The sequence below is a fragment of the Galleria mellonella genome, unplaced genomic scaffold (assembly GCF_026898425.1).
Source record: "Galleria mellonella isolate WM207_F2 unplaced genomic scaffold, CSIRO_AGI_GalMel_v1 utg36, whole genome shotgun sequence".
In the NCBI taxonomy this organism is placed as follows: Eukaryota; Metazoa; Arthropoda; class Insecta; order Lepidoptera; family Pyralidae; genus Galleria; species Galleria mellonella.
Genome location: NW_026442086.1, coordinates 9,141,611 through 9,277,951, shown reverse-complemented (window position 1 = coordinate 9,277,951; position 136,341 = coordinate 9,141,611). Strand labels below are relative to the sequence as shown.

Below are 136,341 nucleotides of genomic sequence, written 5' to 3'. Positions count from 1 at the left end.
TCCTCAGTGCGGCAAATTGACATTAAAAAATGTCTCTGATCTGCGTACAATTCTCGCCTCAAAGACTCCTCATCTGAGGAGAAGCCACGACCGGCCTGTGTGGGGCTGGTGCAGCACATGTCCTACCTGTACTTGGTAGCCTCACCAGGCGCACGCTGCGGCACTGGCGAGGCTTGCAGCTCTCGTAGCTGGTTTTAAGCTTGCGGATCTCAACGCTCTGCTCCAGCAATCTCCTCTTCAGGTCTATGGTCTCGTCGACATATGACTGAACCTGACGCTCAAGGTTTTCCCTCTCGGCTCTAAGCTCGAGCACCTCTTTCGCGTTTGGGGCGTTAGCGACTGCCTTGCGAAGGGCCCTCATCTCGACGGCGCTTCTGACCGACTCCTCGCGGATGCCGGTCATCATAATTTGCCGCTCTTTCAACTCAGCCTCCAACCGAGCGTTGTCTTTGCGCAGATCAGCGCATTCAGCCGTATTCGTCCGGTCAACGAACCACTCCGTGTTTCTGCGGATGGTCGTTATGTTCTCCTTGATCATTTTTATAATCGTACCCTTCAAGTGGCCAGATTTTTTGACGGCCTCCAAAACGTTTCTGGCACATTCATCCATTTCGGCTCCGACGACGTCTGCTCGCTTAATTTCCTCCACGGGGAATATGTTGTAATTGCGAGTCACTGGTTTCGAAGTGCCGGCAACGGCCTCTGCGGCCTCTTTCTCCATTTCTCTATCGACATATTCGGCAAGGTCGGCCCTCGCCTGCGACAGTCCTGCATATCGGCCCGTGGCCTTAGGTGGAATAGCCTTGGGCGGAACGGTGTTTCCTCCTTCGTACAGAGCGACACGGAACTGCTCTGCGCTGCTGGGGGCTTTTGCCTTCCCAGCCTTTCCCTTCCTCTTAGCCGAGGTTTGTGAGTCGCTTTCGACAACTGACGACTCCTCATCACTTCTCGAATGGCGCCTTTTGCGCCTGGAGCGAGGACGCTCCAAAAAGTCCTCATCCTCACTGAATAACATACTTGCACACGAGGTCGACCGCGAAAGCGAGCTGTCGATCTCGCGGGCAAGCATGGACAATTCATCGTCCATAGCCGGATCGATCTCCATACTCCGGCGTGCTCTTACCGGGACCACTTTGGTCTCCAGTCCCACCTCCTTCACAATCTCTCCTCTCACAACATCTTCTCCTACTCCCCTCTGGCCTCCCGTTGCCCCCCCCAGATACACGGGGCTGACCACCCCCGGCTGAACCGGTGCGGTGGTGGCGGATTCTCCGTCTCCCGACGGTACCGCCCTGGGGAATTCAGTTTTTCGATTGGCCATTACATCTTTATTCCTTTTTTAACGGGTGAGGTCCCGTAGGAAGGCGAAAAGAAATTGAAAATTGAAAAGTATAGACAAACAAAAACGACAGAAAAGAGAAAGATGACAGAAAAGACGACAGAAAAGATATAACAAAAACAAAAACAAAACAAAAACAAAAACGAAGAAAAACGAAACAGAAGTAGAAATAAAACGAAGAGCGAGTCAGGCGAGTCCGCAACACAAATAGTGCGTCACGAACTCGTCCCACCCGCGGCGTCGGAAGATTAGCCGTCGGTAAGTGAGATCTCTAAATAGCGAGAAGTCACTTACCGCCGTTGCCCAGGATGCACCAGGCCCCAGCCATTGTCAGCCACCGTTCCCGCCGGACGTATCCGCACCAGGACAAGTGACCGTACAATGAGCCAGGGCACTCTTGGAGACCCAGCACCCCAACCTAAACCCTAACCTAACCTAACCTAACCTAACCTAACAACCTAACCTAACCTAACCTAACCTAACCTAACCTAACCTAACCTAACCTAACCTAACCTAACCCCTAACCTAACCTAACCCTAACCTAACCTAACCTAACCTAACCTAACCTAACCTAACCTAACCTAACCTAACCTAACCTAACCTAACCTAACCTAACCTAACCTGGCCTGGCCTGGCCTGGCCTGGCCTGGCCTGGCCTGGCCTGGCCTGGCCTGGCCTGGCCTGGCCTGGCCTGGCCTGGCCTGGCCTGGCCTGGCCTGGCCTGGCCTGGCCTGGCCTGGCCTGGCCCTGGCCTGGCCTTTTTTTTTTACATGTGGAAAATGCCTGTCATGCAGAGACACCTGGCCCCCCTGGGGGAGGGCCTGGCCTGGCCTGGCCGGCCTGGCTAACCTGGCCTCCTACCTGGCCTAAAAACCACCTGGCATTCCTCGCCGCGCCTTTGTGTTGGCCTGGCCTGGCCTGGCCTGGCCTGGCCTGGCCTGGCCCTGGCCCAACGGCCTGGCCTGGCCCTGGCCTGGCCTAACCTGGCCACCTGGGATCCTGGCCTGGCCTGTTGGCCCGGGCTCCTGGCCTGGCCCTGGCCTGGCCTGACCTCAGTTTGGGGCCTGGCCTGGCCTGGCCTGGCCTGAGGCCCTGGCCCAATTGAATGGCCTGGCCTGGCCTGGCCGTCTGGCCTGGCCTGGCCTGGCCTGCGCGCGGCCTGGATGCGCGCGCGACTTCCCAGGGCCATGTTGGTATGGGGTGGGACTGCCCTCCGGCAAAAACCACATGGCATTCCCTCGCCGCGCCTCCCGGGTTCCCTTGCGTCCACCGGGATCCCAACGGCGTTGGCCCGCACCGGCTCGCGTCAGTTTGGGGCGGGTACGAGATGTTGAATTATCGCGCGCGAGATGTTGGTATGGGGTGGGACTGCCCCCGCAGTCGTCACTGTGGCGATGTAATTATCGCCGGAGAGGAGGGCGGGACTACCTGCCCGTTTCCATCTCCTCTCCCTCCACACTCACCCGGCCTGCTGGGTTCGGCAATTTCACCGGTTGCTTCTTACGCTTCTTAGGAGGAGTGCAGGCCTTGGACCCCACCCAATGGTCCGACGGCCGGCCCTGCGCTGAACACACAGCGCACTTTGGGTCGGCCGCGCACATCGCCGCCTTATGGCCTTCGTTTCCGCAGCGGTAACATAGACCGCTGCGGTCCTGCTCATGACTGCAGGATGCCCGCACATGTCCTTCCTCCAAGCAGCGGAAGCACCGAAGCGGCCTCTGCCGCAGGAGCTCTGCTTTCGCCGAAACCCAGCCTATACGAACTCGGCCGGCGACCGTCATCTTCTTAACTGCTTGCAATGGAGCTTTAACCCAGCAAGTGCCCACCCCAGATCTAGTACGTCGAACCTCTCCGACTCGCACTTGGTCCACCTGACAGCCGCCCTCCCGGGCAACCGCAGCGACCACTTCCTCCGACGTAACACTGTCGTCCAGGCCCGATATCCGCATCTCCGCGGACTTTACGGGCCTGGAGATTTGGGCCATATTCTCCGGGATGAACTCCCGGAGCTTCGACGCCAGAACGTCGGCCTTCTCCGCGCCATCAGCACCTGGAACCTCTAGAACCTTACCGCCGGTGATCGCGGTGCGAAACCGCATATCTTCGATCCCCAATGCGCGGAGATCGATCCTTCTCTTGGCCTCCGCAAGGACATTCGCATACGCGACACCCTCCCTTTCCGCCTCCGGGTCCAACGTAATAATAACCGCCGCGGAGCGAGGCGGTTTCAGTTTAGAAGGCGAGGGTGCGCTCGTCTTCTTTGCCTTCTTCGAGGGGGCCGAACCGGCTTTCGTCACCGGAGGGTTGACAGCCACAGGCTGCCCTTCGGGAACACTGACGGTCTTGCCCCGTTTTCTTTTTACGACCGTCGCCCAGGAGGACGCGGTCGCCTGCACAGGCGGCTGAGCGGATGTTGTTGCTACCGACTCGGGCTGTCCAGAGGGCGCCGGTGTGACGGGCGTCTTCTTCGCCTTCTTTTTCTTGGCCCGACCCGTTTCTGACTGGGGAAGAGAACCCCGGTCGCCGACTCTCGGGGGGTCGGGCACATCTGACGCCATTGTTCCAGCCTCTGGCAAGGTTTGCGTGGAGACCGCAGACGCAGACGACACCTTCTCAGTGGAGGGGAGAGCAGAGATCATCTCTTTCACCTCCTTCATAAGCGTCCCTACCATTTGGCGGACGATTCCGCCGACGTCCCTCATTATTTGAGCGCGGAACGCGCTCGCCTCACTCCCTACGACAGGGACAACATCCGCCGAGATACCGGCATTGGCCGCTGGCTTGGCAGCTGGCTTGGCAGCACGAGCCTCGGCCAACTGCCGACGCAGGTACTCGACTTCCTGCTCAAGTCTCAGGTTCTTTGAGACCAGTGGAGAGACCGACGTCGGAAATAGATCCCCCTCCAAGGTGTCCACAACCTGTGTGATCCCGGCCAAACCCTCTTTCAGGGTCCTTATGGTGGTCCCTTTGAGGTTCCCTGCCTTCTTCACAACATCGGTGAGAGCATCCGCTTGCCGGTGGACGAGACACTTCGCCCTGCGGATTACCTCCTCGGCCACTTTATTCTTATTCTCGGCGGCGGCAGTGGCAGTGGCGCCAGACGCCGTCGGCCTATCCGACTCCGACTGTATATCCGACGCTTCATCCCCAGAGGAGAAGAAGTCACTCTCATGATAATCCAGGGCCGTCGCTGGAGGCAATCCAGACTTGGTAGCACCCGCCCCAGGGATCGCTCCGGTTATATCGTCCTCAAAGAATCGATAGCCGAACTGCCGCCGACATTCCTCCTTCGTCCTTGTGCGAGAACTTGCTCTCGACCCCACTCTAGGGCTGCCGGACCTTTTGCGGGCGGACTGGACATCGCCCTCATCCTCAACTATAGAGTCTGTGTCAGACTCAGCAATGTGTCTTTTACGCCAGGAGCGGAGACCAGACGTAGACGGCAACGGTTCCATTTCCATCTCCTCAGTTGGGGTTGCACACGAGCTCGACCGCGTAGACCCGCAGTCGATCTCGCCCGCAACCGCTCTCAACAGACTATGGCGAGTACGACGACGACCTAAGAGACCAACATCTTCGCCCAGTACTACCGAACACTCTTTCAGGAGTTCTAGCCCCGACTTCTTACTTTCTACGCCCTTCTCAGGCACCAACTTCTCTCCGCCCTTCGCGGGCACCGACTTCTCACCGTCCTTCTCGGACACGACATCAATTTTGGGTTTTGTTTTTGATATATCCATACTTGTTCCCACGAGTATGGGGGAAAGGTTTCACACGCAGGGGAGCCCCCTGCTTCTGCGTGCGGCCTACATACAACGGGGTGCGGCAGATACCCCGAGGTTGGTGCCCTTGCGGCCGATGATACTCCACCGACCCGCCCGCAGCACAGAACACGCTAACCGAACTTTTAATGTCCGGTAGCGTGCACCGCACAACGAACTATGCATCGCCAGGCACCGAAGCTTACACAAGAGGATTTTTATAGAGGTTTACTCCTCGCGGCCCAGGCGGTTAAGCCAAGGCCCCCGTCCCCTCACTCGGGTGCGAAACATGACCACACCTCCGCGAGGGATTACGGTTTTTCGGCGGTGGCACTGAAACCAGCCCGGCTGCGCAACGAAGCACTCACCGGGCCCGCCGACCACTCCCACTACGAGAAGTCGCGGAACAAAACCCGCCCCCAACGAAAACACGACAAACCCCATAACTTGGGCTCGCCGCTCACCACCTCGTGTCGGAATATTAGCCGTCGGTAAGTGAGATCTCTAAATAGCGAGAAGTCACTTACCGCCGTTGCCCAGGATGCACCAGGCCCCAGCCATTGTCAGCCACCGTTCCCGCCGGACGTATCCGCACCAGGACAAGTGACCGTACAATGAGCCAGGGCACTCTTGGAGGTTTTCCGACCCAGCACCCCAACCTAACCTAACCTAACCTAACCTAACCTAACCTAACCTAACCTAACCTAACCTAACCTAACCTAACCTAACCTAACCTAACCTAACCTAACCTAACCTAACCTAACCTAACCTAACCTAACCTAACCTAACCTAACCTAACCTAACCTAACCTAACCTAACCTAACCTAACCTAACCTAACCTAACCTAACCTAACCTAACCTAACCTAACCTAACCTAACCTAACCTAACCTAACCTAACCTAACCTAACCTAACCTAACCTAACCTAACCTAACCTAACCTAACCTAACCTAACCTAACCTAACCTAACCTAACCTAACCTAACCTAACCTAACCTAACCTAACCTAACCTAACCTAACCTAACCTAACCTAACCTAACCTAACCTAACCTAACCTAACCTAACCTAACCTAACCTAACCTAACCTAACCTAACCGGAGGTTCAATTACTTTCCGATCGAATATCCCAAGTGAGTCAGAGAAAGTTATAGCGACTTGTAAACTTTCAGTAGCGACATCTTTTGGTCGTTGATTGCACTATTACTTTATGTTCGACCTCTTGTGAACAATAATGTTACTATTATTTTCAGGATCTACGTCTTGTGGCCAGTGGTAACACTGGACTTACCATTAGTTCACTGGACTTGCTTAGAATATTGAAAATATTGAATTATTTTCACGAACGGAACGGAACGGAACGGAAACGGAAAGAAAATTTGCAACCCAAGTCAGACCACTAAGGGAGGACAAAATGTCTCGAAAGAGAGATAAAGGCACCTGACACCCACTTGGGGGCCGGAATGAAGATAGGACTAATGAAGGTGGGGGAGAGCCTCAACTCAGGCTGGATTACCTGTGCAACCTAGCGGACCTGCATAGGGGGTAAAGGAAGACCAAAGTCAGAGAGGGGCCAAGGAAGGAAAAGACTCAGCGGCTGCGCAAAAAAAAAAAAAAAAAAAAAAAAAAAAAAAAAAAAAAAAAAAAAAAAAAAAAAAAAAAAAAAAAAAAAAAAAAAAAAACAGGCACGCCCTTTGGGGAAGGAGGAATACGGTTTGATCCAAGGAGTGCTTTGGGACAAAATGAAGGAAACACCGGATGGGGCTATCAACGTAATGTGTGATGGGGAGACCTCGGCGGCTTGGCTTCGTACCCTTAATGGGTTAATTGTTGGGGATACCAAGCTGAGAGTGCTAGATGCGAAGAACCTTCCATTGGCTGCCTTGAGGTAGGGAGAGTGCTGAAGATGATCCAGCGCTTACATCCGAACTTGATGACCGACAATTGGAAAGTGGTGGACGCACAAGTCGAGGGTATATCGATAAGGCGCATTGTCCTTATGGATAGAGCGCCTGCCGATTACATCAAGAATGAGCGGTACAGTCTGCACTTCGGCATCGATGTTAGTATCTTCAAGATCCTGGAGGACCTGGAGAAACCGAAGGAGAAGGAGGATGCGGGTGCAGGATGTACTCATTCTGATGTGGGAGGTACAAAGGTATGAGGGAGGTTAAGGGATGGTTTAAACTCATCTACAGCGGTGGTAGACAACAGGCAAGGCTCATTATGGGTGACCTAACTAGACATGTGCGGGGAGAAATCGGAATCCATGGAATACTTAATGTGCAACTGCGACTTGTTGGCAAGTATGCGTATGAGTATACTGGGAACGGCTTATACAGAACCAGGAGACTACAGATATCTTAAACCGCGAGATATCGTTAGGGTAACACATAGGATCTATGAAATGATGGTATAAGGCAGGGAGAAGCACAAAAGATCCGTGTGGGTCGACGTGCATCGGCTTAGTTGACCCCATATGCGAAAAATAAGATAACTCTATTGCTATTGTAGGAGCTGTTTTCATGCAGCCGCTGACAGAAGAGCAAACCAGTCAAAGCGACAGTGGTCGATAGGTTTTTTTTTTTTTTTTTTTTTTTTGTCCTCAGCTACCAAACCAGTGCACCATAGACCAACATTGGCCTAATTACAGCTCTGTATAGCCATAGTGTTATTTTTGGCGAAAGACCCCATTTGTTTCCTAGCATCTTTTTGCACTGGTAGAATGCAATTGTGCTCTTGTTAAGTTCATAGTCAAGATGTTTATTCCAAAGCAATTTACTGTCTAGTATTATGCCAAGGTACTTGTTTTCTTCCTAGAGTTTCAGTTTCGTATTGAAGAGTTTTGGTAGTCTGTAAGGACATATAACTCTTCTATTTGTGAACATAATTAATTCTGTTTTTGTACGATTAACCGAGAATTCATGCTGTGCGCACTATCTCTCAATTATTTCAAAAGCTACTCTCATGCGATCACACAGAGTACTTTCGAAACTTCCTGTTAAAAGTACAGCTATATCATCCGCATAACTTACCGTGTAGAGGCTGTTATCGTTGAGCTTTATTATGAGCTCATTTACGACTATATTCCATAATAATAGTGGTGATAGTACACCGCCTTGTAGACAGCCCCTATCGACGATTCCTCGTGTGGTAGTATTAACAGTAAATTGTATAGCTCGTTGTTTAAGTATGTTATGTATCCATTCTCTAAGTGTTATTTCTACTCCATGTGTAGCTAGTGCCCGATATACTTATACTGGCAAAGTTTGTTTTGTCGAATGCCCCTTCGATGTTTATAAATGCACCTAAGGTTGGCTGCTTCGATTGCAATGCATTGCCTCTTCGGGATATTACGTTATGAAGTGCTGATTCTGTTGACTTGCCTTCACTGTAAGCATGTTGGTTAGGATGTAAAGGTTTGTACAAGGAGATTTGACATCTAATCTCTTTGTCACATAGTCTCTCCAAAGTTTTCAAAAAGAACGAGGTAAGACTGATGGGTCGAAAGGATTTGGCCACAGTGTAATCTCCTCTACATGGTTTAGGAATAAATATAATTTTGTACCTCACGCCATTTCAAAGGTATGTGACGGTATACACGCTCGGAACAGATGTATTAAGTAGTCAGCTATGATGCTCCTGGTCCATTCCTGAAGGTCTGGAAATATTTCATCCAGGCATGCTGCTTCGAATGGTAGAAAGGTACTGATTGCCCATAATAGTTTTTCTTTAACTATAACTCTGTTTGCTACTTCCCAGTCCGAGCTACTGGTTTCCCTTTCCTTGTATGGTTCCCATGACCACTCAGCGGTAGTCTGAAAACCTGGAAAATGTGTGGTTAGTAGCAATTCGGTTGTTTCTGTGTCGTTCTTTGTATAGTTATTATCAGGTTTCTTGAGGCAACCTATTGTATGATCTTTCTCATTAGAGAGACATGATTTTACTTTAATCGCCTGATTATTGTTTTCTATATTTGTACAGAAACGCCTCCAGCATTCTTGCTTTCTCCGGCGTAATAGTCTTGTATATTGTTTTTTGGATATTGTGTATTTATTCCAGTCTTCTTGTGACCGTTTGTTTATAATGTTAAAATATTATATTATTATATTCTATTACTATTTCTATTAATTACGTAGTTCAACGCTTCGCCACGAGATGGCATTTAATCTATTTTTCCATATATGACTAACCGTCACAAGAGGACCCACCGCTAGATGGAGTGACGACCTCGTTGTAGGGGCTCAGTTAATGCAGGTGGCTCAAGACCGTTATGACGGTAATTTACTTTTGCGGTAAGTATGGCAGTATCAATATTGAAAATACTATAATTACAAAAGTATCAAGAAGAAATATACTCATTAAACCTTGGTTAACTCCGGGTCTATTAAGATGCTTGCGTAATCGTGACAATATGAATAAAAAAAAAAAAAAAAAAAAAAAAAAAATAGAAAAAAAAAAAAAAAAAAAAAAAAAAAAAAAAAAAAAAAAAAAAAAAAAAAAAAAAAAAAAAAAAAAAAAACAGCTATGGAGTGCTATAAAAAAGGCTACAAGCTGTACAAGGACCATAAGTGACACTAGTGAATTGCTAAATAAAACTAACATTGAAGAGTCTCTTAATGGGGTTAATAACTATTTTGCTAATGTAGGCTAAAAGCTCTGCCCTCTGTCCGTGAAAAAAAAAAAAAAAAAAAAAAAAAATAGAGTATGAAAAATTAGAAATTAAGAAAGCCGGTAAAAAAAAAAAAAAAAAAAAAAAAAAATGTTAAAATATCTGGAACAAAACAATCAAAAAATTTGGCTTTCGTGTAGCAAACAGCTATGGAGTGCTATAAAAAAAAATTTGGCTACAAGCTGTACAAGGACCATAAGTGACACTAGTGAATTGCTAAATAAAACTAACATTGAAGAGTCTCTTAATGGGGTTAATAACTATTTTGCTAATGTAGGAAAAAAAAAAAAAAAAAAAAAAACAAAAAAATCTTGCCTCAAAATTCACTTCTGTTTCACGGGCAAGTGCGATGTCTCTGCTAGTGAAAGCTCTGCCCTCTGTCCGTGAGTCTTTTGTATTTCTAGATACTGATTCTAATGAGATAAAGAGACTTATAATGGAATTAAAAAAAAAAAAAAAAAAAAAAAAAAAAAAAAAAAAAAAAAAAAAAAAAAAAAAAAAAAAAAAAAAAAGACGCAGTGATAAAATATGTACAATCCCAGCATTTAAACATATCTTCACAAATAGATTCTTTTGTTACCTTGGTCGGCATTTATATAATAAACTTAATAGAATTCTTAATATATATCCTTTAAATAGAAAAGAGTGTAGGGACAGAGTGGTAGACTGGTTGAAAGAAAAGAACTACGGTGAGACGGAAAATCTATTAAAAAATGAAATATAATAAAAATACAACTACTACTAAATACTACTAATAGATACAGAAATTAAAATAATATTGTACAATTAAATTCAAGATAAACCTTTAAATTATTTAAATAATATTACAAGTAACATACAAATAATTTTACACACTCTCCCACACACATACATTCAAATTACACTCTACACACAGGGAGCACATTATTTCACAATTTTCATTATTGCCAATTGTTATAATTAGATATACTAACTTTATATAAAATCAATATTCTATATGTAGCACTAAAAATTTAGCTGAACTAACATTATACTATGTAATGAGGGTTGAGCGCTGTTGTCTGAGATACAGGTTTTATAACCTAGTTCAGACACAGATGTTTAAACTGATCCAAATGTACAAATGAATTCGTATCTACTTTTACTGTAATTTCCAGTGCTGAGTTTGTTAAAATCATGGTTATGCAATAAAGTTATTATTATTATTATTATTATCTGCTATTATGAGAACATTGGGCTTACACCATAATATCTGCAGTGGGTTACATTAATATGTCATAACAGTTATTGAATACTCACTTTTCATATTGTAGTTATTGACTCAACACTAAGGATTACAGACAAGAAAAAAAAAAAAAAAAAAAAAAAAAAAAAAAAAAAAAAAAAAAAAAAAAATTGTCCTTATGTTTTTTTTAATGGGTGAAAATGAAATAGTGACCTTGCCTGCGTTATCGGTATATATTGGCGAGGCACCAGTGATAGGTGAGGATGAAAGCAGGTCAGTTAGCCCATCGTGAGGAATCCATCCAGGTATCCAAGGTGAACCGCGTGGTGGTCGACCTGACAGGGTACTGCTAGCAATGAAGCTGTTAGACCCCATTACTAACGATTCTTTCCCTCCCTATATGTCATTCTACTATGTCATTATATTAGATGGAATGGACAATTGATCAATCTGTACAAATATGTGAATTGTAATGAACAGCACAAATAAATATATTGATAATAATACTAGCATATCTCTACAGCGGCCCATTAGCGGCGGACGCTACATAAAAAGATAAATTAGTATTCTATATTAGCTTTAATAGACACATTTTTGAAATATCGGACTACATCATTTATAGTGTAAACAGAAATAAAAAAAAAATCCCTTCGAATATTACAATAATAAAAAAAAAATAAAAAATAAATAAATAAATAAATAAAGTACATATATTACATGAAGTCAACAGACGGCATTTTTACTAACTATTAATATAATTAATAAATAATAAAAAGAACTAGCACATTTTACAAATATTTGAGATTTGAGATTTTTTTTAAGTTTATTCATTACTAGCGACCCGTCCCGGCTTCGCGCGGGTATCATGTCACATTAGAGACCTCTAAATTTATCAGTGTTTCTCTACAACATTATGCATGTATCATACATATAAACCTTCCTTTATTTATCACTTTATGTATTAAAAAAAAAAAGAAAATACCGCTTCAAAATCTGTTGCGTAGTTTTATAGATTTAAGCATACATAGGAACGGACAGACAACAACAGTGACTTTGTTTTATACTATGTAGTGATGATAAACAAACATAAAAAACTTTTCTCTTTTTAAACGGTTTTATTTAGCTCGACCTGTACGGTATTTATTTATTTGGGTCAAAATTAGAAATTGGAATTTAAGCACCTTCCCGTTGTCAGATTGATCTGAAATTTGGTACACACATTTAATTTAGATGACAATACAATATAATAAAATCAATAACATTATAAATCTAAGATGGCCGCCGATACAAAATGGCGGATTACATATTTTTCCTTAACCCCCGCAATATGGGTATCAAATGAAAGGGCTACACTAGTAAAACACGATGATTATGTCAAAATTAAAATTCAAGATGGAAGCCGTTCCAATATGGCGGACTAGGTACATATTTTTTCACAACCACCACAATATGGGTATCAAATAATATGACTACACTGCACAATACTGTCATTATGCCAAAATTTCAAATTCAAGATGGACGCTGTTACAAAATGGCGTATTAGGTGGGGGCATGATTAGTCGTATCGAGAACAGTTGCGTCTAAGATTGTGTGACGTTAGAGGGGCAGATAAAAAAAAAAAAAAAAAAAAAAAAAAAAAAAAAAAAAAAAATAGGTAATTAGATACCTCGTTAGTAAGCGGTAGTTATACCACCCAAGTTAAGGTAATAGGTAAAAACGTGCCGAGGACTGTATGGCATTAGGGTGGATAAAAATGTAATGTCGTAAGCGCTTCCCCCTCAAGATTGGGCGCATCTTGTTGTATATTAAGCCTTGCCCCTTTACTGGACTGCGGGGGGGGGGGGGGGGGGGGGGGGGGGGGAGGTCGACCGTCAAAATGCCCCTTAATCGTGGGAACAACATGGTAACAATAAACAAAAAATACCAACAAATATAAATAAGACTGGAGGCTTACCATCAGTACTTGAAATATTTGTAGGTGCAAAAGTAATGTTGCGGTCCAACATTGACGTTACAAAAGGATTGGCAAATGACGCTATAGGCCACATTACAGAAATTTTTTGGCCTCAGTTCCGTCGAACCCAAATGTACTAAACAGATATATCATCAGTTTTAATTGACTTTGGCACAGACGGCATGCACGTTATTTACCCTAAAGCCATACAGTTTCCAGCAAAATTCAATTATGGTACGGCTGAAAAAAGGATGTTGCCCTTAGTTTTGTCATGAGCATTCACCGTCCATAAAATGCAGGGCAGCACCGTCGACCATGCAGTAGTATATTTGGCCTCAAAATGGTTTGAGGAAGGACAAGCATACGTGGCTCTAAGTCGAGTCAAGTCTCTGGAAGGGCTATGTATTGAGGAATTAGATTGTACTTAATTATCAGGTAAGAAGCCATGTAATAATGATGCACTGAATGAATTAAATAGAATGAGGAATATTCGGTAAACAATTTCACTAAATACTAAAAACAAGAAAATAAAAATCGGTAAAAAAACTTTTAAGTTAAACGGTTTTATTTTATGTGCACTGAAAACTACAAAATAAATAAATAGTTACTTACCTATCAACCTACGTAGGTGATCTCGGTCATTAATATCTCTGATGGTAGTGGTTGTCATAACATGAACCATGTCAGCGGCCGAAAGGCAGTTCATGAGAGAACACTAATACCAGGATTTGCTTGGTAGGTAAACTAAGCAGCCCACACTATAACAAGTAGGTATTTTGACCTTCTAGTTCAGAAATATTTTAGTACTAGGCAGAATAGCTTTTAGGAATATTAGACTAAAATAAAAACGTGGGGCCCCTCTGAAATCATACCTATAGCAGAGCATATCTTATACTTTGGTAGATCATGAGCTCGGCGTTCGCTGGTGAAGCCGTAACGGCTGGTTATTGATGGTCAAAACCTCCAGTTACGATTATAGTAAGTCGATTCAGCGGACCCTGGACTCCGGAGCTATGAGGTTTCGGATGCGACCGGGATAAACCGCTAGGATGATGATGATGACGATTATAATAAGTCGATGCAATCCACACTTAGTATAGTAGAAAGTAATACAGAAATAGTTAATGGGCCCCACGTTTTTATTTTAGTCTAATATGCCTAAAAGCTATTCTACCTAGTACTAAAATATTTCTGAACTAGAAGGTCAAAATACCTACTTGTTATAGTGTGGGCTGCTTAGTTTACCTACCAAGCAAACCCTGGTATTAGTGTTCTCTCATGAACTGCCTTTCGGCCGCTGACATGGTTCATGTTATGACAACCACTACCATCAGAGATATTAATGACCGAGATCACCTACGTAGGTTGATAGGTAAGTAACTATTTATTTATTTTGTAGTTTTCAGTGCACATAAAATAAAACCGTTTAACTTAAAAGTTTTTTTACCGATTTTTATTAATATTAGTAATAAATAAAATTAATTTCTCCATATTTAGAAATAATAGAATATCATAGTATCTCTGATCAAACTGTTGATTAGAGATCCACTCTACTCAATCCAAGGGTTCCTGGAAGAGATCGCTTTTAGCGATAAGGTCGCCTATTGTTTTCTCATTGTGATTATTTCTTGTAATAAGTTTACTATTGTAATGTTTTGAAGGAAAGAATAAAGAGTATCTATCTATCTATCTATTAATTGAACGTGAATTGGCTATCAATCGGTGGCGGCCGCATTCGATTACTTCCGCGCTATTAGTAGATGGTCTAATTGTAAACGCATCCAGCGACTCGGCGTTCCAATCTATTTTCCGATCAGTGCCGATGTAATTGACTTGCGACAGTGGGATGATGTTCATAAATGGTAGTCGCGAGCGCATATAGACGCAGGGCGACGACTCTCCTTGTAGGGGCTGCTGCAGGTGCCAAGCGGCAGCCGGGCCGGGCGCTGCCAGCTATATAGCGCGGCCGGCGCCGCTCGCCGCCACTACCGCCGCACCCGCTGCCCGCTACGCGCTGTGAGAAACACTTTTTTATTTGCTTCATTTCTTTTTTTATTTCTTCTATCGTACGGATTGTTCTATTTACCAGTATATAATTTTCATTAAAAAAAATTGATTTCAAATAGATGCTTAAAAAAAAAAACAGTATATAATAAAATGTTATACATATGAAGAGTAAAATAAGTGGTTTTGTGTTTCAGATAACAGCGATTTCGTGTTGTGTGCATTGTGCGAGTGTAGTCAGCAAGAATGTGTGACGACGATGCGGGCGCGCTGGTGGTCGACAACGGCTCCGGCATGTGCAAGGCCGGCTTCGCGGGGGACGACGCGCCGCGCGCCGTGTTCCCTTCCATCGTCGGCCGCCCACGCCACCAAGGCGTCATGGTGGGCATGGGACAGAAAGACTCTTATGTCGGGGACGAAGCTCAGAGTAAGAGAGGTATCCTGACATTCAAGTACCCGATCGAACACGGTATCGTTACTAACTGGGACGACATGGAGAAAATTTGGCATCACACTTTCTACAACGAATTGCGTGTCGCTCCCGAGGAACACCCCGTTCTCCTGACTGAGGCCCCGCTCAACCCCAAGGCCAACCGTGAGAAGATGACACAGGTTATGTTTGAAACGTTCAATTGCCCGGCCATGTACGTCGCGATCCAAGCGGTGCTGTCACTGTACGCCTCCGGCCGTACTACTGGCATCGTGCTGGATTCGGGCGACGGTGTTTCCCATACCGTACCTATTTACGAAGGCTACGCATTACCTCATGCTATACTCCGATTGGACTTGGCCGGACGAGACCTGACTGATTACCTCATGAAAATTCTCACCGAGAGAGGCTATTCATTCACTACAACGGCAGAGAGAGAAATCGTGCGTGACATAAAAGAGAAACTGTGCTATGTTGCGCTGGACTTTGAGCAGGAGATGCAGACCGCGGCCGCGTCCACCTCGCTGGAGAAGTCGTACGAACTGCCCGATGGTCAAGTAATCACGATCGGAAACGAAAGGTTTAGATGTCCCGAAGCGCTATTCCAGCCTTCTTTCTTGGGTATGGAATCTTGCGGCCTTCACGAGACGACCTACAACTCGATCATGAAGTGCGACGTCGACATCCGTAAGGATCTGTACGCCAACACTGTCCTCTCCGGCGGAACCACCATGTACCCCGGTATTGCTGATCGTATGCAAAAGGAAATCACCGCTCTGGCGCCCTCCACCATTAAAATCAAAATTATTGCACCTCCTGAGAGGAAGTATTCCGTGTGGATCGGCGGATCTATCCTGGCTTCATTGTCTACTTTCCAGCAGATGTGGATTTCTAAGCAGGAATATGACGAGTCGGGCCCTGGCATTGTACACCGCAAATGCTTCTAAACGTAGCTGGAGCCAGCGGGGCCCGGCGGCGGCGGTCGCTCGACATCGTCACCTCCCAGCGAGCCGTCCTCCCTCTGTGGAGTGCGCACTCACACCGCTCGTGTTATTATAATTTTTATGCGAATTTTGTACTTTCATTTATCAAATTGTATTTATTTTATACTTTTTGTTGGAGACTGCGCGCACTTGCGTTATCGTGTAAGTGAAGTACTTTAAGTTTATGTCGTGTAATTATAATTTTGTTACTGATGATGTAATTTTATTGTGACGTCTGCTTTGCATATTTAAATAGATACTTCTTCTAACATCCTACTACTACTCCTATCCTATACTCGTGAATGTAAAAGTTTGTGACAATGTATGTATCGATAGATGCTGGTACTCTCTCTTTTACGTAAAAATTACTGAACGGAATTGAATGAAATTTAACACACGGATGGATTATATTCCACCTTTACATTATATAGATAGAGTATCGAGCCATAAAAAAGACCGTTTTGTTAGCATTATCAAATTAGCTGACTCGTTTTTTATTAGTATACTCATAAAATGTATCTTGACGTATTATTTAATAAATAAAATGAGTGTTTACGCATTAAAGAGATGCAGAATTTATAAGACAAAATAAATATAGAAGTTATTAAAGGAATCACTCATAACTATTTATCACGCAAATATGTATAAAAAGGTTGATCCGTTTTTAAGGAGATACTCTATCTATATAATCTAGCATCTTACCTTAAAACATAGCATACAGCTAATGTAAGATATAATCGCAATCGTTAGCATCCGACTAAGAGAGATTTTTGTCAGAAAAAAATAACATTTTCTAAAAGGATTTGGATCGAAAAATGACAGAAATGTGTGAGCTTGTTCTGCAGTTGGTCCCTCTGAGTCAGTATCAATTATATCTACAATGGGAGTTTGAGAATTTTTTGTCGTCATAAATCTATATTACTTGAGTAAAAATTTTCACTATCAGAACGGAAATCTATCTATCTATCATTATCAACGAAAATTCTCATGAAAAATATCATACTTCATGAAGTGGTACATTTAGAAGTTTATATTTTTAGGCCTATGGAGAGATTGACCCGCATTAGCACAGATATGGGTGGTGAGCTCTTAGGTCAGCAATGTAACACAGTGTCGGCACTCAGTGGACGCGGCTCGGTGCGTGACAATAATTTTGGCGTCCTTATATGGCGGCAGCGAGTGGTTCGATTGGCGAGTATAAATAAACACAAGTGCCGATCGACGAGTGCCGTTTAATTTAGTACCGATGCAAATGCCAATTATATTGTGTAGCGAGCTACCTGCGCTGTTATGTACATAGAGATGTCAGGTGACACTGCAAGCCAGCTCTAACACTTTCACATGGTTTTTTTGATGGGTGAAAATGGTATGGTAACCCCGCCTGCGCTAACGGGATACGCTGGCCGACTACCAGTGAAGAGTGATAGATGAGAATGAAAACAGGCCAGTTAGTCCATTATGATGAATTCATCAGGAATTAACCCATTCAATACGGCGGCCATATTGAGATCCCTATGCAGTATACGGCTTAGTTTTTCATAAACGGCCGTCACTGACGGCACAACTTTTTCTACGTATATGGCTTAGTTAATTGTTAGGAGTGACTGCCAGTAAATAACGGGCTTCCACAAGTGACTGGAACGGTCTAAAGCACGTTTGAAACTAAAGGTATAACATTGGAGAGCGCCCTGGCGCGCTCTCCGTATTGAATGGGTTAACCATGATAGTTTCCAGAGGAAACCACGAGGAGGTCGACCTGGGCGAAGCCACGGGATACAGCTAGAATTATTATAAAGTAGTACTGTAATTTATTAAAGTACCAAAATGTTTATAACAAAATAAATTAAGACAATTGCCGCGTGGTCCCGGCATAGAATGAGCCATCTCTTCTATTGCCGTGCGTGTTGTAAGAGGCGGATTAAGACAACTTAATGGTCGAGATTTGGGCAGCAGCGTCCCTTTTAAAACAGCACCAAAAACCAAACTGCGGCAACTAGTGGCGAAATCCCCCCACCTGCCATAAGGAACAGACTCGTTTCTTAAGTCAGTCTTTGGGAAAGGATTAAGTTAAGCAGTGGACAGATGACAGCTGATGTGATGATGACGAAATCAATTCGACGATACTATTTTCTGTCTGTATGTCGCACTATATCATTGCTGATTGTAATTTTAATTTATAATTGCATGAATTTTATTTATTTTTTGAAATCGATAGAGCTCTCCCCCTGTCGGCCTCATGTTCTTATTGTTCCGATTGAAGTCAGGAATTTTTATGATTCAAAAGTATTAATTTAAGTACTTACCAATTTGTTTAGTCACTGTTGATATTTTCTCTGCTGATACATTAAGCCCAGTTGATAGTCGTATATCAGTATTTCAGCACCCTGTCCATATGTTACGAGTATATTCATGTTAAAAATCTGACAGTGAGTTTGTTTATTCCCTATCTCCTGGCATATTAATTGCTAAATGAATCATTGTTTCCGATATACCGTATATAGTATGAGGGACTATTTATTTGTAATCAATATATCCTGGTAGGAAGGATCCCATCAAAAACATAAATGTGAAATGAGATCCAAGTTCAATATTATGATATATGCCTTGGTTGTTGACTTCAAGGTCAAAAGAAGTGAGATCTAACTGGGTGCCCAGTTCAATGGTCAGTCCTAAAATTTATTTATATATTCTTATAACTTTAGGCTACAATATATTATTAATTTTACAATATATTATTACATCAACTTGTCTTTAGGTCATATATATAATATATGGGCTAAATTTGACACGTTTAAGTGAAATAGTTTTTGAGTTATGAGGGGTCAAAAGTGACTCCAAATAGTTGGTGTAATATTACACACGGTGTTACTCGCCAGCTTGAATTGGCTTCACACGCCACCGCGTGTGTGGACGAGCTCACGCCTATTTCTCGTCGTTATCGCAGTAGACCCCACAGTATCGGACTTGTGTACTTTCGTGATATTCAGTTTTTCATAAGTTGCTCTCTATCTATATAACTGTCCCCAGGAAACACGGCACCGTTTAATAATATTCATCATGGAAACTACGCGATATCCCTGGAGAAATATTGTTCAGTTTCAGATATATGAAACATATCAGCGCCTACTGTAACTGAATTTTAGATACTCGTTTCCTTATATCTCATATAATAAGTTTGTTTGTATATTCAGTTCACATGAAAATCAGAGGGAAAAGAAAAAAAAAGAAAGATTTGTTGGTATCTGTTTTATATTAGCAATTTACAAAATTATGTACAATATTTACACCAACTATAGATACAGTAATAGTACTGCGCCATACGACTGTGACGTGATAGGCCCCATAGTCCGCTACCGTACGCTCTAACACCATGACAACCTGGTTGGACCTCTTTAACAGGGGTACGCAAATATAGGGTAGCTATGTACATAACATTTTTTAAACTAAAAAAAAATGCATTTCGATTTCTTTTTTTAAGAGTTATTTCTGTAAGAAGCGGTTAAATATTTATTTTAAACAATTTGTAATTTCCCAAGTCAACCGCAAGTTGAAATTGAGACGTTGAGGACGATCGTCAAATATTCTTGACTATCTTGATTAACTTGTTGGCCACCCGTGCACTGAACAATTTATATATAGGTACAATTGTAACAACTCCTTAGTACAGATACACGCAGTAAGTACAACCGCGCGTTGGTGGCTATCAGAGCTCGCCGCCGACCATCCACGTGTACGGTGTCGTGTCGCCACTCTCATAAATATTAACAATTCTGGCAGTCAGAACTGAACCTTAATACTCGTAATACTGGCTTCTTGCGAATGACATACGTAACGGTCGCATTGACTTGGGTATGAAACGAAATTACTTATAACTATACAGATACATAATAATGTTAATAAATAACAATGTGCAGCGTGTACATGGGAAAAAAAAAAAAAAAAAAAAAAAAAAAAATAAACAATGTGTCGAACAACGGAAATAGTGAAATATGTGACTGGCTGTCAGCGACTCATTTGGCTTGAAACTTGCAAATGTATGTGGTATTCTAACTTGTCTGAATTCTACATATATTTGTAACTATGCGAGAAGATCACGTCGCTAATCATGAACCGATATATGATCGGTTGTTTGATTGCAGGTTAGTTTTAAACATTTTTACTACAAAAATAGAATATATAAATTGTATGTCAGTTTAGTAAGTTAATATTTTTGCTATTTATTTGAAGTACGATCACGGGATAAAGCTTCGAAAGTCATATACAGACAAATACAGTTCTATGGAACAAATATAATAGCGACGATACCTGCCTAGCGCTCAGGTACACTAAGGATTATGGTTTAACAGTAAGTACTTCAGAAGTGCCGGATTCATTGTCCACACTGGTGATTGACGACACGTTGAATACACATCTAGTGACGAGTCTCACTAGTACACCTTAGCTATAATGACTTGCTGATTAATTGCTTCCTTGACGAGGTGCTGCGTCAATCATGTATTAGATTGAGTCACAATTTATATCATCGGGAACAGTACAGACACACTTATTTATGTAACGTTGTGTTACGAGGCTATATTTTATCTACACTATTTACAACAGATACTTTGATCTCTCTGAGCACTATTTATACATATATTTAAAGCAGTCCGCAGTACATCGTTTGATGTCTCTTATTACATAAAGACGGCGGCGAAGGTCGTCCCTCGGGCGCTGGAGTGGTAGGCGGCGGCGGCAGCGGCAGCGGCGGCGGCGCAGCTCACAGCAGGCGCGTGTCTGGCGGCGCGTCGTCGTCGCTGTCGACGCACTCGAACCGGATGTGGCGGCCGTCGCCGCGGCGGCGCTCGTCGGCCGCGCCCTCGCCGCACTCCGCGCCGCCGCACCCGCCGCCGCCCGCGCCTTCCTCGCGACCCTCGCCGCCCGCCGCCAGTCACACCTTGTCCTCGCCCGCGCCCGGCGCCGCCGACCGCACGAACTGCAACACGTGCATCTGTCACACGGCTTCGACACGAGCCCCTACTAGCGGTCGACGCTGCATTTTACTCACCGAAACGGTCGTGTTGGTGGTAGAGTTAGCACGAGGCCGGAACGTGAGCACCCGCCACCGTCGTCGCAACTGGGCAAGCACCTCACCGTTGCAGAAACAGTACAAGATGGCGACGATGAGGCCCTGCAGCGAGGTCGTGAGTGCAGACACGAACTCGTACAGAAGCCACCATCGGGCGGTGTGCGCCGGCCGAAACGGCGTCAGCAAGTACTGTAACCCCAGGAGGGGTGCGAGCAGGCACGTGGCGCGTAGCGCGTGCAGCGCAGTGGCGGAAGGTCTCGATGCACCGCCTGCACTAGCGCCGATGCCACCGCCCGCACGCAGCTTAGTGCACAGTACGCGAACGATGTTGCAAAGAAAAGCGAGATTGAGAAGCACCGCGATGCACACGAGCACGGCGAGCTCGGGTCGCGGCGCGCCCTCGTCCATCCAGCAGAGTTGCTCGTCGGCGGCGGCGCGGCGCGCAGCGTGCACGGTCGCCGACGGCACGGGCAGCAGCCAGCCGGCCACCAGCAGCGCGCGCACCAGCCGCCGCTCGGATACGAACGCGCTCACTAGCACCGTGTGTAGGTAGAGGCCCTCGCAGAGCATCCACGTGTAGTTGGTGAGCAGCGCGTACTGCAGGATGCCGTTGAGCGCGCGGCACCAGGCCGGCGACGCGGTGAGCGTCTCTGGCGAGCGCACCACGAGCCCGTACCACGCCAGCCACAGCGCGTTGTTCAACGCGAACGATGCAAATAAGTTCATGTGCACAGTGATGCGCGCACACCGCAGACTCCTGCATACAACAAGCAATGTATGAAATCAGAACTAATCAAGTAAGAAGTAAAGAATTGAATATAAAAATGTTACATACTACAGTAATATTCATCATTATCATATCAGCCGTTACCTATTCACTGCTGAACATAGGGCCTCCCTTACAGACTACCATAAGGAACGGTTCTGAGCCACCTGTATCCACTAACTCTTTGCAATGCAGTTGAGGTCGTCTTATACTATGGTAATATTACCGTATATAAAATTTATTTAAGAGTATACTACTCGTATATACTCAGATGTGTTTGAAGAATAAAATAGGCTAGTCGGTCGAGCTTAAAATTTTAACAGAACTCCTAACATACAAATGTATATTCAAAATAATATTGGTACAATATCAGTGTGTAGTTAGTAGAGGCATTGTATTATACTGTACTTGAAGTACGAGAGGATGCCGAGTGAGATCAGCAACGCCACCAAGGACACGCTGTAGCCGGCCTCGTAAACTGCGATTATGTCGCTAACGTCCTGCGGCAGCAAACAGTACAGATTATGATTTCAATTACTTCTAAATGAATTTGGCTTTTAACCTATTTCAAAAGAGTAAATAACAAGAGGAAACACGGTGTTTAAATTAAAGTGGTACTCGTAATACAAGACTTATAAAAATAAATCACCTCCTTCCAGAAATCTTAGGAACAGTGCTTAGTGTGTTCGTTTAAATTGAACTTATGTAAGTCCGCTGACGATGGTATAAAATGCTAGAAAAGATTAGTTCTTATGACGACATTTTATTTATATAATACTTAAATTGTAAAATTTCTTATTTTTATCTTATTATATCGTATTAAAATTAATATTTCTTATATATATATATATATATATATATATATATATATATATATATATATATATATATATATATATATATATATATATATATATATATATATATATATATATATATATATATATATATATATATATATATATATATATATATATACGTAAGTAATATGTACCTGTTATGAGAAGCGATACAGTCAATATTTCCTTTTACAACAAAATACATTTCTCTTGCAAGCTGGTGTAGTTTTCTTAATAAATAATAATGGAAGCATAAATAAAAGATGATACGCACATCTTCTGGTTTGATGCAGGTGGTGTAGTTGGACCAGGAGCGGTTGGTCTTCGGGTGCTTCCACCAGGTGCCGTCCTCGGTGCATTCCTTGTGCGCGAATACTGCACCAAGCAACCATTACAATTTAGATTGACACGGTCATACTGCACCCTCTATGGGAAATCTTTTCTTGTTTGTATGAAAGTTGCGGTTGAGAAATTATATTGGGAATGCTTTATTTTTTTTTACAACACAGGGGGCAAACGAGCATGCGGCTCACCTGATGGTAAGTGACTAAATGATCACCCACAACACCAGCGGCATTGCCTTTTAAAAAGGAATATACTCTTTTCTTGAAGGTGACTTCTTATGACACATAAATTCATACAACTAACAGTAGGTATAGCAAACATATATTTATTTATTGTTAGGAAGATGAACACTTGCTACTTGAGAGAAGTTACCAATGCGTTAGAGGCCATTTAATTGTTTGGAGGTTTGTTTATAAACTTTATGTTGCAGTATAAACTGCAGAAGAATAATATTAATAGTATAGGGAAATACGAACACTCAGGACTGAAACCGATTACAAAGTCTGGGCAATGTGCGTAGGCGGTAGTGTTGGCAGGAGTGTGAGGCCAACAGAGCCAGGTGTCGAAGGTGCCCTCGCAGTACAGCCCGGGGGGCGGCGCCGTGCTGTTGTTGATGGCTGCGCAGGCAGCCATGTCGCGCGCCATGCGCTCCGGGTCTTCCATGGTGCCGCTCTCCGCTCAGCGTCCGGTACCCGACACCGACACCCGACACTGGGCACTCGCACGCTCCGCCCTCGCGTTAGTCTCAGCACATCTTCACTATTTCTCGCCTGTAAATGTATAAAAAGATAGTGTATATAAATTTCTTTTCCAGAGGGAGACTTTGTACAAGAGTCGTTTGCTTGGGTACCTCTGTCCCATTCGTGTTTTAACCGTAAAGCAGTTGTGTTTGCATGGCTGTGTTTCGGTTTGAAGGGTGGGATATGGCGTGAATTTACAGGGTACAGAGGAATAACACCCGAGTCCTTAGGAATGGCAACGCGTTGGGGGTATCATGGGCAAAACACTCCTATACTATACTCTGTTCAGTATGCTCATGTCTATAGGCGACGGTTACCACTTTCCATCAGGTGGGCCGTCAGCTTGTTTGCCATTCTAAGTTGTATAAAAAAATACCAAATTTATGAAAAAAAAAAAAAAAAAGTAGTGAGTAAACTTTCTTGCGAATGTAGTTGAGGAACTTAAGTAAAGCTTATAAAATTAAAGGAGTATGGTAAGATCAACGACTCACTCGCTTGGTTTAAATTCATTTTGATATAAAACAATACTTAAAATTTTACCCTGTTTAAACGAATGGAGCACATAAAACTTGGACTAAGCGAGGGAATTCTCGTTCTTCACTTACTACTGTATTTATTAGTGTAAAAGCGCTGAGAGCGTTTTACGAGCACGGTTCGAGTATGAGCACTCTTACGGTACTCGACCGCGGTGACGTACGATTTTGAATGTTGTTTTTGCAGTGGTTTTTTAGTTTTAAACTCCGTTGTAGACCTTGTTCTAGGTAATATTTGACGACAGATGTTTAGGTACTAAATAGTCTAACTCTACAAATGAAGCCATCACCGTCGTTGCCATAGAAACTTGGTGACAAGAGTAACTTCACGAATTTACTGTTAACTCCAAATATAAAAGCAATTCAACAACTTTGAAAAAGTTTGAACGTTTAATAATGAAGTGGAACTGGGTACAGATGTACCTATAACACTTTTGTATAACGTGTCAGGATAAAACAATTAATGTAACTAATTACATGGGCCATTACTCAAACTAGAAATTGGATTGTAAAAACAAAAAGCAACAAAATGAAGTGAAAAAAAAAAATCCGTTTAGGGTATCTGCGTACAGGAACAAGTACTGGCAGGAATTAGCCGCGGCGACGGTGCCCCGAGCTCTCGAGTTCATTTCCCTAATGCGGATTGCTTATTAAATCTCTTGCTGTTCATTATTCGTCTTTAATGTAAATATTTAACCACAGAAGCCATTCACTGGAGAATTACTGTCTGCCAGGCTGCTCGCATAAGTAATCATTTTATTAAATAAAATTTATTATTATTTTTAAGCTGTGATAATGGTTCCCGATGATTTAGGTTGCAGAGAGTTGAAAGTAAAAGTAAAGGTCACGGTGCAAGGATAAACCATCATCGTTGATCAAGAAGGTTACTGCCCCTACAATAGACTTAGTTGGGGTCGACAGTTCAAGAAATGTTTGGATTAGTAAAAATCTAATTCGAAATAAATGCAATTGGGAGGCCTATACGCCCAGAGGAGATCTGAAGACGGATGTAACAAGAGCTAATATGACAGTTGCATAGTAGATACAATAAATACAAATAAATTCATCTGAAAAGTTGTCCAGGTAAACAGTCAACGTCTTCGAATATACTCGTAGCATTTTAAATTTATATTATTTCTATAAGGACACCTAATAGAGACTGTTCGATTTTTATAAGATTTCTAAATAATACTCTCGTTCGTTCCAATAATACTCTCCAATTATCCTTCCCCTCTCACCGTACTGGTTACGCTTCAAACTCTTTTCTCCTACATTCTTCACGACTCTGGAACGCGCTTCCTGATGCCATTAAGAGACTACCGACTAAACCGTCTTTCAAAAAAAGCGTTAACGCACACTTTTTATTTTTATCCGAGCAGTAAGTGCTTTATATTATTCTCAATTTCGTGTATAATATAGTATATGTCATATATGTGTAAGTATATTTGTTATTTATATATATTTATTCGTTTATATATGTAATTTTAGTATGTATGTATATCAATAATTAGTAGTACCGCATTCGAGTATTCTAACACTTCCCTATGGTTGACTGGGAGAGAATGCTTTTAGCATTAAGTCCGCCGTGTACACATATTTGTACTAATGAATAAATAAATAAATAAATAAAAGATTTATGTATGTGTATGTGTAGTACAGTGAAAAGCACAACTAATGCGATTCTTAGTGTCCATCTTAGTACTAAGAAACACCAAGTTTTGAACTTTCACTTGACAAGAGCCAACAGAGACCGGCTGTGAATTGCGTCGGGACAATTAATAATCTGCGACGACGCCGACGGCTGGTGGCGGCTCGTGGTAAACAAGCCTACGCCTCCACTAATCACGGGCCAATATTTGCCTACAATAATAGCCTGTCTCGTTGTAACCTTATCCATGCGTAGCAGGGCGCGACGCGGTAGTTCTCCAAATATTCATTGGTTATTACGTCCATTGGGGACTAGCTGTGTGTGATTTTTTTATATCGATTTGAACTATCTTTGTGATTGCCAATACTCGAAGATTAACCACCAATATTACTACCAGAAATTCTACAACCCTCCATATTAGTCATCAATTTTCGACTGTCATTTTGTGCGTGCACGTTTTGCGACACGTGTTACACCTCTAGATGAGGCGTCTTTAGATAAATTATTACGTTGCCACCCGGAGCCTAGTGTTTGTTGTGCGAATTTCGCAGTGTGGGCGCAGAATGGTTTCCCTGACCGATTTGTTGGCAGTCACACACATAATGACGGTAGCGAAATTAAACATAATAAATCAAATAACCAGTAATTAACAACTTGCAAATTCAGATCACAACGCTTTGATGAAGATATCGCATAAAAAGTAGAATTAAGATTTTACACTTTTTTTTTGGAAATTGTTTAACATTGTATTGTGTATTGTTAAATCCGAGAACATTTGGTTGTAGTCAAAGCTAGTGTGTTTACAGTGAGGTGCGGCGCGCGGCTGGACGCGGGACATATGGCTCACACATGAGTTTGACGATGATATATTACGTGCTAAGTCACACGATGTTACACTAGTATCATGTATAGGTTACAAACCTATATAATCGCCTATATGGTCGCTAATAAATAAATAAAGAAAAAAACTCCATTACTATACACTAATTTCTAGCAATAGAATTAAAAGAGCTAATGGCTACGTTTTATTCTTAGAAAATATTCACCTTATGAATACTTTATGAAAAAGGATTCGATAAAAATATTGTCAATCTTAATTCTTTTCATTGTCTGAAAGTACGAACTGCATATATTTTAAGTAACCTTCATATGTTTTTTAATATAACCCAGATTGCCCCGCAGAAGCTTAGTCATTATCCGGTAAACAAATCGAGACTTGCCATAACAGAAAAAATAAAACGGGCCGAGTCAAGGACACGTGTAGAACCTTACCCGTGTAAATATTGAAATACTATATACTCGTATTTATATATACTTATATGTATATTTTACTGTATGTATTTTGGTTATAAGAGATTGCGTATTCATCTAATGAATATCCGTACTTACATATTTCGGATATGAATGAGCGATGGCCAAGAATCTGGTACCCTGTGTAGACGGCTGGTACCGTGGCTGAGTTTCTACTATAAATCTTATTAGCTGATTCCATTTGCATAAAAAAATATAGTGTTCCTATTGCTACTTTTTCTTCTAGAACTTTACTGCTACATGCTACGTGGCAATTTTCTTCAATATATTATTTTCAATAGACTTTATAAGGAAAAAGATTGAGCTACTTTTTACACGTTATGTGATATCTTCGCCAGTTTTGCGCGCATTTATATTTTTTTCTTGATGGATACGAGTTTCTTCAGTTTCTTTCTAGTAACACATAATACTTCCATATTGATTTAATACTAATTGGTCCCAATTACGTACTAAATTTTTTGCAGTTGCTGCATTTATTTAATGAAAATCTTAGTATTACTAGCATTCAGAGTCGGGCGGCTCAAATCATTAATGACCAGCACCTTACTATCCGACTTGACCACTGAAACTGCTTAGAGATGTTGCATTTTTGTGCATCTTCTATCGAATTTATCATAAGGAGTGCTATGAGGAATTGTTCGGATTGAAAACTGTTGCTGATTTTCACCACCGTACAACCGGCCATAAACTAAAGTTTCATCCCAACCATCTGGACGAGTGGTGGTCTTCCACTGTGCGTTTTTCAAGGTACTTTCTTCCACGTACAACCACTCTTTAGAGTCGACTTCCAGCAGCAGTATTTCTGAACCGATACGACATCATAACTTTCAAGAAAAGAGCATATTACTTTTTAAAAGGTCGGCAGCACACCTGTAATGACTTTGGTGTGTACCTGTATGCGGGTGATCATGAGCGGCGGTAGTCACTTACCATCAGGTGAGCCGCATGATCGTTTGCCCCGTGTTGTAAAAAAATTTAAAAATAATAATCACTTGCAATATGTAGGTACATGATTATTTTTCCAATTCCAAAGTTAAATTCCTTGAAAGTCAATTCTCTGTAATGACGAAATAATTTTGTTATTACAAAGAAATTTAGATACAACGATTCACATTTCCAACTCCCAAAGTCGAATCACTCATATGTGGTTCCTTTTATAACTTTTTTCCTTACAGCATTTCCTGAATTCCCTTTTTATCGTTCTATTTCGACAGAACTTATCTAAGGAACTTGATGGCGAGAGCTTCAGTTGCTTCAATTATATGTTGTCATATGGATTGTGATATGAAGCACTGTTGCGATTATCACAACAATATATCGGTACAAATACGCTTCGTTACATTGCAGATAAAGAAGACACTTGTGAATCCAGTTAATTATAAATAATGATGAACATAAGTAAATTAGATTTCGTAGGCGATTTCTTGTGAAATTGTGATGTAATTTCTAAGAGGTAATTTAATTATTATTCATTTTTCACGTTCGCAGCTGCGGCGCTACAGGTGAATGATAATACAATTACTGCCTTCATTAAGAACATCGCAGCTCTGTAGGTATTGTGCAAAATTATCGACGCACTAATTTATCACCATATTGTACTTCTACTTATAGGTAAATACCAGAGGATATGCTCATGGTCGGGTCAGCATGAATTAGCTAAGATAATTATAAAGTCTAAGCCACTATCATTAGGAGGCAAAAACTCGACATAAATTAGGTTGTCCAATCCCATTTGGGATTACAGTCGTACGCCAATGTATATTATTTGTCTCTCGGGGCTCAGGGTCAGGGTAGTGCGTGCAGTGGGCGACCGATGGCAGCTAGCGGGTACATAAGTACCCGCAGAATGCGAGCGAGTGCGGTGTGATAGTGTCCGTCAAATGGCCAATTATGTCATAAAGCCGGCCGAGTATATCGTCCCGTTTATGAGCCATATACAAGACCTTATTGGATCCGATGATGGGCGCAACGTGTGCCGTCTGCCGTCGTCGCTTTCGGACCGAGACACAGAATGTGCATGTACACGTTCTACTGTGCTTTCGATGTAATTCTTACCAATATGACCATTTTTAGGATGGGTGACTCGTGGGGCTTTTAGGTAAACAGAGAAAATTGTAGTGAGTGTTGAGTAATAAGAGTAGTGAAGCCGAAAACTGAACATCCTCGGCGTATTTGTATTTAGAAGACGATGGTTGTTACAAAAAAAAAAAAAGAATTATCATTTATAAAATAAAAGTCACAAATACTTAGTCATAATAGCAATGTACAGGGGGGACGAGATCGTTAGTAATGGAGATCTGACAACTCCATTGCTCTATACCTTACCAAGTCGACCTCCATGCGGTCCCACTTGGAAACCATCGTACTGAATTTCAGCGTATACCGTTAGTGCAGGCAGGGTTGCCATTAAAAAAACTATATAACGAAAAACTAGATGAGATCCTACTGAACGTTGACTCGCAGTGTATATAATTATCAATTATTTCACAATGAAACATATGCCCCCAGCTACCCACCTACGTCAGAACATCAACGACAGTCGGTGTGAAGTCAGCAGTTAACAAAAGAGCAACGAAAACATCACAACCATTAATGCCAGAATGCCACAATTAATGAGCCAAAAGAGTTCTTTGAGCTAGGAATAAATCGGCAAGAGCACTTTTAATATTTTCATAAAAATGTTGAAAGTAAACTCATTATTGCGAAGGCAAGGTTATGGTGCTGTCGTGTGGAGCTGTCCACGACGGGCGCTCGCCGGGCTCGAGGTGGTGGTGGTGGCAGAAGGGGGGAGGGGCATTGCAACGTCAAACGGGAATAGAGTATGAGCCATACGTAAGTGAGTGAAGCAATTATCTTAGTAATTAATTCGTCGATATTCATTAGGGGCCGGGCAGGCCCCGTCTGTACCGACTACGCGCAACGACAGCAGCTCAGCTCGTTAAGGTCTGGTCGCCCGACGTCATACGTTATGCATATACGCAGCATATAGGTGGGTATCTATTTTTACAATTATAGTTTAGTATTGCAGTTAAAGTGAAATTTACTGGCGTTTTGTCGTCATATTAATAAAGTTAGAATGGCAAACAAGCTGACGGCTGTAACGGTCACCTATAGACATGAGCAGCACCATGGACATAACAGAATATACTGTGTCATCCATTATAGCCCTTATGGGTTTTTGTTCCTAAGGACTAGGATGTTATGCCTCTATATTTTATAATTTCATTGTCATGTATTCTTCAAACAGAAACACAACCATGCAAACACAACTGTTTTACGGCAGAAATACTAATGGGACAGAGGTACCAGACGGTAGTAGACGACTTTTGTACAAAGGTGTAATTAAAGTGTTAAAGTAACGATGCGGCGAGTATATATATATATATATGTATAAATAAATACGTGCTGCTCGCGTGCCTGTTCGGTAGCTGGACTCCTGCCGACAGCAACGCTAGTTGAGCTCGTATATGTGTTTGGGACGTCTGCAATAAACGGTGGGAACATTATTGTATGTTGTTGTCGTATGCGAGCGAACATATACATAAATCAACTTCCATAAAGAGCACGCTATCAAAAGTTAAGCCGTATATCAACCAGCGAACAATCGCTCGTGTGTGCGCAAGGCTTGTGTGAAGTTCAAAACATCGTAAGCAGGCAGGTATGCACCTATGAAGAATATGAATATGTCTGAACATCACATCATACAAGCTGTGTGACGTGATGAGAATGAAACGTACACTACTTAAATTCGGGAGGAAGCTGAAACGCGAGGTGCGTATCGCGTGATACCCCTTCAGTACTAGGAGCTCTTTAAGGAGATCGTATCTTTCCGTGCCTAATAATTACGTCTCGCGGTAAACAATAAAAACGATTAGTTCGTACACGCAGCCAATTGCTTCAATGTTAAATGAATAAGCGATCGACTGACGTGATTAAATAAGTCTACCCGGTTATTAATTTTGCAAAAAAGTAATGTGTACTAGGTAGCTTTTCCCACCATTGCATCTCTATTAAATTAGATGTACTTTTATTCAAGTTATGTCGGCTCTTATATATTTAACTAGAATGCGATCGAATCTCTCACGGATATTATTAATAATTTATTTAGGTACATATGTACTTTACTGTCTAAAGAGGTTGTAGTCGCCGCTCTGTTCAAAGCGCACGCTGCGCTAATTTGAGAGGAAACAAGAGTATCGTGTCAAAAGGGAACCCATTAAATTCTATTTAAAAGCATTTAACTACATAATTTTACTAACTAGACAGAACTGCAGAGTAATATCCAAATTAACTGTCGTCGTACGATATCGTTTAATAAAATGGAGTACATATGAGGTGTATATTAATAGACACCTATTAGTTTACCTCTAACGAAATTTGTCTACATTGTAACGTGATTTGCCTTTAGATCTAATAAAGCATAGAGTAGTACAGCGACGAACCTATTATTAAACTCCGCTATATATAACACTGTTCTGGAGCAGTCTTCGAGACAAACAATGTTATCAGTAATTGTTTTCGAAGTGGATTACATTTAAACTATGATTTTGTAAGTAGCTACGCGGTTGTGCTTGTCAGATGTTTGCTGCGGCACGCTGTCATTTACAATTATGACGCGGAACTAACGCAAATGTAATTGGCTTTAGTGTCGTATAATTCACAAAAATAACTGAAAAAGGAAACTTTAAAAAAAATTCGTTAAAGAAATAGATATAGATCTAGATATTCGCGATATAGATCTAACATATTTTACAATTGGTGAGTTTATCACATCGCTGATTGTAAAATAATCATAAAAATCGATTTACGATTGCTAAAAATATCATATAATATATATGCACAATATGCGGTATAAACGACAACCGTTACTTTTCTGAATCACATGATAATGTCGAAAACAAAATTAAATAGATTGAAAAGAAGTGGACTAGACTAGAGTCCAGCATTTGGTGGTGTTGTTGCGTACCTCACTATAATTGGATCAGAGTGAACGCTTCCACCGAACCCTGTCGCGTCCCATTAGAGCACTGAGTCAAGTCATGTAATATGTACCTATTAGTTCGCTTCGGCGGAGAATTTATTTTTCCATCAATGCATTCAAGCATATATTTATTTTCCGCAAGAAATTCGTAAGGATGTTCCTGTATTTTTCGTATCTTGCACATAATATATTAATAGCGTATCTGGGCGCGTTATAATTTAGTGATTAAGTACCACAATTTGCAACAGCTCTTGTATCAGACATTGCATTGTTTTATGACCCTAACAGGCCAGTATGGAACACATATATTATCTCTACTTCACACATATTCTACTTTGTTCGTCCATAGTTCCATATACTCTTTCGCTATGGATGCCATACTCCAAATTGACCCATTGTTGTCCTGGTTTTACCTGTGACATGAACTATATCGTTTTTATACAATTTGGTATGGGCAAACGAACTGTCGCTTCTGTTTATGTTTATATAAAACGTTTATCAATGACATCACACGTATTGCTCGTGTGTTGCTACTCAGGAAAACCAGACTCTTATGTATCCTTACCCAGTAATTTCGCTCACATATCTATTCTTTCAAACTTAAACATGCACCAAGCATGCTGCATCTGCTTGATGACATATGAACAAGTCGGAAGATATATTCACCTTCCTCTTACGATATCGAGGTAAAGCAGCGCTGACATATTGTATTCTCACGTGTTAGGAAATTAAAAAAATATCTATTTATGGAAAGGTGACACTCTAAAACACCGGTTCGCGACACACGTTTGACATCAGTCTGTCGAAGGAAATCACCGTTCGTGTTAATTTCAATAAAATGGATGGCAAGAGTTCAAATAAGGCAGCGGCAGGCGGAACATAGCCGGGGGATATGTTCATTTCCGAAGCAAGCGAGTCGCCACTGAGCCAGCGACGCGACACTTGCGGAAATTGGACTGCTGCCTTCTTTTTTTCACTATAATAGCAAATATAACGATGTTAAATTAGGATAAATTGATCAGATCTAGATGAAAATTATTATTTTTAAAAATAAATGTACAACAGAGATTTTTATAAAAAACCAATATCGTCAATGAAAAGCGCTCTTTTGAAATATGATTTCGAAGCAGAACATTTAACACTCAATTGATGGAACTGATGACTCTACACAGAATATTACATTGTACGGAGGAAACAATGTTGTACAGTGAGAATTGACGAATATTCGAGTTAAACGTATATCGCGAGTGTACACGTAGATATGTACATACACAAAGAATGCCACAATAAATATTTTACATACTGGGAGCCTGTAAATATCTACCTACCAGATAATATAGAACAATGATTATACAATTATCGAGATACCGATCGGATCATAATAATTGTAAACAGAAAATAAAACTAATTAGTTCCTTTGTTCGTAAACTCGAACTGCTCTGTTAATGATGACAAATAAATTTCGGTTGCTACGTGACAGCACATAATAATACAAGCCGACAATGAAAATAAAGAGTAGTATTTATACAGCGATCAAATTTCATCATACACATATCTATCGACGTGTTGTGGGTATGAATATTGACCCGCAAATAATGTTTATTATTTATTTCATAATAAGGTTTATTTTGGATAAATATAATTGTGTTACTAACACTCGCGTACACTCACGTAACACGCGCTGCGTGCTTGATATAAGGACCTTTATTACCATTAAAAACTAACCATACATTCTATAAATTCGGTTTTGAATTAATTGTCCGAATAATGTTTTTTATTGTTTATAAAACAGGCATGAGCCTAAAAAATGTGGACAGAATTTTCTACTGCCATATCTATAGGACGTCTTAATTTAAATATGCACCTTTTAAAGCAGCTACTAGTTCCAGCGTTGATTTCAACGCTTACGAGTTGTCTTTCTCCTTGAATTTTACCTCTACTCTCAGACCGCCATTTAGAGAGCGCTTGGTAAATGTTTTCCATCGTGGTTATGAAACGTGAAATTTTCCTTATTAGACGGGTTTACTTATTCAAGATTCTAGTAAAAGGAAGAAGCCCTCACTCGCTTATTCTTTAACTTAACTAATCTTATGTTTTATTTTACTTAACTTGAAGTGGGACATAAACGATGATTATTATAATAACAATCCATGACTTGTTCTGTGACTTATTGGTTAAAGGTGACGTTATTGTTAGTTGCAATCTAAATATAGAGCTAAGATGCAGCCGTGTATGCAACACAAGATTCTGTATTGTGTGGCAAGTTATTGAATATGTATGTAGTGAGCCGGGTCATATGGGGCGTGCCCCACTTCTCTGAACAGTCTCAAGGGACTTGTTACAGAGTGTAATAAAATCGGTACACAGTCGGAATTCCCGCAGCTGCTCCTTACGAGTCAGTATTTTGTCATCGATGGTAATTCAATATTTATGAGACCTAATCGAAATTAGTTACGTAATATGATTAATAAGGGTCTTCCATATGAAATAGAGTAGGAAGTAGCACGACAGCAAGTAATAGCAATCAGAATTATTACAATTATTCTTTGTCGACGAAGAGAACTTCTTAACACCAGAAACCTTATAATCAGTAACTGTAGCCACAAAATAACTTAGTAAATTATTGAATTGAAATGTATGCAAATTAGCACAGGGCTTGTTTATATCAAGCTGGTGAACAGTAGGAGAGGATTTTTGAAAATTACACTCAAAACCAAACACCAATACTTTTTGTAGATAAGGCACTACTGGACTTATATACTGAAGCAAGACATACACAATTATACAATCTAATAAATAAATGAGGTTTCAGATATGTGCACAGGGCACCTACATTTACGGCGCACAATCAGCGATCAGGTGAAGGCAGTTCGTGGCAGTTAGTTTTAAGTAAACATGGCGAATGATTATTGGATTTGTCCCCAAACAACACATTAGAGCAAGTCGCAAGTGCCGGCGGAGGGCACTATGTTTCCCGCAAATTAGATTTATTGGGACACGACATCGTTTGTTTCCCTCGTGTTTTCTAAGCTTTTGTCAGGTGACTGATTATTATGTGACAGCTAATGTACCGTAGATAATTGATGAACTCGTTGTTTGTCACAAAATTAGTCGAATATCATGAGATATATAATAAGCAGGACGTGCGGGAGCCAAGGTTAACGTTATTAAATACATCTAAATCAAACCACCAAATAAGTCTATGCAAACACAAGACAAATGTAAATGTAGTTATAAATTCGTAAGTAATCAAAATTAAAGTGTTATTGGACAACAAAGGGCCGGATACACAGAAGCTTGTAAACTCAGGCCGAATGCGACAGAGGAAGGGACTGTGGCTCCGATACTTTAAATTAGGTTGCAGGGAAGTATTCGTATGCAGATGCAGCGAATGGCGAGAGATTCTCGTACTGAGTAGCAGGAGTTTATATTCTAGTAAGGACGAAGGCATACGAGGTGAATTGATGTAGGGGCAAAATCACGTGTGATGTTACTGTATGTACTATTGTTTATGATAGGTTTTGTGAAATTTAATTTTATTTGAGATTAGAATTCAGCTTCGAGTGTATACTACAAGCAGTAGTGCTACGATGACAAGAGCTACAACAGAATCAATTTCATATACGGTAGAGTATTATTTGCAATGCAAAATAAAATTTGTACGTTTAAAGATGGCATTTGTTTATGTAGTAGGGACAACTGTAGATTACATTGTTTTTGTAAAAAGCGAAGCCACAAAATATGTACTAGTACTGCGAGGTATATTTAAAATAAATAAGAACGTATAATTGGTTCGTATCATCAATATAATCGACCTGCAAAAGATTATTTTTCAAATGCTTTAGCCGAAATCGCTAAATCTAGAATCTTGAAATATTAGAACCGCCACCGCCGCCATTTTATTTTGTACATCTTTGGCGATTTACTCGGCGAAGACTTTGAGAGTATCCAAATTAATTTCCTTTACAAACATTCAATAGCAAAACATAAAGTTTCCAACAAAAATAAATTTTGCTTAAATTAAAAAATAATAAAAACGGGAGTGGTGTTTTTCCTAAATTACTAAGTGCTCGGGGGCTCGTGGATGAGAAAGATTTGGGAGTCGCTGTGAGGTGATCGTGCATCGCCGCCGGTCGATACGTTACAAGGTTACAGTTCCTCTTGCCTGTGCAAGTAATGCCCTACATCGTTTTATTTTGGGCAGTGCATCAGCTGTACACCCAGACCTAGAACTAAACATTACACAGTTCATGGTGGTGCTGTATGACTGTCCTTCTGTTATTCATTTATTGTTTTATATTGGACTTAGAAGTTTATGAAATTGTACATAAAAATTCCGAAAACATAATAGCGCTGCATTGTACGAGTATAATGATTGCATATTTTTGGACGAGAAAAATTACTATAAACACATTAAGGATAAATATATATACTTAATCCTAGCAGAATCCTTTGAAGAGCCTTATCGTCTTATTAGTAAGCGTTGGCCTTTAATATAATTTCATTAAAAGTGATCTAATATAATCAGAAAGCTAACTTCCTAAAAATATAAAAAGGTATATCTAAGATAAACTGTAAAATGTATTAAAAAGCGCATGTTCATTGCTATAACATTACGGGAAGTATCGTTCAATCTCATTACTTGTATGATCAAGCTTAACCACCCGGTTTATATTAGAATGCAATTAAGCGGTGACGCCGGCTTGCATGTAAATGAATACAGCAAACTTGGATCAGAATTGTCAGATGCTGCATAGTCATCGGGCATCGGTCTTATCTACGTATAGAATGTATATTCTGTTAAATACAGAGGCATATCAGGTCAGTATCTAATATATAATATGCATCAATAGTTTACTATAGAGTAAACTATGATAATACTATCACATTATAAAATATCTAATAGTTCTACGATAGGTACTACATAGTAACGACAAAAAATATCACAATCGCTCGTGATTAAGGGCCCCGGATGGTCCCGAAATTGTGCAAGCATTTTAGACATAAATACACCTTTTACAATTTAATTTTTTTCTTACAGTAAAAAAATATCATTATCTCAGGCCCAAGCCAAAGGTTACGTTTTCCATACTTTGTACAAGATCACCCATATTTCATTGAGCAAATTCCAATCTAACATTATAGAGGGAAATGTCCTCTTTTTTTGATAGAGAAAAAGATTTTACGGATCTCATAGATACTTGATCCAGGTAAGAATATATGGGACTCATCTCAAATCGAACTCACCCATCACAAACCAAATAGTAATGTTCTACAATATGAGAGTAATACGTTAAACGTTGTAGACGGAACGATTTCTAATAGTGTGCGTTTCTATTTTCAGAGGAAAATTTAAAATAGGCACTCAAATTGATGTTGTCCGGGGGCAAATTTACGACTTTGTTGTAAAGAGTGATAGATGGAGACCCCAGTACCCGCACTATCCCACTATCCCAGTAGAGGCGAATTGTGCCCGTACACCTACATATGTATACAAATGGGCGGTTTGTACGTGTTATGTGCGCGAAGGTGGATCGCGCGCTCGACCGCTGGCGACGTTGACAAAAGACGCGGAACATTCCGAATGTCCTTTATAGACGAAATTGAACTACATCATCAAAGTGGGCACGCTACTGGCAAACGAGCCAATATTTGCTCGAAAAACTCGTCTCACATTCGCTTTGGATGAAATTTAATCAAGTCGACGTCACTGGAGACCGGCACGCCAACGGGCAGCCGCGGAACGGCGAGCTGATAGATGGAATCTCTTATCTGAGAATTGGACAGGCTGAGGAAGTTCTTATACAAAAAATATAATGGTAATTTGATTATATTCATTATCGTTATCGCGTTGCTCGGTTCTATAAAAAGAAAACGTTTGCAGGGCCGATACAAATTTAATTTATTTTGAAGCGCGACAATTCCGTTTGTGATGGTGTATTAAATTCCAGGAACTTGCTTATTTTAGTCACGAACTCTTCTCATCCATTCAGTAAAATTCTTACTGAGACAGTTCATAAACTTAAAAGAACTTCTATAAAGAGGTTCAATCAATATGTTCTTGCTACAGTAATTATTTATTTATTTAAACTTTAATACATAATACAATTTAAATTAATAAATAATTACTATACATTTGGCGGACTTAACACTGGACGGTGTTCTCTACCGGTTCACCATTGGACAAACCGAGAAATACGTATTTTTGAATAGTGGAAAAATAAAGCAATACTTGATAAATTCATATAATATAAACATACACATAATATATTAAATAAATAAATATATACATACAAAAAATACATGCATAAATAAATACTTAAAATATTAATATATAAAAGAGTTTAATAAAACAACTGCAATAGAAGAGCAAATAGTAATCTAATTACAATTTACAATTGTACTAAATGGATATATCAACACTATCCGGCTATGACCCGTTAAACACAGGATCGAATTCCATTCTAAAACATTTCTATTTATTTATTTATTTATTTATTAAACTCAAGAAATTTACAATATGAGTATATTATTTACAATATTTCTATATTTTCAAATTTGCATTATATAAAAAACTCTTGAATTCTAATTATGTATAATCGTCACCCTCTTTTATTTAGTAAATATGATGTTATGAAATTAATCCCAAAAGCAAATTAATCCAAGTTAAGCAAGCAGAGTACGAGTAGCAGCAACTTTCTGGTAGGTATTCCAATAACGGTTGGTTATATGAAATGAATAATTTACGACCTATATATATGCAATACAACCGTACTGCATATACGTTATAAATCTATTTCATGGGATACCCTTGCAATTTAATTCGGCATTCCAGTCGGGACTCCTTAATGGTGGGCGGTTACAGCGATCCTTATCATTCCTCGATCTTTATTAACATTTTTACCTGCTCACATTATATTGGAGACTGTGCTTTCGGATGTAGGTTAATTTTTTTTTACCATATAAATGCCTACTGTCGTACTTTCAATACGAGACTGCAGATTGTTATGCAAATGACCGACAACCGAGACACACATGTGGACATGTGGAGAACTTTGTGCAATTATTGTTCTGTGGTATTTGGATAAACTATCATGAAGTGTTTATACTTACGGTCATTTGGCAGGCGGATTGGCAACCGCAGTTAGGCTTTGATTGTTTGCTTTACATGTTTTAAGAGGGACCCTGCTGCCCACCCCTTACCCTCCCTTATGTACCTCTTACTACACCCACGACAAAGGAAGGCGTGGCCTATTCTATGCCGGGACCACACGGTAACTTACAGTGAACATTGCTAATTATGTGCTTTAGATTCTTGAATTACAGACCTCGCGTGACAAATGAATTCAACGTGTTTCAAATGGCACACGTACGTTTTTGACATTGTTTCCTGTAGATAATTCTCGGATACTGTGTTACTCCTCTAATTTCTATAATACAAAGAAAATGAGAAACGACTCGAGTTCGTTAGCTCCGCGCGTTGTGTTGCCGGGCGACAAGGCGACATGGTGACATGACGTATCATCTTGTACCCGGGCTTAGTCCGGAGCAGCCTCAGCAAATTAATAATAGTCTATAATGCTTCAATATGCAATAATCCTACAGTAATTAAGACCGTGAAAAAATTGCTACACCATATTACAGAATCATGTGAAGAAAGGAAGCACATAATATCACAAGCATAAATAAAATAATTGAAACTTGTGTAAGTCGAAATCGAAATTAGCTTTTTTTATGTTTTATTAAAAAACTGAAGATTGTTCATTAGTAAAATAATCCCTTCAACAAAAGTTATTCCATTTCGATTCATATTATTACCACTATTCTACTACGTATCAGTTCGAGATGTGATCATCTGGGGTTGCTAAGGTATTTTTTTTTATTATGATAATAAAATGGTAACCCCGCCTACGCTTGTGGTATACGCTGGCGGGGCGCCGGTGATAGATGATAGCTTATAATGAAAAGGCTGGCCAATTAGCTCATCGTGATGATTACGCCTAGAATTTAACACGATGGTTTCCAGGGGGGATCACGTAGAGGTGAACCTGACAGGGTATATTGCTAGCAGTGGGACTGGCAATCCGCATTACTAACAATCCCTTCCCCCCCTAGCTACGGTATTAGAAATATTGATTTGATTTAGTATTACAAATACAGATTTTTCGTATCCACAATTTCAGCGAAGGCAATGAATATAATTCTGTGACCGTTTCTGGTATGTGAGGGTGATTTTGTTTGCTTAAGTGCAATATTTGTCGGAGTCGGGTCCGGCCGGGCCGGCCGTCCGGCGAGTCGCCGACGGCGCGACGGCGGCCGTGTCCGGCTGCGACGACGCTATCGTCAAAGGGTCCGGATACGGCGACTGCCCGCCTTCGCCTGTAACCACTAGCAACCGAGACGTATTGTGTTTCGCTTTTTATCGTATTGGACGCGTAGGTGGGTACATAAATATTACAATAAATATACCCAATATTTGTAAAGAATAAACTCTGTAAAAACATTTGTATAGATGGTTACAATATATATTTATAACTGTTCGTAAGGTGCATTCACTACTATCATTATCGTCCACAGTTGCTGTAAACACTTCTGCCATTGACTGCCATAACGAGTAATGCTGAGTTACCGCCACCCGCACTCCGCACTAAATCCCAATGGTCGCGCTGTCTACTGTAGTCTAGTGTCTAGTGCAAGTTTGTCACACCCGTCTACTTGTATATGTTACGGGCGTCTGTCTGTACGAAGCTGTCACAGGGTATTTTTAAGTTATTTAAGATATTGTATTACTTTATAATTAAATTAAAATAACAATATATGTATATATGTATAGACAGATACTGTTTAATAAATAGAATATTATTTATTGTTTCCTCTAAAAGATTGCATAAATACCACTTACCAGAGGGAGACTTTGTACAAAAGTCGATTGCTTGGGTACCTCTGCCATTCGTGTTTCAACCGTGAAGCAGTTGTGTTTGCATAGCTGTGTTTCGGTTTGATGGGTGGCATATGGCGTGAATTTACTGGGTACAGGGGAATAACACCTGAGTCCTCAGGAATGGCAATGCATGGGGGATATCATGAACGAAACATATACTAATATACTCTGTTATGTCCATCGTACTGCTCATGTCTATAGGCGACGGTTACCACTTTCTATCAGGTGGGCCGTCAGCTTGTTTGCCATTTTAAGTTGTATAAAAAAAAACTTATTTTAAATATAAAAAATTACAAGAAGAAGCGATCTATATATATATATATATATATATATATATATATATATATATATATATATATATATATATATATATATATATATATATATATATATATATATATATATATATATATATATATATATATATATATATATATAAGTTATATATATAGTTAGTATGTAGTTAGGTATATAGTTAGTTATAAGGGATTGTTAGTAGTGGGAAGGTCAGTCCCTATTGCTGTCATTATGCGGTTCCCCTGGAAAGTATCGTGACTAATTTATCGTTGAACTCGTCACGATGAGCTGACTGGCCTGCCTTTTCATCCTCACCCTTATCACCTCTCATTGGTACCCCACCAGTGTATACCGATAGTGCAGGCGGGGTTACCATGCCATTTTCATGCATTAAAAAAAATCTTATACGTTTATTTGCTAATGTTTCAATACTTCGAGACGGGAATATCCAACAGGGTCGTGCGGTTACAGGCGCGTTCGATCCAGTTATTTCATTCGCTGTTTGCTGTTTGCTTCTAAATTGCCTTTCAAGCCCAGAATACAGATTACTTCAGCTTCATTATTTAGGTTCATTCCGAATTATGTTTAAGTTATATCAGTAGTCTGTGTTAACTAACCGAACAGATGTTGTTCACATTTTTGTCTTTTAATTAAATTAAAAATAAAATATTGAATATTTTTTTTTTCGTTGTAACTATGGTAGTGGTTGTATGTAGCGTAGTAGTGTACTCGTGGTAGTATCGTGTTTTGTTTCCATACATATTAATTATTTGATTATTGCACCACGTGCCAGACCGCGGCACGCAAGTAAGTCGGGCAAGCCGCGACGTTTCTGTTCATACGATTTGAAGCATCCACATGTTTCCACAGCTTGTTTCTTTCTTTTTGATAACTTCGGTTTCAGTAAAAAACTGGACAAAACTACGACCGTAACTGAGATGTATTATCTTAGATAACTTATTTTCGGAGCCAATTCACATACATTCATCGAAATACTGTTTTGTTTGAGCTGTGAAATGTTTATTCGGTCGGATGCTAATGTCAATGAGTTTTTCAAGTTCATATGCCTACATACTGTCATCAGTCCACTAATTATATTAAGTATTCGTTAGCAATCAATTTAATATTCTATTTTGTGGAAGTGTCTAGTTTCTAAAACAAACAGAGTAGATCCGATAAAGTTTTGCAAACTAACGAACTGAGTTGAATTATTAAAAGATCATCTTGTACTTCAGAGGCGATTGTAAACTTGGCGCGGTCGTATGTAAACCTCCCCACAAATATCTAAATTCAAGTGAAACTAAGTAAAGTTTGATAAAATTAATTCTTACCTGTGTAGTTTGTCGCAGTACCTTAAATACTACACTAATCTTTAACGTTCAGAACTGGCATGTAATGAAATGGTTACGTTTAACGAGCGAGACACGTATGTTACAGAGACGTGGACACATATTATACGAGGCTACAAATTACTCTGCCCAAGACATTAACTTCACAAACTAATACCTACTATTTAAGGACCACAAATATACTCCAACACGAACACTGTCACTATAGTCTGGACGTGAGGAGAACCTTCTTGATTAAAAATCATTATCAGTTTTAAATTGGCAGCGATATCGTTTGATATGTGGCCTGATAATAAAAATTGAGAATATTTTTTATATAGGACAAAAACACATTTTAAAACAATTTTATTTTCACTTTTACTTTACTTAGCTAACTTCACACTTTAATATTTAATACTGAAGAAGTAAAGTTAGGAAAAGTAATATTGGAACAGATATTAACAAAACTCCTAATATGAGTTGCACGTTGATTAATGAACAAATGATGAAAGTAATTATCAAATTCAACTGATTCGGTTGGAATATGCCCTCGAAGCCCTCGAAGCCCTGGGCCGCACTCAAATGTTTAGGATAAAGTTATCGTAGCCATATCGTGGCATCTGAAAAATGTATACCTACAATTGTTATTTCTATGTAAAAATAAATAAAGATTTAAAGTTTCACTTAGATCTACTAGTTATTATTGGACCTCAACACCGATCTTAGGAGATTAATTCAAGAACATAATATTTACAGTTCCAAAAATATTTTCAACGTCTGAGACAGTAAGTAGCCACCCACGTAAGCGAAAGTACAGAAGATTGAAGATAATCTCCTCCCTTCTGTAATGGAGGTTAAAAGGGTTACAATCGACGAGCAAGTATGAACTGCTTCATTGTAATATTAATGTACTCGTGGGTAATGTTGGAGAAGTACACAGAGAGGTGTGATGTGCACGTGTCGCTATGGATATATTATGTTATTGTCTGTCGAGTACGCGCTACGATACAAAGCGATACAAGTAAATATTTATAAGGCGATTCTTTTGATGTAGAACGGTTCGTTTCGTGGAAACAAGGCTCTTTCTTCGATACACGAGGAGCGCGGCTGCTCGTGGCTGCTTTAATGCAAGCGTTAAACGAACGACGTTTAATTATAAAGACTATGGACTGTTCATTAATAGCAGTGGAAATAGCAGGAGAGGGTTTTAATTGCACAAGCGGTGCGCTCGCGGTAACTGCATCGTCCCAGATAAAATGTAAATATAGGAATGGAAGACGGCATTGTGAGATAACAATGATCATCGGAATCTGTATAAATTCAGTTGAGTCGAGTGATCGATCAGTGGAAAAACATTTTAGATTCAAACACTTAATTTCTATTCTGTGTTTCTATAAATAAAGTAAAAAAAATATTAGGAATTGTTATGTTGATTTGAAACTAATATAAATATAACGAGCACTTTTATACCGAATTCTTTCCTAATACAAATGATTGGGCGTTATATTTACAAATTAATGATGAATAAATAAATGTTAATTTTGTTGTAGAGACCAGAGTGCATACCAGTACATTCATTGAATCTGTTATAAAGAACATTCTATAATAAACAGTCTCGGCTCCGAGGCTCTGGTATCTGGTAGTTAATGCTCTGCCACTGCGTCGACTACGATAATTATTCTGGAGAGAGGATTATTCAAGTAGGATTCCCGGGCGGTCGTTCGCTCCGTCCTAAATGCGCCACTGCACACTACATTAAGGAAAATGAGGATGAGCTCGCTACTGTAACGCAAATCATACATCGGGCATGTAGTGTGGCTGTAGCCGTTTGTGTAGTAAGTGGAAGTTCGTAGCGCCATCAATCATGCCGGCTGTCAAATGTACGCGGCTGGGTCCCAGGGCGGCTCGCGTCTCGCCGATACACACCGACTCACAATAATAATGATGTTTCCAAATCCAGTTGATGAAGACACGAACTTTATGCCGTGTACGAGTACAAATATTTACTTCGCTTAATTAAAGGAAAAACCACACGTCTATAGCTATACTATTTATATATATTTTCAATAGTAAATGTTTTGTTGCTCCCACTAAGGGAAATAGTAAATCTAATGATTGTGAGTGGAGTGTAATGAATTATATACTTACAGGAAAATTTGTGGAGTGGCTCGAGCTCGACCGAAACGAGGGTGCAGGGGGCATGGCTAACGGTGCGTCGTATGCGCGACAGGCGGAACTGTGTATGGTGTGGCTTTTGGACTAATGCTTTGTCAACATGGCGCCATTTAGTCATTTATGTTAGAAATGCGGTATTTATTTATATAATATGAAATGTTACGACTTACGACTTATGTTAACATTCAGGGTAAAATTTCATTTGTACCTTCCTAAAAGGCGTTAGAAAATTATTAGGAAGATAATTACATAATATCAGTACAAATAATATACTACTAATCCTAGCAAATGAAAATTTATGATTTTTGTTTATTTTCATCCGTACAATTTAATAGTCCTTAATCCAATATTTTAACGTATCAGAGATGTTTTATAAGAGGCTAAAGATCGATATCTTCAAATATGTAGCCCTTGAATCAGGGTGTGTGAATTTCGACACTTACGGCGGGATATGGCGTAATATGATAACATAAATCAAAATCATCAATGAAGAGAAAACGCGCTCGCAAGAAAAGTTTTTATGTCCACAAACATTCAGAAAGTGATGTCGACAACAGTTCAAAGTAAACTTACACTGAACCAAAATCATTATCATCATCCTCCTACCCTTATCCCAATTATTATTTGCGATTGGCGTAATATGTTTCTATCCATATTACAAAAAGATTTGGCTTTTAGTTTCACGACCGGCCGCCTGCCTGACGTCAACCCTCTTTGGGAATTGAATTTGAAGTCAGACCAATATGAATTATATTTGTAATAGTTTTTTGTAAAACACTGAACCGGAATATTGAACACAATATTGCAATATGTTTATTTATAGAGGAATACAAGGAAGAAACTGCGCGATACTCCCAAACGTGGTACTCCACACGATCAATATTTGGGCGCAACAAGACAAACAGCAAGCACCTCGGTCCGTCGAAGGAGGCATAGTAACGACCTGTTGCTCTCGGGTTCTCGCCGTTTAGTGGACTCGTTTTATGGCGAAATGTTACCTTACAAGAGGGCCCCATCCTCCAGGCTCGAGATGGGATACTTTATCTGTTTGTTCTTGCCGCGTATGACTTTGTGAAGTTGTCAATTTACAAAGCTTTAATAGAAATGCTCGGTTGAATGGCACATTTTCTTACTGTTTTGTATCATCTATAAGGACGAGAACATTTCTGTCACTATTATGGATTACCAAAACTTTTTTACTAAAAGTTATGTTGAAACTATTTTTATTAACATGTAATTCTATTGTCATTAGTAATACAATATATAACATATAACAACAACAATATTACAGTAAAACAAAAACCATTGTGTAACTATCAACGCAATGCTCCGTTTGTGCAATTTTCATCTCTTATTTCCCACTATAGAGTCTCTTCAAATGTGACACGAGACGATCTCATCGATTTGGGTCGATTGTTAGAGAAATAATAGAAGCCTAGATTATTATAATAATTTTCGTAGCAATTTCGTTTGCAGACATTTTGTGTCTATACTTTCTAGGAAAATAATTCTTTTATTAAATATGTATTCTCGTATTTAGTTGTATAGTTTTGTATGAAAAGATATTTTCATCAATTGACATAGTGTTAGATGAAGATTATGTATGTGAAAATATATCACACATTATCGAAGTTGAAACGGATTATATCAAGAATGTCGCAAAAACTCCATAAAATGTAATAAGTTCGGCGTGTCCGCGACTTACTCGTATATATTATTAATGTACGAAAGTACTGAACGTGGTTTATTCAAGTTTTCATAATTACACAGATAATCCATCACAAAACTACGAATAACTCTACGAAATATGTTTCAACTGAGTTATCAGAGGTCATTTCAAATATGTCATTAAAATAACCTCTCGTATACAGGCAGCCTCGAACATGTTCATAAGGAGCAATTTCACGTGTTAAGCTTATTGTGTTGTTGATGTGTTGGTCCTTACATTGTATAAGCTTATTGTGGAAGTATAGATTGTATAAATGATTTTTAATATCATGTATTTATATGTGAGATACATGGTGTTAAATACAATTTCCCGTATGGTTCCGGCATAGAATAGGCCACCGCTTCCTTCCCCGAGGGTGTCGTAAGAGGCGACTAATGGAGGGCGAGGTATGAGCAGTGGCGTTCCTCTTAAAACATCTCTAAGGCCTAACTGCGGTTGCCAATCCGCTTACTAAGCTGTGGCAACTACTGGCAACCAGCAGTGGCCAGTTAGCTGATATGATGCTAAAGATGTATCTATGAGATGCTAATATTAATCAGTTGCATGTTGGTTATGGTAAATGTAAACAAAAGTGGAATATATATATAAATCACATAGATTTGTAGAAAGAGGTGCTTGGCTATAATTCAATTTTTTCCGTTTACGTTCCGCAAACTTCTCTAACGAGTGTGTGAGTAGCTAAGCTAGCGCGTCTGTTTTGATCGCGCGTCTCCTTTGAAGCTGTGTACAAACAAGCAGCTTGTCAGGCGACCGTTACTGACGGCAGCCACGTGTCAAAAGAGATCGGAACGAGCAAATTAAAGAACAATTTCCTTTATACAACAATAATGTTTCCAATGAATAACTTTTAAAGAAATAAAGACGTGATGTCTAGTATGAAATTGTGTTGAGGTAACTTCAAAAAACTTGCATTTTATCAATAAGATTTGTAGCGAATGTGAGAGACATGGGGTTTGTAATATTCAGATAATATTAATAAACCTTTTAAGAGATTACAAAATTCGCTTTTCACAATTTCGTTATTTGTAGCTATTTTAAACAAATCAGGTAACGTATAAAGATGTTAATCAGATCAATAAAGATGAAGACGAAAACAATAAAGATGTTATATCAGAGAGAAACTTTATACAAAAGTCGTTTGCTTGGGCACCTCTGCCCCATTCGTGTTTCAATCATGAAGCAATTGTATTTGAATGGCTGTGTTTCGGTTTAAAAGGTGGGATATGGCAGTGAAATTACAGGGTACAGAGGAATAATGCATGGGAGGTGCGTTGTCATTCCTGAGGACTCAATCGTGGACGAAACAGTATACTCTGCTATATCCATGGTACTGCTCATGTTTATAGGCGAAGAAAAATTAAACTATGTTTTTATGATTGGATTTACGATTGAACTTATGTAATAGAATAGCAAAGATTTTGTAAATATTATAAATAATATTGTTCACTAGGAGACAGTGCGTCGGCCGTGGCTTCAGTATTGTTTAGATCAGTAAATGCACCATACATGTTCACTAATGTGTGTATGCGTACACTCGGCTTCAACGCGAGAGCGCAGCAGATGTTTGCAATCACGCCAATAACAATCCATTAGGGAAATGATCCGCTCCACTTCTGCATTTACATACGGCTCATAGTACGCAGCTGTTTTCTCGGATGTGTAAAAGTTTACTCTAACATATTATCTTTACGTCTTTCGTGTTGTAAGAAAGAAAATATGCTCATTTGATATAAACATGTATAAAAATATAAAATACTAACAATTTTGACAGCAAAATGTGGCGTGTCAAATAAGTCTCCGCTCAGCATAATGCCGCGACGCGACGGTGGTGTCACGACGCGACGCGGCGACGGTACGGGTGGTATTCTGCGGATGTCTTTATAATTTACAAAATACTAGTGATCCGGCCCGGATTCGCACGGTTAGATAGTATTTTAGAAAACGACACATAGCCTATGTGACTCGTTGGTAATATAACATAGCTGTCCATAGTAATATATACTTTCAGTATATACATATAATAAATTATCATCATCATATTAGCTTTTAACCGTCCGCTGCTGAACTTAAGCCTCCCTTTGGGGGGTTTTGCCAGTAGTTGCCACGCTTGACAGGCGGGTTGGCAACCGCAGTTAGGCTATGGAGATGTTTTAAGAGGGATGCTGCTGCCCATCCCTCGCCCTCCCTTAGTCTCTTACGACACCCACGGGGAAGGAAGATATGACCTATTCTATGCCAGGACCACACGGCAATAATAATAATATATACTTTCAGTATATATTTTTATGATTTCTAAATAACGGAAATTAAGACGGTTCGTTTAAGTTAAATATAATTAATCATTTACCGGTGTAACCCTGGGGTTGTCTCTAACTATTAATGTCATTCCATGCGAATGATTATACAATATCTTAGTATTTATAGTATCATAAAATCTGTATAATAATGCACGGTTTAATTTTATCGTGACTGCGTATTACTGGACGGTCAACAACACTGTGATATACAACAAAGTGGACACGGTATTGGCTGAATTATTTAAACCCACATTATTAATAAATGTTGTCGCATTTCAAAGAACAGCGGTCAGTTTAATTCCCTTTAAATTGGTGCGTATTTTAAAACGTTATTTATACGTTTATACGCATCAAAACATTAGCGTTTAGGAATGACAATGAGGGGTGCCACGGGCAACACAGTGTATTGTGTGATGGCAATTTTCATATTTATAGTCGATGGTTATCACTTTCCTTTAAAATTTGCCATTCTGCGTTGTATAAAATCACAGATATGATCGTTAAAACATGAAGATGGTAAGTCGTGTTCAAAAACCGGCGGTAAACGTTTTATGGTAGATTCTGATAGCCTTGTCTTATATTACAGGTCAAATAGCGATCACCGGGGAGGGTATTCATTGCTTTACGCGGAGACAATCTTCAAATAGAACCCATTCGTTTTTACTCACTAAAACATCTCAATATTCCGTTATTGGCTGGTGTCGCGGGCGCTTTGGCATTCTACAGAGAATGTTACAGAAAGCGGAGTCAAAGGAGCTGTGTAATAATACCTTGTCAATCACATCAGTTTACAGTACAATAAGTACGTACATGTTTTTTTTTCAATGGATGATAATGGAATGGTATCCCCGCCTGCGCTATTGGAATACACCGGCTGGGCACCAGTGAGGGATGATAGGTGAGGATGAAAGAGCAGGTCACTTAGCCCATCGTGATGAATATACCAGAAATTCAGTACGATATTTTTCTCGGGTGGGATGTCGACCTGACCTGACCAGTCCCATTGCTAGTAATATACCCCATATTATTAGCAATGGGACTGGTAGTCCACATTATTTATAAATCATGTATAGTAAAAATGATTTTTTGGATTTTTTTTTATAGTAGTAGGGAATGCAGGGAACGAACTTGGTAGTAGCAGGTACAGAGAAAGAACTTTGTTATAATTAGTTACTAATTAGTAAAATTATTCGAATACAGTAATTAGGATGTTACTAATTTAATAGTCGAATTATAAAATTAGCAGTTATTAAAATAACAAAATCATTCAAATTCGTGCATCGCTATCATAGGTACATTACTTTGGAAACATTTAAATAGGCTACCCCTTCCTTTCCCGTGGGTGTCATAAGAGACGACTAAGGGAGGGCGAGGGATGGGCAGCAGCGTCCCTCTTAAAACATCTCTAAAGCTTAACTACGGTTGCCAATCCGCCTGCCAAGCGTGGCAACTACTGGACAAACCTTATGTTCAGCAGTGGACAGTTAAAGGCTGATATGATGATGGTGATGATGAAGAATTGTAAAATCAGTTCAGATTTGACTTTTGTAAAATAGTCATAAAAAAATTGTGTTCAATACGAATATAAGAATTTGCCTGAGGTTGGGAACTTAAAAAATAGAATAAAGTTCCTTGCAACAACATAACGTGGACATCCACAAAGAAAGTATTTTCCTCAGAGGACTTTCAATTAGGGAAGGGTTCGCGTGGGCGATAAAGCGATAAATAGCTGGCAGACACACTACACTAGCGATAGCACACACTGTATAGTACGGAAAAGGTCCCACTTTGTAAATATAATGTGACGATCCATTGTGGAAATGAGCAAAATTGCTACGGCACTTTGTCCAACGTACAGATCAACCGTACTACGGGTGGCTGGGAGCACGTCGACAGAAAGCATACAAATGAGCGTGGATTAGTGCGGCGTTCGGGTTTACAGTTCTCGATAGACTGATGATAGTAAACAATAATCGGCTTGTTAATATTAAACAACAAATTGTTATTATATATTCATTACGAAATGGAAGAAATACTTGTATACGCAGGTTGTTATATTAGTATGTACGTATGTACATAGTTATGTTGCTGAACAAAAAGGTCGTGAGAAAATTAATACGGTACGTACCAAGAAGGGAATAAGACCCTATCGATTGTGCGTTATTATTAAAATCACTTCAGAATTGACGAAGATATCGCGTTACATACACAGAAAATATTCGAGCGAAATGAGGTTTCTAGTCGAGTTGATTCCATATTTCTTTGTCGCCATTGAAGCCTTGTTTTTATTTAGAAAGAAAAAGTACAGTTGACTCCGTTAAAAAGCGATTCACACACACACACACACACACACACACACACATCACACACACACAGTGAGAGAGAGAGAGAGAGAGAGAGAGAGAGAGAGATACAAACTACTAGGTGTTTCATAAACAATGTATTTCGATTTTGTTCTACTGTTAAATACACAATCGCGTTGACTATTGTGTATTTCAGTTGAGAAAGCTCGACTAGCTTCGGATCATCCACGACCCTTAGTCATGCATGGTCGCGGCGCGAACGCCAGCATGAAATTATTCAAATTTATATAAAAAAAATCACGATATTGAGGTATTCTAATTTGAATCTAAAACTATCATAAATAAGTAATTGAATAATTCCTTCCGTTAAACATGGATCTCTCCGCTTAAGACAATAATGTAGTATTGAAAGTGGCACGTAGTGTAGCGAAATATTGCTCAGTGCGGTATGAGTAATATTTCTGGACTGGACTGCTCGCTCGACGTCAAACAGCGACCCGTACACTAGGCGTTAATTGAATCGTTCGCCTTAACACTAGTTCCGAGGCTGCGGCTAACACCCGTCCTCATACGAGTACATACACACATACATACACACGGCGCATATTATTATCCTGTCATCATATAAATTAAGCACATAACATGAGGGTATATGTGCTACGCTCTACTGTGGAATGTGCCCTACATACCATTACGTTTCTTAACCCTCCACCAACCGTTTTTTTTACACCGTCAACCGCCACGGACAATATTGTCCGTGGCGGTTAGACGATAATTTAACCTACTCGAAGGTAGGGAAAAATTCCAGAAAATTCGGGGAATATGTTCTTGATTTCTATTTTCTGTTTCCATAGTTTTTGACTTGAATACTTTACCCGCTGGTGAAATAAAATTTTGTAATCCCTTCAAAAACCGTAATTTCTAAGATTTCACTGATAAATGGATATCTTGGATATAAATTAGTTTTAAGAAGAAATGTTTTGGAGATTTTTCTTCATATAAGCGCCTTTCAAAACCTTGCTTGTGAGGTACGCGCATGTGTAAGTTTTTTTTTACAGAGGGGTTCGAGGCTTCGTCCTTATTTTCTTACAAAGATATGCATCAGGTCCAAACTTGGCGCGGACGATATTGTCCTATACGATTGGTGGAAGATTAATACTCGTTTTTTTTTTTGTTACAATGTTGTCCGTGCGTCCACTTTGTTCTCCTACCATGGTGTCTTGTTTACTTCGCAGTTAAAGATCAGACGTCTTGAAAGGTACACAAAACGTCTGATGTTATGATTTAACGCCTTTTCAGTTAGAAATAAAAGATGCTTTTTATTGAGGGGCTTTAAAATGAAAAATGAAAAGCAATTTAAAACTTTTCCGTTGCATAATTTAAGAGGCGGGAATTGAGCTATAAAATTATGATTAATTAAAACGGTATTTAGAACCTCTTCAAATTGTACGATTCACTTATATTTTTAGCACTTGTTAAAATCGTTATTTATATCACCATATCAGCCGCTAACTGTACATTTATTTTATTTATTTATTTATTAGACACATAAAATAGACCATAACCATAAAAAAACTGAAGTAGTAGTTAGGTACATTTGTAATTCGGCTAGGTAACAATCCAATTACATTATGTGCACAGCTTGATAATGATATAAATGATAATTCATGTAAAGCAAGCACATAAAATAATGAAAATACATAAAATGCTATACAAATATATAAAAGGTTGCTGACCATTGCTGACCATAGGCCATTTTTACCAGAGGGAGACTTTGTACAAAAGTCGATTGTTTGGGTACCTCTGTCCCATTCGTGTTTCAACCGTGAAGCAGTTGTGTTTGCATGGCTGTGTTTCGATTTGAAGGGTGGGTTATGGCGTGAATTTACAGGGTACAGAGGAATAACACCCGAGTCCTCAGGAATGGCAACGCATGGGGGGTATCATGGGCGAAACAGTATACTCTGTTATGTCCATGGTACTGCTCATGTCTATAGGCGACGGTTACCACTTTCCATCAGGTGGGCCGTCAGCTTGTTTGCCATTCTAGTATAAAAAAAAAAATAGGCCTTGGGAGGTTTTGTCAGTATTTGCCACGCTTGGCGGGCAGGTTGGCATCGTTATTTGTATATTTATATAAAAGTATACGTAACAGTGCTGGCGAGTACCAACAGTAAAATTAGTGCAAAGATATAATATCATTTACGAGTATAGAAAGTCCATCGGTTTGAAGGTAGTAGAGCTTACATATTTTTTTCGAATGAATACGAGCGTATATAATTTACCTAATAGCGAGTAAAGACGAGCACTAAATTGTAAGAGATCTGCTTTCAAAAGGCCCTTTCATTGTCCCGTACAAATCGATCATTATAATGCTCCAGGAAAATGGACCTTTCCATTCTTTAGCTGTCCGCATTATGAGAAAGGAGGTGAAACACTATCAGAGTGTATACGAGTAGGCATTTACAGTGTAAGGAGGGCAAGTCGACGCGCGGCGGGGGATCAGGTGTCGGCCGGGGAGCTGTTACAAACGAACAGATTTTGACACAAATAGAAAATTACAAAGAGTATAATAAAAAAAGAAATAAATATGTGATCGTATACATTAACCCTTTTATTTATAAAAACTAAAACCGCTTACAAACCTATTTTAACTATTACACTGTTTTGTCACTTTCATACAAACTGTGAATTTAGCACAAAAGAAAGAGACAGAATTGTTCAATATTTAAGGTTATGAAAGGTTTGACGTTTTAATGAATAAAGGTATAAATAAGTATGTACATGTACTCGGAGCTGACACGGAACAGTTCGTGAAAGAATTAAATGAAACCTCGAAAAGAGAGAAAGAATAACAAATTAATTACATAAATACATACACATTGCTTACTTTCTTTGATGTCTAACATAAAAAAGGTAAATATCATTTTCCTGTTAAACTTTTGCAATTTTATTTTTAGAACGAGGCGCGAAGCAACTGTCTTTATTAATAATTCCAGCCGGCGTCCGCCGACGTCACATATCTCGTATTTATTCATATGTGCGCTGACAACTCGTGTCAGCGTGAGGTTTCACTCTCAAATTGTGTTTCAGTAATTATGACAATTATTCATGGGACGAGCACCGGCGGCCGGCGGCCGGCGACCGGCGACCGGCGACCGGCGACCGGCGACCGGCGACTGTCAAGCGTGAACACTGCAATATTGGATAAATTACGATCTGATTCAAGTCGGTTAATCAAGTACTCCTTTCACTGGGATTTCTTTTCTAAATTCAAATCGAGCTCGTATTCCAATTCTGTTTGTGTCGAGGCATAATAGTGGTTGAATATACTCAACCATAAAGTTTGTAGATAACTACAGGGAGAGTTTTCATTATCGCAGGGAGAAAATGCTATTGACAACAAAGTGCAAAAGCCAGCTTGTACTGTCGGAAGTGGGCTCACCGCTGCGAGAGGGCGCCGCCACGCCGCAGCGGATGCGCTCAGTTTGCCGCTAGTATATTTATTTTTATTTGTGAAAAGGTATGGAAAGTTCCATGTACACAGTAGATTTATGACTTTACGATAAGATTGCTGTATTGATTCATTAGTTAATTAGGATTTCATTAACACAGCAGTCGGCAATAAAGTTCCAAATAACCCCAGCTAGGTTGGTACGGACTCAGGAGTAGCAATCTATTAACAGGGTTCACTTTGTACTTTCGTTCGTCCTGACGCCGTAATAGATCACTAATCATCTGCGGTACAGCACTTGTGGTGTTTTTTTAATGGGTGAATATGGCATGGTAATCTCACCTGCTCTATCGGTATACACTGGCGAGGTATCAGAGAGAAGTAATAGGTGAGGATGAAAAGGCAGGTCAGTTAGCCCATCGTGACAAATTCAGCGATAAATTAGTTACCATAGTTTCCAGAGGGAACCGCGTGGAGGTCGACCTGATAGAGTATATTGATAGCAATGGGGACTAACCTCTCCATTATAAACAATCCCTTCCCCCCAATACTTGTGGTGTTACACTACACTACATCAGGTGGGTGGCAGTGTCCACTTGTTTGTTATTCGTAGTTTTATAGCTTTATAAAAAAAATATTTACTTTTCTATTAATTTAAATTCTGTAAGTTCCTTGTCGGGGTTTTGAAATCATCTGTTTACCTGTAATGACATATCTATTTATGTTATTATAAGGTTTTACAAAACTAAATAACGTTATAGCAATCTTAATAACTCAAATAATAATGATGATAATGTCATTTCATTGACGAATAAATAAATAAACGATTATCCTGCAAGTGTTATTGCGTGCAGTAATCTTCAGCAATCGGGATTACACCCACAATTAAACGTTATCTATCACAGTTAATTACAGTATCTACACGTAAATGCAACGGTCACGGAAATAATAATAATTAAAAATTGTATTCCACATAATTAAAAATTGTGTCCTACAAAAAAACACTGACTTAAATTGATACAAAAATAGTATTTTTGGTCTAAAAATTAAACTACTAAACTGATTTTGATAAAATTTCTATAGAAAGAAAGAAAGAAAACATATATTGCCAACAACAAAAAGAGTTACAATAATTATCAATAGAAAAAAAAACTTTACATTTGTTATTGCCAACATGGCCGCCACTCAGCATATGCTGCAGCGAATTTATAAATATTAGACAAATCGGTAAACATATCTTTTTAGATAAATAAAAAATTTTCCAAATCGGTTTAGAACTGAGGGAGTTATGACGTAACAAACTTAAGAAAAATACAACCGTCTAGAGAAACCCTTCTATAATTCTTGTTGGAGATTGATAAATAATACGTAAAATATATGTTACTCGATCTCGATTGAATAGCTGAATACATTTGTATACAATACATACACACGAACAATTAACACCCTAGATTAATATATATGACGTATTATCTACATTTTGTCTCAACTCAGGTGGACTAGAGATCCAACTAGTGATAGTTGAATATTTCACAAAACAAAAATAAAATGGAGCAAATAAGAGGGTATAAATTGCTGTATTTGACAGCGTGTAGAGCTCTCCAACACGTGTGCAGACGGCGTGCGCCGGCTCGCCATACCCAACATTACATACAGCTTGTACAGCGGCTGCGGACACATTGCGGACGGGAGTCCCCGTGGACGATTCCCACCTGGCCCCGGTAAAGCACTTCAATCAATTTACGGAGTCGCGACGGAAGGGTTCCGTCGTAAAGCCGTAATAGAGTCCCGGCAATTATTTCCAGTAATAGCTTTGAACATAAACGAAATAAAGAACGGACGTAAAATGGCGGACAATATAACGGGTTTTAGGGTTCCGTGACAATAGCGTATAAAGGAGCCTGTACTGTGCGACCGCCTCTGTTTTTCTCAGCGCTACATTTCAGCCACTAGTAATGTTATCAATTTTGAAATTTGATTTTTTAGATATTTTGAGACACCTTTTGTTTTGTAATAAGATATAAAATAAATTAATAATAAATAAGACATTCCAAAACCGGCCTTTGTTTCTTTTAACATCGCATAATTTTCAACTTATAAAAGAAAACGTGAAAAATGCCATACTTTCCTTATTCAGATTTTTCGCTTCAAAAACTTTACCGAAGTTTGTGAAGAAGAATCTGAGATACGGTTGGAAAAGGGATACGTGAATATTGTAAGAAAAACAGAACAATGTTTGCAACTAACGCAGTATAGTTTGGGCAAAAAAAGTACTTATAATGCGAAAGCAATTTTGTTTGTTATTCTTTAACATCTTAATGACTCAATATATATAGTCATGAGAATTGAGATGGAGACTGACATATGTGCTATTTTATCTCGGTCAATCAACATAATCAGATCACGTGGACGAAGTCATGGGAAAAATATAGTTATTAATAAGTGGCAAAAGGCGACCACTAATTCCTCTGTTTAAAATCGTCCAGCAGCATTTTACATTATGATAGCGAGCGCGGCGGGCGCAGCAGACCAGAATTTCAATTTCAGGTGATCCAGCTTCATCCCCAATTGACCCTTTTGCTGGCATTACACACCATCCGTTCCGTTAACAATAGGTACCGCGCTAATCTCCTTATCAGGTGATAAATTCGCATTTTATGAAATTTATTGTTGTTACAAGTGGGAAGTGGCAGGTGGGACGCGTTGTTATTGTCTGTGGTATTAGGAGCATGGATAATACTTTGCTCAACATAATTGTGGGTGGACACTGTTGACACTGCGGACACGGCTGGATTTATTGCTGTTATTGTAATTATCAAGTTATTACAACTTTTTCGTAATTTTATTAAAATTATACTCTCTAGGACCCCATATGCGTTGTAGGGAGGCACTTTGTGGCGAAATATTATGCGGACGAAGGATGGGCTGCAATAATCACCATCCTTCATGCTGATAATATTCGGAGAAATGTGGGCATTAATTCAACATAACGGCAACAGCTGATAAATGCCTCTCAGTTCTGACTCAGCATTTGTTAACGGTTTTCCCTCTCTCCCCCTGCACGCAGTCGCTCTGACTGCCTCATATGGGATTACAGTCATTCACTTTCAGTTTTATTGCATTGAAATGCAACGTCAAACACGTTACTTTCCAAGTGCAATCTCAGATTTAGACAATTTATAAAATAGTTTTCTGAATTATTTTGTATGATTAATGTCAAATACTGTCATAACCTAACATCTCAGTGGCGGGCAGAGCTCTCTCCTCAGAAGAAAATAGAAAAAGAAAGATGTTTGCATGAAGCGATCCCCTCATGGATACTCTATGACGATGGAATGAAAATCATATCACATTAATAGAATTTACCAGAGGGAGACTTTGTACAAAAGTCGATTGCTTGAGTACCTCTGTGCCATTCGTGTTTCAACCGTTAAGCAATGGTGTTTGCATGGCTGTGTTTCGGTTTGAAGGATGGGATATGGCGTGAATTTACTGGGTACAGAGGAATAACACCTGAGTCCTCAGGAATGGCAACGCATGGGGGGTATCATGAGCGAAACAGTATACTGTCCATGGTACTGCTCACGTCTATAGGCGACGGTTACCACTTTCCATCAGGTGGGCCGTCAGCTTGTTTGCCATTTTAAGTTGTATAAAAAAAAAACACTGATCTTGTTACTAATTTAAAGGTCCACTTGACTTGCGACGCGCAAGACCCTTAATTCAGGGTTTTATTGAGCCTGGATGATAAATCCAACTAGTTAATTTTACTGACAAGACCGGAGGGCAGAAACCAGGTCCGTAGCTGGACAGTAATTTGGCTAGCTAAACTACAACTGACTGATTTAGAGTTTGTATGACTATATACAGGCATAATACTGCTGATTTAAATGGAAATAAATCATATTGCTATTCAGCAATAATATGTCTATATGCTAAAGTTGTAACAGTATGAAGTAGCGAGCGGATAACTAGTTGATAAATATGTGAAAAGTACGTGTAGGAAACTGTATCGCGTTTGGTTTGCAATATCAAATATGCACAAGTTTCGCCCTTTATGTTAATTGAATGTATATAATTAATTCATTTGTAATGAATTTATAACGACCCTTTGGACTTCTACACTAACTTTGTGAGGCGTTAAATGGTGTGCGAGCAGATAACAGTCAAGTCGGAGCACCATAAATCAAGTATTGAGACGTACGGATTAATGGATGAAGTTGGATGAGTTTATTAGCAATGCGTACTAGAAATGTGCTAGCCCCAATCACAAAAAGTAGAAACAGTAGCTAGCTCGACAGAGATATAAAATAGCAACATACACCCCTGAAATCTACGGAAAACACACGTATACATAGTTTAATTTGCGTGGTACATACCTTTCTACGTTTCATGTGTCAGACAAAGTTAGATACCCACTAAAAAGAGCGAAAATCCTTTTTTTTTAAAACACTTGCTGCCTCGTCTAATGGTCAACTATTACCTCAAAAATTAAAAAAAAATTACAATGGTCGTTGTGTTACCAGGTGACAAAAAATATTCTATTCATTGCTAGATTAAAAAATATACGTAGATAATTAAATCTTTTATTTAAAAAAATCCATTTAACCCCACGACCTGTAAATAGCCCCTTTCTACGGTTATAAAAATTTGGCTAGATTTCATTACAAACATATCAGATAGACTATGCTTGTTTGCGATCCGGGAATACCAAAATCGAATCCCGGCCTAAACAAGTGCATGTTTGGGCCATTTAAAAACAATTACTGTCAATCCCCTCGTGTGTCGGAGGGCACATAAAGTCATCGTAGCTATTTCAGAGACTTAGTAGTCGTTTTTTTATATGACGCTAATGTAATGCTAATCCTTCATCACTTGTATTGTTTGATGTGTGAAAATGGTATGGTAACCCCGCCTGCACTAGCGGGATACACTGGCGGGGCACCAGTGAAGGGTGATCGATGAGAATGAAAACAGGCCAGTTAGCCCATCATGATGAATCCATCAGGAATTAACCTTGTTAGTTTCCAGGAGGAACCGCGTAGAGGTCGACTTGGTTGGGTATATTGCTAGCAATGGGATTCTTAGTCTCCATTACTAACAATCCCTTTCCTTCCAATCTCCACTTGTATTATCAGTTTATACTAGGAAGAGATGATCAATGAGATAAAAGCAGGTCATGATTTACCGTGATGAATTATCAAAAATTATCAAGGATAACTTGCAGGTTGAATTATAAGGACCGCTTGTCCCCGTAACTAATAGTCCCTCTCCCCTCCTAGTGTTAGTGCTGCAGACTGGAGACTATAGTTGACACAGCGGCGCCACGCGTGCTGCGAGACGGCGCGGTGCCAACGAATTCGAGGCGAGTCGCATTTCATTCCATTTCGCTTAGAAATTCAATTGAATCAGATCCGCGCCGGCGACGGCTCAATGGGATAACTTCGTTATTCATTGACACGACTGATCCGTTTTAGACGAAAGTAATAAGGAATTCGCTAACGCCTGTACTCGTGCCTCGCACTTTCCTGTTTATGATGCTTCTACAACAAATCTGTTATAATATTCAAATCTCGGTTTCTATTTAATTAATACTTAGCTCGACTAACTCCCGTTATTAAAAGGTCAAATGTTTAATATATTTTCAGACCTCTTTATAAAGGAGAAGGTTTACAACTCTAGTGTGATGATTCGCATGTAATTTTGAATATGTTTATACAATATCTTGCTATTGCTTGTAGATTTAAATCTGTCCTATTTTGGGATAGTACGATGGGATGGGACTAGTAAATTTTATTGAAAGCACTAATCTCTTAATTATGATTTAATTAGAAAGTACGCAGGTAGTTAAAAGAGTTTTTCTCTGGGGTTACGTTTATATGAATACGCGGCATGTACGCGTCTGTGTGTATGTGTGTGGGTGCGCGCGTGGTCGCCCTTGCCGGACTGTTTGCGGCCGGAGCACGTACGGAGACGTCGTAACATGTGACGCCTTGAGCGCTAATTGGCGGCGTCGCGTGGTCGCGAGCGGGACGGCGTCGGCTTTCCCATTCATTATGTCTTAAACAAAACATTACAAAGGCTTACTACTTGCATTGGATGGTTTTACAGCTATTATAGTATAATAACATAAGTACATTAATATATTCTAAAATATGCATATGTTTTCAGTACAAAATGCACGCGTGATAATGGCCGCTCGTTAACAGGTAACATTTACCAAGTTTTGAATGTCTTGTCCATATAAGTTATGTATTAGTATTATAGATATTAATGCCGTGAACGACTTATCCAAGAGAGGGTAAAATGTGGCAGTGAAGTTATGACATCTTGAGCATCATAGTATATCTTTATTCTGTGATATCCATGATGCTGATGCACATCTATATGCGACGATTATCACTTTCAATCAATTTGATTATCATTTCAAGTTGCATAAACACATACAATGCATGACATCTACCAACGGCGTTCACCACTTTGTATTAGAAGGATCGTCCGGCTTCATTTCCTGTAGCATAAAAAGTAATTGCTTTTCTATTGTGGGTAGATCTCAATGGTTTATCCATTCACTACTATCTCAATGTCCTGCCATTTCTCCGTAAAATGTGTACAAAAATATTGGGTCGAATTATATTCCCAGGAGTGCCGCTAATATTAGAAATAATAAATAGATTACACGGTGCCCGTCTCCGCTGTCATTTGACAGATGAGAATATATTTCCGTAACATGCTTTCAGTAAACATTTTCGTTCATCTGTGATTATAAAAACATCGTTGCGGGGCTGGGGTTACTAAACACATACAGGGCGCGGTTCACCGATGCGATTAGTGCGTTGACAACGATCGATTGTCGATCGCCATCTGTATGTTGAATGGAGCGTGAAAATATAAGACGAGAGCGATGTTTGTATGAAGGGCAGTGACTGGCGCTGGGCACGTTTCCCGAGCGCCATAAAAACTTTTATTACGGCCACAATCACGGGGTTCGAACTCCGATTGGGACGGACGTGAGGGATGTATATTTTTCATATATATAAAGTTTTTACATGTTTTTATCTCAACAAATCTTAATATATATAGTTGGCGTATATTAAGCGACAAGTACTCGTTTGTATCCATACGAGTACATACGATACGATGTTACATGCGCGAGAGTTGTTTCGATACGATATAGTAGTTAATTACGGGAGGAAAATGAAACCATTACAAGATTTTTAAAGTTCCTTCAATGACATTGCACATGTTTTTTTTTTGTACCACTGAGGGGCAAACAAGCATTCGACTCACTTGATGGTAAGTGGTTACCGTAGCACAGAAAAGTATTCAAAACCAAAAGACGTGCCTCCCATAGTTCCAATTAGTATAGGATGCTCCACAGAGATAGTCCACAAAATGACAAACACATTTTGTAGACTATCTCTGTGAGGGAAAATGTCTTATTTTTAAACTTTCGCGTTGTTTACACATGTTTTAAATACACTATCCTGTCGTGATTACGACGTGGTGCTATCCACGTCGAAACGTCGGTAATAAAGAAGTAAGTATATAGATACTATTTACCTGCAAAAAATTGTCATCACGTTAGGTACCGACAGTGCATTTAAAATAAGTGTCTAGTTTGTCCAGCAGAACATTTCTTCCAAAGGACGTTGAAAGATTTCCATTTGACTCATTCGTTTGGTTTTCATTTGGTCGGCATTTATTAATCTAAAATTTCAATAAGTTACAACTTTTTATTTTATGTAATTATTTATGTATACAATAATATACTTAAAGATTTTGAAAAATATATTGTAACCATATTAGTATGACGCTAACACGCGAGTAAATACTATCTGATTATGAAAAATCATTGTAATCAATTCCCTATTGACGAATATGTTGAGTCATGAAGGTACTTAAAAAAATCATAGGCCACTACCTTTATGAAATAATAATAATAATAATATGAAATATAAAACCGGCTAAAATACGACTGCAAACTAAAAGTCCCCAAACTTAGTTCCGTTTGACTGTAATACATTATGTTTTGACACGTCGATCGTGAGCGTGTTACAAATGTTAACAAGCGAAAAGTTACGGTAACAACTAAGAAGCTCCTCATCCCGGGAACAATTTCCGACAAGGAATCAGAAAAACTAACCGCTCCCCGGGTCGAATTGTTCTTTGATCGGCCGGCCCCGTGCGTATTGTATGAAAATCTACCTCCAGAACGCGAGCGTATAATAAGGAGCTTTCTTATTCAAATCACAGTTTCGCCGTGAATAATAGTAGCGGCCTGAACACGGTGGCTAATGGTCGAGACGATCCGATGTTGGCGTTATCCCCTGAAATCTATTTAAAGACCTGCCTTACAGCATTATAATGGCCTCTTGAGAATGATTACCTACCGACCTCATAACGAAACATAGTTATAAAGAAATGAGTCTAAAAAAATTATTCAGTAACATCCGAAAGATTTTCAATTCGTGTGTACTTTTTCTTGTATTGCGCGGCATTCTTGTTTATTCTGAGCCGATTTTAATATTAATTTTTGCAAACGACTGAATTTACTTTTTGTTAGTTTCAAATGAAGATGGTAAGGACTAAATGTAAAAAATAATATATGTAAATTTCTCATATTGTTAAAAATTTGCACGCCGACCATAGAGGTAAAATATATACAGGAAATGTAAACTTCCTTCATTTAAAATTGCGTTCATTCTAGCAAAATAAATTCATTTTATTTCACATCATTTACTTTCATTTCATATCATTTCATAAAGTCGCCATTTTTCTTACGTCAGGGAGGAACACATCTTCCAACCTAAGCATTTGTTATTCCTATATTACAATGTAAACACTAAAATTTTATTCTAAAATACAAATATGATTAAATGTATTACGTAATATAAGTACATAGAGCAAAAATAAAGCACAAAGGGAAGCTTATCAGTAAGAAGGAACTATTTATTCCCAGTAGGCCTTATTTGATTCAATTTAGTTTATTTTCTTTATATTAAGAGCATTGGAACATAAAATATGTCTTCGATTGAGTTATATCTTCTGGGATACATTTCAGTATTAGAATTGATCGCCTTACTAGGAAAGGTTACAGATTAATAGGTTAAGAGCCCGCTTCTGACTTCTGCAGGTATAAGATTTTATAATGAAACTTGGTTTAAATGAAACATAAGAGATAACAAAATACAATGCACCCGGGTTTGCTAGCAACAAATGGCCGCCATTACCTTTAATTAAGTAAAGCGTAATGAATTTTGGGGACAAATTGTATACATAAAACTTTTAGATGATTAAATGTTTATAATCCAACACAGAAAAGGGTGAAGTTACTGATGTCGCTCGGATTAATAATTATTAACAGTGCTTACCATCATGGAGCGTTACAAAAAAGAGACACAAAGAGTTTAAGCGGGTCCGCCAGATTAAGTATGTATACCACCTGGCAACGAGGCCGTAATTTAAAAATATACCTAAATGTAATAAAGGCTTCGAATAGATTTTGTTAGTCGGTAACTCTTTATTGTACTATAAAGTGTGGTATAAAGGATAATAAAGATACGTAAAATACGGAATAACATCGGCGGACTTATCCCTGAAAGGGATTTTTTCCAATGTACCTTTGAAAACCTGACAGGAATCTGTGGTTATGTTTGGATGTGGACTTGAGAATAAAGAATTAAAGATTTGTCAGCGGTATTGCGAATTCCAAGTTAGCGCCGCCTGTCGGTAGTTCTGTTTATTATTTACTAGCGACCCGCCCCGGCTTCGCACCGGTACATGAAATGATAAATTAATCTTTTATAGTACTCGTAACTTTAATACGCAATTTTTTTTTAATACATTATTGTGATTTTTGTGGTGATTACTATATTTATTTATTTGCATACCTTTATCACTCGCTGATTATGTAGTTCTCCATAGGTGTAAATGTTTTTAAAATCAGTTTAGTAGTTATTGAGTTTATCTAATATAAACAATCAGATCTTGCCTCCTTACAATATTAATACAGAGTATAGACTAGCTCTTACACGCAACTTCGTTTATGAGAGCAGGATATGTTTCTCCATTGCATATGTACGTGTATGCCAAATTGCAGTGATTGGTTAAGCCTATTAGCGGATTTAATAGTAATACATAAACAGACTTATTTTTACATTTATGATATTACTGCTTATCCGAATAGAATTATTTTGTTTAATTTACTAAGTACTTTATATTATTCTCAATTTCGTGTATAATATAGTATATGTCATATATGTGTAAGTATATTTGTTATCTATATATATTTATTCGTTTATATATGTAAATTTAGTATGTATGTATATCAATAATTACTAGTACCGCATTCGAATATTCTGACACTTGCCTATGGTTGACTGTGAGAGAATGCTTTTAGCATTAAGTCCGCCATGTACACATATTTGTACTAATGAATAAATAAATAAATAAATAAAATAATTTCAAATCGACTGCCAACCTTCGAGGTGGATTGATTGGCAGTCGCACGTATACTAATAGTAGCGGAACTAAACAAAATAATTGTAATCGAACAAGCAGTAATATGGACTTCTGCAAAATAAAATCTAATTCAGTAGAATAAGAATAAAATTCCAACTGAACTCACCAAATCCTTCGGCCAAAGTTTGTATGTGTTCTGAAACAAAAACGGCAGGTATAAGTGCTAGATCTAGAAACATGAAACTTCGCATAAATTGTATGGCTCGTGTAACGCAAGCGATCTCTCCGAAGGAATTTCTTGAAATTACAACTGAAACGGAGATAAGAGGTTCCGCACGTGTGACCCTGCGGGGCGCCGCTATTGTAGTGATGGTATTCATATTCACAGCACGTATTGGTGTGTTGTAAATATTAATTTATTTAAATGTAACTATCCTTTTTTATTTTATCGTGTAGTCTCGGCATGGAACAGGCCATCTTTCCTTTCCCGTGGGTGTCGTAAGAGATGACTAAGGCGGGCAAGAGATGAGTAGTAGCATCCCTCTTTAAACATTTTTGAAGCTTAACTACGATTGCCAGTCCGCTTGCCAAGCGTGGCAACTATTGGCAAAACTAGAGGGAGGCTTATGTTCAGCAGTGGATAGTTAAAAGCTGATATGATGACGATATGATGATACTTTTTTAGGGAAATTACTTTTTTTTTATGCAACTTAGAATGGCTAACAAGCTGACGGTCCACCTGATGGAAAGTGGTAATCTTCGTATGCATGCATGAGCAGTACCATGAACATAACAGAGTATACTGTTTCGCCCATGATATCCCTCATGCCATTCCCATGTTGCCATTCCTGAGGACACAGATGTTATTCCTCTGTACCGTGTAAATTCACGCCATATCTCACCCTTCAAATTTAGGTTTGCAGGGTGGAATATCGCGTCAATTTACAGGCATCCATGCAAACACAACTGCTTCACGGTAGAAACACGAATGGGACAGAGGTACCCAAGCAATCGACTTTTGTACAAAGTCACCCTCTGGTAAATTTCACACCTCTAACTTCACTACCATATCCTGCCTTTCAAAGTACTCATGCGAGGGTAGTTACTGTATCCTCACTGATGTCAAGAGTTACCAAGCCACCGCCATTGTATTCGAAGACCACTACTTACTGTTTGATGGGTTTACGTGCATCACAAAGCAAGTGAAAATAATTTTTAAATAGTCCAAACATTAGAGGTTTATGTTGAAATTCGATCTTGGACCCCCGGACCGAGTCGAGCATTGTTCGAATGGACTGCCATCACTCATTCTGATGATAGGCACATACAAAAAAATATTCAAATAATAATCGTGGCTGTGCTCATTTATCGTTTAACATAGGTATGCCTGAAATATTTCTCTATTTAGTACGCCATTTAGGGAATTGCTCAGAGAATGTGAAAACGCCAGACTTAATGCGAGATCGTTTACAAGCCTCGAATTGAGTCGTCGCCATTCATCCTCATACAGTTTAAATGACCACGGCCAATAAATAACAGTGAAACAAAAGGGCAATAGAAGTTTATTGCCAATTCGGTTAAACCAATAAATGCAGAGAGAACTCAATTAATATCAACTTCGTTTAGGCTCATGCTACAGGGACGATTCTCCCGCCGCGGATGCTTTCTGTTGCTGATTCGACGCTGCTCTGCCCATCTACCAGCGGGTTCATTGCGTCATTACATAACGAATCTAATGATAGAATCATTTCACTTATCGTTCACATAAGAAAAAACAAGGAAGTGGACATTGACATATGAGTATAATAACATAGAGTTGGTTGTGATTATTATTTTATTGAGAAATTCGTTTGTTACTTACTTACTTACACCAAAGGGAGACTTTGTATAAAAGTAGTTTGCTTGGGCACCTCTGTCCCATTTGTGTTTCTACCGTGAAGCAGTCGAGTTTGCATGGCTGTGTTTCGGTTTGAAAGGTGGGAAATGGCAGTGAATTTACAGGGTACAGAGGAATATTACCTGAGTCCTCAGAAACTATCATGGCAACGCATGGGGGTATCATGGGCGATACAGTATACTCTGTTATGTCCATGGCACTGCTCATGTTTATAGATCTACGGTTACCACTTTCCATCAGGTGGACCGTCAGCTTGTTTGTAATTCTAAGTTGCAAAAAAAGCTTGGCTCTAGGGGGCTGGCTATGAAACACCAGTTATAATCCATTGCTTGTAGAGACAGTTCGCACTCCTTACTGTTATAATTATGGAATGAGTCACCAGTCGTAATCAATGAAGAAGAAGATGAACTACTTTTATCCCGATGAAGTCAAGCAAATGTAAGTAGAAACAGCTATAGTTTATTATAAATAATGACTATTGATAACTTCCATGTGTTTTTATACGAGTTAGATTAAAAAAAATGCTGTAGATAGATAGATAGATAGATAGATAATTTATTTACATTACTTACAGCACACAAATTACAATAAAAAAAAAACATACATATAATACACAGCAAAAGAGACAAAGGAATCAAAATAAAAAAGCACAAATAAAAAAAAATACAAAAACAAAATATATAAACTAACAATCTCCTTTCTTACTCTTCCTTCATGCGTGTGCCATAGTAACACAAAATGGTCACAGCTCAGTTTATTGCTTTTAAAAGAGCAAAACACTGATATTCTGCTGTGGCCAAGAGTCAGTCGCGGAACTCTGTAAGTGTTAATCTACGAATTTTTGATATGATAACGAATATTAATGTAGGAAATAAAACGCTGATATTTTTTTAGGAACGACTATAATGGTTTAAGAATGAATCAGTTTCTGTTGTGGAAAAACCGTTCGTGTAAAAAGGTTAATTCATTAGACAGAAGAGTTTGTAGGCGCGCGCTACGGAGTCGCCGACACGGTCGAGATGCCCTCGCCCACCACCGCCTCTCGGCGCAACACCGCAGCGCAGATGAGCTCCATCTTTTAAATGACGGCTTTGTTGAGTTAAGAAAGATAATCAAGGGACCGAATAAACTTTCTCAACTTAAACAGATTTGGCAGTAAGGCATAATTGCCGTGGATTTTGGACGGCCGGCGCGCGAAAGTATTCATGGGGTTTGAGTGGTATTGAAAATGATAAAAATGTACTTGGGTGACACTTTATATTTACTTATATCAATTCTATATAAGTAAATAGTTATATTCTTTGATACACATGTAGTATTTGTAAATAAGAAAAAACACTTGTTATCCTCGCCACGCAGACGAGGTAACTAGTCTGTTCTAATTGCACAATGTGGAAAGTACTTATATAAAATATTTTTTTCATTGAAAGTAGCGATTTCTGAAGTATGAGATACTTTATAATTTCTGCTTTCCATCAAATAACTACAGGCAGCGCAGCTACGACTATATGCGTAGATCTGTATACGCCAACTTCCGTGTTTACTCGCAGAATAATTGAAACTGCCACACAACTTATTACCGGGTGTTTCAATAAAACTCTGTTAACTTTAGACACGAAGGAACTCTAAAGTTTATTTAATCATAGTTTATTGAAAACTGCTATCAAAATCATTGTTATTTATTTAGAACTTTGATTTTTTTTTCTTCCTCTTCATTCTTCTTCGCTTCTTCAAAAAGAGTATATTAAAATATGGTAAACGGTTACGGTAGCCTATGGACGCCTGGTGTTGCAGACGTCTATAGGCTACAGTGACCGTTTACCATCACACGGGCTTGTTGCCACTGCTTGCTTGTTTACCACCTTTGTGATATAAAAAAATACACATTAAATGTTGGTAGATAATATTAAAATATATAGAAAAATAGTGAATATAAGATTAATATAATAAAATTATTTGCATCACATTGTCACTATTTCAGGTGCTTATAATATTAATATATTACATTACCAAAATATTATAAACATTTTCATTAGCGCCGTACGTATGTTTTTGAGTAATGTATACATCTTTTGTATGTTTGGACTCGAAACGAGTAGTGGATGTAATAATTATTGTTTTACTAATATCACAGTGTAAACAAATATTATAAACATGAAAGTTTGGAAAAACAAACAGTAAACCGAAATAAGCAAACAAATATTAGAATCCTTTTTAATTTTTGATAACAAATGAACTGCATTTTGGAAGGTATATCTGGACTTTGTTTTTATTTCGTTTACTTAGCTCTCTCTACATCGATTCTGTTACCATTATTCTACATACATCTACCATAAAGATACTGGTGAATGTATTGTTTTAATGGAAAACAGACGTGATGGTTATATTATATGTATGTATGTGTTGTTTTAGTAAGCCAAAACAATCACTTAAACGAGAGGCTTAATACATCATTTAACAAGAGTAAAAGATGTGCCATGGAACTCCAAGAGGAGTATCTTCTATTCTTCTACTTAGAAAGTTATTCTAAAATTATGTTTTTATGTGCATTTGTAGTATGTTTCATGTACTTGGTGTGTGGCCCCAGCATTAAATGTGTCCTCTACCTTTCTTGTGTATGTCTTAAGAGACGACTGAAGAAACTTAATGGTCGAGAGATTCTGTCTCTGTTTTAATATCATAAAAGCCTAATTACGGTTGCCAAGCCGCCTGCCAAACGTGGCAACTACTGGCAAAACTCTCCTTATTATTCACCATAAGCAGGACGCCAATTTAATTACCACTTCAGATGGTAAAAATCAAGGATTTAAGTTTCAGGTCATGTCATGCCGGTTGCTATGCTACGCTATGCTAGGCAGAGTAAACACGGCCATAACTCTCGTTTTACCGCCGCCAGTTATACAAATATAAAGCTACAGCGCAACATTCACACATGTGGACGTGGAGATCGCACACGTTGGCCGCACACAACTCGTATATTATTTCAGAATTACATTTTCATCATACAGTTGGAATTCTTTGAAATATGTGGGCAGTAGAGAGATTAAAGTAAGTGCGTACATTGTATCTGACATATCTAATCTTTACGATTTCACTTTTCGAATGGAGCAATAAAATGAATAGACGGAAAAATTCTATGCAGCCGCTCTCTACGTCCGCTGCCAAGCAGTTACGGTGAATATAAACTCTTGCATCATCAAGGATATTAAACATATTTATATGTCGAAGTTTAAACCTTTTACTGTAGAGGCAGTTCTTTTTATTCAACAAATTCTCACAAACTGTTGATCACTGTCGATAATTCTTGCTACTTTTCAAATTTCTAGGATTTACGATCTTAAGCATTATGTTTTTTTCAATATCAATTCCTCGTATTTGTGAATACTTATTATACTTAGTTTAGTATAATATATTAAGGTTTCTCCAGGGTCGGTAACGCGCACAAGACACCCCTTGTGTTGCAGACGTCCGCATATATGTGAAAAATAATTGTTTTCACAGCCATTTTGGATATCTCAGTTATAACCATTCCTACTTGTCTAGATCCCGTTTTCAAATGCCTAATTAAAATATGCCCAACTAATCAAGTTCCCGAGCTTAAATAGTATTCTATATTCTTCCAGTTAAAAAAAGTTATAAAAATTGTCTTTACGTGTGTTTTATTTTATTTTATTTTATTTCAATAGGTACACATTTTGTTCAAGCTAATCCTCCAAAAATTTGCGTACACGGCATGTTTATAATATAGTACTGCTTATTCAGATGAGATTACAGCGTAAGCAGCTCGTTTGAAAGACTCTTATATTTATTGTGAAGTACAACTACAAATTCACAGTTTCCGTTGCAATTAGTAAACAAACGGAGGATGAGAGATAAAAGCTTGTTGTCTGAGGAGATGTTCGTGGCAGTGCATAATGCGCCAGTTGAGAATATCAACAATGGCACTGGAATAATCCTTATCTTATTATAAATTATAAAGGTGACAATGAGTCTGTTCGTTATCTTTTAACGCTTTAACGGCTAAATCATTATGAAATTTGGTATAGACGAAGGTACTATATAGAATGGAGAAAGACATAAGCTATCAGGTTCAGTGAACATATTCTGGTCACGCGAAAGAGGTCGCGGGTAAAAGCTAGTTACAATATAAACGCCAGGGTCGGAAAGTATGTACGTTGATTTTTTCATTTTCCATGAAGTGAGCTGTCAGCTTATTTGACATTCCCGGTTGCATATTAAAATAGCTATGAAGGTAGACTGTGGAATCCAAATCGATCATTTTTATTTTTAGATTTGTATCTGTCAGTCTCGAGAAAATAATTGAATTTATGTGAGATTTTATAATAGAGTAGGCAGATGTTTGTTTCGGTACAAAACAAAACAAACTATGACGGAAAGAGTCGTTGAAATACAGAGATATAACTGGACCCTGTTTACGAGTATTGCAACCTGAATACTTTTATTTTTACAGCAGTTACGTTTACGTGCACGAGAAATGATAGAGAGAGTTTATTCCAGTATATTCACATTAATTAAAAGTTCCAAATAAGTGGGTGCCAATTAAAAGCAGTTATTTTACCAGTGGAGCTCGGAGGGCGCAGTGCGTGGCGGCTGACCTTTGATGTGGAACGGGATGTGAACGGGAGCATTCGGGAGGCGCGGGGGGATTTAATTATACTCATAATGATATTGACAGGAAATTAATAAGTTAATAATAAATAACGATATAGAACGCTCGAACAGCTGAAGGGTTCAGACGAGCCAAGTAAAAGAAACTGATGTATTTTAATTATAAATTAACCAGCAAACTTTTAGACATAATTATTTTTACATTGTTATGGTGTATTTGTAACAGTTTTACCGAACTGAGATAACTATTCCTACTAATTTTATGTATGTGAAAATGAGTTTGTTCGTTTGTTGTCAAATAATAGTCATAAAATTTGGTATATATGTACTACATGGGGTACAGACGGAAATAGGAGATATTATTTATATTTACCCAGCAATATATTTCGCCGTGTAGGTCCCGGTATAGAATAGGTCACCCCTTTCTTTCCTGTGGGTGTGGTAAGAGGCGAGGGAGCTTATGGTGGAGGGATGAGCACACTACTGCTCACTTAAAACATCACCAAAAGCCAAACTGTGGTTGCCAATCCACCTGCCAAGCATGGAAACTACTGGCAAAATTCCTCCTTATGGGAGAGGCTATGTTCAGCAGTGGACAGACGGCTGATACAACAATTAACATAAGCCGGGTATGCGGATAAAAGTCAGTGTCTAATAAACGTATTTCTCTGAATAACGCGCGACGACTAATGCCCCAGCGTCATAATACTTGTTTTTTTTTACAACACAGGGGGCTAACGAGCATGCGGCTCACATGATGTTAAGTGACTACCGCCGCTCATGATCATGCACAACACCTACGGCATTGTACGGTTGTTGTAAGGTGGTGAAAATCAACAACTTGTGTATTAAATCTGCCTTTTGTTCGAAACATTTTTCTGTAATGTGCTTAATAAACAATAAATAAATTAAATAAATTATACTCGTGATAACTCATGTGTCGGTATGGTACGACTGCACAAAAGTACCGTCTATTTTTATACTTCTATAGAAATTAGAGATATTTAAATAAATTTTTAATAAAAAAAAAGTTATAATTAAAATATACATAAAATTGTTATTTTGAAAAGTAATTTAGATGTCATTCACTTATAAAACAGGATATTAAAATATTGAAAAACGATTTAGGAAGTTTTTCTCCTTTAACTTTACAAACTGCCTTTAAAGAAAGATTTAATGTAAATTTGAGCAGTAGAATTTTCAACTTGTTCTGGGCAGCAACAGCAGCCAAATCTGAATACCCTATCGGGACATAATGTAATAAAAATGGAAACGTTTCAACCGTGAAGCAGTTGTGTTTGCATGGCTGTGTTTCGGTTTGAAGGGTGGGATATGGCGTGAATTTACTGGGTACAGAGGAATAACACCTGAGTCCTCAGGAATGGCAACGCATGGGGGGTATCATGGGCGAAACAGTATATTCTGTTATGTCCATGGTACTGCTCATGTCTATAGGCGACGGTTACCACTTTCTATCAGGTGGGCTGTCAGTTTGTTTGCCATTCTAAGTTGTATAAAAAAAAAAAAGTCAGCAATAAAGAAGTAAGTATAATATATAGGTACCATTTATCTGCAAAAATTTTTCATCGCGCTATATCCCGACAGTGTATTTAAATATATGCAAACAACGCGAAAGTTTAAAATTAACTAGCAGCCATGTCATCAGTGTTACATGCTATTTTAAACTATGACTAATATTTAAATGCTAAGTCAATACCATAATATGTTCATTATCGGAATCATCCATGTAAATTTGACGTCCAGCAGTTTGAGTAAACAGAGACCGTCAACACTGATAAACGGGTACATAGAAAATATTTGCAGGACATCCGAGGGTGTGAGGCATGTGAGGGATGGCGCGGGGGGGGGGGGGGTGCGTGATGCCGCGGGCCGCCACACGTGTGTCGAGACGGCGCACGTTTCATTAAGTCGACAGATGAGGCGCCACTCGCCCACGCAGCCTGTATTATGCTAATACAGACACATTAACTAAATCTTGAGGTTCAACACAAACTTCGAACAAACACTATGTAACATTTGAAATTGAAATAATTTTCGCATATGTATTTGTCTATCGTTGTCTAGATAGAAGAATGTCAAGTCAAGAACAACAGTCTTGTATTGAGATTACAAAATCTCAGGTTATCGTCTCCGAATAGCAATCTAGTCAAAGTGGGTGTTTATCTTTTGTTCATCTTTCTCATATGTATGAAATAGTTCTACATAAGAGTTGTTTTGATTCATAGAAAGATTATATCTAGCTGTATTTATTAATGAAATCACATATGTACATATAATGTACTACACGTATCCGACTTTATAAATAGGGGCAGGCGATATAACCTCGTGTCAGTATAAATCTGCAAAATGCGATAACGCGAAATGTGTACCGCGCGGTCGGCTGTAATCTCAGTACCAAATAATCCTCGCAGATTGCATTGTACCCATAATATTCAGGCACAGAGGTATTGTGCGAACGGAGCTCAAAGCTCGGGGGCAATATCCGGAATGTGTTCTAATAAAACCGGGCGAGTGTAAAGATCGCGTGTGTAACTAGGTGGCTCGGAGCTCAGGACGGAATGTACTCGTATGCCTTGATCGAGTGTCCCACTCGCGTCTTTAAACAACGGAAACTCAAGAATTTTATAATATTTATCAATATTACAGTTACAATTTTGATTAAGGATTTAATTTCTATTATTCTATATGTGTATTTTACTAGCTAAATCTTATTGCTAGTCTGCACCTGGACTCTATAGCTATCTTGTTCCATGCATAACTATTTTAGCTTCATGGAAAACGATATCAACTATGAAATGGTACGTGTCGATAAGGAAGTTGGCGGTAACGAAAGATGTAATTATACATTGTAGTGTGTAAAACCGTTACTTGAGGGCTTACCACAGGTACTGTTAGGGTTTAATCTGTCGGGTTTTTATCACTTATTATAAGATCCTGGCTCACTGGTTTTAAGTGGGTTACCAGCTGCAGAAGCGGTGGTGCATGGCTGCGCTGGTGCAAGATATAGAACGCGGGAGGATATTGACAACAAAGGGAACTGTCTCCACAAACCACCTATGTTGAAAGGTGACAGTAAAAAAAAGAATTTTCGGGCTGTATGATCAATTACAGCCAAACCTCCTCTTCTATATATAACTTGCAGCATTCCAATAGAATTATGAACTGTTCAGTTTATTATTGAGTTATAGCTAACGAAATTCTTATAAAAAATGAATTATTAAACATCGGTGATGTAAATTCAATTTTATGTATAAGGAGAAACTGCTGTATAATTTTGTGCCTATTTATGATATACGAAATTTGATGTATTCAAAAGTAAATTCGGCATTCTTTGAATTTCTACTGAGGTTTTCCCTAGAGACTTTAGTACCGAATCCTTAAAAAAAGATTGTAAAGGCTTGGAGTGTAAATGGCAACACTCCAGTGATATCTCTCAGTATCACAAAAGAGAGATATAAAAAGAGATTCTAAGCGGCCAGTCTAACAATTAAGAAGGCCGTAAGAATATTTATAAAGTTTATAGTTAGAAGAAATGAAAGTAAACATTTTAATACAATTAAAATCACTTTTAATCTAAAAATATTTAGTCGCTAAGTGCAACTTTGTCTGTTTAACACAACTGCAGTAATTAAATACAGAAATAGATATAACTGTACATGTAAGGGGTAAATTAAAGTAGGTTTATGGGTGTACACGTGTTGCAGTGTAGACAATGAAATCTGTTTACTAGTAAGTTGCATTAAAAATATCTCTATCATCTAGCTTTTGCCCGCGACTTTGTCCGTATGATCGGGGAAAAAGCAGCCTATATCCTTCTGCATCTTATATAGTATATAAAATTTTATAGTGATTGATTAAACTATTAAGACGCTACAAGGTAACAAACAAATAAAATCACTTTCATATTTATAATTAATATTAAAGTAAGAATTGAGATCAGAAGGGAAAAATATTAGGACACCAGATACGACACGACGAACTTATGAACATTATAATAGAAGGTAAGATAGAAGGAAGGAGAGGAAAAGGGAGGCCAAGGCATAGTTACATCTGGCAGATTAAGGAAGGATTTGGTGTCGTGTCGTATCAAGAGGTGAAGAGATTCGCTGAAAATTGTAATGAGTGGCAAGAGCTCCACCGACAAGAGCGCAGCTCTTAAATAGGATAGATAGATAGATAGATAGAATTAAGGATATACAAATGATCATTTGTGATAATAAAACAAAACCATTATCATATAATTTTATATTTATCCTGTTTAATTTGCGATCAGTACATCTTCCTCTTCCCAGATCCCTATCAGCCCTCGTACCTGAGCTTATTTCTATTTACAAAAATAACATTATCACACATACTAGCCACGTGTTCTTTGGTCTTCCCTTTCTTTTACATCTCTCCGTTTTCATAATAAATATTATTGGAAAAAACATGGCTTTCATGTGCTATGAACTTGATATGGTAAAGATGAAAATGCTAAATAAGTATAATAATATTATGCTTAAAAAGAGGTTAGTTGAACAACAACCATGCTTATATAACAATAGCAGTATGACCAATGCATTATTGTAAGCATTCGAGCAAATTACCTACATGGCGCGAAACAAATTTCAACTGATTTACGCTGTACAACGATTGCCCATGATTGAACGACACTTTATTTATTGGTAATCATTGTATTTATGACGAGTGAACCTCCATTTTCACTCATCATCACCATTTCTAGTACTCATTCTAATTATTTCGGATCGACATTATGTTTACCTTCTCCGTTCACACTTCACTGCAGATATCTAATTATTGTATTGTATTGTAAAATATTTATTGTACATAATTCATACGGAATACATCTAAAGATTTAATATACAATGGCTGACTTACCCCTTCCTTGATCTGATCACATAAAGGGATCTCTTACAGTCAACTAATCAAATTAATTATCATTAGGTTTTATAAAATTTAGTCACAGATTTCAAGCCTTAGTCAATCCTCGATCTATAATTCAGAGATCCCGTGAAATTGGCATCTTTTTGTGCGAACTAAGTGTAGCAATCGTGTCTAATGACAACCGATTGACTCTCGTCACCCCGCTGCGGACGCGGTGCAATTTTGTTCTACGAGTATCACGACATTAATCAATAATATCTATAGATTACGATTGCTTTTTGTTTGATCATCAAGCCGAGTCGGGCTATAGCTTTAATTAAAATGGTGTAATAATCGAGCCAAAATAATAAATACTGTATCACAGTGATGTAATATTGTATAAATACATATTATATACATATATATTTCAATAAAACAATGAAAAAGTAACCAAGTTTTGTTGAAATTATCACGAATACTTCAGTTGCCGTGTGGTCCCGGCATAGAATGGGCCACCCCTTCCTTTTCCGTGGGTGTCATAAGAGGCGACTAAAGGATTTTAAAGGTCGAGGGATGGGCAGCAGTGCCCTTCTTAAAGAGATTAACTGCGATTGTTAATCCGCCTGCCAAGCGTTGCAACTACTGGCAATATCCCCCTTTTGGGGAGGTCTACGTTCAGCAGGAGACAGTAGACGACTGATATGATGATGAATATTTCAAATATTAAATATAGAAACGAATTTATTCGCAAACATCAGAAAATCTATCAGGTTTCTTTTAATTTATACTACTCGTATTTACAGATTTGGTGTGTTGGAGTTAAATATTGTATTGGTATAAATATATATATTATTTTAATGTGTAATACGGTTGTACACGTCTATATTTTGTTATCTTTTATTAAGTGAAGGACTTGCTGAAAACCAGCGCTGTGTAGCTTTACACACTGCACTGTGACACTCGCGGTGTTAGCTGAGCCATTTCCTTTCGCCTAATACAAGAAGCAACATTTTCCAGCAATAAATATTCTAATAGATTTTGTATCTGTATCAAATTATCAGACTGCCTTAAGGTCGGATCAATCATTCGTTTATAGATATATGCCATCCAAACAATTTATGCGGACAATAACTAACGCAATAATTGTTCAAAACCTTCTAATCAACTTCTATTATTCCCTTTTCCACCTTAAATCTCTCTCTTAACACACACAATTCAATACTCGCAGCTCGGAGAAAATACGGCCGTGCAAACGTAATCGTTGTAAATAACAGTCGGGTGAATTCGATTAAAAGCTGCTTTATAGTGGCGTATCGTAAGGAGAGATGAAACAGCAAGCGCCCCGTCCCGTCGCGAGCAAACATCCACGCTCGCGCGCCGTTCAATTGAAACCACGTCGCTCGCGTTCCAATGGTGTTGGTACGCGGCGGCATCGCGGCAGGCGCGTCCCGTAGCATTGTTGCAAACAATGGCTTCGCATTATAAACTTCCACACTAAACTTAATGTTACGCGCACTTCGTTGACTTTTATTCGTATTGCTCAATGCAATTGTGCTCCCCTGTAATATTAATAAAGACTAGCGACCCGCCCCGGCTTCGCACGGGTACATAAATACGAAGATATATTAGTATTTTATAATAGCTTTATTTGGTTACATTATTGTAATTTTCGAATGGATCTCTAAATTTTGAAAATAATATGTAGCCTACGTAATTCGTTTTTTGAAGTCGGTTGAAAAAAAATTTTTTTATACAACTTAGAATGGCAAACAAGCTGACGGCCCACCTGATGGAAAGCGGTAACCGTCGCCTATAGACATGAGCAGTACCATGGACATAACAGAGTATACTGTTTCGCCCATGGTATATTTGTTGCCACAGTCTTGCCAATTGCATACTATTTCTATTTAAATTTGATCTACGAGTATAATTTAAACGTACTTAGAAGTCTGACATATCAGAGAAATTATTTAGAAATAAAAAAAAATACATATTGGAGTAAAATACAAAGAATAATAATACGAAGAAGTCGTTTCCGACAAAACTGCAAGTACTTAATTATTGAATCGGTGAAGTGTATTCAGATTGTAACTACTTATATATTTATTTATTTAATAAAGGTATAGAAATATAACTGAGCGCCTACAAGGTAAATACATTACACGAACTTGGCGCGTGAACGCCGAGAGCTTTTATGTTGGCAATATAAAAAGAATGAAGTCCAAGTAAAATGATCCCAAGTTTATGTCCAACATTGTGTACTTGTAGTAAAAGGGAAAAGTTTTTCATCGACCAGTGTATCATCGAAGTTATAATCGAACGTGTGGCTACCACACCTACGTGTACCTACATCACACTAACATCATTCGCTAATGATTAATCATGACGCATCGCAACTATATTTACTTGTTCAACACCTCATTCCTCGGGAATGAAAACGCTTGAGTGGAAGTACGGCGTCATAGTACATTTTATGTTGTCCAGGGTACTGTTTCTATATATTCGTAAGTTGAGTAAAGAATTACTTGAAATTGTGTTTTTTGAGAGAGAGAGAGAAAAAGACAGAAAGAAAGAGAGAGAGAGAGAAAGAAATACTGTTATATGATACTATGGATTTGGCCCCACTTCACATGGGTAAACAGAATTTTCAAAAATAATATATAGCCTATATTACTTGCTGATAAGGTAGCTTAAGATAGGTAAAAGAATTTTTAAAATCGATTGAGTAGTTGTTGAGTTTATGCATTATAAACAAACAAATAATAAAAATCTTTCCTTTCTCTAAGTATAGACAAGAAATTGTATATTGTAGAAAAATAAATTGAAAAGCTTCTTCCTTGTTATTATAATACTACTAGCGTTCACCCCTGACTTTGTCCGCGTGACCGGGACATGTTCCCTGAACGATAAATAGCAATATTTCAAAACAAGTAAACATATCTTTTGAATAACAATACTCCAGACAAGCATTTCACATTCGGGGCATAAGGATTGGCAAAACAAAACCAGAACAATTAATATATCATTTTGAAATGGAGAATAAAATGACTTCTTGCGATGACTGCACAGTATTGCGGATATTGGCAACGAATTCAGTGGAAGTCTTCTTTTCATTTTCAATCGCAGCCTTCATAACGGTTCGCTGTCGCGGAACTCATTTGTCATGTAAACCATTTATCATGGAAAACAATTTAATTGCTGATATTTTCTGTCCGTCCGTCAGGCGAGTCCGGAGTTGAGTTGCCGCCGTTATATCTTTATTACAAAAAGGAAATCACTACTTCAAATTATTAATTCATTTCGTGAAATTCAGCATAGAGTAGTTTTCTGTAATGAAAACGCATGCGGCGTTTTATGGACGTCATAATGTACTATGTTGTTTTAATTAATGTACTATGTTGTCTTAGAATGACAAACAAGCTGACGGAAAAATGATGGAAAGTGGTAACCGTCGCCTATAGACATGAGCAGTACCATGGACATAACAGAGTATACTGTTTCGCCCATGGTACCCCCCATGCGTTGCCATTCCTGAGGACTCAGGTGTTATTCCTCTGTACCCTGTAAATTCACGCCATATCCCACCTTTTAAACCGAAACACAGCCATGCAAATACAACTGCTTTACGATTGAAACACGAATGGGATAGAGGTGCCTAAGTAAACGACTTTTGTACAGTCTCCCTCTGGTAAATCTATAGGCGACCATTGGCACTTCCCATTAGTTATCTAAGTTGCATAAAGAAATTCATAGAATATTTTTTAATAAACTCTAAAAATAGAGACCAGGAACAAGGATTATATATATATATATATATATATATATATATATATATATATATATATATATATATATATATGAAAACGGCGCTGGTTGGAGAGGAGGGCAGCGACAATAATAAAATAATATTATAAAGAGAGGCTTACCAGTATATTTTCTTAGACGTACACACTTCATACAATATAACAACAATAATGTCAATCAAGTAGAAAAATAGATATCAAAAGACATATTCATAATATAAAAATATAAATCTAAAAAGGTAAATTATATAAAAAGAGGTCTGTCGCCAACATGGCACGCCCCGGTGCAGAGCACCAATCTAAGAGGCGACAAAAGCAATATTACCATGTCAATCGAACTTCCATCTTGTTGTTGTGGCGGCGGTACAAATCTGCGTCGGTATGGGGCGAACAGCTTCAGTCGATGGAGTATCCAACAGCAAATGAAACACTTGAGAGCTGGCAGCTTCTCAAAGTCTGCTGGGACTGGACGTGGATTTATTAGCACCTCTGCTTCTAGTAGTAGAATTGGGTGTACTTCTTCCGTTGGTGTTTTCTGTAGCAAAGTTATAGAAAAAGTGTCCTTAATAAATCTGAACAGACGTCCCCAGGAGCTACTCATTGATGGTGCTGTTGGACAAATAGACAGCCAATCAATCTTATTGTTGGCCATAAAAACAAAGACCTTGGCAAGTTCGCTGCACCGACAAATAACCGTTAGCCGTTTCGGAAATAATCTTCGACGGGCCATAAATCTTCTAAAATCCATGCTGGCAGCATCCACTGAAAGGCTTCTCACGATTTCCAGGTAAACAGCTCGGGCGGTGAGACATGTAAATACAGCTACCTGGCACTTTTCTCGCTTGCATTTAATAGTAACCTCCACCGGGACAAAGTAATAGAGACCGGTAAAAAGAACGCCGATGATGCGATAACTTGTCGCTGAGAAGTTCACCAAATTGTGGCGCAACGGGAGTAGCTTTATAACTATGCAAAAACAATAACATTATTTGGCAACAGACCTGATGTTAGAACACTACTGTTATGAAATATCTCCCGCGCAGGAAGTTGACGACAGTTACATTGTTGCCGTGACCAGACATTCGACAGTCTAAGACAAGTGGGTTTACTTCCTGCATGGGAGGATCTAAAATTACACAGTTTAATATAAATTACACAGTTCAATATAAACATTAACAATAAGGATAGAATCATCCTCTCCCAACATCAAGATTAGGTTTTTAAACCTTCTTGATTGGTTGAGAAATGACCTGCTGTAAAAAGGCGCCTTTTCAGCCTCCGAAATTTCTTTATTTAAAAAGGGAGACAAAATTTTAGAAGGAATCTAGGAGGCAGCGCTTTATAATTTTGAAATTTAGAGGTTTTTCTAATAAGAACCAAAAAATCTTGGCACAATAATGTGCACAAACAGTTGTCCTAATCAACCGAACTCATCAGTCTAAATGATTAAGACGACCACCGAAATTGTTAGTGCCATTGGCTTGTAGTGCCAATGACATCTAAATCATAAAACTTTCGATAGTGTGCTTCCACGATATAAGTTGCAAATCGAGTAGCCATGTAAGCCGTCTGTAGCTCCAATTGTCTACGTGTGCCACAGTCATAGAGGCAAGTTCACCCTCTACTTTTTTCTTACCTCTTGGTGGCATCGAAAGGCATTGGATAAAATTAGGTCGGCTACGAGGCAACTCGTGATAAAAATTTCCATGTCTATCGTTTACAGTAGAAATTTTGAATAAGTCAGTAGCTACGATAGATGACACTACCTTACCTTTTGGGGAGATAGTGGTATAACATACGCCATCGTTGACGTATTTCAATAACTCTGGGTAGAGGAACTTCACAGAAACTAACATATTTATTGTGGGAACACAGTTGTGTACCACACAAGCTAACTGGTGTAGTTCCTTACCGTCAAAATTGTGATACTAGTTGACGTATCAGAAGGTCAGTCTGACCAAACTGCTCTTGTAGAAGGGTCTTGTGACAAAGCCAGAAGAGAAATAACAACGTCACGAGCGGCTCCACGGAGAGCAGAGAGAGAGCTCGACAGACCTATGCTTTCCGTCGCCATGAACAAATGTTTGGAATTTAAAAATGATGATTTGAATAATAATAATAGCCAATGGGAAGGCGGCGAACCAGTAAACATAGGTAGACTAACTACTACATTACCTGAATTAGGGTTTCCGTTGTTCCCACGAGCGACATCAGTAAGCTCAGCCAACTTCAAGAAATCACTGGGTTGATGATGAAGAGTGTTAAAGGCTATGAGCTTATTTTTATTTTGTGTACAATCAAATGATATGTTTTGTGTACCTAAAGTGTGTTTACGTGTATGGGATTTATGAATAGGCGGCATCGGCAACTTGAAGTGGAGTTCGCGGGCTTCGTTGAAGGCTTATCCATAGCCGCAGTGCTGAGAGAATGTCATGCCGTGGACATTTGAAGATTTAAGGGTAGTTAGGGCCGGCGCGGTAACAAGCGCACACTCGCGCACCGCGGCTGATACGCCGGCGGTGCCGGGCGAGTATTCATGCGCGCGCCCGGCCAATTTCAATACCGTATGCGTCTCCAATGCCGACTGAACAGGCGCGAAAGGGGGCACGTGCTCGCGCGCTGCGACACCAGCCATACCGGTGGCAAACGCCAGGCGAGACCACGGGCTCGCGTTCTGTAGCCAGCACCGAGTTGATCTGTCTCTCAGAGAAAGAATTGTTAGTGTAGGTCACCCATTTTTCTACTCTAGAATTTCTAGACGATTGTGAGCGTGTACTGGCGGCCTTATCAATAGCCGCTAATTCAGCCTCTAGTTCTAGAGTCGCTACAATACGCTCCCGCTGAGCGGCAGCGCGTTCCCGCTCAGCTGCGGCGCGGTCAAGATTGGCCTCTAATTCGGCTAAACGACGTGCATGTAATGCTTTCGCGGCAAGTCGTTGCGATTGAATAGAGGTCGATGAGCGATGTGGACTATGACGCGAACTAAGATTATTAATATTATGGGAAACGCCGGCGGGTACCTCTGAGGGAGGAACGAATAGATCCGCTAGGGCGCTTTGTGCCGCTGCCATACCTCTTGTGAGAACCATTTGAAAAAATGTTTATAATTTCTAATTTTTTTTAAATATATATCTAATAATTTTACCGGGAGAAGGACCAATGAAAACGGCGCTGGTTGGAGAGGAGGGCAGCGACAATATATATATATATATATATATATATATATATATATATATATATATATATATATATATATATATATATATATATATATGTAAACTTAATGCAAATAGCGGAATAAAAATAAGGAAAATAGAAACGAACGTGATAATTGTCAGTATGAGGTTGAGCTCCCCTCCGTTTCCTCTGGATACCATCTTGGCTTAAACTTGGTAAATTAATCACGACTTCGTCTCCGTCAGTCATTCCTCACTGGCACCCCGTTAGTGTGTACTCATAGCGTAGTCGGGATTACATTTTCATCCAAAAAAACACCATTCTATCACTAAACTAATACTTTATTCCGCTCAATTATGTTCGAATTACATACAATATTTTTGAACTATTTTTTATTCCTTCTTAATCGATTAGGATTATTTTGTTTAATTCCACTACCATTAGCATGTGCGTGACTGCTAACATTTAAACATTGACTACCGTTAATTATTATTATACTTTTGTATCTTACTTTAAAGCTTGTTTTGTACATTGTACAGTAAATTATTAGATTTTTTAATTTGAATTATATATATATATATATATATATATATATAAATATATATATAATATATAGTGATACAAACGGCGGCCTTATCGCTAAGCAATCTCATCTAGACAACTTTTGGGTAAAGGACATTGAAAAAAGACAAAGGGTAAGTGGTTCACTAATAAATAGATATTAATGTATACAAACATACATATATAAAACAAATATATACAAAAACGCACACATACAACAAGCGAATATTGAAGAAAAATGAAGAGAGATACCGGAAAATAGTACTAAAGGGAGAGGTAGTAGGATTTAACAGAGGTTTTGAAGCTAGTGAGAGTTTGAGCGCACCGAATGGAGGTAGGTAGTGAGTTCCACAGGCGAACTGCCTGCATAGTATAAGATTTACAAATTTAGGTTTTGTAGAAATAAGAACTATATATATACTAACCAGTGATAGACGAAATAACATTAAGTTCAGTGAAATACTTTCCGTCACTAGTATTTTTGTCATGGTGTTAATACATTACAGGGGCGACACTGTATCCAGGTAGCTTTCTAATTCTTGCCACGTTGACCTTTTAAGTGCTGCGCAGCTACACCCACTAATAGGAGTTTAAATTGATTATACACGTGACTGGAAATCATTAAAGCAACATAAACTTGTTGACGTGGATAAATAGCAGCGGATACTGATCTGAAATTAAAGTAAAAGTTAAATATAGAACGGACAACGGCTGTAATGTAGGCCGAAGAAATATTTTACAGCGCACGAACAAACTGAAAATTGGTAGAAAAAAATCAGGTGTGTGGCGTGTTACTGGCCATCAGAATCCGTCTTTTATATTCTTCTACTGATATTGTCTTATGTTTTTACAATTCTGTCATTAGATAGTCTTTATGTTTTCCGACTGATGAAGACGTGTTAAGAAAGAACTAAATTATTAAGCATTTTATTTATTAACCCGTTTCTCTTAAGGTGGTATAAACTGTTTGATTGAAAGATTTTATTTAGTGACCTATATTTATGGTTTGTAAATTATATATGTGTATATGTATGGGTTTATAAATTAGAGTAGTATACCAGTAGGCTACGCTTGCTTTCACAATGTATATGATATATGACGTAAATATAATTCGTATAAAAGAATAACATTATATTACCTTTTTTCGGTTGTCGGGTAAGTGAATAGAAACAAGTGATATCGTAGTCAACAAACAATAAAATGATAATAGCCTATTTCTTTGGTTGTTTTTTCTTATTGTAAAAATAAAAAGCATCAAATAGTACTTATTTACAATAAGGTCGAGCCAGCCGTGTGTTCCCAGCATAGAATGGAAAACCCTTTCCTTGTTTGTGGGTGTCGTAAGAGGCGACTGAGGAGCTTATGGTGGAGGGATGGGTAGCAGCGTCCCTTTTAAAACATCACCAAAGCCTAACTGCAGTTGTCAACTCGCCTGTCAAGCGTGGCAACTACTGACAAAACCTGTCAAGAGGGAGGCCTATGTCCAATAGTGGACAGTCAATGGCTGATATGACGATGATGAGTAGAACATTGTTTACAGTTTCTTCTAATACATTATAACAAGCACGATAGTATGATAGCGAGCAGGCTGCACTGCGTGTACGTTAATCACTGCTGCGCAATTTCCAATGGAATCGTACAGCGGTGATTATCTGTATACTATTTAATATATTATGTGTTTGTGTGTATTGTGTATGTACATTAACTAACATTAATTTTAAGAATATTGTTACTAATAAATATTTAATGGACCAAAAAAGTCCGAAATAAAAATCATTATTATTATAACAATACGAAATAATTAGAACAATTTTATTTAATCATTATATATATATATATATATATATATATATATATGAATATAATATATAAAACGATAACCAATATAAGAAAAGAACAGTCAAGATAAGAAGGAATAGAATATTTGGAGAAATGAACGCGGAAGGCGGCGCTTGGCTCCCACACAAGCCAGTATTAATATTAAATCCCACCAATTACCTCCCGAGGCTCTCCTGAGACGCATAATTACACGAGTCTTGCTGAAAAATTTCACTAGCTTTAAAGGAAATTAAGTAATAAAGGTTTAATTAGTCAGACGAATCGCTTTGGTTTATTCTGAGCGAAGTAGGCTGCAGAATGTTCGTTTCATTTTATGCGTTAACATTTTGTGAGAATTACGGGTATATTCAGAAGCGTTTCTTGCGGCAGTGTACAGATGGAGCCACTTGCTGCTAGCACTGCTGAAAGTGACCAATTTTATAATTTGATCACACATATAGTATATTAAATATACAATCGGGACTTAACGCGATGTAACAGTCCTTACAGGTTCGACGTGAACGACGTTGGACGTGGAAACATCTGCAATAAAGAAGCAGATATATAGGTACTACTTACTTGTAAAGGCTCTTACACCGCGTCAAGTCCCGATTGTGTATTTAAAATATGTGTATTTAAACAACGCAAAAGGCTAAAGTTTAAATTGATGACAGATATAAATAAAAATTTAAAATATTACTACAAGTGTGAAGTTATTACCCTAATAGAACCTTGAAGAAAGAAAGAAAGAAAAAAATAATTAGTGACAATATACATTGAAATTATAGTAACTTAACGGAAAGAATAAAAATTGTAATCACTAAAGAGTTTGGATGCAATGAAGAACAGTGAGTTCTAGATATAATTTGATTTTCGAAATAAAGCATCCAATTTATTATTTGTATTTACTTACACGAGTTTATTTTTTTTTAATATTTCTTTTTAAACTGAAGCATATTATTTCGTTTGAAAATTATAATAATTAAAAAAATGTACTCCGTATAATCACCACAAATAAAGAATTGCTTGTATGTACGGCTTATTATTTGGTTCATACTCGTAACAAAGATACAATTCGTGAGTAAATTGCAACTCGTCCTAACTTTACGATGCTTGGAACTTTCTCGCGGAACATCACCTCAGCTAAATGAAAACATTAAATACGTATTGTAAATTAAACATTAGAATAATGTCAAAGTTTATAATGTTTGTAGAAAATTATTCCGAGAAATCTCCAAAGCCATACATTGATACAATGACTTCCATTGTGTTTCATAGAAGCACGATTAATTGTGGAACTTTAGTTTCGCGTCCTACGGGTAAGTTGAAGCGTTAACATTTGGTAACAAGAAAATAAGCATACTGTTGTGTACTGGGGCGTGCACTGAGTATCTCTCGGCTGAAGTTACAACTTGTTTTGTGACTACAACTAAAGGAGATAAATAATAAGATATTTAGGTGGACCGCTACCTTGTTCTTTATTAAATTATGGCTCGTGTTTTAAAACATGTATTTCTTTTATAATTACTAACTGAAGACCGCTAAATTGTAGTTTTTCTGCAAATAAAAATGCATCATACAAGAGATTTCACTTTACTCCACACGAATTGTCTATTCTCCAGAGGTAACTTTTTTTTTTTTATACAACTTAGAATGGCAAACAAGCTGAAGATGTAAAGTGGTAACCGTCGCCTATAGACATGAGCAGTACCATGGACATAACAGAGTTGTTTCGCCCATGATACTCCCCAAGTGTTGCCACTCCTGAGGACTCAGATGTTATTCCTCTGTAAGTAAATTCATATCCCACCCTTCAAACCGAAACACAGCCATGCAAACACAACTGCTTCACGGTAGAAACACGAATGGGACAGAGGTTAATCGACTTTTGTACAAAGTCTCCCTCTGGATATAACTAGAATTGGCAGTTATGAATGGGATTGATACAGTTGTAGTTTAAGGGGACATATAGTCATATAAAAGTGAAACGTAATATAATATTGTATGTATGTATATAATATAATAATATTTAGTAACAATATTTATACATATTTTATTAGTAAATGCACCGCTTACTTAATTTTTTGCTCGCCTCATGGTTTACTGATAGAGAAGGCCATTAGGTGTTAAGTCCACCGTATATACACTTACGAGGTCTGTCCGGAAAGTTCGTATAAAAGTGTTCTGGAATGGGTGGGGAGGCCAGGTAAGCGCAGGACCCCTTCCTGTCCCTAACAATGCTTCAGTGGTTTGACCGCCGTGCGGTGCGAACTGGCTTGTCACGTGAGCATCTGTGAAGTTAACCTCTTAACGAAACCCCGTCGGCATGGAGCCCGCTTCCGTTGAAGAGCAGCGCGTCGTAATCAAGTTTCTCTCGAAACTCGGCAAGAATGAATCTCAGAACAGTTTATGGGGATGATGCTGTGAAGGAACCAACCGTCCACAAGTCGCTAAAAAGATTCAGAGAGGGCCGAGACAATGTTGATTGTTTTTTTCGATGGGGGGATATCAAGAATTCGTCCCTCCAGGCCAGACAGTTGATGGAAAATTCTACGTCGATGTGCTCAGACGCCTCAAAGCTCGTGTGGCACGAGTTCGTCCAGAATTGGCGCGAGAGGGGCGTTGGATTCTTCACCACGACAATGCCCCTGCCCACACCTCTCTCTGTTGTCCGTGAGTTTTTGAGTAAAAATTCCATTACGGTGACCGAACACCCCCCTATTCGCCGGATTTGGCCCCGTGTGACTTCTTCTTGTTCCCAAAAACCAAATTGGTACTTCGGGGGCGGCATTTGGGGGACATAAATGAGATAAAAAAGCTACGACGGGGCAGCTGAGAAACCTACAACCAGAGGACTTTCAAGGAGCCTTCTCACAGTGGAAACGGCGTTGGCACAAGTGCATTATGTCACAGGGGGAGTGCCTGAATAATTGTAAAATAAAATTTTTAAAAAACTTTTATACGTCTTTCCGGACAAACCTCGTACAGAGGGAGACTTTGTACAAAAGTCGATTGCTTGGGTATCTCTGTCCTATTCGTGTTTCAACCGTCAACCAGTTGTGTTTACATGGCTGTGTTTCGGTTTGAAAGGTGGGATATGGCGTGAATTTACTGAGTACAGAGGAATAACACCTGAGTCCTCAGGAATGGCAACGCATGGGGGGTATCATTAGCGAAACAGTATACTCTGTTATGTCCATGGTACTGCTCATGTCTACAGGCGACGGTTACCACTTTCCATCAGGTGGGCCGTCAGCTTGTTTGCCATTCTAAGTTGTATAAAAAAAAATAATAGTGCATTGAGGTTTAATAAATAGAGAAATAATATTATTCTCATATAGAAGGTATACAGTTACATCTCCAATAAGTGTTTTATTATTATAGTGGTATACTTAAACATACATGTGTATCATTCTTTCTGTGCTTTGCAATTCATTTATGTAACAGTCTATTCGATAGGATCCGGTGTTCTGGTTTGTTTGTTGCGTAAGTTGATGGGTACATAGTGGCAGGTACATTGTAATAGTTGGTGCGGTGCTCGGAACACAAACAAACAGACGCCGCGGAAGCGAGATAAATAAACAGAAGCGTGTCGATTCCATCGCTGAACATAGTCACGTTTGCAGGAGCGCAGCTCGACAATCACGTACAGCATCTACGAATAGATTCATGTAAAGCGAGAGACTAGCAATATGAATAACCGCTGACACCGGAGGGACGATGGCAACATTGCACACGGTGGACATTTTTGTTTTGTCTTCATAAACCATATTCCTAGTTCACTGGAGTTGAAAATTGATCAAATCAGATGAAGTTCAGATAATTACTTTAATTTTTAACCAATTTAGGTTTTGATTTTAATCATATAAATTATGTAGCTCTATAAATAAAAGAGAAAAAATTCATTTTTTTTTTTATTATAATTATTTTGTATGACTCCGCTACCATTAGTATGTGTGTAATGGCCAACATTCGTTCTACGACGAGTTCTACGACCTTCCATATTAGTCATCAATCTCCGACCGCTATTCAGTTCACACATGTTTTGCGACATGTGTTTTACCTTTAAATCAGTTATCTTCCAGCAAATTAATAGATCATTGCTCAGAGTCTGGTGTTCGGAGATTAATGGTTAACAAGAAAGGATTTTTTTATGCAACTTTGAATGGCAAAAAATCTGAAGGCCCATCTGGTGGAAAGTAATAACCGTCGCCTATAGACATGAGCAGTACCATGGACATAACAGAGTATACTGTTTCGCCCATGATACCCCCCATGCGTTGCCATTCCTGAGGATTAATGCGTTATGCATCTGTACTTTGTAAATTCATTGCTATATCCCAACCTTCAAACGTTGTAGAACTTTTGATAATACAAATAGTAGGTAGTCAATCCTCGAATGTTGGCAGTCGCACGCATACTAATGGTAACGAAATTTAACAAAATAATTATATAATAATCAACTAACAAAGCGATACTAACTTCCGCAAAATAACTAGGATTCAATAAAGATTTGTTTAGTTGATTAAAATTTCAATCAAATTAATAAAATAATTACGTTAAATTTATTTTGTGTACGTTAATTTAATAACTTATTTATCAATTTAATTAATAATTCTTAATTAATAGATTATACCTACATATAAATAGATCTCTAGTATCTACAGTAGTCGCCGTGTGGTCCCGGCATAGAATAGATCCCTTCCTTTTCCGTGGATGTCGTAAGAGGCGACTAATGGAGGACGAGAAATGGGCAGTAGCGTCCCTCTTAAAGCTTTTCTCTAAAAGCTTAACTGCGGTTGCCAACCCGCCTGCTAAGCGTGGCAAATACTGGCAAAACTCCCCTTATGGGGAAGGCTTATGTCCAGCAGTGGACAGTTAACGGCTGGAATTACAGTAGATGATTTAAACCTTTCATATATACAGTGTGATTTAGATAAAATTCATGTCCGCATATGTACGTTTGGTTTAGTAACATGTAAAACACGTAGCGGTTTCTATTGTTCGGACCGCTATCGTGCGATTGACACGACAGCCGTCAAAACAAACGGAGGCCTAGTATACGGCGGCTATTGTGAACATGCGATGGGATCGTTTACCTAAATTACGAAAACTGTCACCGCTGATAGTCAGCAGGTTTGTGCTTATCGTATGAAAACAAAACAGTTTACACTGGTCGCGATAAAGTTGCTGATAACCTAATAGTTTCACAATTATTTTACAATTCTTAGTCGCCATTAATATTTGTTTTGTAATGTCATACATATTTTCAATATAGTGTTTGTATTATGAAAACTGTTGTATTTCGTAGAAGTGTGAGTGTTCACGTTTACAATTGCTATTTTACGGAGGCAATGTTTTAGCGACTGCTAAAAAAACATTATAGTAAAGTTTCTGGTATGTGTGTTTTTGTGTATCACTATAAAATAGCTTAGAGTACTCTCACAAAAGACAAGTCGTTCATCAAAATCCATTAAACGGGTCCACGCGCGCTAAGAACTCGGACATAATACGTGCGTATACCTGAAAGAGACTACCTCCCTCTCTTCGGTAGTAAAGAAATATAAATTAATTTTTCAAGTAAGTAACAATTTCACAAAGTTCCTTTTCAAAGTTTAACATAAAAAAAGATTGCCAAGTAAGATTAATTCGATCCATCAAGGGGAGTGCGGCACGCGATAAGATAGTAGAGACTGGGCCCAAGTCGTCACTCGCTCGCAGCCTAATATTATACTCGTACTCGTAGCTGTGTATAATAGGACTGTAACTCTACGGAATATATACGTTTAACATTTATAATTAAACATTTACCTACTTGAATTAGAAACATTATACAAGGCGAAGTCTATATCATACAACATAATTTTAACAGAATTCTATCAGTGAAATTGTGAAATGAATTAAATATTTTTCCTAAATGGTCGTAATCATCGCCTGTCCAGTTGTTAAGTTCGGATGGAGTCTCAAAATGTTTTCTCGTTTTGAAATTTCTAATCTAGTATATTCAAATAGCATCCATAGTTTCTTAACTTCACGGACTGCCATGGACATAGGCCTCACCATAAACAGGATTTGGCAGTAGTTGACATGTTTGGCAAACGCAGTTAGATTTTAGTTACGTTTTAAGATACACACATATTTTTTTATAGGTGATAATGGAATGGTAACCCCGCCTGCGCTATCGGTATACACTGGCGGGGCACCAGTGAAGGATGATAGGTGAGGATGAAGCAGGTCAGCAAGCGCATCGTGAGGAATTCAACAAGAATTGTTCACGATGGTTTCCAGGGGGAAACACGTGGAGGTTGACCTGATAGAGCATATTGCTAGCAATGGGGCTATCAAACTCCATTGCCAATAATCCCTTTCCCCCCACACACACATATTGAATATATATAATATTAACAAATATCATCTGGCCACTGGTGATATGATATGAGACGTAAGACTCGCCTCTAGGCTGCCTCAAGGAACGGTCCCGAGCTTCTCGTACCTACATTCACTGACTTCCTACAATTGAAGAATATATTTATAATATACATGATATAAGATATATGTATTATCATCATCAACAAAGTCACTTCCCGTCTGTCCGTCCCTATGTATGCTTAAATCTTTAAAACTATGCAACGGATTTTAATGAGGTTTTTTTAATAGATAGACTGATTCAAGAGGAAGGTTTATATGTACAATACATGTATAATATAGTAGAGAAACACTGATAAATTTAGAGGTCTCTAATGTAATGTGATGTAATGTGCACCCGTGCGAAGCCGGGGCAGGTCACTAGTATTATACACGAAGATAGAATAACGCTTACTACTTGGGTAAAGTGTAAAAGTGGGCGTTAATCTTTTTTTTTTTACAGTTATAATTTTTTGTTTCTTCCCGCGGACGAAGTTATGAAGACGGTTAGTATATACTAACGCAATAGAATAAATGCAAAGTGATAGAGCCATTCCAAACGTTAGTGCGACATCGAGATAAAGTAACTTAAGCAGTGTCGACACGGACGAAATGTGCCACTATTGTGAATCCGTGTAAGGCCGATGCCGGGGCCGGGGGCCGGCGCCCGCGGCTGCCGCGACGCGACGCTTCGCAATCAGTTCACAATACATTCCCCGCAGTTTATTGCAAAGCGTTTGCTTCGTGCAGTTTATACGAGATTTCCACTATATTTTATTTTTATTCAAGCAGATAACATACTGTGTGTATGTTGGTGTTTATTGCGGAGAATGTCAGGCAAGTACGAGTACTTACGAGACATGAATTCTGAGAAATTGTAAAATATCTGCTTTTACTGTACACTAGAATTATAAATATTACAGTTGGAATTTAATGCAACAAGTTTTCAGGTAAATAGTACTTTATAGTTATATTTATAGTATGATTTACCTGAAAATACATCACGTTTATTACTTTGATTTATTGAGTGTAAAAGACTAATTAATAGACTAAATAATAATACGATGTGATGTGTATGTGATAATACAGTATTTCGATCACCATATAGGATAATTTTTGACTTCAATTTATTTTTATATGATATTTCAAATTGTTGTTTATTTATTTAATGTAAAACCGAAATTATTGCGTGACATATCTATTTAAAAACGAAATATGTAAAATAATTAAATATAATCTGACAACTAAATTGACATTAATGCATGTATATTAGCCACCTATAAATGTAATGTTGCTGCATCCAAACAGGGTTCCATGTACTTACTCTTCATAAGGACATTGTAACAACTCTATATTATGTACATGAATGCATTATATTAATAAATAAATAAACATTATAGTAGCAGAATATTCCATTTCTATAGAGTAATATACAAATCTGCAGCATGAACAATATTGTGAGAAAAGTTAGTAATCAATAAATAATCTTCGTAGTTTATTTTTTTATACAACTTAGAATGGCAAACAAGCTGACAGCCCACCTGATGGAAAGTGATAACCGTCGTCTATAGATAATTGAGAGATTTTGTATAATATATTAATATATTTTATTATAAGTACCTACCTACATAACAATGCATAGAAAACGGTCAAACCAATACAAACAGCACACTGACTCATAAATACAAATATTTGTATTGTGCGGGGTTCGAACCCGCAGGCACCGGGAAGTCAACCGAGGTCGCCAAATTATAAATAGCTACCATTACTGAGGCCTTGAAACAAGCCACCCCGCCCGTACGTAATACGTAGGTGTGGGTATAACAAGGCACGATACGTTTCAGTACTAAAATTATTCAATCCAATTAGGTGCGCGGCGCGGGGCGGTATCACCCTCACCTCTGAACCACCGCGCGACTAATAACTTCGTGTCTAACTAGTGGTATGAACATTAGTGCATTTACACTGCTATTAAGAGGTTACAGCAGTCTGAGCTGCGACCTCTCAGCTGGATAGAGCGCCGTGTTGCGGCTCTCAGTTGCATACTACCGCTAAGAAATATTAACACTACTGTATTATTAGTTCTCTCACTGCAAATTAGATATTAGCTGAGTTCGTGATTACGTTCGCGTATAATGTATTATTATTATATAATAAATTTGCATTAAAAAATTTTATGCTTTGTTATTTTGTATAGAACATTTTCAATGTTGGATAGAGTCAGTTCTTCGCTTACAACAGATGGCTTTACAAAATTTACCCTGCCTTTTTTTTATACAACTTAGAATGGCAAACAAGCTGACGGTCCACCTGATGGAAAGTGGTAACAGTCGCCTATAGACATGAGCAGTACCATGCACATAACAGAGTATACTGTTTCGCCCATGATACCCCCCATGCGTTGCCATTCCTGAGGATTCAGATGTTATTCCTCTGTACCCAGTAAATTCACGCCACTTCACACTCTTCAAACCGAAACACAGCCATGCCAACACAACTGCTTCACGGTTGAAACACGAATGGGACAGAGGTACTCAAGCGATCGACTTTTGTACAAAGTCTCCCTCTGGTATTCTTTTTTAAACTTTCTATAAGCTATATGTTGATTTATATTTAGTCTTAATGTTGTACTATTTACCGTGAAAATTTCGTTACTAACACAAAAACAATTGGATATTGTTTTTACGTAAAATTCTATTCGACATGGTAGATAAAATACATATAGAATAGATATGAATAGGTAAACAGAAAGTGATGACCTTCAAAACTATCGTTTTTGCTTCAATATCAAGTGCTTTATTACGTATTAGTATAAATATATCCATAAAGTACATATTAAAAAAATATTTAATGTACAATTTTGGCTTCGTTACGATTTCATGTTAAACATATGTGAGCAGGTATCAACGTGACAATACATTCTGTTCACGGAAGCAGTCGTGTAAGTGTGTCATGGGTGTACAAGTTAGTTTGTTGACTACCTCCGCCAGCAGGAGACATGTAACTGTCGACGTTTCATCAAGCATACTCCGACAGCAGTGTGTCTTATAATATTAATATGTTCTGTACTAACCATACTGTCCTCTGATACACGAGTAAACAAACCTCAGAGTCACCTATTTGATTATTTAGATAAACATTTTGGTTACAATTAATAACGATCCGATGCTCGCTCGGGTCCAGTCCTAGCCGTGCACAAGGCTGTCAGATCCATAATTCATACGTACATAGAAGTAGGCGCTTTGATTTCCAAGACCAAATAAAAACAAAAAGTAATTCATATATTATTTTTATATACGGAAATAGTTTCTTGTTTTTTGTCTTATCTGTTTTCCTGATATTCGAAGACGTAAATTAACCCTTCTTGGAACATAAAAGGACTAGAAAAACAAAAAGGAGGAAAGTTATAATACATAATACACTGTTATACTTGGGGTTATCTCGTATAACGCCCTGCTTGAATATAAAAGGAATATACCTACTTAGTTACAGAATACAAGAAATCCCAGTTAGAAAATTTAAAAATTCACTAAAACAGTGGCTTGTTAAGGAGTCCTTATACAGTGTGCAAGTGTTTTTGACGCAAAAATGCTTACCTACTTGATTTACGTATCGTGTTACAATGCAGCTGTTCAAGTTCAAGATTTGACAGTGACATTTAATTTTTTATTGTAGACAAGATACAGCCATGCATGATAAATGTCGACGAGTGACAAATTATTGACTTTAGTAATTCGAACCATTCTGAACCTGTATGAAGAAGTATATATATGTGTATACTGGCGACTGTAATCCCTTATGGGATTATCAGAGGAATCTGGTGACTGTTCTCGTGGTGATGAACATAACACCCGGTATGTCTACATTTGGTCGAGCATATTAGAATACATTATAATTTTTTACCAGAGGGAAACTTTGTACAAAAGTCGTTTGCTTGAACATCTCTGTCCCATTTGTGTTTTTACTGTAAACCAGCTGTGTTTCGGTTTGAAGGGTGGGATATGGCAGTGAATTTACAGGGTACAGAGGAATAACACCTGAGTCCTCAGAAATAGCAACACATGGGTGTATCGTGGGCGAAACAGTATACCGGTGTATAACAGTATACTTTGTTATGTGCATAATACTGCTCATGTCTATAGGCGATGGTGACCACTTTCCATCAGGTGGGCCGTCAGCTTGTTTGCCATTCTAAGTTGCATAAAACAATCTAGTCTAGGAATTATAAACATCAAACCGACATGGAATTGTATTTGATATATTTGCATATTTTTATAATATTACTAATTGTTTTACAGACTTATTCGATCAACATTTATATTTTTTAAGTTTTAAATGTTGCATGCCTAATTATGGCGTAATATTTAACATCTTTTTTGTGAATAAATATTCATTCATTTATAAATACTATCTATAAGGCATGTTAAAACCTAAAAGTCGTTACTTATGTTATTACGACCGTGAAGCACCATAGACTGAGAACGCTTTTAAAATATTAAGTCGGGGCGGTGGTGGACGGCGCGGTGGAGCCGCCGCCGGCAGCGCAGCGCCACCGACAACAATGACGTTACGGCATTATAATTTATTCTTACGGTTATGGTTCATTATTCGCGAATACAAAGACCGTTTTCTCGTGGTTTCGTTGCGTTCCCGCGCGCTATACTCGTATCGAGACTTATTGAGACACAATGAACGGCGGCATGACTCCTGCTTAACTTAGGACGCGTTACGGTATAATTATTTTATATTTAAATAACACATTATGTGTTGTACAGTGAAGGAATACTAATTTGTAGTCATGACGCGGGATCATTACTATTAGCACGGATATTTATAGCGACTCAAGTATTTTTCCTATAGTTTCCTAGATTTATGTATATAATCACATTTTTTAATTTTAAGAATTACTGATATTCTGTTGTGGCCAAAAGCCATATATATCGTTAGTATACGACCTCAATAGTTAGATGTTCCAAACGAAGGCAAGTCATTAACCATTAATGTTTGTATTACTTAGCTGTAATGGCGGTGGGTACACGCCACCCGGCGGCGGCGGGTAGCTGGCGAGCGAGCCACCTGTTGCGGCCACCGGGGCTTACTCTCAGACCGGCGTATTTACATGTCGAAACACCACTACAGTGGCTGCGTCTCATATACCGTAAGATATTACGAGTAGCTAATTTATATTGTTATGGACATAAAACAAAAAGATATATATATACAAAAACTACACTCATCATATCTGTTAACTGTCCGCTGCTGAACATAAACCTTTCCCATAAGGGGAGTTTTGCCAGTAATTGCCACGCTTGGCAAGTGGGATGGTAACCAAAGATAGGCTTTGGTGAAGTTTTAAGAGGAACGCTGCTGTCCATCACTTTAGCACTAAGTTCCTTTTGTTGCCTCTTACGACATTTACGGGAAAGGAAGGGACGGCTCATTTTATACCGGGACCACACGGCTAAACACAATAGCTATATGCTACATTTTATTGATCTCATATTTTTATTACGTTGACGCTTATAATTGTAAAAGGGAATGGTTTTGAAAATGTAACAAAATCTCATGTTTTTGCACAAATATCGTATTCGTCCGTTATCTTTTTTGTCACTCCAAGTTATGTAGACAGACAAGTATACCTAACAAGCATCGAGGATATAAAATTAATGGACTAGTACTGTTTTATCGGCGGATTATACGAAATGAATTTTTGATGTTAGACTGAATGAATAAAAACACAAAATAAGGGTTAGAACATAGTATATCTTTAACACTAAACAAAGTCTGAACAGTAGGGGAAAGCGTATTCTCTATATATCTTGTACAACCTCTTTTTTACAACTTAAATCTGTATCTGACCATCATTACAGTGATTACAGAACACACCATAATGCTAACGGTATCCCCATAAGATGCCCTACAGATAAAGATTTACGCCTCTGTACTCTGTAATTTTTTCTCGCCCTTCAAACATAGTTATTTAACAGTAGAAATATGCGTGGGAAAAGAACCAATACAGACGCTATTTATGCAAAGTCTCTGTCTGGTAACTTTATATATATCAAAGAGATTATTTCAGACATTTAAAGCCCTAAGCTGTGCCTATGTCATGTCTAAAGTTTTTCAAGTCAATGTCCGTCACTCAAACAGTGAAGCTATTACTGATACCTCTTAGGTACGATCAAAGATAAACGAATCTTAGTCTGAAGTTAAGTGCATGCTCAAAGGAGCCGTTAATTTAGTTTAAAAGTGACCCTCGGCACTTCAATTTGAGTTGGGCAGCGCATCTGTCACGCGCCATCTCAGCAATTAATAATCGAGTTGTAAACTTTTAATTACTGGACGCTGTTGAGGAAAACGGCCACTCCAACTATCATTAAATCTTAAATTGGTAGGATTTTTCATAGGTACCTATTCTATACTATAAGTTGTATAAAATTTATTTTACTACGAAAATAACAACCGGATTGATTTACGTGTATTCTTGTCCAGAGTGATTGTAGATTTAACAATCATTATATATATATATATATATATATATATATATATATATATATATATATATATATATATATATATATATATATATATATATTATTTATTAGGTATACAGGGTCCTCACTTTACAAGGCGCCTGAACGAAATTGCTGTTTACCGATAAGACTGCCTACCGTTGCATATTTATCTTACATTTGTATAATTAAGTTTTGTTAATATTATTCCTTTTTGTTTGTGCACATATTGTTAATCTTTATAACTAGTATAATTTGTAATTTATAAACTAAATAAACGAATATTATTATTATTATTTAAGTGAACGATATTTGTTTTTTTTTTTTGCAATAAAATGCCGCCTGCCAAGCGTGGCAACTACTGGCAAAACATTCTAAGGTGGAGGCTTCTGTTCAGCAGCGGACAGTTAAAGGCTGATATTATGATGTAACTGAATTCACGGATGTTACTTACTGTATCAAGAAACTAAAATGGAGGTGGGCAGGACATATAGAATAAATAAAGAAAAATGGTCTAAGGATATTACAGAGTGGTGTCCGAGACAATAGAAGAGAAAAAAAGGGAGACAGCGTCGTAGATGGGAAGACGATATCAAAAAAAATAGCGAGACACACCTGGAAAAGACAAGCGCAGAATCGCATTCAGTGGCGAACTCTAGGGGAGGCGTATGCTGGACAGCAAGACAATCGTCACGTACCGGTGTCAAACAAATAACTAAATTATTATAACTATATTGTAAGATTGTTAATAAAGGCTATTATTATTATTATTATTATGTAGTTTATTGGCATAAAATGACAATTCTTACTGTTACTATTAGGTATGTTGTTAAAGATTTTTCAGTTATATGTATTTCAGTGTGTGTGTATTTCTGTGTGTATCGTTCACAGTATACATTTGGTTTGTAGACTGGCCTTATATTTATATTACCATTTATCACAAGTTTAGTAAAAATAATCACTTAACCTGTTCATGTCGGTATATATTTACTCAGTCATTAGAATAGTGTGCCACATGTATAAATAGTTAGGTAATTATTTTTTTTAATGGACGATAATGGAATGGTAACCCCGCCTGCGCTATCGGTATACACCGGCGGGGTACCAGTGAGGGGTCGTGACGAATTCCACTAGAATTAACCAGGATGGTTTCCAGGGGGAACCGCGTGGAGGTCGACCTGAGAACCCCATTACTAACAATCGCTTTTCCCCCAAAAGGTACCTATTGGGAGATTATTGACCTTTACATTCATTTATTCGTGTCTACACAGTCTTGAAAAGATTATATTGTGTAGTTAGTACTGGTATTATACGAATTGTTGTGAGTTACTTTGTAATTCTTAGTTAATAAGGCGAGGAGACTGTTGCCGTCAGAATATAAATAAGCGTCGTACGGGTTAAACGAGAAATTATACAGAGCCAATGAGACGTAGCAGCGACATCTCGTTACGAGAGAACAGCCTGGACAAGACTGCAATATTAAAAAACCATCTAAAACTACAGGGAGCGAGAAATAAATCAATTAGAATAATTTTTATGTAGGTTAGAAAAAAATATAAGTAATAGGGATTAGCAACCCCATTGCTAACAATCTACTATATCAGGTCGACCTCCTCGCGGTTCCCTCTGGAAACCATCGTGATTGATTTATTTTTGTATTCATCACGATGGGCCAACGGATCTGGTTTCATCTTCATTTATCACTCCATATATCCTAATCTATCCCTCAGTGGTGCCCACCAGTGCATAGCGCAGGCGGGGCTACCATTTCATTATCATCCATTAAAAACATATTTATGTATGAACGATATTATATTTATATTATTCAATTAACAAATATCTAAATATTTACCATCAGGTGAGCCGTATGCTTGTTTGCCACTTCAGTGATATAAAAAAATCTGTCAAGTCCTCTAGATTTTCCTGAGGTACATATATAACAGTTATCAGAGGGATTATTATGCCAAAGTCATATGCATGGGCACCTCAGTCCCCTCTTGTGTTTCTGCCATCAAGCAGCTTTACTTGCATGGCTGTTTCTATTTGACTGACGGGATATGGTAGTAAAATTATAACGACAAGGGGCATAAGACTTTAATCGTCAGAAATGGTATTGCGTTAGACGTATCGTGGATACCACAGTGCATTATTTGCTGTCCTTGATGGCATTCATGTTTGTAGGTGGCGTTCATTACTTTCCATTATCTGGGAGTTACATTGATTTTGAAAATCACTTACCATTTATAGTTGCATCCAAAAATATATTCGTCCTGGCGTTGATTTATAAAAAGTGACAATTAAAAAATCTTATTAAAAGTTTATTAAATAAAGGTTATTTCTAATCTATTTTTATTTTACAGCGTGAAAAATCCTCGTCTGACTTTTTTAATTAAAAATAGATAATGCCCGCTTTTTCTGTTAGAAATTATATTATATTCATTACGATAATTAAGGTATTCCTTATTCGGGGCCTCCTTTGGCTTCTATTACAATAAAGGCAAAGATGTAAAGCGATAGAGCTTCTCTTTTTATGAAATACCGTACTCCTCAGGCTATAGAAATTATTTTAAACGTTCCTATTTCCTACTGAAATTATACATTTATATTTCTTAACGTAACTTCTATATATTACATATATAACAAATACAAGAATAATTATTTTAAATTTTAAGAGAAATTTGTTGGAACGTTGAATAAAAAAATAAATTGTAAATAGCAATATGCAATGTTTCTCATTATTCCCACAAACAAAATTATATATATATATATATATATATATATATATATATATATATATATATATATATATATATATATATATATATATATAATTCTCGTGTCGCGGTGTTTGTTACCAAACTCCCCCGAAAAGGCTTTACCGATTTTTATGAAATTTTGTGTACATATTGGGTAGGTCTGAGAATCGGCCAACATCTATTTTTCATATCCCCCCAGATAAGAGTGACCCACCCCTAAATATATTTTTTTTATTTTTATTTTATTATGATTTAGTATTGAAAAATATATACAACTTTAAATTTTCACGCTTTTACGATCAACTCCTGTTTTTTAAACACGATTTTTATATTCTGCAATATGGTTGCAAGATGGCGATTGAATATAATAATTGTAGTACGATGAATTTTCATATATATTACTCGAAGTAATGTATATGGTAAAACAACGTTTTCTGAGTAGCTAGTAAGCTATAAACAAGATGCAGGCCGGCGATGCACTGCACGTACGCTGCAGGCCCATAGTGAAATGAAACGTCGCCGTAAAACTGAATTCCGTACACACACTGGTACACTGTGCCGCGAGGATTTAATTAAGCACACCCAGTGTACAGTGTACCGCGGCGCAGTGTTTGTTCTGCTGTGACGGAAATCAGCGTAACATCCACTGGTATTTAATTAAATACAAACCCTCACTGTATTTTGTATATCTTTAATATACAAAATTGTAAATGTGATAGTGAGTCGGTTTTTCCGAGTCGGCAACGCGCGCCATATATATATATATATTTTCTTCAATAAGTCCCTTCGTGAATATTACTTCAAATTACAATAATGAAGATCTTTATTACGTACTGTTATATAATTAGTCTTGACTTATATAATTATTACATTTATATGTATTACGTATAATTATTTTTATATTTATTATATTGTATGTGATTTATGTATGTATAATTTTTGTAAGTGTATTGTACTATATGTTTGTATGTTCATTCGTTTTAAAATGTATTAATGTTGTTGTCTTGCAAATTCCCCATTTACTCTCTCTGTTTATCGTAATGGTTGACTGGTAGAGAATGCTATCAGGCAATAAGTCCGCCCTGTAGACATATTTTAATGTGAGCAAATGTATAAATAAATAAATAAACCAGAGGAAGACTTTGTACAAAAGTCGATTGTTTAGGTACCTCTGTCCCATTCGTGTTTCTACCGTGAAGCAGTTGTGTTTGCATGATTGTGTTTCGGTTTGAAGGGTGGAATATGGCGTGAATTTACTGGGTACAGAGGAATAACACCTGAGTCCTCAGGAATGGCAACGCATGGATGAAACAGTATACTCTGTTATGTCCATGGTACTGTTCATATCCATAGGCGACGTTTACCACTTTCCATTAGGTGGGCCGTCAGCTTGTATGCCATTCGAAGTTGTATAATATATATATATATATATATATATATATATATATATATATATATATATATATATATATATATTAAATAACAATACAATATTAGTAATCCATAGCCATTGCTAGATATCATATGACAAATTAAGACATTTACTGTAGTGGTAATATATAAGATTAATTATTTTTTTTTGTAACAGTATTGGTATTTAAAGTTTTTACTAACAATATTTATTTATTTATTTATTATTAAATTATTTATTGTATTATTTTATTGAAGGGAAATAGCGCACTTTCAACACTGTATTTCTTCTATTGAATAATATTCATTGTTGTCTTGTTTCGTAGATATTTAACATAATAATTAAAAATGATGTCCCGCAGAGCATGTGATCTTGATGCTAAGCTCAAGGTGACACTCTTAGAGTTAAAAAAATCCAATGAATTAAATAAGGCCTTATTACAGGAACGAGATGAAAGTGAGATTGAAATTAAGTTGATGTCTGATAAATATGTGGCTCTGAAGAATGACCTAGTGAAGATCAGTACAGACTTTGAAGTTCTACATATCGAAAAAGAAAAACTTCAAGAAATTGTAAATAAATATGATCTGTGCAGAGACACATATGAGTCAGCATTGCAGAAAATCACTCATCTAGAGCGGCACCTTGAGGAAGTTCAATCACAAAATAAATCTTTGTTGGATCACAGGCGGTTGAGTAGTTATAACGAGACCATGGATCTGTATACAGAAATGTTAAATACTACTAGTGATCAAACATCTGCTCTGCCCCTTGTGACCATAGATTTGACAAATACACCAAGCTCCTGTAGTCCTAATAAAGTACCTATTAATAGTAGTAAGAAGTTAAAAAAATATGTAAAATTAAATAAATTTATTCGAAAATCAGAAAATTTAGTGAAAAGTCATAAAAAGTGTTTAAAATCAATTATTACTAGGAAGCAAAAAATTGACTTATCAATAGAATTAAATAATTGTAAAGAAAAAATATATAACAAAGATTTAGAAATAGATGAATTATCACAAAAAATTAAACTATTAGAGAACTCGTTGTCCAATTTATCTTTGAAATACGAATCAGCTAAGAATGAAATACATGAATATTCTGATCAGTTAGATAATTTAATAAAATTGGGTAACTACAACATGGAGCGGTTTGTTTCTCTTGCGGATAGATGTCACTGTAATTCACCAGAGTCTGATAACTATATCCAACCGTCCCACCATAATCAGTTGAACATTGATATCTCATCCGTTACGGAGCCAGACGTTTCATGTTTACCCACACGAAACAGTACAAAAGTAAATAAATGCAGCACTGTACATGAAACCATCAGGAGAACAATTGTTTATTCAGATGAATTTGGCAAGGATTTAGGTAGTTTATTATCGAACTGCCTCTCGCAACAAGTAATAAATAATTGTTTTCCGGGATCAGGTATATATAAGATTATAAAAAATATAGTAAATGAAAAATATGATATTCACACGACCCTAGTAATAGCGTTAGGGAATTGTTTGCATATGCGTAAATCTGATATAGTTAATTTAATAAAATCATTATATAATATAGTGGAGCTTGGTATAGGTAAAATATTATTATGCGCATTTCCCTACTCTCAATCCCTGACTAATGAACAGAATAAGTTCATTTATAGTATAAATAATTTAATTTATTCGATGACATATCATTGTAATGATATATTTTATTTTGAAAGTAACAAATTTGTATATATATATATATATATATATATATATATATATATATATTATAAGTAGTATAACGGGTTTAATTAGTAATATTAGTAATTATACTAATAATGTGACATGTGTTAATTTAAACTAACATCTACGACATTGGTTAAGCCACAGGATATGGTCATTATTCATCAAAATATTCGTGGCTTCTCCAGCAAAGAATTAGAATTAAGTCTTTTCTTAGAATCTAACAATGTACGGGTGTTATGTCTGACAGAACATTGGCTTAAACAATATGAAATAATTTGTCCTTTTGAACATTATAATATAGCTAGTTTTTTTGCTAGGAACAATGCCATTCATGGCGGGTCAATTATTATTTTAAAAAATGATGTAGAATATAAAAACCGTCAAGACATTGTAAATATTTCTATTGAGCAAACAATAGAACTATCTTGCGTAGAATTAGTTACTTGTATAATAATTTGCGTTTATCGTCCGCCATCGGCTTGTTTTGATTCTTTTGAACTGGCTATGGAGGAAGCATTGAGACGAGTCGCACGGAGGAATAAAACATTATTTGTATGTGGCGATTTTAATGTTGATTTATTATCGGAATGCCCAATAAGCTTAAGATTGATTAACTTATTTAAATCATTTAATTTGCACAATCTTTTTTTAGAACCCACTAGGGTCGCAGGAAATTCTGCCACTTGTATAGATAATGTTTTTTGTAATTGTGAAGTAAAGGTGAAAATGAATTTCGACTGTCTTGGATCTGATCATTACGGACAAAAAGTTATAATTGAAACTAAGGGATCCAAAGGGACTCAAACAATTACATGCAGACAAATAACACAAAAGAATTTGGCACGTTTTAAAAATAAAATTGAACATAAAATATCTAGTGTCATAGTACCTCAATATGACCCGGACATTGTATGTGAACATATTTTTAATTTAATTGAACATGAAGCTAGCAGCTAATTTAAAACAAAAACATTTTCAACTAGTGTAAAATCAAAGTTTTGTGACTGGGCCACGTTTGGTATTTATAAGTCTAGGGCTAATCTTTACGAACTTTACGAAAAACGAAGCTATATATCCGATCCCTTATTTCATGAACATGTAAAATCTTATTCGAAAATATTTAAAAAGGTTTGTCATACAGCTAAGTCTCTCTATTTAGGTAAAATAATAACTAAATCTAAAGATAAAATAAAAGCCACTTGGAAAGTAATAAATAGCGAAACTGGAAAAGTTAATTTTCAAAATAGCAAAATAGCTTTAAATATTAATAACAAATTGGTAAATTCCGACACAGAGGTCGCGCATACATTCGAATCTTATTTTACTAATATTCCATTAATTACGACACAGGCTCTAAAATCTTCCCCTGCTGCTGAAACTTTACTCAGACAATGTTAGCAAGTCATCAGCTGTATTTAACTTTAGACATACATCATCAGTAGAAATAATGAAAATATTCAAACAACTTAATAATAAAAAAACAGAGGATCTATGGGGTATGTCTGTTAAAATACTGGATAGTATAATGGAAATTATTGCGCCCTCTCTTGCTTTTATTTTCAATAAATGTATAGATGAAGGTAAATTTCCTAACATAATGAAAATTAGTAAAATCATACCGCTTTTTAAATCTGGAGATAGGAGTGACCCAATAAATTATAGACCTATATCCATACTCCCAGCACTCAGTAAAATTTTTGAAAAAATAATCCTTATGCAACTTGTCAGTTATTTCAATTTAAATAATTTAATCCACAATAGTCAATTCGGTTTTTCCAAAGGTCGTTCAACTACAGACGCAGGTGCAGAGTTGCTTAGACACGTATTTGCTGCATGGGAAACTAAAATGGATGTGATAGGTGTTTTTTGTGACCTTTCTAAGGCTTTTGATTGCGTTGATCATAATACATTGCTAAAAAAACTTGCTTTTTATGGCGTCAAAGACAATGCTTTAAATTTAATAAAATCTTATCTATCTGATAGAATACAGAAAGTGAAGATTAGCAACGCTACGTCTGACGGGTCACTTGTGCAAATGGGTGTACCTCAAGGATCTATTCTCGGTCCATTTTTATTCCTAGTTTACATTAATGATCTCCCATATGCCATGCAGGATAGATGCGGCATAGTATTGTTTGCAGACGATACTTCATTGATTTTTAAAGTTAATAGAATGACTAATAATTATGACGATGTAAATAGTGCTTTGCGGCGTCTCCTGCACTGGTTTACAACTAACAATCTTATGTTAAACGCTAAAAAAACAAAATGTGTTAATTTCTCTCTATCTAAAAGTTTTAATACTAATTGCAATATTAAATTAAATGACGAATCTCTCGAATTCATAGACTCTACTGTCTTTCTAGGAATCACACTAGATAATAAAACACAATGGGGTGCACAAATTCAAAGCCTTGCAGCGAAACTAAGTTCAGCAGCTTTTGCCGTGCGTAAAGTTAGACAGTACACTGATACTGATACTGCTAGATTAGTCTATTTTAGTTATTTTCATAGTTTACTCTCTTATGGAATATTACTATGGGGAAAAGCGGCAGATATTAAGAATATATTCATATTACAAAAACGTGCCGTTCGAGCGATCTACTGTATGAAGAGTCGTGACTCATTAAGAGAGAAATTCAAAGAGGCAAATATTCTCACCGTTGCTTCTCAATTTATATATTCAAATATTCTATATGTTCATAAAAATCTTGACTTATTTCCAAAAAGCAGCAATATTCATAATATTAATACTAGATTTAAAGACAAACTTGCTGTCCCCAAGTATCGTTTAGAAAAAGTTAATAGGTCTTTTATGGGAATAGGTATATATATATATATATATATATATATATATATATATATATATATATATATATATATATATATATATATATATATATATATATATATATATATATACCGAACTGGACGGTAGGGTAAATATAAAATTATAATGTACAAATTTGACGTTCATAAGCGGCTAAAATGTCCTACATGAATAAATGATTTTTGAATTTGAATTTGAATTTGAATTTGAATATATATATATATATATAATATCGTATATATTGATCAGGTTAATAATACAATGGAAATGTTGAGAATGACATGTTATTAAATTCATCCGCGTGGCCGAGGGATGTTCACTAGCCGAAATAATAAGTAGCCCGCGACCTTCACCATCACAAATAGTAAGTACTCGTATACAGCAAATTTAGTGAAGATTGGTTGAGTAGTTGAGGCGATAAGGAACACCAATAAACAAACTCATTTTCACATTTATAATATTTTGTTTTATACAACTTAGAATGGCAAACAAGCTGACGGCGCACCTGATGGAAAGTAGTAACCGTCGCCTATAAACATGAATAGTACCATGGACATAACAGAGTACACTGTTTCGCCCATGACACCCCCCATGTGTTGCCATTCCTGAGTACTATAAAAAGTAAATACACTGCCATATCCCACACTTCAAACCGAAACAAAGCCATACAAACACGACTGCTTCTCGGTAGAAACACGAATGGGAAAGTGGTATTGGCTATGATAATATTTTTTTTGTTAAACAATAGTGGAATGGCAACCCCGCCTGCGCTGTCGTTATGCACTGGCGATGCACCAGTGAGGGATGACAGGTAAGAATGAAAAGGCAGGTCAGTTAGCCTATCGTTATGAATACCTGGGATGCAGCACGAAGGTTTCCAGGTGAGACCACGTGCAAGTCAACCAGACAGGTTATATTGTTAGCAATGGGACTGGTATCTTTTTTTATCAATAACCCCTCCCCCCATAAATAATGGGGGGTATTGACTAATAAATAATAAGACTTAGTAACTAATAAGTTAGGATATGCTAATTTTTAAATTAATTTTAATCTAAACAATTTTTCTGTCGTAAAAACGCTAGAAAACGCTAGGTGCTATACAATACCAGTGCATGAAAAAGAAGAATCGAAATAATAGCTACGGACGATAGTGGCTTATTTATGATAGTTACAGATGTTTGAAATCATAATCAACATATTAAACTTCATAATAAGGTTTTAAATGAATTTATTGTAAATTATTATAGTCTAAAATTATATAATAGTAGACAATTTTATCTCTGACCTCAGGCTCAGAATATTATTTCGAAATCGGCCCCACTGTTATATAAAAACGTTATTAGAATCGATAACGTAATCAAATAAGCACACCTGTTTTCTGAAGAATAAAATAAATATAGGACAATATGTTTCGTGGCTCGCGGCGACAGATTTTAATGAAACGCTTGTAAGCTTCGCAGAGACAAACAATTCGCTGTTTGTGAAAAAATAAAAGGTCTCTTACAAAGGTTCGTTAAGCGAGCGACGAGCGGCGAGCGAGACGGCGCGGCTGCCGCCGGGCGGGCCCACACTTCTGGCGTTCAGTTAACGATATTTAAACTTTTACAGAAACGTGAAAAATCAGGTGGGACAACTTCACCCGTAATTACAGCGGTGTATTCAAAATAAATGTTCATAGTGTGGCAACTGGAGTCTCGCTCCAGGTTATACAATAAAATGCGAAATTATGACTTGGCAATTCTTAAATGAAATCTATTTCTGTTGTTAAGTAGGTGCATACATAGCTGTGTTTCGATTTTAAGAATAAGAGAGCATTTATGTGTAATTAAAGGCGAGTATAGACAAATCTTACCAAAAAGTTATGTACTTTATACGGCGTGCTAACTCTCGCGCCAACTTTCTATTTAACTATTTCACATGTGTCATATACTTGCCCCTTCTACCTTGTATAAAAGACAGTAAAAAAACATACTTGTACTTGTTTAGAAGTACAAAATAATAAATAATACCTATTTAGAATCTCACGTGTAGATTAACGTGAGTCGAGGGGTGTCAAATCTCACCAAATTTCGTCCAAAGAGAGAATGGAGGGGAAAAAATTAAATATAAAAATATACTCTCCCAACATAATTATATTTAAGAGCGATATCGAGTTCGGTATTCGGCTAGAAGCGTTTTATAACTATTTATGATCCGATGAAACTGTACACCTTTCAGCGGATAGAACCCATTTTGTTTTTATGTTTACGGCGAATATTGACATTGTGTTTGCGATTAACTTGTCCCGCTGTTTATGGTCAGCCGGTGCGCCGGTGCGCCGCTAGTTTACGACGAGCTGTAACTCCGAGGCTCGCCCACTGAAAAGGGCAAACTAATAGTTTTTAGAGGAGAGATTTCTTCAGACTATCAATTTTTCAAGGATATCTTTTCTTCCAAATGGCAATGGTCGTTTTCATAGTATTTTTATTTTAATACTGCTACTGTACAAGTAGTTACTGTAAGAGTTTCTTTCCTGGTCACGCTAAAATAGCTGAACGAATGAACTTTGATACACTGATCATATCATCAAATTAATGTATGGTAGGATAATTACTGGGCCATCTTATACGACATGACGATTTTATAAAGAGCATACTAGAAGGAAAAATAGAAGACAAAAGAGGAAGAGGAAGGCCGAGAAATAACTACATGGGACAGATAAAGGAAACACTAGGTGTCATATCGTATAGGGAGGTCAAGGATATGGCCTGGGATAAAACTGGCTGGAAGAAGATGCATGAATTAGTTGCACCGACAAGAGGAAACTCTTAAATGAAAAGAGGGAGAGGATATTTATTATGCGGGAAAAATCGCGAAAAATAGCTAATCAAATAGACAATCTATTCGTGATTAAATTAATTTAAGATCGACACGGGAACAATCACTATTCAAAAATGAGTCGGAATTGGCGAAAACATTCTATATAACATACAAAAAAATACACAAAACTAGAAACACCTTCAGGAATTAGTTTCATATATAATACCGAATGCTGGATATGATAAGTGAGTCAAGTTAATACTAATAATTATTACTGTTTTAATTTAACATTGTTCATTACGTTGCACCGTCAATTATATTTTTCGTCACTCCTGTGTACGGTCGACTGGTAGATAACGCCATATGGTGTTAAGTCCGCCGTTTGCACTTTCTAGGTGTTTTATTATTATTATTTCTGCTTTTAAGTGTCCACTGCTAGACATACCTAAGTCTTCCCCATAAGGAAAGTTTTGCCAGTAGTTGCAACGCTTGATAGGCGGATTAGTTACCGCAGTTAGGCTTTTAGAGATGTTTTAAGATGGACGCTGCTGCCCATTCAGGGGTCTAATAGTCCCATTAGTAGCAATACACCCTCTCAGGTCGACCTCCACGTGGTTCCCCCTGGAAACCATCATGTTTACTTCTTGTCGAATGCATCATGGGAGGCCAACTGACCTGCATTCATTCTCACCTATCATCTTCCACTGGTACTTTGTCGGTGTAATACCGATAGCGCGGGCGGGGTTGTAATTCCATTTTCACCCATTAAAAAAAAATTCCTCGCCCTTTGCACTAACTAAATAAACTTTCTAGGTGTATTAGAGTTGAAATAATAGTACTGAAGTAAGTGGAAACTAACTTGCGATAAGACACCACCTCTACAGCTGTAGAACTCGATCGATTTTCAATAATCCAACTCGGCTCCAAGATTACATCTAACCGCGTTATCAACAAATCACCGCGTGAGCCGGTTGCCGTTAATAACATCGCTTTGTACAACATTGGGAATTTGTAATTCACGACCATACTCCGTTTGGCGAGAGGAGATTGATTGTAGTAGCAGCTAATGCTTTATTGCTAGTAACATACTGATTAGAGTTTCATGGTCATTTAGATATTTTCAACCGACTTTAAAAAGAAGGAGGTTTCTTAACTCAATTTTTTTATGTTTCTTACCTAACAACTCTGTCAGTTCTATATCTAATTAGGTAATTCCTTTTTTATCGGAAAGGATTTTTTTTTTATACAACTTAGAATGCCAAACAAGCTGACGGCCCACTTGGTGGAAAGTGGTAACCGTCATCTATAGACATGAGCAGTACCATGGACATAACAGATTATACTGTTTCGTCCATGATACCGCCCATGCATTGCCATTCCTGAGGACTTAGGTGTTATTCCTCTGTACCCAGTAAATTCACGCCATATCCCACCCTTCAAACTGAAACACAATCATGCAAACACAACTGCTTCACGGTTGAAACACGAATGGGACAGAGGTACCTAAGCAATCGACTTTTGTACAAAGTCTCCCTCTGGTACGATGATGAGAGTTTCATGGTCATTTAAATATTTTCAACCGACTTTAAAAAGAAGGAGGTCTTAACTCAGTTGTATGTTTCTTACCTAACAACTCTGTCAGTTCCAAACCGAACTAGGAAATTCCTTTTTTATTTGAAAGAATATACTTACAGTTTGGTCTCATAAAAATTAAATCGATATCGGTTCAGTAGTTTTGAAATCAAGATAAATGGTTTTGTCACAATTTAAGCATTTACATTTGAAAAAAAAAATACTATAAATATTAAAAATAAAATTCCATGCCATTGTTTTGGCAAAACACGCCTGTTCCTAATAGATTATTGCTAACATCTGTATACCGTGTTTTACAGCAAATAAATCTATTATTATTGTTATTATTAATAGAAAACGGTTTTTTTTTTGTAGAAAACAATTTTTATGTAATCAGCAGTCAATTGGGCTTTAGCCCATTGTTGGTCCGATATATGTATATATATATTAGACCAATGGATGGAGTTATTATTGTATTATTATCGCCGTAATCTGGAATTAGAGAGATGAGTATATATTTATACTTATTTGATTTTCGTTCAAGTCATTCGAAGCCATAAATGAGCATTATTGTAAAAGTTCTCCCTCACCAGAGGGAGACTGTACAAAAGTCTGTACTGTTTCGCCTATGATACCCCCCATGCGTTGCCATTCTAGAGGTCTCAGGCGTTATTTCTCTGTACCCAGTAAATTCACGCCATATCCCACCCTTCACACCAAACACAGCCATGCAAACACAACTGCTTCACGGTTGAAACACGAATGGGACAGAGGTACCCAAGCAATCGACTTTTGTACAAAGTCTCTCTCTGGTTTACTTTTGAGGGGATTTTTCTTATAGATGCCAGGCGAATTGACAACTGCAATTTGGCTTTTGGTAATGTTTTGGAGGGGTACTGCTGCCCATACCTCGACTATAAAGTTCCATTAGTCGCCTCTTATGGCACCCATGGTAAAATAAGGGGTGGCCCATTCTATATCGAGATTAAACGGCAATAATAATTATAATGTCAGTAGGATTCAAATAGAACTTGTATATTAAAAGTTACAATTCAAATAATACTATGTTGTATAACATAGTGCTTAATAGTTAAGTCAAGAGCGAGCGGCGCGGCGGCCGCCTACAGGCCGCGGGGGTGAGGGGGGGCTGCAATTAACAGCTTCACTGGCTCGAAACGATTCAGATTTGTATTCCGTCGTTTCCAATATTATAATGTGACTCTCAAAGACAACGACGACGATGCAGACTGTATCCGTATAATATTAATGATTGCAATAACTGTCACGGTACACGAACGCATCTCGGAAACGAACATACAGCTCGATATTACTGGAGTGAATAAAGGAAAGATTTGTATTTTAACAGTAGTTTAGAACTCTTCCCGAAAGGTAACAACTAGTGTCCGACTTAAACAGGTTTTAAAGCCAAAACAGAAACCGAAACCGAACTTTCGGCCTTGGTTTCAGTTTTGGCCGAAACCGAAACTTACTGAAACATATTTAAAATTTCTCTACTATACTGAAATCTAGTGTATTTTTTACACAATTATCTACACAAACACACAGATAGTTGAAGGGTAATAATAAACACTAATTAAAGTATGTAACAAATATGTCATATGTAAAAACATGTTAAGATTATAACTTAAACTTAGAAGTAAATTTAAAAAAAAATAACTTTCAATTAGACACACAACACAAACACACACACAAAGTTTCGGCGCGTCCGAAAGTTTCTGCTAATTTCTGGCCGAAACCGAAACTAAGGCCGAAAGTAGAATTTCTGACCGAAACTAGCCGAACCCGAAACCGACACCGAAAGTTAGGTCGGATACTAGTAACAACGTTTTGTACTACGCTGAATATAATAGACGAATTGCTATTCAACGTGGAAATGCAGCAAGTATCCTAGGCATCCTACCAGCTGGCAGTGAGCTCAAAGAAATTTTTTATATTTAAATATATATTTTTTATTTTTTTATAACTTATCTCTAATTATATATCTATATATCTAGATTAACTATCTCTTCTATTTAGATATTTATAGTTTATGGTTACTAAGATATAGCATTAAATACATATTCAGTTCTAAATATAGATTAAACAACTATGTAAATAGACGAATCATAAAAGAAGTCTAGTTAAAAATGCTTAAATTAAGATAGATTAATACTCGTAGATCGGTACTGTGTGCCGTTCCCACCAAAATATTACGGAGAACACTCGAACAGAAACAAAAATGATAAGAGATCCTTTGTATTTTATAAAATTCATCTGTGTGGTGTCATGGTGCACAAACAAAACAATGGGTGACTATCGCTGAAAGCAATCTCGCCCAGATATTCTTCGCTTAAAATAGCTTTATTAAAAAAAAACTTACGCATCACATAAAATGTCTGTTGTAAACGGCGTGAAAATAAAGATGCATCATCCGTCCTGTTAGACATTATACAATTCAATAAACAAATGACGTGTATTGACGTTATATTTGAAGAGTGAAATCGTCGTAAATCTTTTTCAATACGCAATGCAAATGTAAGCACAAATATATCTGACAATCCCCGAAATTTGCGTATCCGAGTGTTTTCCTTTGTTTCTAAATCGAGACGGGGACGCGACTCGACAATCGACTTAATTGTAGCGAACGCCGTGCAGCGTACTAATGAATCGGAAACATGCGTATCAAAAGTTATCTATCCTATTTCTCCGCGAAAACCCTGATAGCGGTTACCACGGCGGCATGGACGCCGTTCACAATTTACAATTAAATTAAGCTGAATTTAAGACGCTTACCTGAACTAAATTTACGCCATTATTCATATTAATAGTACCCAACTAAGATATTTCAAGACCTATTATTTGGATTTACAAACAAATGCTTTCCCCGAAACGAGAAATAAAAGCCCTATAAGCTAAACTAGGTTGTTTACATTTCTTTACCACTAAATTTCATATGGCTTGCTTATTGTTCCACTTTAGGTATTTGTGAAAAAAATCTATTGAACTATAGAGAACCAATGAAGAGTTCTTAAATCTCTAACCATGGCCGTAACTTTTTTCGGTTACGGTACTTATAAACTGAGGAGATAAATAATAATCATTGCCCATCACTGTTTTTTTCGCACGAATACTCAGGTTATGGTATGAGCTCCCTGCCGAGGTTTTCCCAAGAGACTAGAACATGAGGTTCTTTAAAAAAGGGGTATAGAGGTTTGGTCAGGGTCGGCAACGCACGCGTAATGTCTCTGGTATTGCAGACGTTCATAGGGGACGGTAACCGCTTATTATCAGATGGGCCGTATGCTGTCTGTTTACTGTATATCTTTCTATTTACTGTACGGATAATCTGGTAGTATTGTTTTATTGTTACCCTATTCCCTTTGGCCGCAAGAGAATATCAGTGCTTCGCTCTTTTGAGGGCGAAGCAATAAACTGAGTTGTGGCCATTTTGTATTGCTATGGCACACGCACAAACGAAAATTGTATTTAGCTTTATGTATTTTTTTTTTTATCATTTATGTTATCTCGCTTTTTTTTATATATCTATGTTGTAATTTGTGTGCTGTAAGTAAGTAATGCAAATAAATTATCTATCTATCTATGCTTGTTTGCCACCTCAGTGCTATAAAAAAAAATCACCAATACTGCATAATAATATGTCAAGTTTTATAACTAGTAATAAATTAAAATTAATTTCCTTTCTAAGTTATAATTTTAAGGGTGTCATTGTTTGCGATTCTTTAATTAAATATGTTTTATACCTCAATGAATACTTTTGTATAAGGAGATACTAAAAAAACCGCACACGCATGAAACCACTTGATAAAATCCAAAAGGTTAAAACTCTTTCAAATGTTGGAATCTTCGGAGTTGACCTTTTTATATCTTTTGGTATACAGTAAAACGCCTCAGGTCTCTTGAGGGAAGATGGAAACGTAGCCTAATTGCTCCTCACCTGCTTATGTTTGGGTAATGAACACGCCTCCCCCGGCAGCCGGCACCTACAGCCTCGTCTTCTGGTTTGCAATCACAATAAAACAAATGAGATTACGTCGTGCGCTTTGAATGGTAAACAGTAATAAAATAACAGAGCGGCTCTCTAAAGCGAGCACCGTTTGAAGGATTAACCCAGTAGGTAGGTGCTTAAATACAGTTGCTAATATAAATACATAATTACTGACTTTGCTCTTGTAATTTTGTCAATGTATTTGAAGTCTTTGTTGGCACCTGATATTTAGAATAGATAGATATCTATCTATTTATTCCAAATATCATTCTATGTATCTTTTGGAGGAAACAATAAAGAGTATCTACTCTTTATTGTTTCCTCCAAAAGATTACAAAAGTAAACTTATTATAAATACAATTACAAGAAGTAATCACAGTGAATGTAAAAACAATGGGATGAAAAAAAATATAAATATGACCTAATCTTATTAAACGATTTCAAAACGGACATTTTTGAATTCTCCTGTATTTTTATTTTTATACTAAGTGATTCATTTTCTATACGAAACAATTTTTATAATATTTTCTTCCGATCGTCAGGGTTTAGTCCCATATTAGTGCCATATAAATTTTATCACTACGGAAATGACTGCATTTTATGAGTAATAAAATTTTAAAAGTCAGCCATATATAATATTCGATTAAAATAAATTTAAATGTCTGTTACAATAAAACTCCTGGGGCTTTGATATTTTTTTATAATAATTATTAGTATTTATTAGTGAATTTGTCACGATGGGCTAACTGACCTGCTTCATCGTCACTTATCATCCCTCATTGGTGCCCCGCCAGTGTATACCGATAGCGCGGGGCTACCACTTCATTATCATCTATTAAAAAAAGTATTATTGCTTATAAAGATTGAGTATTATCGGTGAGATTGATCGGTCGGATATGGCTTCATATAAAATAAGCGATGCCACACAAATAACATGTAACTCTCTTCCTTCTTACTATCAAGGATATACTGCAGTTTGTAACAAGAAATACAGAGATCTCTCAATGAATTGTATATTCTTTCAATAGATACAAGATTAATTTGGTGTCCCTCTGTCTGTAGGTAGGTATGCTACCGTGTAACCATTAATAATAGCTTTTAGTCTGAAATGGAAATGTACAAAGTTTATAAATGATAGGTAACAATTTATGCCTACCGGCAGAGATCTGCTGTTAGTGCTCAGTGGCTCGTAATACATGAATTATATCATTTGTATCAAGTGAATCTATTTTGTATAGTATTTATTTAATAAATAGTAGTATTAATTTAATAAGTGTATGACAATAGTCTTAAAAACCAATAATTTTTTAAGTTTGTGTTCCACAAAAAATGTGACTTCATTTGTGGCAAAACTAATTATTTCATTTAAAAACTAAACTGCTGTTCTGATTTCATTAACATTTCTATGAAGCTAATCTGTAAGTATATCCTTTCAAATAAAAAAAAATCAATTTTCTAAATCAGTTTACAACTGTTGAAGTGATGAGGTGGCAATATACAGGTAAAATCAAAGTCGTAATTAAATCTTAAAACCTAACAGTGCTGTAGAATATATTGGAATAGAAATTTTATAAATAAAAAATTAATAACTTTAATAAATGTTAAGCCTTCTGTAGCAACATAACGGCAGAACATACCGTGTTAGTTATAAATTTTTTAACATTAATTTAGATGAGAATGAAAACGAAAATCTTTAACTTTATTGCCAAGTAGACTACAGCATGGGGTAAAAACAGAAAGCGTATGAAGGGCAGATGTGGTGAAAAATATGTGACAATTATAGTAATAGTATAATTCATCAAGAATTAAGCATGATAGTTTCCAGGGGGAACCGCGAGGAGGTCGACCTGGTTGGGTATATTGCTAGCAATGAGATTCTCACTCTCCATTACTAACAATCCCTTTCCATCCGAATGCGCCGTGTTAGGTATATTTTTTTTATAATAACGATCATCAATGGGGAAGAAAAGTTCTTGAGTGGCGACCCCGTACGGGCAAACGCAGTGTAGGTCGACCCCCCACTAGATGGAGTGACGACCTAAAATGCATTACAGGGAGTCAGTGGATACAGGTGGCTCAGGACAGTTTTTTGTGGCAGTCTATGGGGGAAGCCTATATCCAGTGATGGACGGTTAATAATGGGTGAAATGATAATAATGATGAACGATCACTGATAAAAGACTGTTATAATAATGACAATAATGGACTTGATTTGTCCAATAACTTAAATAACTCATGTGCCGTTTCCTAGTCTGTATTGACACTTCTTCTCTAATGATTGAAACTGCAAGTCTTCTTCTTAAAATGTGAACGATTTCATTTACGCCTGTGAATCTACATCATTTACATTCGGTTTCTTCTTAATTGTTTTTTTTATAGGTGATCGCGCTGTCGATACGCGCGCGTAATACCTCTGGTATTGCAGACATTCATAGGCTACGTTTGTATCTTACCGCTTTTGTACCATCAGGTGGGCGCGTATGCTTGTTTATGGAATGAGCCCTTGCCGACCTCAAGAAACTACAGCATGGTATAAAAAAAAAATATCTCTGGTAAGGCGTTCATAGGCTACGGTAACCGCTTACCATCAGGTGGGCCGTATGCTTGTACCACGTCAGTGGTATAAAAAAAAGAAGGAAAGATTAAAATTAAAATTATCATCGCCAATGTTTTGTAGATTTTGTAGACATACTGTGGTAGTACCATCAGTAAGTATTCCGAGAACTCCTTACTGACACCAATAGGATGACTACAATGCTTTTACATTTCTAGACACGGAATCCAAAACAATGTAAAAGCAATACACATCTGTCATTGCCAGGGAGCGTTTACTGCACGAATTGCCTCGCGCGACGCCGCGACCGGGCGACAGGCGCGGCGGCTGCCTGCTCCGCGCTATCTGATGCCGCTACTCGACAGTCGAAAGGAATACCTAATTAAAATTACAATGAACGAGTACATTATACTCCGCAAACAAGCGGCGGATTTAGTCGGGATAAAGTTAGATATTTAGTAATCTAAGAATGCCTGGTAGTATCGTTTATATCATTTTAAAACTTCTCTTCTTTTCATTTAAGAGTTTCCTCTTGTCGGCGCAACTAATTCATGCATCTTCTTCCAGCCAGGCCATATCCTTGACCTCCCTATACGTTTTTTTATACAACTTAGAATGGCAAACAAGCTGATGGTCCACCTGATGGAAAGTGGTAACCGTCGCCTATGGACATGAGCAGTACCATGGACAAAACAGAGTATACTGTTTCGCCCATGATACCCCCCATGCGTTGTCATCCCTGAGGACTCAGGTGTTATTTCTTTCACGCAATATCCAACCCTTCAAACCAAAACACAGCCATGCAAACACAATTGCTTTGCGGTTGAAACACGAATGGGACAGATGTACCCAAGCAATCGACTTTTGTATAAACTCTCCCTCTGGTGGTACGACATGTATAGGGAGCATCATCTAGCGTAAAATATATTGCAGCTAACGGGTCATCAGATGGTGATGTCGCATGGTGACTTGGACAGTATTATAGGATTTACAGAACATACTGTGGTGTATATGAAACCTCTCACACATTGTCATTCCAGAGGATTTATGCGTCTGCGCCCTGTACTGTTGTATTATATCCTTCAAATCATAACACAGCCAAGCAAGTACAGCTGCTTAACGACAGACTTAGGAGAAGGATAGAACTTCCCGTGTAGGGTACTTTGTTCATATCTTCCTTTGATATTTACCGTTATCCACTATATCCATACTACCATTCGTGTAACCATAGACAAGTATGGGGGAAGGGATTGTTAGTTATATAGACTACCAGTCCCATTGCTAACAATATACCCTGTCAGGTCGACCTCTTCGTGGCCCCCTTGAAACCTTCGCGCTGAATTCCAGATGTATTCACCACGATGGGCTAACTAAGCTGCTCTTTCTTTCTCACCTGTCATCTCTCATTGGTGCTCCGCCAGCATTTACCGTTAGCGTGGACGGGGTTACATTTCCATTATTATCTATTAAAAAAAAAAAACATGGATAAGTGACGGACACCACTATCCAAGCGATGAGCATTCAGTCTGCCATTCCTAGTCGTAATATTTTAAAATAATTTTATAACCTTAAATGGAAAGTCGTATTCATCTGCCAGTGTTCAACGCCCCAGAAATTGATCCGGAATCGATTAATGCAGAAGCGAACTAATTCAAATAAAACAGTCCAACGTTTTATTAAATACTTTCCGTGAGCGACGACGGCGCCTGTTGAGCCGTGGCTGTTTTATTTGCCAGTTATAAAACTCGCCTTCACTTGTTCCAAGTTCGAAGGCCTTTTCTAATAAAAGACTTTCGATGAGTCCTATTAGGTGAAAATGCTTTTATTGTTGCCGTGCATGTCGTAGATTATTTTAATACCACTGCTTATCATACGAGAGCGGCGCCCTTCGCCAATAAACGTGTCTAGGTTACCTTCGTTTACTATTTATTGGACGGCAGCTTTACATGATGTGTGATGTACGAAAATATTGTCAATTTAAAAAAAAAATCTAAAAGGTATGTCTGTATTTTTTTTTCTGCACCGATTGTAATGATTCATGTTGCAATCGATAGAGTTCAGTGTCTCGTTTATTCCATATTGTATTTGTAATATCAATAAGAAATTACATGTTAATTTACATATTTATTATTATTATATTAGCTGTCAGCTGTCCACTGTTAAAAATAGGCTTCCCCCATAAACTGCCATAAGGAACGATCCTGAGCCACCTGTATCCACTGACCCCTTGCAATGCATTTAAGGTCGTCACTCCATCTAATTGTCCTGTACTGCATTTGCCCGTATGTTGGTTTTGTCAGTAGTTGCCACGCTTAGTTTACATATAATAATAAATAATCCTTTATTAAGGTCACCATGACCCACAATTTTTATATTTTACAAATTATCAATAATTATGTTGAGTTCTTTCGACATACAACGCAAGATAATGGTTCGTGTAGAAAGAATCCGGTCTACATGCCAACATGGCCAGGACGTAGTTGGGGCTGGTCCTCACTCTGCAGGGCAGTAACGCAGATTATAGACATAATATTTAAAAAAAAAATATTTAACGTAAAATTGTTATGTTAGGTATTAACTGTGCCCGAGATTTATTCGCATTATATCGATAGTCCAAGTAAGAATTCGTGCGTGCTTCTTCCCTCCAAAAACTACGTGTAAACAAGCCAAAATCAAATGTTTCATAACACAATCTCAGTTCTCATATCATGGTCATCAGAGACGATAGCGTGTTCAGTTATAGTGGGCTCACGACAATAGGTATCAACTGTAATGGCGGCCGCCATATTGTTACGACGCCACGGAGGCGGCCGATTGCTTTGTGATCAACGGATAGATTATGATATTGTGTTCTATAATTATATTTATATTTAGTAACAGTGTTATGATTTATTGACATACATACACGGATTCCATACATGAAGCCATGGACATTAAATACAGTAAAATCAATGGGAATCGTATTGCACATTGGCACATTGCGTCCATCTTAAAACAGACTTACCAGAAGGAGATTTTGTACAAAAGTTGCTTGGGTACCTTTGTCCCATTCGTGTTTCAACCTTAAATCAGTTGTGTTTGCATGACTGTTTCAGATTGAAGGGTGGGATATGGCGTGAATTTACAGAGTACAAAGGAATAACACCTGAGTCCTCAGGAATGGCAACGCATGGGTGGTATCATGGGCGAAACAGTATACTCTGTTGTGTTCATGGTACTGCTCATGTCTATAGGTGATGGTTACCACTTTCCATCAGGTGGGCCGTCAGTTTGTTTGCCATTCTAAGTTGTAAAAAAAAATCACCAAATCCTAACTGCAGCCGCAGTTGCGTCGATGTTTGAAAGAAGGTGATGTTTTAAAGAATGATAAGATTCAAAAGATGGAATATCACTATCACTACATAGTATAAAATAAAGTCACTGTCGTTGTCTGTCTGTCCCTATGTTTACTTAAATCTTTAAAACTACGCAACGGATTTTGATGTGGTTTCTTCAATAAACAAAGTGATTCAAGAGGAAGTTCTATATGTATAATACATGCATAATATACTAAAGAAACACTAATAATTATTATAGAATTTTCTAATGTTATGTGATGTAATGTGCACCCGTTCGAAGCCGGGGCGGGTCGCTAGTCTTATATAACAAGTAAATTTTCTTCTTTATTATAAGCGGCAGCTTGAACTTATCAATTGCTAAGAGTTCAATCAAAACGAGTACAGAATTAACGATGCAATACCAAAAGTTATTTAAAACTGCTACATGAGAAAGAGCAATGTTTGGATATTATATGTTGTAAATCCTCATAATGTTGAATTCAACATTAGAGCAACTTTCAAAAAACGATTCTGTGTAATGCACGTAAAATACCCAAACAGTAACCAAGTTTATTTTTGTATGGCCGCGCCGCAGGTTTCTGTAAATGTTTAATTTGGTAACGGATGCCCGGATATGTACAGTATGTAAGTCTATTGCATATAATGAAGAGTAGTAAAGAAATTGGCTGTAACAGTTTGTTGCTCCAACGCTGTGTATAAACAAAACTAATATCATACTGCGGATAGACACATACTTGTGGGCTACTTAATATAGAAACAGATATAATATACGAGTACCTTGGATGAGCTTCGCAACTTTGTCCATGTGAAACTTTCTTTTCGTCTCATACTCCATCTCAATCATTATTTCAGCCATATTTATCTTTTATTATAAGAGAATAGGTCTTGCACTAAATTTGACACAAAAAACAATCCATCGAATACCTGTCACATAATTTCATTTCATTATTAGATGGAGCATTGATTCTATGCTGTTTACTTCTAGGAGTTACCATCATCAGCTCGTTTTACATAGTCTATGATGATAATTCGCCTATGTAACTAAACTAGTCGCAGTGATGATCTTAATCGCAGGAATTTGACGAATGTCATTTGATAAATTCTGGGTCAATCTTTGTTAGGTTATGAATATGGAACGTTGTAGGTACAAGAAATGGCTAAATTGATGGTAATGATGTATGTAGTAAACGAACATCATCATCGATGATCTCCACGGCGTAGTGGTGGGTACGTTACTTTGCGTAAATAAAGTCGCGGATTTGATTTCTTTTCGGGCCAATTTGGGAAACGAACTTTTGTTCTATGGCTTGAGTCTGGGTATTCTGAGTATGCCCTCAGATGTTGTCTGCATGCATCCTCATAACACAAGGTATCTTAGATTGTGAACTAGACAAATGGTGTGATTATGCGGTAGTTTGGCACTTTTGTCGAAAAAAATGTTCCAATCGGAACTCAAATCGACGTTTCTGGCTGTCCTACAATGTTCTTAAAAATGATCATTCGAGTTCGAATCGTTGCACTGGAACGAGAAGGATATCGGCGGCTATCTATCATTCACGCTCAAATAGAAGCGACAGTATAGTGTCGATTGTCCATCGGTGATTCGCTCATAAATCATCTAATCGTCTTGAGTATATGAGGGCAGGCGTCGGCGTCGTGTTGCCAGTTCGTCACTCACGACTGGCCCGGCACCCAGCCAGTCACCCGCAGAATGGGACGCCTCAACTGTCAATAATTGCCTGCTTGACCTCGCTCATTTTATATCCCTACTTGTATAGATTATAAAGCGACATCAGATCATAGGACCTATCAAAATTCGATGTATAAAAATCGTAGAATAGAAAAATTTGGAATAGATCTGTCTCTAAATTTTATGGTGGGTGTACGTAGTCGTATTTGAAAATATTCGCTGGCTGGTTTTTCTTAACACGCAGTATTCTAGTTTGAAGACCACGCGATTGCTGTCATTGTTTGCCACTTATTATAGTTATTTTTTAAATACTACGCATCTTTATCTGTACAATATAGATAGACACAAACTGATAGCTCATCTGCTAGCTAGTGGTTGTTGTCGTTTATAGATATAAAATAATCATCATAAATGACACAGAACATGCATTGGCAACTCTGAGGACTGGGAGAAGTAGATTATTAAAAATGGAGTCAAACGGTCCTATTACTGGAAAACATTGTGGTTAAGTCTTATGGAATTCGTTACGATAGCTAACTGACCTGCTTTCATTTTCACCTATTATTCTTCACTGGTACTAGCCAGCCAATACCGATTGTACAGGCAAGATTATCATTCCGTTTTTACCTATTAAAAACACTGCGGATTATTCACTGTGATTTCCAGGCGTGAGTGGTTCTCGACGGTCCGTCCGGTCAACAGAATGACTAATGTTTTTAGAAGGTTGACCAATAGTAGTAAATTATATGTTTTTTTTATATATTTACCCTTTATTACAGCAGTTACAAAAATAAGGATTACAGTTAGTAAATTAATGTGAAAGGCGGTCTACCTTTCTTACAAGAAGTAATGTCCTTTCCCCACTGTGTCTTTGTGTGGACATTCCATAAAAACCACTTACGTTTATGGATTAACGTTTAAGGATACAAGAAAGTTTAGCAATTTCCTTCCCAAAGGTGTAAAACTTCAATATTGTTCGGATGTTTCACTCAATCCTTCATACACGGACTTGGAGGAATTTATCACCCGGATTGATTATATCTGAATTACGATACTCTTTACTCCTCGTGCCGGTAACATGTCCCCGGGGAAATCAAACGATAATAACAAAGTAATTTTGGAATTTTCGGTCCCCTCTTCGAGTAGGTTTTAAAATGTTCACTGTGATGATATAAAATTTATGCTCCACTGTCGGGTCATTCAATGAGTTGTCGTAGATGATGGTGGTCATCATCATAATCATATCAGCCTTTAATTGTCCACTACTGGACATAAACCTCCCCCTTGGAAAGTTTTGCCAGTAGTTACCACGCTTGGCTGGCGGATTAGTAACCGCAGTTAGGTTTTGGAGATGTTTTTAGAGGGACGCTGATGTATATCCCTCGCCTTTGCTTAGTCGTCTCCTACGACACCCACGGGAAAGGAAGGGGTGACCTATTCTATGCCGGAATCACACGGAAATAATGGTCATTACTTTAAAGCGAGTAAATAAAAATCTCGTGTCATTAATTCTCCTCTCCAACTATCTTCAAGTCCAACTTAAAAGATAGTATAGTTTTAATTCTGATAAATAAAATTAATTCGGCAGATGGCAATATGTTTGCAGACTCAGCTAGTCATAATATAAATATTTATACTTATAAATGTAAATAGAAGAAGCAAAATGCTGGGCGATCTTATATGACAAGACGATTTTTTAAAGAATATAATAGAAGGAAAAATAAAAGGCAAAAGAGGAAGGGTAAGACCGAGAAATAATTGCATGGGACAGATAAAGGAAACACTAGATGTCATATCGTATAGGGAGGTCAAGCATATGGCCTGGGATAGAGCTGGCTGGAAGAAGATGCATGAATTAGTTGCACCGACAAGAGGAAACTCTTAAATGAGAAAAAAAATATGAAAGTTAAGTTGTTTGTTTGTTTATAGCCTTATTGGCTTAACCAATTATTGTGATATTTAGTATAATACACGTATTATATGGGATGGAGAAGGATATAGGCTTCTTTTAATCCCGATCAGTAAACATATTCTGATCACGCGATCGAAGCTGCGATTCAAAACTAGTAGTATATACAAACAAAAATGAATGTAATCATAATATTATAATAATTCAGTTGGACTAAAAGGGCTCAAAGGGTTTACTTGGGTAGCGTCGGTAGGATTACAGAAGGTTTTTAAGCATTAGTTATAATAGTTATGTTCTAAGCCTGAGAGAAATTTAAACGGTTTATTCTCGATTTTTTTTTCCTATAATTTTTTACTTCAGTGAATAAAAATATGCTCACGACGGTGCTTTTGGAGTTGTGGAGACATTAGTCAAATATTTAATGGATGTGATGAACTTGCCTCTCGATTAAGCATTTGACATGTCCACATTTTGAAACGCAGTGCAGGACGATCCCCACTAGATGGAGTGACGACCTAAAATGCATTGCAGGGAATCAATGGATGCAGGTAGTTCAGGACCGTTCCTTATGGCAGTCTACGGGGGAGGCTTATGTCCAGCAGTGGACGGATAATGGCTGAAATGATGGTGATGATGATGATGATTTGAATCCTGTGTGTCGTGGCAAACTTATTGTCATCTCTTCGATTAATTTGGTTTGTTAATAATGCTTTAAATCGCTAGAAAGTGAGACAAAAATTTAGTTTGGAAGATTTTGATGTCAGCTATATTATATAGCTATCCTTACTACCACTGGACAGCCCAAAATTTAACTTCACATAAATATTTTTGTATAGTCAGGTGTGGACTCACGATCTTTGGACTCTACGTCGGTGTACCTGTTACAAGTATGGTACATAGTCTACGATATCTAAGGTATATCATTATTTTAACCATGAAAACGTATTCGTAAGTTTGTAAGAAACATTTACGTATTTTTCAAACCCCTGAAGAATTTTCGATAAAATTTTTACATTTTAAAAAAACTAATGAAGCGAGAAAAATACATAAGTAGATTAGGCATATATGAGAGACGAGAGATAAGTGATTTTTTTTTAATTCTTCCCTTCTAAAATATAAATAGTATTCATAAAACTGAATAACTTTTGCCAAAGAACTTCAACACGGAGTCCATACCTATAAAATTAAGTTCGAATAATAATTAAGGTTGTGTTAAATAAACCCAATTTCTTTTGTGGAAAAATTAGTTTTCTTTTTAATTTTAAATTCGATTTTGTTCTAATATCCTTTTAGATAAAAAAAAATAATAATTTTATAAATCGGTTTTAAACTGACAGAGTTATGAGGTAAAAATGTAAAAAAATATAACCAGATTGAGAGTCTTCTTTTATTTGAAGTCAGTTGGAAAAGGATGAAAGGGTCGTATGCAAAGTTAAAGGAAAAGTTTGCATGGAATCCGGCGGGTTTTCATATATTTGATTATTTGAATAAAAATTGAAAAAATTGTATGAAGTTACTAATATTTAATAATTTTCTTCTGCATTTAAAAGATAATGAATATTTTGATAACACTCGTGTAATGTTACAATCGGTCGTCTCGAGGTAATTCGCATTCACGTGGAATTACGAGTAAATCTATGAATTACCAGTAATATTTACACGTAAAATAAATTCAGGTGTCTATTAAAGAAATGTTCAATTTAAGAGTGTTAATGCCGAAATTGCATTCCATAAATCCAAACATTGTTTATTCTTTAAAATTGGCAGATACTGTATTCTGTCATTTTCAAAAATAAAGTTAATATATTTTATGGAAAATTAGAGTATTTATCTTTGCAATAATTTTTTTACCTATATTTTCAATCGATCGCCAAAATTTTGTATTTTGGTGCTAATAATGTAGTAGGGAATTTCAGAAATTACTAGTATATTAAGAAGAATGTTTAATACTATATTTAATTCAGTCCAATTCTATAATTAACGTTTTAATTCGTTAACTCGAGCAATTTTTTTGGAAAAATATATGTACTCGTATTCCTTTTTTTTTTTAACGATACGACTTCAACGAGCGTACTCTCGTAAATTTAACAACTTTTAATGTTAACTAAGAATTTATACATTTATGAATAACAACAAATCAATGTAAGTTTTGCAAATAAATCAACAGGTGTTCAAAAAGTTGGCTCTTACCAGCGGCGGGTTTCACTGGCCCGTAGCGACGGTGGTACGTTGCAGTGGAGCGATAACTGATTATACCGTGGAACTTCACAATTGCACTGAAGTATAAGCAAGAGTTAGTGATTTCTTGATAAGAGCCCCGAGTGGTCCGCGGCGCGTTAGAGAGCGCGCGAGCGGCGCGGACGGTGCGAATGGATGGCGAACACTGACTGCTCGCAACACAACGCTCTGTACAACGCTCGACCTCACGCTGCTGCCGTGTTATTCGGCGACGCATCGGCAACACAAGTTACAGGGTGTACCCTGTAACTTGTGTCCCTAGGCCCTATAAAAAGAAAGAAATAACTTTTATTAAAGTAAACTTAACACTTGCTGACCGGTGACGAGTAAATTCGTGATTGCACTATCATGTACTCGTAAGTACGTTCTCCTACCACGACGGGCAACACTATTTAGATTACAAGGCGTTCATAACCAAAAAAAAAAATACTTTTTTTATTTATATTTTATAATCATGACGAAATTTTCAGTCAGCAAAGTGTTAAAAAGTATTTTTGTACAATCATTTTTTATGAGTCTTTTTTATACAACTTAGAATGGCAAACAAGCTGACGGACCACCTGATGGAAGGTGGTAATCGTCGCCTATAGACATGTGTAGTACCATGGACATAACAGAGTATATTGTTTCGCCCATGATACCCCCATGCGTTGCCATTCCTGAGGACTCAGGTGTTATTCCTCTGTACCCAGTAAATTCACGCCATATCCCACCCTTCAAACTGAAACACAGCCATGCAAATACAACTGCTTTACGGTTGAAACGCAAATGGGACAGAGGTACCCAAGCAAACGATTTATGTACAAAGTCTCCCTTTGGTGTACTTGCTCTGCTGACTTAACAGCTCTTTCAGGATACTCGCACAATTTCAAGAAAATCAGCTGTTGTTTTCTTTAAAAACGTTGTATTTCATATTTATTGTAATTAAGTCTTATCTAATTGTATAATTGTTACTTAGTATACATTGACGCTTATCTGTGAGAGCTGTATACACCTTTAATTGATGTGTTCATATGGCCTTTAGCTTGGTAGTGAGGAGTGAGATGTTATTCACTTTTAATTACTTATAACTTTGTACATTGTCTGCTTAATTATTGTGAGCATATTGTTGGTGTGTCTTTTATAAATAAATATGAACATTGAATATAAACTACCAAGCAAAACCAAATCATAACAATTGGTGACAAAGTACACAATTACTTAGAGCTGTTTGACCTACATTGACTATCCACGTGCCACTATGTTTGTGCACGGTAATCTTCGAAATCGCTCGTCTGTTTCCTATAACATTATGTAAATTTGTACACGTGGTTCTAGTTTCAAAGACGAGATAGTTCCGGTAGAGATAAGTGATATTATTGTTAAGTTCTAAAGAATTACCCGTAAATACTATGTAGTATTTCCTCTAAAAAATATGCTCACGAATATAATCCCTAATTGAGTAGTCAGAGGCGTCTGTCGAGTACTGCCGATGTAGGCGGGAGCGCGAAAAGCATCTTAGAATTAAATTAAATTTATATTAGTAAGCGTTAAAATAAAATCATTGTATATTTAAGAGTATAAATTTAATGCACCAAATCTAATGTATGTAAGAATGTATTTATTTATGTAACTTTTTATTCCATCAGAAACAAAAATATACAATGACAATTGAATAATTCAAGTGAAATACAGTAACATGAATACAGATTGAAATATACACATAAAGGTACAAAAGGCGGTTTTATCGTTACAGCAATCTCTTAGAGACAATTCTTTTATATACTTTATATATATAAATATAAAATATTTTTTATATATAAATATTTATAAATAAGGACTGGTTGAAAACCAACGTTGTACAGCTGTACACATTACACCGGGACACTCGCAGCATCAGCTGAGCCAGTTTCTTTTGCCTAATACGAGACACTTCTTATATATGTTATATTTTTATATTTTCTGTTGTAATTGTGTTTTTTAGACAATAAATATTTTCTATTCTATTCTAAATATTCTCTTGTAAATATTCAAAATACTATTTACTGACGTATTGTTAAAGGGAAGGAACAAAATTGTTTACATTAGTCTTACCGCTTCATCTATTCAAGAAAGAAAAAATATAGCTAGATCCATAAATTTACTATATTATAGATGGATGTACATGGACGCCTGTATACCTTCGCATACCTTGTTGCGTATACTACAAGCAAGAAACAAAGTAAGAGAAATTCATGGCAGTAAAATTACTGCCCAAGCTGCATAAGAAGCTCTAAAGAATGGATTAATAGAATTATTAACGTCTCCAAGGTGTTGAGAAAAGCTGAAGCAAGGCTGCAAAAGTGATTATAGAGACCTTATAAGATTATAAGGGCACTGTTACAATATTTTCAAGTTTATATAATTACAAAGTGGATTAATCGCCTGCATAATTACCTCTGTTTGAGTAGACTATTTGCTCTTTGTTTACAGTTAATTATTTGATATAGTAATATTTTATGTTTTTATTTATATATATTTATATAATATATTGTATATGTATATATTAGTCTAATTATGTGTTTATAATATATGAATATATAAAATATTGCTTTATTTTCCTTTATTCAGTAACGAACCGCCTACTTATTTCTCGGTTTGCCCAATGCTTGACTGTTAAAGAACACCGTCCGGTGTTGTCCGCACAAATATACATGGAATTTTACTATCTATTAAAGTATATATAAATAAATAATTAAACAATGTTGTATCTTATTATTATATTTTTAGAGATAAATACATATACACATGCACACACATACACACACTCGCGCTCACACACACACACACACACACACACACACACACACACACACACACACACACACACACACACACACACACACACACACACACACGCGCGCGCTCTCGCACACACACACACACGCACGCACACACACATACACACAGTTTTAGCTAATCTTGTTCAATGGAATAATAAAGTTATTCTTATTCCATTCAGTGGCTTTAGCAAAGACTGAAGATGAACTGTAATGTACATAGCATGTTACTAGAAATTGTAATAACATTCTGAATTTCTTTGAAATAAATTGACATTACAAATTCAATGTTTAAATATTTAATAATTTCGAGGGTAGCTAATTCATGCTCCTCCATAATATACTATGTAAATATAAGCTGTAAGATGTAGTAATGGTGCGTATAAGGATTGTGAGATTTAACACTAAGCGTATAAATTTAAAATGAGTCGCAGTACATCTCCCAGCTGTGGATATTAGTCCACCGTCTAGACAATATTGTAATGTACTGTGAAATTACGCGCACGACTGGGGGCTTGATGCGATCCTACTAAATAAATACGCTCAGAAAACTGGATGAAGTGCTGTAGATATCTTGTGTTTTTTACAAAATAATGATGAGACCAAGTTTACGGTCAGTCTATGGGGGAGTAAGGATTGTTAGTAATGAGCAAGTTGTTCTCCATTGCTATCAATATACTCTATGAGGTCGACCTCCACGCGGTTCCCGCTGGAAACCGTCGTGACTATCCTTGAATTCGTCACGGTGGGCTAACTGCTGACCTGCTTTTTCATTCTCACCGAAAATCTCTCACTGGTGCCCCGCCAGTTTATACCGATAGCGCAGGAGGGTTTACTATTCCATTATCATCCATTAAAAAAATGGTAAAAAAGTCACTGTATTCTTCAAGACATTAACTTGTGATACTGGGGGGAAAGGGATTGTTAGTAATGGGGTCTAACTGCCCCATTGCTAGCAGTATACCCTATCAGGTCGACCTCCACGTGGTTCCCCCAAAAAACCATAGTGGTTAATTCTAGTGCAATTCATCACGATGGGCTAACTGACCTGCTTTCATCGTCACCTATCATCCCTCACTGGTGCCTCTCCAGCGTATACCATTAGCGCAAGCGGAGCTACCATTCCATTATCATCCATTAAAAAAAAACCTGTGTTACTAAAATCATCATCATCATCATCAAATCAGCCGTTAACCATATACTGCTGAACATAGGTTTCCTCACCTACCATTAGTTGCCACGCTTAGCAGGCAAGGCTTTGATTATGTTTTAAGAGGGACGCTGCTGCTCATCTTCTGCTGCTGAAGATAGTTTTTATATATTTATTTATTACATCAAGGCTGAAGAAGGGCCAAATTAAAAGTACCCGTAACCGACGAGCGTGTATGACAAGATTGATGAATGTGGAAGAAGCGAAAGAGGTTTGTTTGGATCGAAGCATTTGGCGTTCCATTGTTTCTGCCTACCCTAATGGGAGACAGGCGTGACAGATATGTATGTATGTATGTTATTACATCAACTAGATGAGATTTGGAGTCTTCCAATACGCTCACCCAGGAAATCATCAGTACAATAGCATATATAAAAAAGGAATAATATAAAAAAAGATTTAACATTAGAGCCTAAATTTCTGCACACAAACACCTTGTGGTCGTTCGACGAAACTCCAGTAAGTTGGAGGCAAATGCATCCAATTGCGGATACCGGCTCAAAACATCATTGAGTAATTTCAATGCAAGAGAGAGGGGAGCTTGCTTAGCCAACTCTGTTCTTCTTAATGGAACATCGAATAAGTGCCGTCTACGTGCTCGCACGTAGTTACTGGGCGCTCCTTTTGATATTGATACCGGTATGGTTTGGTTAAATTTTCTCCCCCGTACTAATTTTAACACATACACAATTAAATTTAGTTTCACTTTAAGTGTATTATAACTCACCGTATCCAATAAAAACATACTCGGATATATATGGGGGTAAGACACCTTGAAACCGTACTGTTTTTGGTACAGCCACCTTACAAATTTCTTTTGGATTTTTTCCACCATAAGTATATCTTTAAACTCATATTACGAGCTGTTTACGGGAAATAGCTTGTAATATATAAAAACTCTCTTAATAATAAAACGTATTAATACATTATTAATACATTTTATTATTTATTTTTTTGTCTGCATGAATTAATATAATATAGTAACCCATGTATTAAATTGGAATATAATTTACCTGCGTACCTGATTTAATTCCGTTACGATTGAGTAGTAAACATACAAGCATCTAAACATCTGTATAAACTTCCATATTTATAACATTGTTAGGATTGGTGTTAACAAACAGAGAACATAATTATGTAGCCTGTATTTTAGAATGCAGACACAATGTCGTGTCTGCCCGCCAGCAGCATTAGCTCGTATTATGCACTGTTTCTTTGTAATCCTGCTACACTGTGTATCCCAGTTGCAGTGCGGTATATAACAAGTACAATTCCATTAGAGTAAAGTAAAAAAAAAACAATGTTTTTAGCCATGTAATTTTTTAATATAATCTGAACTAGGAAAAATTTACATATACACTTTCTTTCGTTTCTTCCTCTCGTCGTTCCATCTAGTTTTTTTTATTTAACGGATTACGCAATTTTCGACTACCGACGTTCGGTGGCGATATTCCAACTTTGGAGTTTGGATTGCAGCTAAAATTCCGCCAGACAGCTGGTATGATGTATTGACGATACATCATATCAGCTGTCTGGCGGCTGCTAAATACAGTCCTCCATGTTTTTGAGACTCTCAAGAGTTTTGCCTGTAGTCGCTACGCTTGTCAGGTGAGTTGGCAACGGCAGTTAGTCTTTGGTGATATTTTAAGAGGAATCCTGTTGTCCCTTAGTCACCTTTTACGATTCCGACGAAAAAGAAGGAGCCTGTTATATGCCAGGACCACAGTGCAATATTTATATTGACTATTATGGTCAACTAATGGTCCAGCCCTTGATTTCCTGTGGGTGTTGTAAGAGGCGACAAAAAAAGTTTAATAGTCTAAAAAGTTTAATAGTTTAATATAAAAAAAAAGATAGATAGATACTCTTTATTGTTTCCTCCAAAAGATTACAATAGTAAACTTATTATAAATATAAATAATTACAAGAAATAATCACAAAGAATTGTCGTTTCATCTGTATTTTTGAGTGCACCCGATATCTTTGTAAATTTTGTACAGACTTTGATTGCAGCCCTCTTGTTGTTGTATTAGCAGTTAACTGTCCACTGCTGAACATAACCTCCCCCTATTAGGGGGTATTGCTAGTTACCACGCTTGGCTGTCGGATTCGCAACCGTAGTTCGGCTTTTGATGGTGTTTTAAAAGGGACGCTACTAGCCCATCCCTCCACCATAAGTTCCCTTAGTCGCCTCTTACGACTCCCACGCGAAAGGAAGGGATGGCCTATTCAGGATCACACAGCGTATCGTAAACCATCTTATTGGTCCCATTTTAATTTCATCATTATTGAAGCTGCTGTTTTCAATTACGATTCTTTGTGTTTACAATTACGATTCTCTTTACGTAGCAACACCTACATGTTTTGACAATTTATTTTGATAATCTATTAATGACAGAATTATAGTAAATTAATATCAGTTTCATATTAGATTCGTCACGATTGAAGATAGTATTTTTGTCATAGAACAAGCAAAATTAATTCGTAAATGCATACGTCTTTTGGTTAGTTTTCTAATAATACACGTTCTGTTTTCTTTTCAATCTCCTAAAAGGTAATCCTATGAGATCACTAGATAAGGACGAATAGGAAACTAAAAAGGATGTAGGTAGCATCTTTTTTGTATTATTTTTCCATTTACGTAAAGTGGTGAAATCGAAGTAGGTAGGTGACGGGCGCAAAGGAAGCGATACCTCAAATCCCTGTGCATAATTTCATTCAGTTCATAATAAATTGGATTTCCTTTCAAATATTATGCATTGTTTTGTATTCCTGTAGGAATTTCATCGATTGTTATCGTTTGTTGATTTTATTTTTATTTCGAACCTCAGGTAAATTTATATATTATTAGTATGCATTTAATTAAAAATACCGATTTTTATCATGACAAAATCAGATATTTTGAATTATAAACTAAAAATTTGATAAAAAAAAGAACAATATAAAAATATATCTTATCACATAAAAAAAGAATTTTACAAATCAATTTATAAATCATAAAATCATTAGGTAAGAAAATAAAACCGAATTCAAAACCTCCTCTTTTTTTTTGAAGTAATGGAAAGTATGTATTAACATGTAGAGATTGTAACAGGACTAGTAGTAGTGAAGTTACAGAGTACCTACAGAGTTTCCGAGTCCTTGGGAATAGTAATGCATAAACGGTATCATGTGATGCCATTTAGGCGATTGTTATCAAATGTGCCGACTAATTATTTACAATTTCACGTTACTACTTAAAAATACATACTTACCATCGAACACCACACCTAGATTTCTAAAATGGCGAGCTGAAACGCAAATCAATAAACCGATTCGTGTAATCAGTCAAAGCACTTTAATCTATTTAAATACCTGTGTAATGAGCAAACACACCACTCCTCTAATTACTTAAACGTGCAAGTTGCAAGTTTTAATACGACCGCCATTAGCGATGTTCAGCTGTATAAAGTGAATAAACATTGAATGTTACTATGCAGATGCAACGGATCTGCGGGGATTTATTTTACATCCAATAATTAAGAGAGAGAAGCTCCGAGTCTGATATTGCGAGACCGCATTTTATTTCACGTGGAAATGAATTCATTTTGCCAATCCATTGCTTAGGTCTTTGATTATGTAGCTAAATACTCAAAGCTTTGTTAGACGACTTTTTATACACAAAGAGCTTAGACACATGACGACTTTTTATACATCCACAACTTTTGTGTACTCAAAGGGTTTGTACATAGACGACATATTTATACTTATATCACTTATATAAACACTTGTATAAACAAGTGAATCGTTTTATTTTCAAAATGTTTATACATAAATAACTTTTCGAATTCAAAGGGTTTATACATAGACAACATTTTATATTCAAAGAGCTTATATGCGTAAACAACTTTTTAGCCGACTGACAAATAAAGGATCTTATAGAAAGGACGGTTACATTTATTTCTGAAAACGAGTTTCTATTAGATGACTGGGTATGGGACCGTTTTCGGATATATGTGTACTTATATCTCGGGATCTTTGGTACAATATTTGCCCAAACAATCTGTTGTATTTTAAGAAATTGATTGATATAATACACTTGGTCAGTATTTACCAATATATATAAATTCATAAATTACAAAATAAGTTTCTTTATTTATTACCTCTTGCCACTTTAACAGTCCAATCTATCGCCATGAAATTTACCACACCTATAGTATTTAAGATAATGAAGGGCATAACTTTTTATTCCGGTCATATGGACTAACTTTTGGACTCA

General features: G+C 37.5%; 2 protein-coding genes across 9 annotated transcripts; one reads left to right on the top strand and one right to left on the bottom strand.

Moving 5' to 3' along the window:
* The first annotated feature begins 14,784 nt into the window (after nucleotides 1-14,784).
* Nucleotides 14,785-16,556, top strand: LOC113514847 (actin, muscle-type A2). The gene is made up of 2 exons (XM_052897373.1): nucleotides 14,785-14,942; nucleotides 15,128-16,556. The coding sequence occupies exon 2, from the start codon at nucleotides 15,177-15,179 to the stop codon at nucleotides 16,305-16,307; it is 1,131 nt and encodes a 376-aa protein (XP_052753333.1). The 5' UTR covers nucleotides 14,785-14,942; nucleotides 15,128-15,176; the 3' UTR covers nucleotides 16,308-16,556.
* A 3,018-nt stretch (nucleotides 16,557-19,574) lies between these two features.
* Nucleotides 19,575-128,244, bottom strand: LOC113514846 (calcitonin gene-related peptide type 1 receptor-like). 8 transcript variants are annotated; one of them, XM_052897298.1, is made up of 9 exons: nucleotides 128,028-128,244; nucleotides 116,296-116,356; nucleotides 65,726-65,755; nucleotides 30,993-31,072; nucleotides 23,835-24,128; nucleotides 23,288-23,388; nucleotides 22,583-22,674; nucleotides 21,388-22,165; nucleotides 19,575-21,330 (listed from the first exon to the last, which is right to left on the bottom strand). In XM_052897298.1, the coding sequence occupies exons 5-9, from the start codon at nucleotides 24,019-24,021 to the stop codon at nucleotides 21,271-21,273; spliced, it is 1,218 nt and encodes a 405-aa protein (XP_052753258.1). In that variant the 5' UTR covers nucleotides 24,022-24,128; nucleotides 30,993-31,072; nucleotides 65,726-65,755; nucleotides 116,296-116,356; nucleotides 128,028-128,244; the 3' UTR covers nucleotides 19,575-21,270. The 8 variants fall into 8 exon arrangements, with proteins under 8 accessions (XP_052753258.1, XP_052753256.1, XP_052753257.1 ...); XM_052897296.1 differs by lacking the exon at nucleotides 30,993-31,072; XM_052897297.1 differs by lacking the exon at nucleotides 30,993-31,072 and having other exon boundaries at nucleotides 116,296-116,353.
* Between the last annotated feature and the right edge of the window lie 8,097 nt (nucleotides 128,245-136,341).

Bases quoted from the DNA above. Each gene is read 5' to 3' on its own strand.
- LOC113514847 (XM_052897373.1), top strand. From the start codon at position 15,177: ATGTGTGACGACGATGCGGGCGCGCTGGTGGTCGACAACGGCTCCGGC.
- LOC113514846 (XM_052897298.1), bottom strand. From the start codon at position 24,021: ATGGAAGACCCGGAGCGCATGGCGCGCGACATGGCTGCCTGCGCAGCC. The intron at 22,166-22,582 runs GTACAGTATAAT...TGTTGTATGCAG, and splicing joins GGCATCCTCTCGTACTTCAA to GAGTCTGCGGTGTGCGCGCA. The intron at 21,331-21,387 runs GTGAGTAAAATG...GCCGTGTGACAG, and splicing joins CCACCAACACGACCGTTTCG to ATGCACGTGTTGCAGTTCGT.